At 38.7% G+C, this 142147-nt stretch overlaps 15 protein-coding genes, 1 non-coding gene and 8 pseudogenes across 20 annotated transcripts; 7 read left to right on the forward strand and 17 right to left on the reverse strand.

Annotated features, from left to right (window-relative positions):
- The first annotated feature begins 4886 nt into the window (after positions 1-4886).
- Positions 4887-6773, forward strand: LOC121777603 (DAG protein, chloroplastic-like). The gene is made up of 5 exons (XM_042174910.1): positions 4887-5325; positions 5792-5889; positions 6005-6070; positions 6175-6362; positions 6519-6773. Exons 1-4 carry the CDS (start codon positions 4979-4981, stop codon positions 6342-6344), a joined length of 681 nt encoding a protein of 226 aa, XP_042030844.1. The 5' UTR covers positions 4887-4978; the 3' UTR covers positions 6345-6362; positions 6519-6773.
- Positions 6774-7787: 1014 nt separating this feature from the next.
- Positions 7788-8696, forward strand: LOC121777888. The gene has a single exon (XM_042175227.1). The coding sequence runs from the start codon at positions 7788-7790 to the stop codon at positions 8694-8696; it is 909 nt and encodes a 302-aa protein (XP_042031161.1).
- Positions 8697-10893: 2197 nt separating this feature from the next.
- LOC121776357 lies at positions 10894-11801 on the forward strand. The gene is made up of 2 exons (XM_042173528.1): positions 10894-11470; positions 11537-11801. Exons 1-2 carry the CDS (start codon positions 11056-11058, stop codon positions 11581-11583), a joined length of 462 nt encoding a protein of 153 aa, XP_042029462.1. The 5' UTR covers positions 10894-11055; the 3' UTR covers positions 11584-11801.
- Positions 11802-13205: 1404 nt separating this feature from the next.
- LOC121777108 lies at positions 13206-13904 on the reverse strand (annotated as a pseudogene).
- A 6667-nt stretch (positions 13905-20571) lies between these two features.
- Positions 20572-22812, forward strand: LOC121776450 (annotated as a pseudogene).
- Positions 22813-42064: 19252 nt separating this feature from the next.
- On the forward strand, positions 42065-51840 carry LOC121776401 (annotated as a pseudogene).
- Positions 51841-65448: 13608 nt separating this feature from the next.
- Positions 65449-67558, forward strand: LOC121776543 (annotated as a pseudogene).
- A 225-nt stretch (positions 67559-67783) lies between these two features.
- Positions 67784-72738, reverse strand: LOC121777890 (annotated as a pseudogene).
- An 815-nt stretch (positions 72739-73553) lies between these two features.
- On the reverse strand, positions 73554-75515 carry LOC121776337. Its single transcript, XM_042173512.1, has 2 exons — positions 74928-75515; positions 73554-74284 (listed from the first exon to the last, which is right to left on the reverse strand). The coding sequence occupies exons 1-2, from the start codon at positions 75457-75459 to the stop codon at positions 73698-73700; spliced, it is 1119 nt and encodes a 372-aa protein (XP_042029446.1). The 5' UTR covers positions 75460-75515; the 3' UTR covers positions 73554-73697.
- A 1372-nt stretch (positions 75516-76887) lies between these two features.
- LOC121775831 (protein HEAT-STRESS-ASSOCIATED 32-like) lies at positions 76888-79438 on the reverse strand. The gene is made up of 5 exons (XM_042172902.1): positions 79190-79438; positions 78544-78735; positions 78221-78431; positions 77271-77494; positions 76888-77177 (listed from the first exon to the last, which is right to left on the reverse strand). Exons 1-5 carry the CDS (start codon positions 79310-79312, stop codon positions 77067-77069), a joined length of 861 nt encoding a protein of 286 aa, XP_042028836.1. The 5' UTR covers positions 79313-79438; the 3' UTR covers positions 76888-77066.
- A 3267-nt stretch (positions 79439-82705) lies between these two features.
- LOC121777891 lies at positions 82706-83148 on the reverse strand. The gene is made up of 2 exons (XM_042175229.1): positions 83017-83148; positions 82706-82930 (listed from the first exon to the last, which is right to left on the reverse strand). The coding sequence occupies exons 1-2, from the start codon at positions 83146-83148 to the stop codon at positions 82706-82708; spliced, it is 357 nt and encodes a 118-aa protein (XP_042031163.1).
- Positions 83149-85812: 2664 nt separating this feature from the next.
- On the forward strand, positions 85813-86968 carry LOC121776180. Its single transcript, XM_042173327.1, has 3 exons — positions 85813-86249; positions 86319-86524; positions 86595-86968. Exons 1-3 carry the CDS (start codon positions 86151-86153, stop codon positions 86842-86844), a joined length of 555 nt encoding a protein of 184 aa, XP_042029261.1. The 5' UTR covers positions 85813-86150; the 3' UTR covers positions 86845-86968.
- Positions 86969-88572: 1604 nt separating this feature from the next.
- Positions 88573-89575, reverse strand: LOC121775988 (oxygen-evolving enhancer protein 3-2, chloroplastic-like). Its single transcript, XM_042173107.1, has 3 exons — positions 89261-89575; positions 88844-89139; positions 88573-88763 (listed from the first exon to the last, which is right to left on the reverse strand). The coding sequence occupies exons 1-3, from the start codon at positions 89529-89531 to the stop codon at positions 88665-88667; spliced, it is 666 nt and encodes a 221-aa protein (XP_042029041.1). The 5' UTR covers positions 89532-89575; the 3' UTR covers positions 88573-88664.
- A 438-nt stretch (positions 89576-90013) lies between these two features.
- On the reverse strand, positions 90014-92268 carry LOC121776291 (sulfite exporter TauE/SafE family protein 2-like). Of its 2 annotated transcripts, none has more exons than XM_042173459.1 (4): positions 91442-92268; positions 90751-90879; positions 90525-90674; positions 90014-90457 (listed from the first exon to the last, which is right to left on the reverse strand). In XM_042173459.1, the coding sequence occupies exons 1-4, from the start codon at positions 92105-92107 to the stop codon at positions 90149-90151; spliced, it is 1254 nt and encodes a 417-aa protein (XP_042029393.1). In that variant the 5' UTR covers positions 92108-92268; the 3' UTR covers positions 90014-90148. The 2 variants fall into 2 exon arrangements, with proteins under 2 accessions (XP_042029393.1, XP_042029394.1); XM_042173460.1 differs by having other exon boundaries at positions 90349-90474.
- Positions 92269-93647: 1379 nt separating this feature from the next.
- Positions 93648-93719, reverse strand: TRNAH-GUG. Its single transcript has one exon. It is a non-coding gene; the product is annotated as a tRNA-His (tRNA).
- Positions 93720-94076: 357 nt separating this feature from the next.
- LOC121777892 lies at positions 94077-100024 on the reverse strand (annotated as a pseudogene).
- A 1006-nt stretch (positions 100025-101030) lies between these two features.
- Positions 101031-104119, reverse strand: LOC121777893 (putative receptor-like protein kinase At4g00960). Its single transcript, XM_042175230.1, has 8 exons — positions 103926-104119; positions 102956-103106; positions 102794-102860; positions 102293-102493; positions 102067-102188; positions 101674-101993; positions 101430-101592; positions 101031-101342 (listed from the first exon to the last, which is right to left on the reverse strand). The coding sequence occupies exons 1-8, from the start codon at positions 104117-104119 to the stop codon at positions 101031-101033; spliced, it is 1530 nt and encodes a 509-aa protein (XP_042031164.1).
- On the reverse strand, positions 103755-107400 carry LOC121777894 (putative receptor-like protein kinase At4g00960). The gene is made up of 8 exons (XM_042175231.1): positions 106975-107400; positions 106613-106823; positions 106095-106112; positions 105688-105809; positions 105403-105613; positions 105072-105309; positions 104828-104990; positions 103755-104740 (listed from the first exon to the last, which is right to left on the reverse strand). Exons 1-8 carry the CDS (start codon positions 107398-107400, stop codon positions 104429-104431), a joined length of 1701 nt encoding a protein of 566 aa, XP_042031165.1. The 3' UTR covers positions 103755-104428.
- A 244-nt stretch (positions 107401-107644) lies between these two features.
- Positions 107645-108788, reverse strand: LOC121777928 (cysteine-rich receptor-like protein kinase 8). Its single transcript, XM_042175262.1, has 3 exons — positions 108579-108788; positions 108343-108493; positions 107645-108263 (listed from the first exon to the last, which is right to left on the reverse strand). Exons 1-3 carry the CDS (start codon positions 108665-108667, stop codon positions 107910-107912), a joined length of 594 nt encoding a protein of 197 aa, XP_042031196.1. The 5' UTR covers positions 108668-108788; the 3' UTR covers positions 107645-107909.
- Positions 108789-109940: 1152 nt separating this feature from the next.
- On the reverse strand, positions 109941-110567 carry LOC121777895 (cysteine-rich receptor-like protein kinase 25). The gene has a single exon (XM_042175232.1). The coding sequence runs from the start codon at positions 110565-110567 to the stop codon at positions 109941-109943; it is 627 nt and encodes a 208-aa protein (XP_042031166.1).
- Positions 110568-116621: 6054 nt separating this feature from the next.
- On the reverse strand, positions 116622-121187 carry LOC121777925 (annotated as a pseudogene).
- Positions 121188-127172: 5985 nt separating this feature from the next.
- On the reverse strand, positions 127173-130264 carry LOC121777926 (cysteine-rich receptor-like protein kinase 29). 4 transcript variants are annotated; one of them, XM_042175260.1, is made up of 8 exons: positions 129407-130264; positions 129106-129167; positions 128895-129016; positions 128587-128797; positions 128269-128506; positions 128051-128204; positions 127738-127969; positions 127173-127582 (listed from the first exon to the last, which is right to left on the reverse strand). In XM_042175260.1, the coding sequence occupies exons 2-8, from the start codon at positions 129113-129115 to the stop codon at positions 127425-127427; spliced, it is 1125 nt and encodes a 374-aa protein (XP_042031194.1). In that variant the 5' UTR covers positions 129116-129167; positions 129407-130264; the 3' UTR covers positions 127173-127424. The 4 variants fall into 4 exon arrangements, with proteins under 4 accessions (XP_042031194.1, XP_042031192.1, XP_042031193.1 ...); XM_042175258.1 differs by having other exon boundaries at positions 129106-129240; XM_042175259.1 differs by having other exon boundaries at positions 129106-129275.
- Positions 130265-134292: 4028 nt separating this feature from the next.
- On the reverse strand, positions 134293-135181 carry LOC121777896 (annotated as a pseudogene).
- A 1019-nt stretch (positions 135182-136200) lies between these two features.
- On the reverse strand, positions 136201-139123 carry LOC121777929 (cysteine-rich receptor-like protein kinase 15). The gene is made up of 5 exons (XM_042175263.1): positions 138745-139123; positions 137241-137452; positions 136903-137129; positions 136689-136839; positions 136201-136607 (listed from the first exon to the last, which is right to left on the reverse strand). The coding sequence occupies exons 2-5, from the start codon at positions 137280-137282 to the stop codon at positions 136437-136439; spliced, it is 591 nt and encodes a 196-aa protein (XP_042031197.1). The 5' UTR covers positions 137283-137452; positions 138745-139123; the 3' UTR covers positions 136201-136436.
- Between the last annotated feature and the right edge of the window lie 3024 nt (positions 139124-142147).

The following is a 142147-nucleotide window of genomic DNA, read 5'->3' on the forward strand; positions in this document are numbered from 1 at the left end:
TATCAAAATCTAATCAATTAGTACAATGTTGTTTTATAAAGATAGCAAGACTTGTTCTTATAGAAAAGGACAGGACACTTCTAATGAGTGAGATTAGGGATAAGTTTCTTACATTAATACGAAAATTAATCACACTTATCCATACCCCCAACCGTCCTATCCTGGCTACTAACCTCCCAAATGAGCAACTTTTGACTTTAATTTTCTCAAAAGTCTATTATATAGTAATAATTCTTTTATTTTTAAATCTAAACATTTTTAATTTCTAACTTCAACGCGTTTTTGAAGACAGACGGAAAGATTTACTTTAGTAAACTGGTATTTTGTCAAAACAAGTCACACACATAATGAAAATGAAAGATTTTCTTTTACCAAATTACGCAATGTCATATTGATCTTTCATTGACTTTGAGGAGTTGAAATTCCGTAAACAAAGTCTTGCTCCTAGTTATTTATAATAGGACTTGCTGATTTTTCATACACTATTGTTAATTATTGGATGTGAAATGTACATTGATTGAATAAAATTCACATGTATACTCTTATAAAAATAAGGACACTTTCCTTTTTCGTCCATCTCATAAAATTATCTCATTTCTATTTATGGAAAGTTCTTCCAAACTCATTACCTATACACATCAATTTATTTACATCTTATACCACTAGGACACGCCATCAAACACTAATAATAATATGAGTCTCACTATCCGCTAACATATTTTAACTATCCTTCATTTCATCTTTCTTACTCTACCAATTATCCATTAATTTCAGTGCCGTCCCTAACGTCCTTATTTTTTTTTGGGACCGAAGGATTACTATTTTCTGACTCCACCCATATGACAGTGGTCTAGTTTTTCTATTTCAATTTGTTTACAAAAGTTAATCTCTTTTCATGGTTGATAAGTTTTCATCTCTAATGAAGTGAGTCATTTTATGAGTTCTTTCTTTTTTTTGTTATAACCCACTAATGGAATTCCATTTTAATGAAGGAGATAATAAGTATTCCATTTTAACCACTTTTTTCTATTTTTTTATTAATTTTGTAGTATTAAAAATAATACTATTGTTCATTATAAGACTATTGTTATATCAGATTATTAGTTGTATTGAAAAGCACTGATTTTATTAATTACTATTATTTTCATTAATTTTATCACCTAATTAAATTGATACATCGTCTCATTCTGCAATCATCGATCCAATTACACCAGATTTTCCTCCTTTTTATATATTTATATGATTAGAAATAACTCAACTCAACAATTAGCGATAAATTTGATGCAATAAATAAGTATATAATCGTATAATCGTGTTAATAATAACGAAGTTATAATGGTTAAAGACTTAAAGCTGTAGAGTTGGCAAGTCTTGAGGAAAATGATGTCAATTGTGTTATGATTATTTTAGTGGGGAACTGTTAAATTGGCGTTTGATGGGTATAAATAATTCATTTTGGAATAATGTGACAAAAGACTTTAGTACGTAATATTATAGTACTTAAAAAAAAGAGCTGAGACAAAGGATGCTATATTACTCGTAAGTGGGTATTCTTCTACTTTCTTTTTCTATATCATTGCTCATGGAAATAGAGCCCCATTATTTAATAAAATTATATGTGGCATATATAGATTTATAATAATGTTAGAGATAAAAAAATCATTTATTAAAGTGAAAAATATACCACTCCCGCTGTCCTTTGAAATTTGTCACTTATTTCCATTTTCGTTCGTTCTTAAAAATTTGTCACCTTTCACTTTTATCATTTTTTTATAGTGGACCTTACATTCCATTAACTTATCCACACTCTAATTTTATTATAAAACTAATATATATAAAAGTAGGACCTATATACCACCAACTTTTTTAACACACTTTCTATTACATTTTTTAAAACCAGTACCGGGTCAAATGGTGATGAATTATTAGGGACGAAGGGAATATTAACCTGTATACAGATGAAACCACTGTCCGATACGCAGAAATAAATATCGCATATAGATGGACATAAACCATGACCTTTGGTTAAGTATATGGGTGGGTAGGTACGACATACTTTACCGAAACCACCATACCGTATACCTTATCGTAAATTCAGTATGCGAACAAATCATACCTTTACCTTACCAAAATTTTAGGTATACCTTATTTTCGGTATTACCAATTTCCATACCGATGCAATACCTCATTTTTGGTATACCGTACTTTTGCAGTATACCTTACTTTCAACATCAATAAAAATAGATAATTTGAGTTTTTAGAATATTATTTTATTTTAAAAAATATATATTACATATATTTTATTCATAATTATATTTATATTTCACAATAAATTTTATAATTTTAAAAATATATAAAATATATTTTATACTATTATATTTATATTTTACGGTATATACCTTAATTTACTGTACATACCGAATTTCGGTATGAAGCGGTATACCGCGATATATAAAAATTCATACCGTTACCTTACCGAAAATCATGGTATACCAAAAGTATGGTATTTTCGATATTTTTTCGATACGATAAGGCCGGTATTTCGATATTTTTCCCAACCCTAGTTAAGTATCATTGACACTGATTTATTTATTTCAATTTAATTGTTTTCTAAAATTTCTTACGGAAAATAAGAATTACTAATAAAGACCAAAATAAAAATATTTAGTCCCCACTTGCTTAATTTTGTGGGCACTCTCCGTAATTCTTTCCGACATTTATTTGACTTTCCTTTTTTTAAATATCGGAAAGTGACTGCCCAACAACCGAGTACAAGTAATGTGATCACATAAATATTAATTTAATTTAATTTAATTTTGAAGTATTTGGTAAAAATTGACTTTAAAAGAATGAGAGTCTACACAATTTTGTCTTTAGTTTAGGCTGGTGAAAGAATGTTTTGTAACTGAGTATGTATAAGTATGAATTTATAAATTGATAAAAGAGTGTATAAGTATGAATTTATAAATTGATAAAAGAGTGTAACCACATATTATTTCACGTTAATCTCCAGATTAACCCTAGTGAGTTGACTTAATTGACACCCCTAACCACATTTATTGGATATAATTAATAATAATACTAACATTTTCTGAACAATAGATTGACCTACACCTGAATAGTCTGACAATCTAAACGAGTTTTCGAACGAGTTGACATGATTGACATCCCTAACCATATATTATCGGAGCTTGCTGCCAAAATATCAAAGCTGCCGTTAAGGGAGGTTAAGCTGCTCTACTCAAATCTACAACAACGAGAATTAAACTTTTTAAGAGGCTATAGAATCTCATAAATAATTAATTATGTACTACTATAAGCATATATGTCACGTTTTACGACCGTGCAAGTGAACTGCAACACTTAACCTTATCCATAGTAGATGTTAATTTAATTACTTTAAGTTTTAGGTATATTTTATCGCATTATGTATATACATATGGCCTTCAACTACTTTTATTGCTTAGTCTTAAAATTAAAAATAATTACCATCTTTTTAAAGAATTTTAATTAATCGAGCACGTTCTTCATAAAAAGTCGATTTGGTGTTTTACCATTGCAACAACCCAAGTCAACCACAAAAAATTTCTGGTATTAAGTTAGGCTTTTAAAGATTAAGCATTATTTAGGTGGGCTTCACTAGTTTCCAAAGATTTGCTATATGCAGACAAACTTCTGTTGAGCTACTAATTAAATCTGAGATTTGGTCAATTAAAAGAAAAAAGTTTTATCGCTTTTATAACGAGTAGTTTGCACGATTAATTGATTTGGTATAATTAAGTCAAATGATTTATATTTTTCCACTTTGTTGTGACACTAAATCATAATTACCAATGCAATTACCCAACGAACTCTCCTCGGATGGAATTTCACCTAATCGAGTAATTATGACTACAATATCTGATTTAAGTTTTTCTTCTTCAATTCTCATGTCCTATGTAATCCACAAGCTTTGGGCCTATATTTTTTTTATAAAAAAATCATCAATTTTATCTCAACCTAAAATAATTAGCCACTAATGGAATGGATATGTTCTACCTATATTTAATTAACAAACTGTGTTAAGATCATACTACACATTTGTCACATTATATTAGACTATATTAATGGGGACTAGAAATAATTGGTCAACCACTCTTCGAGGAAAGTAAGTCAGTATATATTAATTTAATGTCTTTTCTACAACTTAAGTTTTAAAATGAAGCAGATAGTTATGATGTATTAAAGCCTAACCAAATAAATTTTATTCAGATGTAGCTTCTACCTATACTATTTTTTATTCCCGCATTCCATACCGTACAATACGAAAATTATTAAGGAAAATTTAATATACTAATATTAACACTATTCTTTCTTATTTATATTTTTTATTCGTCTAAAATATTGCTCTTGTCGAGATAATTATATTTGAAAATACCTATTCGTTTTACAAAGAAGCTAAATGTTTAAAGCCCAACTCAGCCCAACTCACAAATCGTAGTTCATATGATGGGCCGAATGGTATTACTTATAAATTGGCCCATTTGATCAAATTAGTGTTATAATTTTTAGTTTCTTAAGCTTAAAATTACGTTGTTTAGTCGTCCGCATCTTCACATTAATATACACTTACGCCAATATTAATTGACAACACTCAAATTTTGCACGCATGCATCAATTTAGCATCGAATTTGCCTCTAAAACATTATTTACGAGACAATTGAATTTTTCATTCAAATTTCGAAAGATATGAATAAATTAAAATTTAATCATAAATTATGATTTTATAGACGTTAACCTTATTTTAAATGATAATTTTCCATCATTAAATTGCCAAGTTTTAAATTGGTGTTTGAATTTGCCAACTTTTGATGGGCCTTGAAGAAAAATTCGATCCACCAAAATCAGCACAAAGTGTGAAATTCAGGCAGATTTTTAATCTTATCATCTTCTTCCTCACTGAAACTCTCATTCTCCCACAATCCCAACAACCAAAAAAATGGCAACTTTGAATCTCTCATCCTTCTCCAAAACCCTAAACCCTATTTCCAAAACCCTAATCCCCAAAATCTCACACCCCTCCACACTTTCCGTATCCTTCCTTCCTTGCGCTCGCCCGTATTTAACTAAATCAAGAAGTGCCGCTTTGCCGGCCGTGAGGGCTTTGACTGACGGCGAATACTCCGCCAAAAGGAATAGCGGCGGTGAGGAAAGGGAGACGATATTGCTACCGGGATGTGACTACAATCACTGGCTCATCGTCATGGAATTCCCCAAAGACCCTGCTCCCACCAGGGACCAGATGATTGACACTTACCTCAACACTCTCGCTACAATTCTCGGCAGGTCTCCTTCAGCAAAATTATGATGTTTTATTTTGATTTTTTTTTATTTTTTTTTGCCCCAGGATAATATATGCTTCTGCTAGTTGATAGTACATTTGAATTATTGTGAGGTATTTTATAGTATAAAAAGTAGTATTAGTAACTGAAGTATTGCTTGTAGTTTTGGCTGAAGACTCTAAGGCTATGTTTACTTTGAGTGTGATAGGATGACTTGATAAATATAATCCAATCTAATCAGCTATTACCTTTGATGAATTGATGAATTTTGAGGTTCTTATGGGAGTAGCTTACTACTCCCAGCTTTTATGGAATCCTAAATGTTGGCATTGTTCCGAAAAATAAGAAGGTGGTTGTATTCTGATGTTATGCCTATTGAAGTTGATGAGTAGGGTTGAGTGATGCATTCGTATCCATCTGTTTCAGCGATGTCAAACATCTCACGGTTGATCTAAAATTCCGTGTTTCAGTATGGAAGAAGCAAAGAAGAATATGTATGCCTTTAGTACCACAACTTACACTGGTTTTCAGTGCACTGTATCGGAAGAAACATCTGAGAAATTCAAGGGTATATTGAATGTGGCAATATCTTCCTTCAGGCTCCAAAATGCAGTTTCTGTTTTCACAGACGTTATTCGGGTCCTAATAAGTTGTTTGTTTGTTTATTTTTTCACTTGCTATAGGCCTACCTGGTGTTTTGTGGGTCTTGCCTGATTCATATATCGATGTTAAGAACAAGGACTATGGAGGTTGGTTATTTTTTAAATTTCTTAAGTGGTCGACATACAAACAATACTGTCTGCGTTACATTTGAACATTCTCCTTTGCACGCTTGCTGTTTTTATGGTTGTAGGGGATAAGTACGTAAATGGAGAGATCATTCCCTGCCAGTACCCAACTTATCAACCGAAGCAGGCTAGAAGTTCAAAATATAAGAGCAAAGCCTATGTAAGAAAGAGAGATGGCCCTCCTTCGGAACAAAGAAAACCCAGACAAGAATCAACACCGGAATCTGCTTCCTAATGAACTATGACGAATATGGTAATTTGGTTGTAACTATTTCCTTTATAATTGATGAGGAAAATATACCGTAAAGATCTTTGCTTCATTAGGTACTCTAATTTATTCAGTCCTGTTACTGCTAAGTGCTTGGTCTTTCTACCGATCCAATTCTATTCTTGTTTCCTATTGTTCTAGGTTGCGAATTGCTATCCGTCGATGCTGTTCTGTCAATACTTGCTTGGATTGGAGCATAGTTTTCACTAGATGAGAGCTTTGTTTAAGTTTATGATCCTTACATTTTGAATCTCAAGCGAGTTATAAGGCTGCCTGCCTGTTTTCAGTATATGTATCCAGCTGTGTTAGGAGTAATTGTGACCAGTGCTATGAAAGTATGTAGTAAAAAAACTTGTTAGTCATGAATCAATTATCAAATGGCTCGTTTATTCCTAATATCGCTATTTATCGTATTTATCTTTGGCTCTGGTTATGCACCAGATATGTACTAAGCTTACTGGGGAACTAATACCTCTAATCCGAGAGATACTGTGTATATAGTATATGCCATAGCACTATTGCAGTTCCTTGCTGGAGGAGATCTCTTCGCTCAACAAGCAGCTAAAGTTCCACTTCAAGGACTCAAGCATGTATAAAATCTTCTGGTCTAACGATCCATGCATCTGGTGCTCTAGGGCGACCAAAGTATCCACAAAATGCACAAATCTGCAAGCATGGTATATTCTTAGTGATACAAATCAAGAATTAGAGATAGATGCCAGAATTTTAGGTGCTACCTCTAACTCAGGAGTCTGTTAATACATCCTTGTTTATTAGTAGTCTTATCTTTAGTAGGGTTTATTTAAAATTGCAAGTATGATTAGGAGTCATAGTAATTCTCTACAAATACCTCCTTGAGGATTGAAGAGAGGTATCCAAGGGATCGAATAGCAGTGCCGTGAGGTTAGGACTCGTTCCTTTCTTGGTTAGGACTCGTTCCTTTCTTGGTTAGGGATTCGTCTCTTTCATATATCAGTTTAAGTTTCGATATTTTATTTCATAATTATCGATCCACAGCCGTTGCATCCAGCAAGTTTTTACCATCCTTCTGCGTGAATTTCATTCCGTTCAATCTTTTATTATGCCTATGGTGCGATATGGTTCGTATGCCGATATTTTATCGAATGCTTTTGGTGCATCTGCTTTTACTCCATATCTCTAAGATAGGTTATCCTTACTAGAATGCTAGTTGTGACTGAAATTAAGAGGTTTTATGGAAAATTAGGCAGGAGGGTGTTGTGTCACTATCATGATGTGTACTATTGTTAGAAGTGGGCACATGCACCCTCCACCGTTTTTTGTTTCTTTTCTAACAAAAACAGTCTCCTATGGATAAGCATCACTTGGTTTGTATGAAATCTATTTCCACCTTGATTTCTCTGAAAACTAGGCGATCCATTTTCCGGCTGAATGGAGTTTTACGGCTACAACGGCGATGATCGCTACTGGAGTGCTCCCCACCAAGGTTTCGAACCCGCACCCCACTATCCCTCTCCATACGATCCCGGTGAGTATTACTCAACCCCGTTTGACTACTCTGTATCTACTTATCCCGATCCGATTAGTTATGCTCCTCCGTCTTACGATTACTACCACTACTCTGTATATCAACCGGAGACGAACTATAGTTGTTACGAACAGCCCCCTCCCTATTCCCACACCAGTTTTACAATATCACACTCTAATGTGGAGTTCAGTATACCCGAATTCGAAGAGTATGACCCCACTCCCTATGGTGGAGGTTATGATCAGGCCATGACATACGGAAAGCCTCTTCCTCCTTCCGATCGCATCTGTTATCCTCGCTCCCTCCCCCAATCGGATGCCCCGGTGAATTTCTCTTTCGATTCGATCCCTTCGCCCTATGGGAAAGACCAAGATGTTACCCCAACTATCCCTAGCGAACCGGCAGATACCAAACCCGAAACAGGTAAGATTATCGATGATGATGGGAAGGGCAGTGAGCCGGTCGATGTGATGATCCCTATTGTTGAGCAAAGTGATGTGATCCCTACTTTTGAGGAAAGTGATGTGATCCCTATTGCTGAGTATCCCAATTATGGCTCTCAAATTCCATATGGGTCTGGATTGGAAGGTGTTGATTTGTGTGAGGGTCTGTTTGGTTACTGGCCGTGCTTAGCTAAGAAGGCGCAGGCCGCGCAGCATCAGAGGAACTGCTGCCACGCCTGCGATCAGGATAGGCGTATCGAGCCGTGGGAGTCAGCCGCGGATTATCTTTTCGGTAGTCCTGTGCCGTATGGTCACGACAATTATCATCAGTCTCTCTACCAGTCGGATCAAATTTCTTGGCTTCAATAGTTATTCTTGGTATGATTTTCATGTTATTTCTTGGCTGCAAAATAAACATGTACAGTTGAGTTATTGAATTGGGCAATAAACTGTACTATCCACATTGAGTTATTGAAGAAGCATTGTGCAAATTGGTGGAAGGCAAAATCATGGCATTTTTTTAATAACCTAATTTTGTTATTCTTGATTTCTTCTTTGTAAAGGGATGTGTAACCCACCTCTTAACACACTGTAATAATGCCATGGCACACACTTTATTTGCAAAATCCGACAATTTCCTATGCATTGTGGAAATATTCAACTAGGCCAATCTCAAGAAATGATGGAGTATGTATAATTCTCTTATAAATAAGTGTGCAAAATGAAGGTAAAGTATAAATTATGGAGTAATATTCATGAAATGATGAACAGTGAGGTCAACATGTGAATAGGATACAATGAGTATTACATGTACGAAAATGTTACTAGGAAAGAAAAAAGTCATAAAGTAAAAGCATGGGCTCTTTGAAAAATAATTTCGTAGTATCTATTGTGCCTCTAAATCAATGGATTGAAGACTAAAAAGGCAGTAGCTATTGGTACTGAAAATTCTTGCAACAGGAATCTTTGGGAAAGGTATATCTCTACATAATCTTTCTTAGGTTTAATCATTTATGAGCCAACTTTGCTTTTACCCATTTACAATAGTGAAATAATTTTCAACAAAAAACTTAGCCCAGCTCTAATTGTTGGCGGCGCTTCCTGCAATTAGGGTTTGGAATCAATATCATTTTTCTTGGTGAGGGTATTTTAGTCTTCTCACCTTTTCTTTTTTTACTTTTTTCGTTACTCACTATTTTTCTTTCGTGAGTAAACATCACTATCTTTGTGAATCGTGGTTAGATACTTTTGTTAAATATGGGTATTTGTCTATTTGTTCATACTATAACCAACATATATATTTTTTTTCTTTTAAATAAATAATGAAGTGTAGTGATAAATTTATATAATTGTATATGGATAATTTGAATAATTTTGTCATTTTTATAATTTCCTCAATTAATACTAGAATTTATCTATTTTAATTGAAATTTTCAACTTACTTAATCACTCTTCATGCGAAAGAAGAGATGATGATTAATATTTTCTTATATAATTATTCGTATAACTTTTTTCTATATTTAATGAAAGAAAGAAACGAGCTAAAGAACAAAAGGAAAATAATTAAAAAATAAAAAGATAACGCATAAGAAAAATACTTACTCATTATGACTATATTATTTTATTACACAATTCACATTTTAACAAGAAAAATACTTAATATTTTTTTCGTATATTAAGATAAATGATTTTATTCTTACTACAGTGATGATTTATACCTCATGATCCTTTTTTTAAAAAAATTTAATGAAAAAAGTAAACAAGAATAACAAAAAATAAAGAAAAAACTAGATACTAAACTAAAATGATAAAATTGAACTTATTTGAAAAATATATAGTTTTACTATATTAAGTTATAAAATTATTTTACAATTAAATATAGTAATTTAATTATGTAGTGTGTTAATTAATAGTACTACCATAATTAATTCATAATCTAGATTAGCGATGTTTTTTCCTAAAATGATAGAGTTAAAAAATATCCAAAATTATGGAGTAGTATATACTACTACTACTACTAAGGATAAATTAGTCATGATATTACTCCTTAAAAAAGAACTAAATTAACTAATACTCAGAATATAGTAAAGTAGTATCATAATAATAATATTTATATTTGAGATGAAGATGAATAAACGAACAAGAAAGTTCCAAAAGTGGGGACAAAACCTCGTCATTTCCGTCATCGGACTGGCTCTAAAGAAATGCCAACTTTATCCTGCCCAATTGATGCATCACCATATGATGTTTCCTTTTCTCATGATTTCCTCTTCTGCTAAATACAGCTCTATATTTACAAATTTATTTATAGTATTTGGTGTATTTCATAATCTTCCTGTTTGGTACACTAACCATGTCACAACTAATTAACATTTGCAATTGAAATATCTGGTTTGTCAATGAAGATATATAGTACGACATGAATTGAGACATTGCCTCCTCAATACAATAATAACAATCATGTATTGGAGTATAGTATGTCCAACAATTATTGGCTCTTAGGTAGATCTCCTCTGGCAAGAAAATGCATTTTCATCTGTCACCAAAACGCCAGCCTTTTTTTTAATCACACACACCCAAAAATCACAAACAACATTTTAGTAACAAGACAATGCTAATATAGAAATAAAATTTATTCATTACTTAGTAGTCCCCACATTTCACCCCATAATAAATAAATAAATCCTTGCTCTTTTCATTCCATAGCTTTCACATTTCATACCTCACTATGCTGCTGTTGTTGAAAATTCTAATACTCAGTCTCACCACATTGGGCTCGGCCTCGGCCTCGATTCATGACCTGCTGAGGAGCCGGGGCCTCCCGGCCGGGCTTTTCCCAAAGAATGGGGTGAAGTCGTATGAATTGAGTGAAGATGGATTGTTGGAGGTGTTTTTGGAGAGGCCGTGCATGGCGAGGATGGAGATGAGGATTTGGTTCGAGAGCGTGGTGAGGGCGAACCTCAGCTACGGTGGGTTGATGGGAGTTGAGGGGTTGTCTCAAGAAGAGCTGTTTTTATGGCTTCCGGTGAAGGACATCATCGTGTACGATCCTTCCTCCGGCCTTATCTTGTTCGACATCGGCCTCGCTCACAAGCAGATGTCACTTTCTCTCTTTGAAGAGCCTCCTCTTTGCTATCCCACTTGTAAGATCCATTTTTCTTGTTTGTTTGTTTTTTTTTAATATCTCATTGTTGTTGTTGTTGTTGTAGATGGGATGCTGGACCGCGGCTTGGGTTTGGAGCCGAGAGATGAATAATGTCTCATTTGTTTGCCTTTGTAGGCACGTCAGGAAGCTGCTCCGTACCCAAAGTCAATGATCGATCTTATCTCCCTTTGGTTAAGGATGAATGAGTCTCTCCCACTCAACTTCGGGACTCTTTTCTAATATACATCTTTGTAGAATTGTAAAAACATGGATGCTAACTGCAGATTTTTTGAGATGAATGAAGAGATTGTGGCTCTGATTTTGTTCTACATGTACTAATTTGAAGCACCAAGAATCCCCACTTTGTGTTCTGACAAAATCTTGATAAGTTTAAGGTTGGCAGAATCATTCAGATTGAAAAATTAGTAGTAAATGGCAACTTCCTAACTGGAATTGGTTGCTATTCACATTATTTTCATGAATAGATTGTAGAATACCTGAAGTGAGATAGAATGAGGAAAGAAGTGAGTTAATTGATGTGGGGCCAGGAAATTTGGTTTTATAATGAAGCTTTTCAACAGACCATTGGCATATATGATCTGTTTGAATGATGAAAATGGGGCCCACAAACGGTTGGAGAAAAAGATTAAGGTTTGGTTATAAATGGAAATTTGAAGAGGAAGATTGCCATCAATCAGTAATTGGGCAAATTTAACGATTAAAGTTGAGAAAAAAGAAAGGTTTGTTATATCTACATTTGCAGATGTTATCCCTCTCTCTCAGTTTTGTTGATAGTAATTATTAAATTAAATTGTTCACGAGTCCAAAGACATGCATATGTGGACAAATTTATGGCTGTAAATCATCTCTACTGGGCCTCTTAATGTTTCTGGAAAGCACCATTAATTTAGATATTAGCTTATATATCTTGTACCTCGTGGTCCCAAATTAGGTTGCTGTATTCTTGTCAATTTGTTTGTAACATTCATGGTGTTTGGAATCGAATTTAATGATTCACATAAATCATACATGTTGAATACGAAGCGAGACCTATTCATTTCGTTGTTTGAAGAATTTGAAGTAAGGAAATCGTCTTCAAGTAATTTCTTGTTTGTATCATTGATGGGAATTAGATAGTAATGATGCATTTATACGTTTCACTTGGGGACCATGACCCGTATCTAGTGCAATCTGTTTGTTTTGGGCCTCTTTCGCACAAATACAGAGTCCATAATAACATGAGTAATCAGCTGGTTTTGGTGTGGAGGCCCAGCCCAACAGATTGTCAAACTGTAGATTATTGGCCTGGATTTGTATCCAATCTGTTTAAATTTAAGTATTTACATTCATGATATTGATTGAATAAAACAAAATTTAGGTTATTGCAGCAGGGGAATATGCTTTTTCTTGCTGTAAAACAGAGTATAGAATAGAAATCTCAAATTTTGTTACAATTTTGAGTGTGAATATTATAGAATGTAGTATGCTCTAGTAAAGACATTTTGATGGAAACAAAAGATTCTTTATTGCTATCTCTGTAATAACTGCAAACAAATAAGATTTTGTTCACTTCTTTTACCAGAAAAAAATCTTGAAGAATACAATGGCCATGTCCAGAATTAGTGTTTAGTATTGTACTTGTTCTGTTTTTGATCACCTCAATCTCAAAACTTGTTTAATTATTGGATGGATTAATGATCAATCAATGCAAATTAATCGCGGTTATAATATCTCTAGATGCTCCTTATGAACTCCAACAAGTATATCTTCATCTGGTCAGCCTCCGGTAATCCACCACGAGTTTCCTAAACATTTTGGAACAAATGAAATCAAAATCTCTTCATTTTCTACTTATGTTTGCTAGTTATACCTGACCAAATGAGGTGAAGAGAACTGCTCCTCTGGAAGTGGTAATGGTGGTGTCAATGAGATCGATCCCGAGCAAGGTAATGGCTTCCATCAGTTTAGTAAGCGCGCCTCTCTTCTTCTGGAACACGATTCGTATCCATGCTTAGTCCCACATATATTGTTTACCTCAACCTCCACCTGTTAACATTTGATAAGTAAGAGCAATTATAATGCTGATCAATTTGAGATAGAATGAATACTACTTTTATTACATGCTTCATCTCTTTCTCGGCGTCCATCTCCTTCAGTTTGCTCTTCTCTTCATCGACGCTAGTTTCCTCCAATTCCAGGAGATGGTGGCTTAGTTCTTCCACGGTCATTTTCAGCTCTTCGATGTAAGTGATTGCATCAGTGATTATAGTGGATTTAGTCATCTGCACCAGCAAACTCATATTCAGACATACTAAATCGCAAGTAAGGATTGGTTTTCGATTACTTGCATTGGTGATGTTGGGGACTAAGGCGCGCAGCTCTAGCTGTCTGTCCCCGAGCTTCTTGCGCCTTCTCATCTCAGCTTCGAGGTTCTTGGATTTGAACCTTTCATCGCCCTCGTTGCTGGTGTTGTGGCACTCGTTTGCCATGTACCTCCCTATCGATCCATTTGATCTTCGTTTAATGGTGAGTCAAGCACATTGACATCCAAATACTCTTTTCCTTTTCTTTTAAACTCACACTATTCATCTCACATCTTTGTTGCATCTCTATAGTGTTTTGACTTCAAAACATGTACTAATGTTTGTACAATTTCTCTCATTCATAAAGAGCATGTATGCGCTTGATCACATTCAATATGGAAGCTTTAAACCAAGTTATCATTTCAAATGTAATATTGTTTCTTAAAAGTTAGGTTAAGTAATGAAAGTTGTAACGAGGGAGTTTTTTCCTTGAGCCTTTAAATAAGCACAGGCTTTGGAAGAGAGAAACACACCACATTCGTACCTCTACATTTAGCAATGCTTGCCTCTCATATGGGTTCACCACTTACTCTCTTTAATAGTATTGTGTGCTCAATTCTCGAAATTCTATCAAGTTAACTTCCAATCATTGGTGACAATTATTAACATGAGAGCACTTAGTCAAGGTGTACTTATCTAAAACACCCTTGTTGCAGGGTTTGGAGATTTTGGTTAAAAAAAAAGTAAACTGAGGCTTTCTGGGTAATTATACAATAAGTTTAGGAACTAATAATGAGATTTTTTTTTCTAAGGATAGCGTGTGTGCCATTGTCGGATCTAGGAATCAATAACCATGGGCAGTGACAAAGCCATAATTTTAATCTAGGATGGCCTAAATTATTGTTAAAGTTTGTTGAGTTGTTTTAGTGTCAACGCATAAACAACTCAAACATATATAATAAAGAGCTGCACGCAAAAGATGGATAACAAGATAAAATATAGAAACATTATATAATGATATTTTTAATGCAATTAAAGATGCTAATTTATTTTTCTAAATATACCACTAATGCTTAAAAATCTTCTTCATTCTTAGTGTTTCAACTAAAATTAATTTATTCTCAATTTAGGGACGCTTTCTTTTGCTTCCTATAAATTATAGTCATTTTTCAAAACTTCCATAATTGTGTCTCAATTTTTGTTTCATTAAAAAAAATACTATCCCGTGTCACTGTAGTTGAGTTATGCTGAATCATATTTTTTTTAGCAAAAAACAACACACTAATGTCTATTACTTTATTCTCGCTCAACTTAACTCATTTAACTCATTTTTTTGACATCATGTGCCTAAAAGAAATGCATCTAAAAGATAAAAGAATAAATCCTTTCACTGATAGTAGTACTCCCTCTGTACTTGAAAAATATTTACATTTGATTTAACATGAGTTTTAATGTATAATTGATAAAGTAAAGACAGCGAGTGATAAAATGTGGTATAAGTAGTGTTAGTGGAGAGTGAACTCTACATCATTAGTAGTGTAGTGTAAGAACATCTCCAATCATTTACACCAAACTCAAACCCATTTTAGTGTGAATGTTACATCAAATATGATTTTACTCAAATTATTTACACTAAACTCCAACTTAAAAGAACATTCTCTACATTAGGTCTTTTTTACTCAAAAGATTTGAAATTTTTTTGGTTTTAGTGTAGTGTAAACCTAAAAATAGGTACTCCCTTCATCCCAACTAAATCGAGTCGTATTCCATTTCGGGATGTTCCAATTAAGTTGAGTAATTTCCTTTTTGACACAACAAAATATCCAATCATTCTTACTTTATTCCATCACCTACTTCACTCTCTCTTTATATTTCCTACTTTATTCTCCTCTCCTACTTTTCAACTCAATTTCTTAATCTTCATGCCCAAAAGTATTGACTCAAATTAGTTGGGGCGGATGAATTACTATTTTTTACTCAAACCAAAAATGGGATTGATTTTGGAATATCATTGGAGCTAATTAATTATCTATCTCATTTTAGGTTTTAGTGTACCATTAGAGATGATCTAATTGTATAATTTGTAAATAAAATAATGTAGGGATATTGTGTTGTTTAACTATTTTAAAATTAAAAAGTTTATACTTTCTAAGGATGGACTAATACTTTTTTTTTATTTTTCAGGAGCAAGAAAAATAATTTATATTTTCAGAGACGGAACGAGTAGTATTTATTTAATGCGCCATAGAAATAATGGTCGATAATTCTTCCAAGGACATTGAAAGAAAGGAAAAAAATTGTTAAGTGGATGCTATGTTTTTTAACCCCACATCATAAATTTGTTTTTCCAATCTACTTGACTAAATGATGTAAGTTCTATTATTTGAAAATGAAACTCACTGTGAGGAATAGCTTTAGGAGAAAACGTTTGCATCGTGTGTCTCTAATATACACATTTCTTAAAGTAGAAATCACATTATCTTTATTTTTTTCTTTCTCATTTTATTTAAACTCACAAAATAATACTCTCTTCGTCCTATGTTATTCGCACTTTCATATTTACAGAGTAAATTTAAGCACAAGTAATTAGTGTAATAGAATTAGCATTTCAAGTATAATAAGAAAACACTTAATAAAGAAATACTTAATTAACTTTAATATCTTAATTAAATATCCTAATTTTTACTTAAATAAAAATAGTGTAAATATATTGGAAATGCCCGAAAATGAAAAGTGCAACTAGCATGGGACGGAGGGAGTACTATATAAAATCTTATGCTGAAAATCAAACATTTTATACAGCTGATGTAATAATGTAAACATATTTTGCGCGTTTAAGAAGTTAATGAAATATGGGAGCTTGATATTATTTCTGATCTTCATTCTCATGATTTTATGTGAAGGAGTTGATGCATTATTTTTTAATACGAAATTTTAAAACTTAATAATATTAAAATTAGTTGATGAGAGAATAAAGTTTGGATACTTATTACCAAACTTAGAATGCTCGACATAACATGATTTGAATTTGCTAAATTTAGAAAATCCGAACATTCTAGAATTAAAAATCATAAATATTGAAAAGAGAGACAAATTGGAACAGACAATAAAATATAGAGAATCCTGCAAGCTTGTCGTTTTCTCTAACTAGTCAAATACTAATAAATACTCTATCAGTCCATTAAAAATGAAACGTTTTTCTTTTTTATCTGTCTCATTAAAAATAAAACGTTTTTAAAAATAGAAACAATACTCTCTCTACTTTTTCTTCTCTCTTACTTTACTCTATCTTCATTAACTCATAAAATACCACTACATAAAATCTCTTTATTAATGGGACGGAGGGAGTATTGAAAAGAGAGACAAATTGGAACAGACAACAAAATATTGAGAATCCTACAAGCTTGTCGTTTTTTCTAACTAGTCAAATACTAATAGATAAGGCTATATTTTATTTGATTGAGGGAAAACCATATTTATGTTTTTCTTTACCAGATAATCAATAAACTTATAGTGCATGACATAACATGATTTGAATTTACTAAATTTATAAAATCCGAACATTCTATATTTAAAAATCATAAATATTGAAAAGAGATAAATTGGAGCAGACAATAAAATAGACTAAAGGCCAATTTTGGTCCTTAACATATTGCGATTTTTTTATTTTGGTTCAAAACATTATCTTTTGAATTATTCGGTCTCTCACAAATAAAAACGGGCCACATATGGTCCATTTTGGACGGTTCCGTCAAATTTTTGACAGAAATTCCCCCCTCCAGCATCTCCGCCGCCAAGCTCCACCGTACCATCACCTTCGGTCCTCCTCCTCCCTCACCAAACCAATCCAGCTCATTGCCACCGCACCATGCTCCTACCTCCTTCTCCAGCACGATTTCTCCTTCACCTACGGCCAGCCGCCGGTCCTCGCCGCCTACACACCGCCGCCGCACTGCCCCTCCCCAAGCTCCGCAAAATCGTCCTCGAGTGGGCGGCGACGTGCAAGGCCAGGGAATTCGACCACATCCTCGACTCCGTCAGCCCAGGCACCCCCTGGCGCCGCCTCTTCCCCGACGACCTCTGCTCCTCCGCCCCCCACGGCGTCGTCTGCGACTTCTTCTACACCCCCACCATACCTCGCACGTCACCGAGCTCAGCTTCGGATATGTCTCCGACTACACCCCCAACCCCCCCTGCAACCCTAACTCCACCCTCACCCCGCAATTCCTCGTTAGAGGAGCTGATCTTCATCGAGATCGGCGGCGCCGAAGGCCTCCTCGTGAGGTTTAGGTCAAATTTTAGGGTTTCCGTCAAATTTTAATGGAATCATCCAAAATGGACCAAATGTGCCCCGTTTTTATTTATGAGGGACCGGATAATTCAAAAGATAATATTTTGGACCAAAATAAAAAAATCGCAATATGTTAAGGACCAAAATGGGCCTTTAGTCTAATAAAATATTGAGAATCCTGCAAAGCTTATCATTTTATCTAAAACTAGTTAAATACTAACAAATAAGGTTGTGTTTTATTTGATTGAGGGAAAACGATATTATGTTTTTCTCGACCAGATCATCAATAATACTACTCTTCTAAAATTCTAGTTAGGCCTTGTTTTATTCATGGTTATTCAATTTTACTATACAACAATTTTCATGCCTCGAAAATGCAATCATTTCATCATTGCCTGGAAATAATAAATTACATACTATCATAACTCATAAGCGTGTTATCTAGACGTAGAATAGTTATTTTTGGTTCTTGTTTTTTCCTCACTCTATTATGCAATTTAAATAACGATTAAAGTACAAAATTAATTTCTGAATATTGTTATGCAATATTTTCTATTGGGTCTAAGGTTAATCGCCGCACTTCACAAAAAGTTGACAGCTTACCAAGTTTTGATCACCAAATTTTGTTATCATGTATTTTGTATAGAATCTAATCTTTACGTACAAAACTTACCATCCTCTTGAGTTTTGAGACAATGAGTTGGTTCTAACACTGATTAGGTGCATGCACTATATATAAATTTAGGATTAGATATATTACACGAAAAACACAATAACTTGGACCTCAGTCCAATAACCAAGATGACAAGTTTAGATTTCGAAAATGTATTGTGTGTAACTATAAAGTATGAACCATACCCAGATCTCTTTTGAATAAATACACAAACTTATGCATTGTTATAGTTTTTTCACAAATTGAATACCAATCAAAAAATCTCCTACGGACACGAAGAGTGAGGAGGCCGAACCGGCCCAACTGCTGGAAAAGACGAGAGAAAAGGGACGATGGCCTTGGCGCCAAACGTGCCCGCTAGATAGATATCAAGACTAGAAACTGCGACAGAACACAAGCCGATCGCCAATCTTCGGACGCTAGTCAATCGTTTGGAGCAGCTTCCTAACACAAAAACTAAATAGAAAATGCATGCCGATTAAGAATCTTCTGTTTGTCCGCCTACTCATTGGACTAATTTTTCTCTTCCTGACACAAACAACATTTAGCCAGCATGAAACGAGTGTGGTAGTTATATAAATTATACTCACATTTTATTATAAAATCAATATATAAAAATAAGTCTTACATTCCATCAACTTTTCTACTCACTTTACTACATAAAAGTTAAACAATTTCTTAAAACCTGTCCCGGTCAAATATGAGACATTTAATCATGGACGGAGGGAGTAACTTTTTGTTATTAATTTACTAATCACATGAATATGTATATGGATAATGTGAAGAGTACGCATGACTATTTGTCATTTCATATATAAGACTATTAACAGTATAAGAAACATTGAAGAATAGATTTATTCAATCAAGAATTGATTCGTGGAATGTTATCCATTTCCATTGGCGGATTTAGGAGGAAGAGGCGGCGGGATGTTTAACATGTAATTAATATGTATAATGTGAAGATTACACACGAATAAGCACAGTGTGTATGTGATTTCATAAGAGTATCAATTGTATAAGAAACTTGTAAGATTTATTACATGTGATAAGAAAAGTGTTTCATGTGACTTATATAATAGTAGTAGATATTGTTATATTTCTCTCTCAAATCCTTCATGATGAAATTTGGAGGGGTTGGACTTTTTTCTAATTGGATTGGACCAAGCCACAATTAAACAAATCGAAAATTTATAGTTAGGTAAGTGAATTTTTCATTTTAAGTCCAAATATGCCGTTGGGTCAGTTATATTTGGATCATAGTCGGCGACCCACTCTGATACCATTATAGAATCATAGGGTTTCATCCTAAAACCAATAGGTGATAGAACCCTATAAATTTAAGTTCTCTCTTCGTAAAACATACTAGTTGACAAACCAATGAGGCTTATTTATATAGTGATTTTAGTTCTCTCTTTTATATTATTATACTCCCTCCGTCCCCCTGCAGCTGAGTCGTATTCTTTTTTGGGTTGTCCCACTGTAGCTGAGTCGTTTCCTCTTTTAGGTTTCATTTTTTAGCAAAAGCAACAACTTTTATTCTCTCTTACTTTACTCTCTCTTACTTTATTCTCTCTTCATCTATATATATTTTTTCTTTTTCTACTTTATTATTCATTTTACTTAACTCATGTAAAACAACTTTTCTTAAATTCCGTACCGAAAAGAAATGCCTATGCTATAGAGGATTGGAGGGAGTACTATTTATTTATGTTTCAATTTACAGCCCATGTAATCTTGTTTTCTTAATAGTGGTACTAGTATCACTATAGTCTATATATAGCCCCTCCAACTCAACTAATAACATCAAGGCAAATCTCATCACTCATTATTCAACCACTTGTTCAGATCGAAATATATTGATCATGGAGGAGGTGATTAGGAGGTCTGCAAACTATGGAGCTAGTGTTTGGGATGATGACTACATTCAGTCCCTCGCAAGTCCATTCATGGTAAAACCAGATTCATTAACTACATTTCATACACGAACACATTGAACTAGTTTAATTCTCAATTTGTTGAACATTAATCATGTAGGGAAAAAAGTACGTGGACCAAGCTAAGAAGCTGAAAGATCTGGTGAATATACTGATCCACGAAACCGAACACGAGCTCGACCAGCTTCACCTTATCGACAATGTGACGAGACTAGGTGTATCTGGCCACTTCAAGGACCAGATAGCTAAAATGTTAGACAAGATATATGAGGCACAAGAATGGTGTGAAAAGGACTTGCATTTCACATCTCTCAAATTCAGACTTCTCAGACAGCATGGTTATCATGTTCCTCAAGGTTAATTCTAACACATTTTAATCAAACTAAATTACTAACAATATTTTCTTAACTAACTGACTAACTGATCCTTAACGGATTTGTTGGTGCAGAGGTTTTCTGTAGTTTGATGGATGAGGAAGGAAATTTCAAGGCCTCCCTTTGTGAAGATGTGAGAGGGCTCGTATCTCTGTATGAAGCTTCGTATCTAAGCATGGAAGGGGAAAGCATAATGGATTTAGCCAAAGATTTCTCACTGAATCATCTTGCTCAAAAGCTTGACCAAATCACAGAGCCGCATCTAAAGGAGCAAGTGAGGCATGCTTTGGAGTTTCCTCAGCATTGGAGATTGCAGAAGCTATACAAGCGTACGAGAATACCTCTGAAGCAAACCTTATTCTGGTGGAGCTGGCTAAGTTGGACTATAACATGGTACAAGCAACGTACCAGCAAGAGCTCAAGCGACTGTCAAGGTAAAGTTAGTACTAGTTTTTACTTTTTAGTAAGAGTGGAAGCATTCATAGTTGCTGAGTTACAATTTCAGTTGGTATGAAGAGACTGGTTTGCCGGGAAAGCTGGGATTTGTTAGGCACCGGTTGGCAGAGTGTTTCATGTGGGCTCTGGGATTAGCTCCGGATCCTCATCTTGGATATTCAAGGGAGATTGTAACCAAGATGGCTGTTATGGTCACCATTATAGACGACATATACGACGTATATGGAACCTTGGAAGAACTTCAATTGTTCACTCACACAATTGAGAGGTTTGACTGCTTAGTTCATTCAGAATCAACATACATAAGTCTTTATCAATTGCTACCATTCATTTAAATGCTAGTACTAACTTCAGGTGGGATATTAATTCACTGGATACCCTTCCAGAATATATGAAGATTTGCTTCTTAGCTCTCTTCAATTGTGTGAATGAATTTGCTTATCATATACTCATAGACCAAGGCTTCAATGTTATCTCAAATCTGAGAGAACTGGTAAAAACATGTGTATATGTTAACTATATACTAAGATTATGATAATTTCTGAGGAAATTTGGTCGTAATGTATGTTTGTTGTTTCAGTGGGCAGAACTGTGTAGAGCTTTCTACTTGGAAGCAACATGGTTTCACAGTGGATATGTCCCAACCACAGATGAATACCTAAATACAGCATGGATTTCCATTTCCGGTCCTCTGGTTCTGATTTTTGTTTACTTCACCACAAATCCTATTAACAAGGAGGAATTGAAGAGCTTAGAGCAATATCCTGGTATCATTCGCTGGCCAGCCACAGTTCTTCGTCTGGCCGATGACTTGGGAACTTCATCTGTAAGAAAACCATATATGTACAATAGCCTATATGTATATTAAGCCTCAACACATCTATGTTTGAATATAGTATGTTCATAAACAGTACGAAATGAAACGAGGGGATGTCCCGAAGTCAATCCAGTGCTACATGAAGGAAACGGGATGCTCTGAGGAGGATGCTCGCAAGCATATAAAGCAGCTGATAGACATGGCACTGAAGCGAATGAACAAAGAGATATTGATGGAGAATCCCATAAATGATTTCGGGCGGACTGCAATGAATATTGGACCAATTTCACTCTGCATGTATCAGCATGGAGATGGCTTCGGCCTTCCCTATTCCGAAACCAAGAAAAATTTGATGTCCCTTGTCGTTCAGCCCTTTTCGATGCCTTGAATTCCTACGCAGCAGCTCTATACATATGTTGTATTTCAATAAGTATGAGTCCCTTTGCCTTTGGCTTAGGAGACTGTTTGTTGTTTCTTTCCACATTATGTTTCATGTCACAACATATGCTTCTTCTTAATATGTATCCGACATAATGTATAATTATCAAGTGTGGTTTCTCTCTTTGCATATATCAAACAAGTCGTTTTTATATAATCAGCTCATGCACTCATCTTTATGCATGCATAGGCATTTTTCTTATGAAATGTTGCTGGAAAGTTGGTTTGAACTTGTAGCTTAGGGTCCAAAGTAATTTGATTTATTGTGTAATTGCTGCTATATTTATATTCATAAGAGATATTTAATTAAAAAACTTATATGAAACATTCACAACTAACAAACGGAAGAATCGAATTTTGAAGCTCAAAGTCTTTGTAAGTAAATACAGCAGCCCAAATAAAAAATTATAGATACGCGACTGGCTCGTAGAGCTCTAATCAATGACGAGGATTGTTGGAAATGAATGAAAGCCTTTATATGGACAAGGTGTTTGGTCCTTCAGTTGATGTAACCATTGATGTGTTAAAGAGGGGAGTTTTTTCAAGTTTTTCTTTGAGCCTATAAATAAGCGTAAGCTTTGGAAAAGAGATACACACCACATTTGTACTTCTACATGCACCAATGCTTGCCTCTCCAAGTTCACAATGGTTTGTATTGTTAGGGAATTAACAAAAACGTGAACAAATCGGATGTCCTGAAAGGTGTGAAACACTTTCAAATCAAATCAATTTGGTGGTTCTACCAATATTTGATCGGATACAATTTAGGTTTTCAGAAGATTCGTATGTTGATTTTTCGATCCTTCTTGGAACCAGAAAATGATCAATAAGAAGAGGCTGAAAGTGAAACGTCACGTCTCTTCTTTTTCACAACTGTTTTTAACAGTTTTTGGCAGGTTTCGAAAATTACAAATTAGCCCTTCAGTTATCGGAAATTATATTTCCGGATGAATTTCTAATATAGGTTAAAAGTGCTTAAATAAAAGAGGCAAAAGGAGCTCAAAATCGCAAGTCGCACAAAACGCCCTGGTCGAGCGTTTTCCTCCTTAAATTGGGCAAACCCTCTGGAACCGGGCATTTTTTTCTTGAAAACGCCCAGGTCGGGCGTTTTGCTTGTTAAGCTCGCCCGGGTCGCGCATTTCTTTCTGCATTGCGCGGATTTTTTAAAACGACCATAACTTCCTTATCCGGGCTCCGATTGAGACATGCAAGATACTCACGCGAAGCCCTTTTGACGATGAAGACAATGGTGGTCTGAGGAGAGCATTTGTAATTTATCTTCATAGAGAAATTCCAGTTTGAATTAGACCTCCAAATTCGGCTTGGCTACTTGTCATGTCTCTACCCTCTTCTCGGATCTCAATCAACCCATGACCCTCGATGTCGTTGAATCCTATGATTGTGAATACCCAGATTCACATCATCCTCTCCTTCTTTGTGAAATGATTTGTCCTCAAATCCGGTTCTTCGATTCTTCTTTGGGACACCCGGATTCACATCATCTCCTCCTTCTTTTGAAGGATTTGTCCTCAAATCCCAATCAAGCATACCTACAAAATCGAGCGAGTCCAAATCAAATATCATAGTTCTAGAAGTTGGACTAGGCTTACCAAGGGAGTTGAGGGCTACATAGTCTAGCTTACACATCACTATGTGGAGTATAACTAATGAATATATGGCCTTATCAATCATACCATCATCGTGATCATAAAGTAATAACAATATTGGAAAAATTCAGCCACTAAGGATTAGGGTGCAATGATCAAACAATGACGCTTGCATCAAGTAAAGAGCATATGATTTCCAATCTAACCATACTCATGTGAACTCAATTTCATAAGCAATGGTATGATTATCAATACATTTTCCTTGATCATACTCTAACGAGTCCAAAATATAAGCACATGATATGGAGGCACAATAGTCTAACAATTCTCTCACAATGCACTTCAAAACAAAACCATTTGTTGTAATATTTTTGACAAAATAGCCATAAAACATACCAACCCCATTAAAAGGTTTGATTGTCATACAATAATAGAACCTATCATGCCAAGACACACATGCATCAAACACTTTGTACCCCTTGGTCCCAAATCCAATCACTCTACCAATCCACATATCTAACATTGCCTTCATAAAAGAATTTACATTCTTAGAAGGGCTAGGGATACACAAGAAATGATCCTCATAGCTTGTAAGACTAAACTTAGCAAGTAATGATTCAAGATTATCATGCCACGTATCAAACAAACCACAAGTGATAAGAGTATCAACACAAATGGTCATTTGAAAACCAATCACATTCACTTGTTTCATTAAATCATTATTACAAGTTAAGGTGAGAATACTTGAACCTTGGGAAAGAGATGATTCAACTTGACCTTGCTTCCATGAGTTCATCACCGTTAAGAAGTTACTCGGTGCATCCACGAATCGGGGTTCATATTCCAATCCTTCCAATTCTTGTCTCATAAAGTCATCAAAGAGAAAAGATAAGTTATAAGGTAAGTGAAATAAGAGTCATTATCCTCACCAAGTGCAAAGATGATATGGTGATTTAGAGCCCTCCCAAAGTTGATCTTAGAATCTAACTGATAAGCCTCGTTTCATGCATTGGTTTTGGATCTAAATTCTGTGTTTTCCATTATGCTAACGTGTAATTGTAAGTCCAGGTGCGTGAATATTCTGCCAGACCCAGGAACGAGTGTCATTTACCAGGGCAGAGAAAATAAGAGTAAAAAGTAAAGAAAATGAGCAGAATCCTCAGGGGGCACAAACGTCAAATCACAAAGACTGTTGCCCTAGGGATTGGAGCTGCGCCTATATATACGAGGAAAAATATTGAAGAAGTGCTGCAATTTTTAGTTAGAACATCTTTAGGAGCTCTCGGCTCACTCCAAATAGTTACTCTCTTAGCTCTCACGCATTTGGTTCACATGGGAAAACCTGGGTAGTGTGGTGTTGTTTTGATAAGTTTGGAAGTGTAACACCGTCCTGATAAGGACGAAGAAACAATCATTTACTTTTCTGCACGTATTTTCTCTCGCCGAGACTTCCTTGCCGGAAGTTCGGTGACTGTTTTGTGACTGACATTCGAAGTTCTTATGGTTAATCTAGCTTCTGTTTTCTGTTTTCACTCTGATTCTTGATGTTTGTTTTGTCTTTACTGATTCAAGAAACATGTGTGCCCGGATTTGTTCTTGCAAAACTACCTAATGACTCAAACAAGAAATATGACAATAAAAATGGTGGAACAGGAGAAGAAGATGATAAGTGTTATGATTTAGATTAAAGTTCAAGAAAGAAAACTCAAAGGCTACTTTCACAAACAACAACCTAATGGCTCCACAAAACTAGCAACACAAGAACTAGTAAAACATACCTTAACATTCAACCGAAACCCGACAATAGAATGGAATGCAACCACAAGGGATTTTGATAAATATTCAAAAAATGAAGATAGGTGCTCACAAATGGAGTCTTTGTTCTTACAATATCATTCAAAACCTAATGGTAAAAACCCTAGACATGAGTATTTATAATATAGGTTAAAAATGCTTAAATAAAAGAAGCAAAAGTAGCTCAAAATCGCAAGTCACACAAAACGCCCGAGTCGGGCGTTTTCCTCCTTAAATCGGGCAAACCCTCTGGAACCGGACATTTTTCTCCTGAAAACGCCCGGGTTGGGCGTTTTGCTTGTTAAGTTCGCCCGGGTCGCGCATTTCTTTCTGCATTGTGCGGATTTTTTAAAACGATCATAACTTCCTTATCCGAGCTCCGATTGAGACATGCAAGATACTCACGCGAAGCCCTTTTGACGATGAAGACAATGGTGGTCTGAGGAGAGCATTTGGACTTTATCTTCATAGAGAAATTCCAGTTTGAATCAGACCTCCAAATCCGGCTTGGCTACTTGTCATGTCTCCACCCTCTTCTTGGATCTCAATCAACCCATGGCCCTCGATGTCGTTGTATCCTATGATTGTGAATACCCGGATTCACATCATCCTCTCCTTCTTTGTGAAATGATTTGTCCTCAAATCCGGTTCTTCGATTTTTCTTTGGGACACTCGGATTCACATCATACTCCCTCCGTCCCATGTTACTTGCACTCTTCCATTTCGGCTCGTCACAAACTACTTACTATTTATAGTTTAAGTTATAATTAATGTATTTAATTAATATGTTAGATTAAGTTAATAGGTTATTTATTAAGTGGTGTCTCATTACACAAAAATTTTTAATTTAATTACACTAAAAAATCAATCCCAAATTTACGGCCTAAAATGAAAAGTGCGAGTAACATGGGATGGATGGAGTATATTTTTGTTACTTAAGATATCAAATGGATTTTAGCTAGTAAAAGTTGATCATTTTTATCACATTTTATTTTCAAAATGTCATTGCTAGTTTTGTGTAATATGTGGACAATATATTGTTTGTATAGAAACATAGTAACGCGCCTCAAAAAATAATACTTTGTCAAGTCACATGTCGATGCTACGATTTTTAACCCCACATCTAAATATGTTTTTCCAATCTATTTGACTAAAGAATATAAATGCTATTATTTGAAAATAAAACTCACTGTGAGGAATAGGTTTAGAAGAAAGTGTTTGTACTGCAAGTGTCGGTCGGTTCATTAATATCTAATTTTGGTTATTATAATCGAACTAATCATCGGAAATGATAGAAAAACTAGGCAGCACCGATCCGAACTCTAATTCAGTTAGAACCGATCAATTATCATACTAATCGAATTGGAAACAAACTGATCTCAATTCAAAAATAAGAAGATATATAAAAAGCAGAAGCGCAACTAAATTAAACTAGCATTGTTTGTTGTTTTAGGGTCAATTCATTCATTTGGTAGTGTAACTCGTTAATTAATTTGATGGGGTGCGTACTAAACAAGCCCAACAGCAATGACGGCCCATCAGCCCAAAGCCCAAGGAAGAGTATGAGTTCGGCATTACCAAAGAGTTCGGCCTCAGCCTACAGCTCGGTAAAAGCCAACCAATCAAGCTCTACTCTCAGATCGGCAACCAAAGCAGTTCGGTCTCAGTATTCGACCGAACAAAGAGTTCGGCCTCAGCCTACAGCTCGGTAAAAGCCAACCAATCAAGCTCTGCTCTCAGGTCGGCATCAAGCTCTGCTCTCAGATCGGCAACCAAAGCAGTTCGGTCTCAGTATTCGACCGAACAAGGAGTTAGTGGACCCATACAGGATTTCCACAACTTCCAACACACCCACTACCACTTGGTGTCAACTCAGGCCACGATCGTAGGCCATGACCTACGCTACATCCACGATCTTAGGCCATGACCTACACGACATCCACGACTTAGGGTGGTGATGCAAGCCACGATCTTAGTTCAATATATAAATAGAACTTAGATCAGATAGAAAAAGGTTAAGCTCTCTAGAGATAAAATACCATATAGCAAGTCTGTGTTGTAAGCTGTAATCCCAGATCAAGCAATACAATCTTGCCCTCCCTTCTTCCCGTGGACGTAGATTTACTTCAGTAAATCGAACCACGTAAATTCTTTGTGTCGTAGTCTTCATTCTCTACCAGCATTTACTAACATCAGAAATTCGCGGATCCATCACTGGCGCCGTCTGTGGGAAACGAAGAACAAAATTTGTGATAAAGCGAATTTTTGATCCATTTTTTCCACCCAAAAAATGCATACCAGATCGCAGAGTACCCGTATTCCTGCCCGTGAGAACCAGGAGGAAGCCAATCCATCCCATAGGTCTGGAAAACAGCCTAGGGATAAATCCACCACCAGTTCTCATGGCGAAGGAACAAGCCGCTCCAAAAATCGTCCCACTGAGTCTTCCCAGCAGCCCGATTTGAATGAGGCTGTCAAGCAGTTTTTGGCTGAAAAGCAGGAGGAATTCTTAACCTTCCTGCAAAAAAGCCAAAAGCAGCCGGAGACGAAAACGGCGGATTCCCCCTCTCCCTCCATACGAGATAGTCACTACCGCAGTAGTGTCATGTCTTCCAGGAGAAAGAATCCTCGGTACCGGAATCACAGGAGAACTCCATCTCCTCCATACCGAAGAAATGTCGGGTTCGCCATGTACGGAGCATTGAGGACTCCGTTCTCGGACGATATTACCCGAACTCCCCTACCACAGAACTACCGAACTCCGTCGATAACCTATGACGGACTCGTGGATCCTCATGATTTCTTGGGACGCTATCAATATAACACGGCGAACCAGGGTCTCAACGAGGTCCACATGTGCAAGCTGTTTCCCGAGCTGCTCATCGGGAACGCGAGAAGGTGGTTCGATAGCCTCCCCCAAGGCAGCATTAGATCTTACCGAGATCTAATGGATGCTTTCCACAGGAGGTTCTTTCAGAAAGCGGAAGCCCGGATCACTTCGGCTCAGCTGCTTTCTATACGTCAAGGTCGCGACGAAAGGATCAGCGACTTCATGACGAGATTCCACAAGGAATGCCTACAAGTAGATGATCTCAACGATCTACTTGTCATTTCGGCATTCCAAAATGGAATCCTGCCCGGAGCTCTCTACAGAAAGCTCGTGGAATGCAGTCCGCAAACAGCTCAAGAGATGTGGGACATTGCGGACCAGTTCTCCCGTGCCGATGAGGCTGACCGTCGCAAACGGTCTTTAGACAGCTCATCCCGAGGAGACAGGAGGAAGCCCGATCATAGCGATCAGGGACATCCTCGCCGAACTCCTTTTGGCGATCAGGGACATCCTCGCCGAACTCCTTTTGAAAGGATTCAAAGGACTCCGGTGCAAGACAGATTGGGACCCCGTCTCAATCCCGAGAAGCCGCCCGCTCAGTTCGTACCGCTGAACAAGCCGAGAGCGGAAATTTTCGAACTGCACTCTGACCTGTTCGAAAAGCCAAAGCGGATGACGAAATCAGCCGCGCGCCGACCCCAGGATAACTACTGCTCCTACCATCAAGACCACGGTCACGATACCGAGGAGTGCAGAAACTTGGCTGCAGGTATCGATGTTCTTGTGAGGGCAGGGACATTGAAAAAATACCAAAGCAAGCAGTCAAAGAAGAATAAGAAGCAGAGAGGTGCGAACTGCGCTCCTCAGGATCCGAAAAGGCAGCCGGATCCCGAAGACGATGACGAGCCGCAATATGATGGAGTAATCCTGACTATTGACGCTCTCCCTGCCGGGAAGACCAAGTCGTCCCTGAAGTCAGAGCGCAGGGGCTCCAATCGAGAGGAGCCAACGCATAAAAGGCTGAAGCAGGACGAAGTGATTACGTTCTCGGATGCTGATCCCGTCCCGGCCATCTCTCCTCACCAAGACGCCATTGTCATCCAAGCCGGAGTGGCAAACAAACTGATCCACAGGGTGTTTGTGGATACAGGAGCGTCAGTCAGCATTCTTTTTAAAGAGTGCTTCGACAAACTAGAAGTGGACCCAGCTCGGCTCAGCCCGGCTCCGCTTCCCCTGAAGAGCTTCGCCCAGGAGGACACCCGCCCTGAAGGTATTATCAGCCTTCCGATCACGGTGGGGAAAGCGCCTACTAGCTCCAGTACGATGATTGAGTTTTTCGTGGTGAAAGCTCGGTCCCCGTACAACGTCATCCTGGGAAGAGACTGGCTCAACACAGTTCGGGCCATTTGCTCCACTTATCACCTCACCATCAAGATCCCTACTAAAGGAGGGATAGCGGTCATCCGAGGTGACCAAAAGAGAGCAAAGGAATGTCTGCAAATTGCGCTTAGAAGTGCCGAGCATTCAGATCGGCACCACCAAGCATAGCAATCACAGCAGCCGGAGTCAGAGGCAATGACCGAAGTCATACCGGAGCCGAATTCGATGACAGTTCAGCTGTACGAAGACGATCCATCCAGAACGGTTAAGATCGGCTTCGCGGGAACGCCTCTACTTCGGGAAAAAACCATCCAGCTCCTCAAGGAGTACAAAGACGTCTTTGCATGGTCTCCGTTGGACATGACCGGAGTGCCCCCCGAGGTAATCACTCATCGTTTAAATATTGATCCTTCGGTCCGGCCGATAAAACAGAAGCAAAGACTCTTTGCGGCAGAACGAAGTCAAGTCATCCATGACGAAGTCCGTCAATTATTGAAGGCGGATGTGTTATTCGAAGTGAAGTATCCTTCGTGGGTGGCCAATCCTGTCATGATCAAGAAAAATGAAGGAGGATGGCGGATGTGCATAGATTTCACCGATCTAAATAAGCACTGTCCCAAAGATTGCTATCCCCTTCCGAACATAGATAAAAAAGTAGAAGCTTTGATAGGCTTTGAAATTTTTTGTTTTCTTGATCTATACAAAGGATACCATCAAGTTTTAATGGATGAGATTGACGCTTCAAAGACGGCCTTCATTACTGATTTCGGCATTTTCGCTTATAAAAAGATGCCATTCGGTTTAAAGAATGCCGGAGCCACTTATCAAAGGATGGTAGACAAGCTTTTTCGGCACCTGATTGGAAAGGAGGTCGAAGTGTATGTTGACGATATAGTCGTCAAAAGCAAAAGCACTTCGGAGTACGAGCACAACCTCAAGTCCACTCTCAACGTGCTCAAGAAAGCCAACCTCAAACTTAATCCCCAAAAGTGTACCTTTTTGGTAGATTCGGGAAAGTTTCTGGGTTGTTGGGTTTCAAAGGACGGACTCAAGGCAAACCCCTCAAAAGTTCAAGTCGTTCAGAACATGGCAATGCCGAAGTCCATACATGACGTGCAAAGGCTAACCGGATGTCTAGCCGCACTGAATCGATTCCTTTCCCAAGCAGCCGAAAAGCAACTGCCGTTCTTCAAGGTGTTGAAAAAGGCACCAAAGTTCGAGTGGGGAGCCGAGCAGAAAAAGGCCTTTGACGAGCTCAAAAGTTATCTAGCCGAGCTTCCTATTCTCTCTGCTCCAACCGAAGCCGAAGTAATATTCTTATACTTAGCGGCATCGGATCAAACCATCAGCGCGGTGCTTGTACGAGAAGAAGGCCTAAAGCAGCTTCCCATCTATTTTACAAGCCGAGCATTAAGAGGTCCAGAAACCAGGTATCAACCTCTGGAAAAGATTGCTCTGGCATTAGTAAATGCAGCAAGGAGACTGCGGCCATACTTCTATGCTCACAAGGTATGCGTCTTAACTGATCTGCCACTTCGGCAAGTGTTGACCAAACCAGAAGCATCAGGCAGAATCGCCAAGTGGGCTATAGAGTTGGGAGAGCACACAATTGAATATCTACCTCGGAAAGCCATCAAGGGACAAGCCTTGGCAGATTTTCTTGCAGAAGCAAAGTTCGATCAAGCAATTCCTGTTATTGCCGAACAGAAGAATTCCGCCAATGCCGAACTAGCACAGCCCTTGGAATCCGAAGTAGAGCCGCCGGACTGCTGGAGCGGATTCGTAGATGGAGCTTCAAACAAGATGGGAAGTGGAGCTGGTATTCTACTTGTCGCTCCCGACGGACACGAGGTAACCTACTCACTTCGGTTCCTATTCCCCACTACTAATAATGAAGCCGAGTACGAAGCCCTCCTGGCCGGACTCCAGTTAGCGCAAAGTCTGCTCGTCAAATCTCTCAAAGTCCATTGTGATTCACAAGTCATAGTAAATCACATGTTGGGTACAAGTGAAGCTCGTGACGAGAGGATGAAGAAGTATTTGGACAAAGCGCAAAGCATCAGCCGAAATTTCTCCTATTTTCGGATAATCCGCATTCCCAGAGCGGAAAATAGCCGAGCAGATACCTTAAGCAAGTTGGCCTCAGATCCGAGCTCAAAGGCGGAAGAATTAATGCATCGAAGCATTGATGAAGCCGAGGTACATTCAGTATCCAGCTCGCCGAACTGGATGACGCCGATCTTGCAGTATCTGGATCAAGGACAATTGCCCGAGGATAAGAGAGAAGCTCGGAAGATCACGTGCCGAGCACTTCGGTACGAACTTCATGAAGGAATCCTCTTTAGAAAGTCTTACCTCCAGCCGTTATTGCGGTGCGTAGGACCAGAAGAGACGGACTACATCCTCAGAGAAGTTCATGAAGGATCGTGCGGTAGCCACATCGGAGCCAGAGCTTTAGCTAAAAAAGTTCTGAGATGGGGATATTATTGGCCAACCATGGTACAAGAGGCAGTGCAGCTCGTCAAGAAGTGTACGAAGTGCCAAATTCATGCAAATGTCCCAAGGATGCCGCAGACCGATCTATACACTATGCAAAGCCCTTGGCCTTTCATGCAATGGGGCATAGACATAGTGGGACCACTTCCTCAAGCTCCTCGGCAAATGAAATTCCTTATCGTTGCCGTGGACTACTTCACGAAGTGGGTGGAGGCTGAACCATTAGCTACGATAACGAGCTCAAAGGCATTGGACTTCGTCTGGAAGAACATAGTGTGCCGATTTGGCATACCCCACATCCTCATCTCGGATAATGGGACTCAGTTCACCGACAAGACGTTCAAGAATTGGTGCCAAGAGCTGAACATTCAACAGCGGTTCACTTCGGTCTCCCATCCCCAAGCAAACGGACAAACGGAAGTAACGAACCGGATTCTGGTGAAAGGGTTAAAAGCTCGGTTAGAACAAGCCAAAGGACAATGGGTAGAAAATCTCCCTCAAGTCCTATGGTCCTACCGAACTACACCCAAAACCTCCAACGGTGAAACTCCGTATAGTCTGGTGTACGGCACTGAAGCCGTAATTCCGGTGGAGATCGGCGTACCCAGTCCCCGAACTCTAAATTTCTCCTCAGAAATGAATGACGACGGACTGAGAGCAGAACTAGATCTCGCCGAAGAAAGAAGAGAATTGGCGTGCATAAAAGCAGCCAAGTATAAGGAGCAAGTAGCCCGGTATTATAACCAAAGGGTGAAAAAGCTTCAATTTCAAGTGGGAGATCTCGTCTTGAGAAACAACGAAGTAAGCCGAGCAGAAAAGCTGGGCAAACTCGAACCCACGTGGGAGGGTCCATATCGGGTGTCAGAAGTCCTCGGCAAAGGGTCTTATAAATTGACTCACATGTCAGGAGAACAAGTACCCCGAACATGGCACGTCTCCAACCTCAAGAAGTTCCACTTGTAAGAGACAAAAGTCCGGTCAGTCCTTCTCGTGTCTAGTTCGGTCATAGGGGTATGTGTTTTTATTTGTTTGTTTCTTACTTGTACCTTTTACTTGTCGTTTTTAAAAAAAAAAAAAAGTTTAAAGTTTTTTTCCTTCATCTTTTTCATTTTTTCTCTATGTGTTCTGTCTCTATGTGCTTGTCGTCTCTTACAAATGGTACCAAGGTATATCGTTCTTTAAAGACTGATCCCCTTTTTAGATCGATTATTAAAGACTATTGTGAGTCCAAGCTTCTAAGGAGGATATAAGACCACAATTCAGCTTAACAAGCAGTCCGTCTGAAACGAACTGCAATAAGCCAACGATTGTGAGTCCAAGCTTCCAAGGAGGATACAAGACCGCAATTCAGCTTAATAAGCACTTCGTCTGAAACGAACTGCAATAAGGGAAAGTCCGATCCACGCGATAAACCTCGCCGAATTAGGACGACCAAGTTCGGTCAAAGAAGTTTACCTCATAAGACCGGGGACGACCATGTCTAGTCAAAGAGGTTTACTGCATGAGACCACTTCGGTTAACAGGGAAAGTCCGATCCACGCGATAAAACTCGCCGAATTAGGACAAGGGAAAGTCCGATCCCCAAATTAGGACAACGGAAAGTCCGACCCGAGCGATAAAACTCGCCAAATTAGGACACAAACCAAGTCCGGTAAAAGAAGTTTATTTCATCAGACCAAAGACGAGTCCGGTCAAAGATGTTTATTTCATCAGACCAAAGACGAGTCCGGTCAAAGATGTTTATTTCATCAGACCAAAGACGAGTCCGGTCAAAGATGTTTATTTCATCAGACCAAAGACGAGTCCGGTCAAAGATGTTTATTTCATCAGACCAAAGACGAGTCCGGTCAAAGATGTTTATTTCATCAGACCAAAGACGAGTCCGGTCAAAGATGTTTATTTCATCAGACCAAGGACCAAGTCCGGTCAAAGAAGTTTACTTCATAAGACCAAGGACCAAGTCCGGTCAAAGAAGTTTACTTCATAAGACCGAGGACAAGTACGATGAAATTTTTTCGCTAAGCTGTAAATACAGTGTTAGAAGCGAAAACAAAATTTCATTTTTCAAATCTTGTTCGGCATACAACTCAGCTACCCTACAAAATGGCGTTACGCTATTACAAAGGACTATTCTACTGTCCAGGGTTGCTGAAGTTAAGCCACCTATCTGCAAAATCCTCTGGAAGCCGAGTTCGGTTGTTCCGAGCAGATGAAGAATAAGCAGGTCGACGAGACGCTATCCTCGACCCAACACCTCTTCCGCGAGCCCCAGAAGCTCTAACCCCTCGGCGATGAAGAGTCTCTGCAATAAGCATCTGCTGATCTTGCTCGCTCATAGTCACAACTCCTCGGCGAATTTCAGTCCGTCCCTGTCTTGACGATTCCGGTTGCTCCTGAGCCCGTTCTCGTCTTGACGTTTCCGGCTGTTCCGGAGTTCGTTGTTGACTTGGAGTAGGATTTTGAACAAGGGAACCAGAGGCTTGATCTGGAGTGCGAGCATCTGTTGGCGGGAAATGCCTAAGGAATCTCTCGATTGCGGGACGCCGGGAAAGAATGATGTCGTACCGAGAAGCCCAGCGCCGTAATGATTTCACAACTTGTTGGCAAGCCAAGCTCTCCAGCGCATTGTTCCTCCGGAGTACATGATATTCCTCCCACAGTTCGTCAACTCGACTCTGAACATCTGATATGGTCACTCCCCCGCGCACACGGATGTAATCCTCGTACGCAGTCCTCTCAGCAATGGTCGTATTCAGCTCGGCCTCCAGATCCTTCTTATCGGACTCTAAGTCCTTATTATCGGCCTCCAGCTTCACTAAACGAGCCAGAAGCTCGTCATTCTTCGTCTGATCGGCTATAGCTCTTTTCTCAGCTTCGTCTAAAGCCGAAGAGTACAGCCGTTTCCAGTGAAGTATCTCCATCTCCTTGAGTACAAAGCAGCTATATTAGTTCGGCAGCTGTACCGAGCAGATAGTAAAATACAACAGGAATAAAGGCGAGTACGAAAAGCTATACGAAGACAAGTGTAGAGAATTTTTCATTCACAAGGAAAATTTTTTACACTAGGAGGGCTTCAAGGCCATTTTACAAGGAAGAAACTAGACTAAGAGAAGGGAGACGAAATCATACTCCGCCAGCTTCGTCTCCGGATCCTCGGTCTGGTTCAGCTTCTTTCTCCTGAGCTACCTCAGCCTCGGCCTCGCATCCTGCCGGCCTCGCCTCCGCCTCCTGATCGGCTTCCTTCTCCGGATGCCCGGCCCGCTCGACTTCGGCCTCCAGCTCCAGCGGCTCGGCCTCACCCTCTCCGTTGTAAGTCGAAGCGGGTGAAACGGGTCCCACGGAGGCAAAGATAGCCTCCAGGTTCTCGTCCCGATCAGCTCGACATCTCCGGACTCGGTCTGCAGAAAGCAGGACCGAGGATGAAGCGAGCTCCTCAAGGAGCAGCAGATTCTGAAGCCGAGCTGCTATCTCTCGGCTGTACAGAGGCAACACGACGTCGGCCCCCTGCTCGCCCTTATCGGTAATTAGCCTTACCAGACTACCGACAAAGGCCGAGAACTGGCTGCTCAAAAAGAGTCTCTCCGTGTAAACACGGAGAGCCTCCCCCTGGGCAGCCACGGCGGCAGCCTCCTTCTGAGCCTCCCGGTGCTTCGTCTGCTCTTGCAGGATGATGAGCTGGTTTTTGGCTGACCGGGCTTCATCCTGAGCCGAGATCCTAGCAGCTCGGGCCCTCTCAAATTTGGCCTCAGCCTGTTCGGCCAGACTACGAGCAAGATGCAACTTCTTCTGCATCTCCTCGTAGTCGTGGGATGCTTTGGAGAGCTCCACGGAGACGAGCTTGGCTCTCTGAAGATGAACAAGGAAAAAACTCAACAGAATGGCCATCAAAAAATGTGGAAAAGAAGCCAAGTCAGAAAGCTTACCTCCACAAAATTCGTCGGCCATTGAAAAGGCTCAGGGACGTGTTCCGGGATGTCTGCAACCACCTCGGAGATGACCAGGTCTTTCCCCGGCACTCTTGGGGACTCATGAAATTTCCCCTTCCCTTTAGCCGAACACGACTCCGGCTCTTTCGGATCCGAAGAAGAGGTTTTTTGCCTCTTCGGATCCTTCTCGGCTTCAGACGCCGAGTGAGGGGCTCTCTGCCTCTCCGGCTCCACAAGCTCGGAGGACTTTCGGATAGCCTTATTCAGCATGTACACTGCCAAAAAGCAAGAAAACAAGGTTAGTTTTCTTCGTTAAAGCAGCAGAGCATAAAGATAAAGAGAAATCCTCACCCTCGGCCTCTTCGTCCGAAGACGAGATGTCGAACACGACGTCGCCCTTGACGAGCTCAGACTCCGTGTATTGTTTCCTAACTATGGGAATCTTGTTGAGCTCGCCATCGAGCTCGTCCAACGGTTCAGGCCGAGGATGACGGATAACGGACTTCGGCCCTCTCCAGGGAAAACTAGGAGCCGCGGTCCTATCATAGTAGAAGAAGCGGTTTTGCCACTTCGGCCACTTCGTTTTACAAAAGGCCCTAAAGGGCTGTACAGGGATCAAGTAAAACCAAGACCCCTTCCTCTTAAATTGAAAGAATTTAAGGATCGCCTTCAAAGACAAATCCCTTCCTAAATTACGGAGTTGGGCAGCGAAGGCCGACAAGTGCCTCCAAGAGTTCGGAGTCACCTGGCCTAAAGGAAGCTGAAAAAAATCTAGTAAATCTATAAAAGCAGAAGGGAGGGGGAAACGAAGCCCGCATTCTAAGCAGGCCTCGTACACGGTGGCGTAACCCTCCGGCGGGGAGTCAGCCCTATGATCACCGTCAGGTACCACCACCTTCCCCCCAGGAAAAAAGTATTTTTCGGGTAGGGATATCACAGTATCCTTACTCAAAATACTATGGAAATACTCTACGGTCTTCTCCCCGGACTCTTTCCGGCCAGAAGACCCCTTACCGCCTCTCCTACCGCTACCCGACTCCGAAGAAGAAGAAGAAGACATTTTTCTTACTTTTTGAAGGTGAAGAAAGTCTGAAGAAATTCTTGAAAGCGGAGAGAGAATTTTCGCAAAAAAGAGAGAGTGCAGAAGAAGCAGTCGCAAAAGTGCTTCAATGATGAAGAAAGGAGGTATTTATCAGATTCGGCGAAGATTTCAAAATCGTCGCACCGTTTCGAATCCCACCTTTTCAGGATTCAACGGCCGGATTTTACTGTCGCATTTAATGCAAGGCACATCCCCTGACATCAGCCTCCCCCTTGCCTTTATCCAGAATGCCGAAGTGACTCACTTTGCCGAAGTGATTCACTTCGCCCTTCGGGGGGGTAGTGATGGGGTGCGTACTAAACAAGCCCAACAGCAATGACGGCCCATCAGCCCAAAGCCCAAGGAAGAGTATGAGTTCGGCATTACCAAAGAGTTCGGCCTCAGCCTACAGCTCGGTAAAAGCCAACCAATCAAGCTCTACTCTCAGATCGGCAACCAAAGCAGTTCGGTCTCAGTATTCGACCGAACAAAGAGTTCGGCCTCAGCCTACAGCTCGGTAAAAGCCAACCAATCAAGCTCTGCTCTCAGGTCGGCATCAAGCTCTGCTCTCAGATCGGCAACCAAAGCAGTTCGGTCTCAGTATTCGACCGAACAAGGAGTTAGTGGACCCATACAGGATTTCCACAACTTCCAACACACCCACTACCACTTGGTGTCAACTCAGGCCACGATCGTAGGCCATGACCTACGCTACATCCACGATCTTAGGCCATGACCTACACGACATCCACGACTTAGGGTGGTGATGCAAGCCACGATCTTAGTTCAATATATAAATAGAACTTAGATCAGATAGAAAAAGGTTAAGCTCTCTAGAGATAAAATACCATATAGCAAGTCTGTGTTGTAAGCTGTAATCCCAGATCAAGCAATACAATCTTGCCCTCCCTTCTTCCCGTGGACGTAGATTTACTTCAGTAAATCGAACCACGTAAATTCTTTGTGTCGTAGTCTTCATTCTCTACCAGCATTTACTAACATCAGAAATTCGCGGATCCATCATAATTCATGCATGGTTTCCATAAAAATATTTGCATTTAAAATAAAGAATGAATTAATACATAATTGGTAAAGTAATAAAGGAGGAGAGAATGGTAGTTAAAGTAGTGTTAGTGAATAGTGAGACCCACATTATTATTAGGCTAAAAACATCCTTAAGTCCTTATACTTTGATTGTCTATTTCAATAGGTCCTTATACAATTTTTTCGTTTTAGTAAGTCCTTGTACTTTTATATTCGATATATTCAAATCCTTATTTGGCGGAACCGTTAACTTTTCCGTTATAAAATAATACATCATATATTAATTATTTGAATATATTCCACCTAATATCCTAATTGAAAAATATGAACATAACATAAATATTAGAAAAAAAGATTAAAAAAAACTAAAGAATTCCAACAAATCGTTAATTTATATTTGGAACTTCAAATAATAAAACAATAAATTTCTTTTAACGATTTGGGATTTTTTATTTTTATTTTTGTTTTTGTTTTTATCTTTTTTTTTTTATATTTATGCTATGTTCATATTTTCCAACTAGGATATTAGGTGGAATATATTTAAATCATTAACATATGATGTATTATTTTATGACGGAAAAGTTAACACTTCCGTCAAATAAGGATTGAAATATATTGAATATAAAAGTACAAGGATTTACTAAAGCGAAAAAATTGTATAAGGACCTATTGAAATAAACAATCAAATTACAAGGACCTAAGGATGTGTTTTGTCTTATTATTAGTATTTAATGAGTTGTAATGGTAGGCCATAGTGATATAAGTTGTAAATAAATTTATTTATATGGGCAATAAGTTGTGGACAACTTTCGATAAATGGAAATACCCATATTTTGGGACTGATAAAAATGGAAAGTGCACATATTTCTATGAGACGGGGAGAGTATAAACTAAATTAAAATTTAATTTAATTGCAGTTATTGGTACTAACTGATCGGTTATCAGTTAGAATCGATGACTGACTTCACTCAAAGGTATCGACCTGAACAACGTTAATCTCGGGTATTTGTTAACTGGTAACCTAGGAACCGTTTACCCATGGCTAATAAGTATTCACTCTGTCCCTTATAAATATGAACTTTTGATGAAACACGAGTTTTAATGCAAAATTATTAAAGTAAGATAAACAAAGAGAAAATATAATAGAAATAGTATTAGAGGATAGTGAAATCTATATTATTAATATTATTTATATTTCTTAAATTAAAAAGTTTATAATTTTGAGGAACCAACTAAAAAAAATAGTTTATATTTATCAGCAATGAAGGGAGTACTAGTATTGTGGTTTATGTTAAATGTGATGTTGTATCTTCGTGTTTTTCTTGTTTTCTCGGCCCATCGCGTTTGTACCGTTTACCCCTCTGTCCCACAAGAATATGCACTCTTTCCTTTTTAATCCGTCCCATAAGAATATACACTTTTTAAATTTTGGAAAGTCTTCTCTCTTTAATAAAGTGAGACCCATTCTCCACTAAAAATAATTTATTCACTTTTTCTCTAAACCTCTCTCTTACTTTACCAATTTTAGCGGGATATTTGAATCGGTCCACATATTGCAGGTTGGACAGGAACATCCCTAGTATAAACTAAGAATATAAAATAAATGAAATGCCATTTAAATATGAAAAATGTTTATTGAAGGGGAGAAAAAGAGAGTTTTGTTGAAAATTTAATTAACGATGCGGCCTATGGGTTCGTTTTTAGTATATTATCCATCGATTAAGTAGTGTTCTATTTACTTTTGTGAAGAGAGAAATTCCATTTTTATTATAATTTTAAATTGGTTAATTTAACTAGACGTGTGACAAGAATATGAGTGGTAATTTCACTATCCTATTCCTAACATTAAAAAAATGTATAAAAGTCGCTCAAATTAAATTGGCCTTTTCACCAACTTCGATTTTGGGCGGGGTTTTTTTGATGATCTGAATTTGTATTATAATATTAGGGAAAATCGATATAGATTGTAATCTACATGGACGAAATTGATCGAATTTGAGAATGGGTAATTAAGTTGATATTAGAAAGTGGGGCAGAGTGATCACCCCCCAATTCCCGCTGTCCACGAAAGATTTAATTCAGATTTGATATAAAGTTATTTTTTTGTACTTGTTTTTTTATCTGTACTTTATTGTGCAATTTAAATAATGACAAAGTACAAAATTGTTTTATGCAATATTTTCTATTGGATCTAACGTGACAAAGGATAATCGCCACAAATCACAAAAAAGTTGACAGCTTAACAAGTTTTGTTCACGAAATTTTGTACAGTAGTATTATATTCTATAAAATTTAATCTTTACATACAAAACTTATCATTCTCATTAGTTTGAGACAATGACTTGACCCTGTGAGTTGGGGTATACTTCTTGTTTCTAAGATGGAATAGGTGCGTGCACGGATACACCGTAATATAGACTCAATTCTTCCGCAAAAAATAATCCAATATATATATAATACGAGTTTCAATCAGAAATTAAAAAAATAAGAGAGCAAAATAGAAAATGGATAAAGCATAAGAGAAAAAGAGAAATATGGATAGAATAGTGTTAATAATTTTGAGATGATTCAAACAAGAATGTATCTAAATTCAGAAATGCAGTTCAAATCTTGGCCCTAGGATTAAGAGATCTAATGGTTAATAATTAACCAAAAACACGAAGAGTCATTATTAAGCAATTTTTAGGTCATATTATAAAATTCAGATGTCATGTTAAGATCATTTTAGGTTATCCTTTGTTAGAATGACCCCAAAATAAACTAACAATGACTTAAAAATGTTCTATGTATGATTTTGTTCTGCGTTTCTGTATTTAAATCTAGTTTTTTTTATGGGCACACTGGGATTGAAGGATGAAAGACAAGAAATTATTTTTCGTGAAAGGATGGAGTATTAATGTATTTCGAAAATGTATAGCGTATAACGATACATGCAAACAACAAGAGAATCGTTTATAATTTATTAACGCTAGTCGTGTCACTAAACAATGTACGATGTTTCTCTGAGCTAACCTCGTTGTACAACACTGTAAAGTGTAAACCGGTTTTCGACTCTTTCACATTTTTAAATAGATTCATCATTTTAGCTCTATTTAACTCGTTTTTTGATTAATTATTTTCAGCTTGTTAGGATCCAAATCTATTGATGATGGAGAAAGTGATTAGGAGGTCTGCAAACTATGAAGGTAGTGTTTGGGATGATGACTACATTCAGTCCCTCGCAAGTCCATTCATGGTAAAACCAGATTCATTAACTACATTTCATACACGAACACATTGAACTAGTTTAATTCTCAATTTGTTGAACATTAATCATGTAGGGAAAAAAGTACGTGGACCAAGCTAAGAAGCTGAAAGATCTGGTGAATATACTGATCCACGAAACCGAACACGAGCTCGACCAGCTTCACCTTATCGACAATATGACGAGACTAGGTGTATCTGGCCACTTCAAGGACCAGATAGCTAAAATGTTAGACAAGATATATGAGGCACAAGAATGGTGTGAAAAGGACTTGCATTTCACATCTCTCAAATTCAGACTTCTCAGACAGCATGGTTATCATGTTCCTCAAGGTTAATTCTAACACATTTTAATCAAACTAAATTACTAACAATATTTTCTTAACTAACTAACTAACTAACTAACTGATCCTTAACTGATTTGTTGGTGCAGAGGTTTTCTGTAGTTTGATGGATGAGGAAGGAAATTTCAAGGCCTCCCTTTGTGAAGATGTGAGAGGGCTCATATCTCTGTATGAAGCTTCGTATCTAAGCATGGAGGGGGAAAGCATAATGGATTTAGCCAAAGATTTCTCACTGAATCATCTTGCTCAAAAGCTTGACCAAATCACAGAGCCGCATCCGAAGCAGCAAGTGAGGCATGCTTTGGAGTTTCCTCTGCACTGGAGATTGCAGAAGCTAGAAGCCAGTTGGTTCATACAAGCGTATGAGAATACTTCCGAAGCAAAGCTTACTCTGGTGGAGCTGGCTAAGTTGGACTATAACATGGTACAAGCAACGTACCAGCAAGAGCTCAAGCGACTGTCAAGGTAAAGTTAGTACTAGTTTTTACTTTTTAGTAAGAGTGGAAGCATTCATAGTTGCTGAGTTACAATTTCAGTTGGTATGAAGAGACTGGTTTGCCGGGAAAGCTGGGATTTGTTAGGCACCGGTTGGCAGAGTGTTTCATGTGGGCTCTGGGATTAGCTCCGGATCCTCATCTTGGATATTCAAGGGAGATTGTAACCAAGATGGCTGTTATGGTCACCATTTGATGAATCGGCGAATTTTTGATGTTTGTAAATGCAGGAAATAAATGAAGATCAACACAGGGATTTTACGTGGTTCGATTTACTGATGTAAATCTACGTCCACGGGGAGAAATGGGGGCAGGTTTGTATTGCTTGATCTGCGAATTACAGCTTACAACACTGACCTGCTATATGATTATTCTCTCTAGAGAGCTTTTTAGAATTTAACAGAAGAAGTTATCTATCTGACCTAGGTTCTATTTATACAGTGAACCAAGATCGTGGCATGCAGCATTTATTAGGTAGTGGATGTCGTGGAGATCGTGGCGACCTTGCATGGGTCCACTATCCTGCATGAGTTAATGACTGCTTGACACCACTAAATAGATCGTCGGTGTAGTGGAGGTGGAAATCTTGCATGAGTCCACTATCTCCTAGTTCGGTCGAATACTGAGACCGAACTGCTGAATTATTGCCGAGCAGCTTTTGCCGATCTGAGAGTAGAGCTTGATGCCGACCTGAGAGCAGAGCTTGATGAGTTGGCTTTCACCGAGCTGTAGGCTGGGGCCGAACTCTTTGGTTGTGCCGAACTGAACTCTTTAGTCACGCCGGACTGATACTCTTTAGTCATGCCGAACTGATACTCTGTCTTGGGCTTTACTGCTGTTGGGCTTGTTTAGTACGTACTCCATCACTACCCCCCCCGAAAAGAGAAGTGAATCACTTCGGCATTCTGGATAAAAGTATGGGGTAAGTTGATGTTTGTCCACGGTCTCATGAAGTGAACTCTTCTTTGACCGGACTTGGTTTGTGTCCTAATTTGGCGAGTTTTATCGCTCGGATCGAACTTTCCGTTGTCCTAATTTGGGGATCGGACTTTCCCTTGTCCTAATTCGGCGAGTTTTATCGCGTGGATCGGACTTTCCCTAGTCCTAATTCAGGCAAGTTTTATCGCGAGAATTGGACTTTTGTTGCAGTTCGTTTCAGACGAAGTGCTTGTTTAAGCTGAATTGTGGTCTTGTATCCTCTTTAGAAGCTTTGACGCACAATCGTGGGCTTGTTGCAGCTCGTTTCAGACGAACTGCTTGTTTAAGCTGAATTGTGGTCTTGTATCTTCTGTAGAAGCTTTGACTTACAATCGTTGGCTTGTTGCAGCTCGTTTCGGACGAACTGCTTGTTTAAGCTGAATTGTAGTCTTGTATCTTCTGTAGAAGCTTTGACTCACAATCGTTTAGCTTGTATATGTTCTAAGAAGGGGATCAGCCTTCGAAGAACAAGATGCCTCAGTAACATTTGTAAGAGACGACACGCACAGAGACAGACGAAACAGACAGACAAAAACGCACAGAGACAAAAAAAGACCAAGTAAGCCAAATAAAGCACAGAGACAAAAAACGCACATAACCTTAGGACCGAACTAGACACAAGACAGACTGACCGGACTGTCTCTTACAAATGGAACTTTTTGAGGTTGGAAATGTGCCATGTTCGGGGTACCTGTTCTCCTGACATGTGAGCCAATTTGTAAGACCCTTTGCCGAGGACTTCTGACACCCGATACGGACCTTCCCATGTGGGTTCGAGCTTGCCCAGCTTTTCTGCTCGGCTTACTTCGTTGTTTCTCAGGACGAGATCTCCCACTTGAATTTGCAGCTTCTTCACCCTTTGGTTGTAATACCGGGCTACTTGCTCCTTGTACTTGGCTGCTTTTATGCACGCCAATTCTCTTCTTTCTTCGGCGAGATCTAGCTCGGCTCTCAGTCCGTCGTCATTCATTTCTGCTGAGAAATTTAGAGTTCGAGGACTGGGCATGCCGATCTCTACCGGAATTACGGCTTCAGTGCCGTACACAAGACTGTACGGAGTTTCACCGTTGGAGGTTGTGGGTGTAGTTCGGTAGGACCATAGGACTTGAGGGAGATTTTCTACCCATTGTCCTTTGGCTTGTTCTAACCGAGCTTTTAACCCTTTCACCAGGATACGATTTGTTACCTCCGTTTGTCCGTTTGCTTGTGGATGAGAGACCGAAGTGAACCGCTGTTGAATATTCAGCTCTTGGCACCAATTCTTGAACGTCTTGTCGGTGAACTGAGTCCCGTTATCCGAGATGAGGATGTGGGGTATGCCAAATCGGCACACTATGTTCTTCCAGACGAAATCCAATGCCTTCGAGCTCGTTATCGTAGCTAATGGTTCAGCTTCCACCCACTTCGTAAAGTAGTCCACGGCAACGATTAGGAATTTCATTTGCCGAGGAGCTTGAGGAAGTGGTCCCACTATGTCTATGCCCCATTGCATGAAAGGCCAAGGACTTTGCATAGTGGATAGATCGGTCTGCGGCATCCTTGGGATATTTGCATGGATTTGGCACTTCGGGCATGTCTTGACGAGCTGCACTGCTTCTTGTACCAAGGTTGGCCAATAATATCCCCATCTTAGAACTTTTTAGCTAAAGCTCTAGCTCCGATGTGGCTGCCGCACGATCCTTCATGAACTTCTCTGAGGATGTAGTCCGTCTCTTCTGGTCCTACGCACCGCAATAACGGCTGGAGGTAAGACTTTCTAAAGAGGACTCCTTCATGAAGTTCGTACCGAAGTGCTCGGCACGTGATCTTCCGAGCTTCTCTCTTATCCTCGGGCAATTGTCCTTGATCCAGATACTGCAAGATCGGCGTCATCCAGTTCGGCGAGCTGGATACTGAATGTACTTCGGCTTCATCAATGCTTCGATGCATTAATTCTTCTGCCTTTGAGCTCGGATCTGAGGCCAACTTACTTAAGGTATCTGCTCGGCTATTTTCCGCTCTGGGAACGCGGATTATCCGAAAATAGGAAAAACTTCGGCTGATGCTTTGCGCTTTGTCCAAATACTTCTTCATTCTCTCGTCACGAGCTTCACTTGTACCCAACATGTGATTTACTATGACTTGTGAATCACAATGGACTTTGAGAGATTTGACGAGCAGACTTTGCGCTAACTGGAGTCCGGCAAGGAGGGCTTCGTACTCGGCTTCATTATTAGTAGTGGGGAATAGGAACCGAAGTGAGTAGGTTACCTCGTGTCCGTCGGGAGCGACGAGTAAAATACCAGCTCCACTTCCCATCTTGTTTGAAGCTCCATCTACGAATCCGCTCCAGCAGTCTGGCGGCTCTACTTCGGATTTCAAGGGCTGTGCTAGTTCGGTATTGGCAGACTTTTTCTGTTCGGCAATGACAGGGATTGCTTGATCGAACTTGGCCTCTGTAAGAAAATCTGCCAAGGCTTGTCCCTTGATGGCTTTCCGAGGTAGGTACTCGATTGAGTGTTCTCCCAGCTCTATGGCCCATTTGGCGATTCTGCCTGATGCTTCTGGCTTGGTCAAAACTTGCCGAAGAGGCAGATCGGTTAAGACGCATACCTTGTGAGCATAGAAGTATGGCCGCAGTCTCCTTGCTGCATTTACTAACGCCAGAGCAATTTTTTCCAGAGGTTGATACCTTGTTTCTGGACCTCTTAATGCTCGGCTTGTAAAGTAGATGGGAAGCTGCTTTAGGCCTTCTTCTCGTACAAGCACCGCGCTGATGGTTTGATCTGATGCCGCTAAGTATAAGAATATTACTTCGGCTTCGGTTGGAGCAGAGAGAATAGGAAGCTCGGCTAGATAACTTTTGAGCTCGTCAAAGGCCTTTTTCTGCTCGGCTCCCCACTCGAACTTTGGTGCCTTTTTCAACACCTTGAAGAATGGCAGTTGCTTTTCGGCTGCTTGGGAAAGGAATCGATTCAGTGCGGCTAGACATCCGGTTAGCCTTTGCACGTTATGTATGGACTTCGGCATTGCCATGTGCTGAACGACTTGAACTTTTGAGGGATTTGCCTTGAGTCCGTCCTTTGAAACCCAACAACCCAGAAATTTTCCCGAATCTACCAAAAAGGTACATTTTTGGGGGTTGAGTTTGAGGTTGGCTTTTCGGAGCACGTTGAGAGTGGATTTGAGGTTGTCTTCGTACTCCGAAGTGCTTTTGCTTTTGACAACTATGTCGTCGACATACACTTCAACCTGTTTCCCGATTAGGTGCCGAAAAAGCTTGTCTACCATCCTTTGATAAGTGGCTCCGGCATTCTTTAAACCGAATGGCATCTTTTTATAAGCGAAAATGCCGAAATCGGTAATAAAAGCTGTTTTCGGAGCGTCACTCTCATCCATCAACACTTGGTGATATCCTTTGTATAAATCAAGAAAACAGAAAATTTCGAAGCCGATCAAAGCTTCTACTTTTTTATCTATATTCGGAAGGGGATAGCAATCTTTTGGACAGTGCTTGTTTAGATCGGTAAAATCTATGCACATCCGCCATCCTCCTCCTTTTTTCTTGATCATCACAGGATTGGCCACCCAAGAAGGATATTTCACCTCGAATAGTACATCCGCTTTTAGTAATTGGCGGACTTCGTCATGGATGACTTGGCTTCTTTCTGCCGCAAAGAGTCTTTGCTTCTGTTTTACTGGCCGGATTGAAGGATCAATATTTAACCGATGAGTGATTACCTCGGGGGGCACTCCGGTCATGTCCAACGGAGACCATGCAAAGACATCTTTGTACTCCTTGAGGAGCTGAATGGTCTTTTCCCGGAGTAGAGGCGTTCCTGCGAAGCCGACGTTGACCGTTCTGGATGGATCATCTTCGTATAACTGAACGGTCATTGAGTTCGGCTCTGAAGTGACTTCGGTCATCTCGCTTGCCTCCGACTCCGGTTGCTGTGATTGCTATGCTTGATGGTGCCGAACTGATTGCTCGGCACTTTTAAGCGCAATCTGCAGACATTCTTTTGCTCTCTTTTGATCACCTCGGATGACCGCTATCCCACCTTTAGTGGGGATCTTGATGGTGAGGTGATAAGTAGAGCAAACGGCCCGAACTGTGTTGAGCCAGTCCCTCCCCAGGATGACGTTGTACGGAGACCGAGCTTTCACCACAAAGAACTCGATCATCGTATTGGAGCTTGTAGGCGCTTTTCCCACCGTGATCGGAAGGCTGATAATACCTTCAGGGCGGGTGTCCTCCTGGGCGAAACTTTTCAGAGGAAGTGGAGCCGGACTGAGCCGAGCTGGATCCACTTCCATTTTATCGAAACATTCTTTAAAAAGAATGCTGACTGACGCTCCTGTATCCACAAATACTCTGTGGACCAGTTTGTTTGCCACCCCGGCTTGAATGACAATAGCGTCTTGGTGAGGAGAGATGGCTGGGACGGGATCGGCATCTGAAAATGTAATCACTTCGTCTTTCTTCAGCCTTTTATGTGTTGGTTCCTCTTGATTGGAACCTCTGCGTTCTGCTTTTAGGGACGACTTAGTCTTCCCGGCAGGGAGAGCATCAATAGTCAGGATTACTCCATCATATTGCGGCTCGTCGTCGTCTTCGGGATCCTCATGCCTTTTCGGATCCTGAGGATTGCAGTTCGCACCTCTCTGCTTTTTGTTCTTTTTCGGCTGCTTGCTTTGGTATTTTTTTAACGTTCCTGTTTTCACAAGAACATCAATACCTGCAGCCAAATCTCGGCACTCCTCGGTATCGTGACCGTGGGTGTGATGGAAGGAGCAATATTGATCCTGAGGTCGCCGCGCGGCTGATTTCGTCATCCGCTTTGGTCTTTCGAACATATCGGAATGTAGTTCGAAAATTTCCGCTCTTGACTTGTTCAGCGGTACGAACTGAGCGGGCGGCTTCTCGGGGTTGAGACGTGGTCCCAATCTGCCTTGTACCGGTGCCCTTTGAATTCTTTCAAAAGGAGTTCGGCGAGGAAGCCTCTGATCGCTATGATCGGGCTTCTTTTCGTCTCCTCGGGATGAGCTGTCTAAAGACCGTTTTCGACGGTCTGCCTCATCCGCACGGGAAAACTGGTCCGCAATGTCCCACATTTCTTGAGCTGTTTGCGGACCGCACTCCACGAGCTTTCTGTAGAGAGCTCCGGGCAGGATTCCATTTTGGAATGCCGAAATGACAAGTAGATCATTGAGATTATCTACTTGTAGGCATTCTTTATGGAATCTCGTCAGGAAGTCGCTGATCTTTTCGTCGCGACCTTGACGTATAGAAAGCAGCTGAGCCGAAGTGATCCGGGCTTCTGCTTTCTGAAAGAACCTCCTGTGGAAAGCATCCATTAGATCTCGGTAGGATCTAATGCTGCCTTGAGGAAGGCTGTCGAACCACCTTCTGGCGTTCCCGATGAGCAGCTCGGGGAACAGTTTGCACATATGGACCTCATTGAGACCCTGGTTCGCCATATTATATTGATAGCGTCCCAAGAAGTCATGAGGATCCTCTAGCCCGTCATAAGTCATTGACGGTGTCCGGTAGTTCCGCGGCAAAGGAGTTCGGGTGATGTCGTCCGAGAACGGAGTCTTTAATGCTCCGTACATGGCGAACCCGACATCTCTTCGGTACGGAGGAGATGGAGTTCTCCTGTGGTTCCGGTACCGAGGAGGAGCAGGAGCATGTTGAGGTTGAGGATTCTTTCTCCTAGAAGACACGTCACTACTGCGGTAGTGACTTTCATGTCTGGATGAGGAGGGAGAATCCGCCGTTGTCTTCTCCGGCTGTTGGCTCTTCTGCAGGAAGGTTAAGAACTCCTCCTGCTTCTCGGCCAAGAACAGCTTGACAGCTTCATTTAAATTGGGCTGCTGGGAAGACTCGGTGCGATGACTCCTGGAGTGGCTTGCTCCTTCTTCGTGAGAACCGGAGGTAGATGTCTCCCGAGGCCGTTTTTCAGACCTGCGAGCTGGACTAGCTTCCTCACGGTTATCACGAACGGTATTATGAGTGTTATGTGATCTGGTATGCATTTTTTGGGGTGGAAAAGGGTCAAAAATTCGCTTTATCACAAATTTTGTTCTCTGTTTCCCACATACGGCGCCAGTGATGAATCGGCGAATTTTTGATGTTTGTAAATGCAGGAAATAAATGAAGATCAACACAGGGATTTTACGTGGTTCGATTTACTGATGTAAATCTACGTCCACGGGGAGAAATGGGGGCAGGTTTGTATTGCTTGATCTGCGAATTACAGCTTACAACACTGGCCTGCTTTATGATATTCTCTCTAGAGAGCTTTTTAGAATTTAACAGAAGAAGTTATCTATCTGACCTAGGTTCTATTTATACAGTGAACCAAGATCGTGGCATGCAGCATTTATTAGGTAGTGGATGTCGTGGAGATCGTGGCGACCTTGCATGGGTCCACTATCCTGCATGAGTTAATGACTGCTTGACACCACTAAATAGATCGTCGGTGTAGTGGAGGTGGAAATCTTGCATGAGTCCACTATCTCCTAGTTCGGTCGAATACTGAGACCGAACTGCTGAATTATTGCCGAGCAGCTTTTGCCGATCTGAGAGTAGAGCTTGATGCCGACCTGAGAGCAGAGCTTGATGAGTTGGCTTTCACCGAGCTGTAGGCTGGGGCCGAACTCTTTGGTTGTGCCGAACTGAACTCTTTAGTCACGCCGGACTGATACTCTTTAGTCATGCCGAACTGATACTCTGTCTTGGGCTTTACTGCTGTTGGGCTTGTTTAGTACGTACTCCATCAACATAATAGACGACATATACGACGTATATGGAACCTTGGAAGAACTTCAATTGTTCACTCACACAATTGAGAGGTTTGACTGCTTAGTTCATTCAGAATCAACATACATAAGTCTTTATCAATTGCTACCATTCATTTAAATGCTAGTACTAACTTCAGGTGGGATATTAATTCACTGGATACCCTTCCAGAATATATGAAGATTTGCTTCTTAGCTCTCTTCAATTGTGTGAATGAATTTGCTTATCATATACTCATAATAGACCAAGGCTTCAATGTTATCTCAAATCTGAGGAATATGGCAAAAACATGTGTATATGTTATCTATATACTATGATTATGATAATTAATGTATGATGAAGTTTGGTAGTAATTTGTGTTTGTTGTTTCAGTGGGCAGAACTGTGTAAAGCTTACTACTTAGAAGCAAGATGGTTTCACAGTGGATATGTCCCAACCGCAGAGGAAGACTTAAATACAGCATGGATTTCCATTGCTGGTCCTCTAGTTATTTTTTATGGTTACTTCACCACAAATCCTATCAACCAGATGGAATTGAAGAGGTTAGAGCAATATCCCGGTATCATTCGCTGGCCATCCACAGTTCTTCGTCTGGCTGATGAGTTGGGAACTTCATCCGTAAGAAAGCTATATATCATCTCAAGACTCAACAACCCAACACACCCATGTTTGAATATAGTATGTTCTTAAACAGGGCGAAATGAAACGAGGGGATGTCCCGAAGTCAATTCAGTGCTACATGATGCTCAGAGGAGGATGCTCGCAAGCATATAAATGAGTTGATAGACACGGCACTGAAGCGAATGAACAAAGAGATATTGATGGAGAATCGCATAAATAATTTCGGGCGGACTGCAATGAATTTTGGCATGTATCAACATGGAGATGGGTTCGGCCTTCCCCATTCCGAAACCAAGAACATGTTGGTGTCCCTGGTCGTTCACCACTTTGCCATTCCTTGAATTCCTACCTACATTATGTTGTAATTCAATAAGTAGAAGTCCCTATGCCTCCTTAATCTCAATTCATCAGATATGAGTTCTGATCAAGAAGACTAGTTGCTGTTTCTTTCATTATTAAGTTTCATGTCACAACATGATTCTTAATTTGTATCCACCATTATGTATAATTATCAAGTGTGGTTTCTCTCTTTGCATAAATCAAGCATGTGCTTTTATGTAATCATCAAGAAAAAGGTGGAAAATTGGCATGGTAATTGACACAGAATTTTGAAAGTAGCTGAATGATAACCAGCCAAGTCTAATTGGCATGGTAATTGACACAGAAATTTCTCCCTATCTCTCTTATACTACCTACTACTTTTTATCCTTTTTTTTACTTTACCAATTTCTTATTAAAACTCATATCGTTCAGAAATGAGATATTTTTTGTGAACGGAGGAGTATTAGTTAAAAATAGTTGTAAACATTTTTCTCATGTACGTATATTATAAGTACTCATAAATTAAAATTATTAATATTTGGACTGAAGTATATTTTTGTTACGTTATAAGATATCAAATGGATTCCAGCCAGTACTAGTAAAGTTGATATTTTTGACATGCAGTATTTTATTTTTGAAAATGTCGACATTACTAGTTTTGTACAATATGTAGACTTATATATTGCATAGAAACATATACAATACTTATTTAATGCGCCACAAAAATTGTTTTCGATGATTCCAATTTTCAAGGACAAATGTAGAAAAATGGAAAAATTTGTCTAGTGTATGATATGTTAGAAAATGACACTCACTGTGAACCACACATCATAAAAAAAAAATTCCAATCTAATTGACTAAATAATGTAAGTGCTATTATTTGAATATGAAACTCACTGTGAGGAATAGTTTAGAAGAAGAAAACTTTGTATTGTTTATCTAATATTAGTAATATGAATTATGTTAAGCGTGATTTTGATTTTCTCGTTTCTTATTCAAATTAAATGATTATCTCTCACATTTTAGATATATATTCACATTTCTTGAAGTTGTCCAATTTATTTAGTCAGTTGAGTAAGCTAGTTTCGTATGCATACATGGTATGAATTGGACCAATACATACCATTGACACCAATTACCTAACTTAGTATGCATGACAAATGATTTGAATTTGCTAAATTTATAAAATTCTAACAATTCTAGATTTAGAAATTATAAATATTGAAAAGACGCGTAAACTGGAGTAGACAATAAAATATTGAGATGGACTTGCTAAATCTATAAAATTCGAACAATTCCAGATTTAGAAGCCAGAAATATTGAAAAGACATAAATTGGAGCAGACAATAAAATATATATTGAGAATCTTGCAAATTTATCGTTTTATAAATTTAGTGAAATACTTAATAAATACGACTGTAATTTGATTGAGGGAAAGTGATATTAGACCCTCAATAAAAATACTACTCTTCTATATATATAGTCAACCTTTGTTTTATTATGGTTACGTGTTCAATTTTATAACACGCAAATTTTACTACTACTCTTCTAAAATACTAGTAGTAGTCAACCTTTGTTTTAATTATGGTTACGCGCTCAATTTTACTTCTTCCGTTCGCGAACGTGAGTCTCATTTCTTTCTGGCGTGAAGTTTATGAAATATTAAAAAAATGGATGGAAAAAATAATGGTATATGTATCACTTATATATATTAGTTTTAAATAAAATATGAGTGAAATCAGTTAGTAAAATGACTCCGAATTTATATACTTCTATCATTTATAGTAAAAGCAGTGGCCAGTGGCGAAGCCAGAAATTTTACGATGGGAGCCCAAATTACTATTAATAGTTATAGGATTTTTTCGATGTTCGTGACGTTGGAAGCTCGAAATAATTGATATTTTCAATTTTTACATATGTATAATGGATGAAAATGGTTTATTTTTAATGTTTAAATGTCACCATAGCAAATATCAATGAAAATATAAGTTAGTATAACAAATAGAATACAATAATTATTTTTTTTAAATCTTTATTATGAGTATAATGATGAAAGAAAACAACTACAAAGTGATAAAAATATAAAATTAATATAATTAATGATGTAAAAGAGAACAAATAGAAATTATGTTTCAAAAGAATAGAAAGCAAAGAGAAACAAAGTATACACATTATATGTATTGCATAAACATATGGAAGAATAAAAAAGTTGCATTAATAAAATGAATTCGGAAAATAAGTTGTATGAATAGAATTAAAAAGTTGCTTAAGAAAAAAACTAGACGAGAAACGTAGCAAGTGGGAATCGAGATCCCTGGCATGGTGTACAAGAGGTATGAATTCCAACCAGCTGAGCTACCTAATCCGCATATAATTTTACGTTTGCATATAATATATATATATATATATATATATATACATAGGGATGTATTCATTTCCTTTTCCTATATTTCCTCTTTTTTCCTTCTTAATATCAGCCATTAGATTAGAGAAATGGACGGTCAAGATCAACATTGGGTAATTAATCCCGTGTTGCATTATTTGTCCTATTTTGTGCATTATGAGGGTACAATAGTAATCTAATAATGGCTGGAAACCGCTACGAATAATGCACCACATGGTCACGAGTAATGCATATAATTGCATATATAATGCACAATATGTGAACTGCAATGCATGCGAACAAGATGTGATGTGTTATGATGTTTGACACACGTTTTTTGTTTCCCTAAGGGTCTAATAAGCTTAGGGGCTAGCGTATAGTACGTAGACATGTATGTAATCTTCACATGGTAACGAGTAATGGATATAATTGACTATATAATGCACAATTTGTGAACTGCAATGCATACGAACAAGATGTGCTGTGTTATGATGTTTGACACACGTTTCTTGTTTCCCCTAAGGGTTTAATAAGCTTAGGGGCTAGGGTATAGTACGTACGCATTAATAACAAATTATAAAACGATACGAATAATTCACCAAATTGTCACGAGTAATGGATGTTATTAACTATATAATGCACAATATGTGAACTGCAATGCATACGAATAAGATGTACCATGTTATGATGTTTGACACACGTTTCTTGTTTCCCCTAAGGGTTTAATAAGCTTAGGGGCTAGGGTATAGTACGTAGACATTACTAAATGCACGTATGTAATCTTCAATCCGTTGATTAACCCATATACACAATACCTCTAATAATGCATAATATACTGAGATAATGACAATTAACAGCTACATAATGCACTACCTAAACCAAATAATGCACATACGTATATTCCAATAACAACAATTTGTTAGTTATGTCTACGTACTATACCCTAGCCCCTAAGCTTATTAAACCCTTAGGGGAAACAAGAAACGTGTGTTAAACATCATAACATGGTACATCTTATTCGTATGCATTGCAGTTCACATATTGTGCATTATATAGTTAATAACATCCATTACTCGTGACAATTTGGTGAATTATTCGTATCGTTTTATAATTTGTTATTAATGCGTACGTACTATACCCTAGCCCATAAGCTTATTAAACCCTTAGGGGAAACAAGAAACGTGTGTCAAACATCATAACACAGCACATCTTGTTCGTATGCATTGCAGTTCACAAATTATGCATTATATAGTCAATTATATCCATTACTCGTTACCATGTGAAGATTACATACGTGTCTACGTACTATACCCTAGCCCCTAAGCTTATTAAACCCTTAGGGAAAACAAGAAACGTGTGTCCAAACATCATAACATGGTACATCTTATTCGTATGCATTGCAGTTCACATATTATGCATTATATAGTCAATTATATGCATTACTCGTGACCATGTGGTGCATTATTCGCAGATACCAAAATGTGGCAGTTACTTTTCCGTCAAATGTCAATAATAACCCTGTAATGCATACAACCACCTTCTATAATGCAACACGGAACCAGTTTTATAGAATCAATCTGATCCGTTGATGCCTTAGATCTAACACGTAATATTAAGAAGGAAAAAGGATCTAAGATGTGAAAAGGAGAATAACGCTCCCATATATATATATATATATATATATATATATATATATATATATATATATATGGTGCATTATAATGATAACCCCAATTTCCGTAATAACCCTATAACCAAATCTGGACCACACATTTTTAAAATCACGCGGTTGATATTCAAACTTAGATTTACTTCATAAAAAAAATCGCGGGGGTAAATGTGTCATTTCGCTCATGATAAAATTTACGTATCCAAATTTCGCTCATTTAATTTCTGAATTTCGCTAATTTTATCAGTCAGTCAAAAGTATCATTTTATCAACTCAGAGTATCATTCTATCCGGGAAAACTATCATTCTATGCAATAAACCTATCATTTTATCAGTCAGTCAAAAGTATCATTTTATCAACTCAGAGTATCATTCTATCCGGGAAAACTATCATTCTATGCAATAAACTTATCATTTTATCATTTTATCAGTCAGTCAAAAGTATCATTTTATCAACTCAGGGTATCATTCTATCCGGCAAAACTATCATTTTATCAGTTTTATGTCATTTTGTCACGTTAAAGTATCATTTTATCAGCTTATATGCAATTTCTTCAGCTAAACTATCATTTTTATAAGGTTACTGTCATTTTATCCGCTTAGATTATCATTTTATCAGGTAAAGTATCATTTTATTAAACAAAAATGTCATTTTATACACCAAAAATATCTATCATTCTATCGGCTGAAAGTATCATTCTACCCGAACAAACTATCATTCTATCGGCTGAAAGTATCATTCTATCCAGCAAAACTATCATTTTATCAGTTTTATGTCATTTTGTCACGTTAAAGTATCATTTTATCAGCTTATATGCAATTTCTTCAGCTAAACTATCATTTTTATAAGGTTACTGTCATTTTATCCTCTTAGATTATCATTTTATCAGGTAAAAATATCATTTTATTAAACAAAAATGTCATTTTATACACAAAAAATACCTATCATTCTATCGGCTGAAAGTATCATTCTACCCGACAAAACTATCATTCTATCGGCTGAAAGTATCATTATATCCGGAAAAACTATCATTTTATCAGTTTTATGTCATTTTGTCACGTTAAAGTATCATTTTATCAGCTTATATGCAATTTCTTCAGCTAAACTATCATTTTTATAAGGTTACTGTCATTTTATCCGCTTAGATTATCATTTTATCAGGTAAAAGTATCATTTTATTAAACAAAAATGACATTTTATACACCAAAAATACCTATCATTCTATCGGCTGAAAGTATCATTCTACCCGGCAAAACTATCATTCTATCGGCTGAAAGTATCATTCTATCCGGAAAAACTATCATTTTATTAGTTTTATGTCATTTTGTCACGTTAAAGTATCATTTTATCAGCTTATATGCAATTTCTTCAGCTAAACTATCATTTTTATAAGGTTACTGTCATTTTATCCGCTTAGATTATCATTTTATCAGGTAAAAGTATCATTTTATTAAACAAAAATGACATTTTATACACCAAAAATACCTATCATTCTATCGGCTGAAAGTATCATTCTACCCGGCAAAACTATCATTCTATCGGCTGAAAGTATCATTCTATCCGGCAAAACTATCATTTTATGCAGTAAACCTAACATTTATAAGGTAAAAGTATCATTTTATCAACTCAGAATATCATTCTATCCGGAAAAACTATCATTTTTATAAGGTTTCTGTAATTTTATCCGCTAAGATTATCATTTTATCAGGTAAAAGTATTATTTTATTAAACAAAAATGTCATTTTATACACCAAAAATACCTATCATTCTATCGGCTGAAAGTATCATTCTACCCGGCAAAACTATCATTCTATCGGCTGAAAGTATCATTCTATCCGGCAAAACTATCATTTTATGCAGTAAACCTAACATTTATAAGCTAAAAGTATCATTTTATCAACTCAGAGTATCATTCTATCCGGCAAAACTATCATTCTATGCAATAAACATATCATTTTATCATGTTATCATTTTATCAGTCGGTCAAAAGTATCATTTTATCAACTCAGAGTATCATTCTATCCGGCAAAACTATCATTCTATGCAATAAACCTATCATTTTATCAGTCAGTCAAAGTATCATTTTATCAACTCAAAGAATCATTCTATCCGGCAAAACTATCCTTCTATGCATGACAATTGATTTGAATTTGCTAAATTTATAAAATTCTAACAATTCTAGATTTAGAAATTATAAATATTGAAAAGACGCGTAAACTGGAGTAGACAATAAAATATTGAGATGGACTTGCTAAATCTATAAAATTCGAACAATTCCAGATTTAGAAGCCAGAAATATTTAAAAGACATAAATTGGAGCAGACAATAAAATATATATTGAGAATCTTGCAAATTTATCGTTTTATAAATTTAGTGAAATACTTAATAAATACGACTGTAATTTGATTGAGGGAAAGTGATATTAGATCCTCAATAAAAATACTACTCTTCTATATATATAGTCAACCTTTGTTTTATTATGGTTACGTGTTCAATTTTATAACACGCAAATTTTACTACTATTCTAAAATACTAGTAGTCAACCTTAGTCGGTGTGTATTATTTATTTCATTTTTGTATCTTTTGTTCTTTTTAATCTCAGCCCCACGATTTTTTCATCCGACAGTTAGATTGGTGTCACGTATCATTTAATAATGCAGATTTTCAGTTGACTAATGCATACCGACTAATAATGCACCATTATAGTGTACTAATGTAGATTTTCAGTTGAATAATGCACACCGACTAATAATGCGCCATTATAGTGTAATAATGCAGATCATCTGGACCGTTGATGAATGAGATCTAACGGCTCATATTAAGAAGAATAAAGGATCTAAGGGATGAATAGGAGAATAACGCTCTCATATCCCTATATATATAAACGATAAATTGATGGGGGACCAAAGGCCCCCTGGCCCCAACGTGGCTTCGCCACTGGCAGTGGCGGAGGGAGAATAGAGGAAGAGGTAGAAGTGTAACGTATAGTATACATTTTAAAGAATTGCGGTAATGGCCCATTTTAAATATTTTATACTATTAATTAATTTAACTGGAATAAAAAAAATCGCTTCAAAATTGGGCTTTTCAGGAGTTAGATGATATGAACTTGAAATAGGGAGAATCGAAATTGATCGGATTTGTGAATGATTAACTAAGTTGAGATTAGAAAGGGTGGCAGAATGAACACCGCCCAATTCACGCTCTCCACGAAAAATTTACTTCTGATTTTCCAAATTTTTGGTGAGTAACGAATAATTTTTTATATATTAAAAGAGATAATGTTGTTTGGTTCTTTTTTGTTGGGAAGATCCCACATATGTAAGCATCGGAGCAAGGTAAGTATTTCTATACTTCTATTTTTAGGGATGTTAATTGGGCTAGTTTTATATATCGACTTTTGGATAATTCTATTCAAATTATACATTAATTGAGTCTAACCCTAAATGTTGCGAGATAACCGATGGGGACTAATCGGGCTGAACTTTTATCAATTAGATATTTTCAACCCTAACCCTATTAAGATTACGGGATATTCAGTTCAATTCACGGGTTTCTGGATTACATTGATAATTTGATATTCCTACCTTCAACCAACGGCCAATGATTTGATGATGTAACTAGCACTATTAATAAAACTTCATAGTATGTTTCTTTTTTCTCATTGTCTAATAGATATACGAGTCTTACATTTATATTGATTTACTGGCATTGTTTATATTTGCTATATTTCCTTAGTTCTTGGTGATTTTGCTTTGTTTTACTTGCTTACATAAATTTGCGTATTTGGTTATAAATTAATTATACAAGGTTTGTAGGGAAATCACTTTTCGTCTTTGCTATTCTTTTTTTTGTCTTTACTTTATTATGCAATTTAAATATAATTAAGTACAAAATTGTTATTTGAATTTTGTTGTGCAATATTTTCTATTGGATCTAAGGATAATCACCACATATTACAAAAAAGTTGACCGCTTACCAAGTTCCGTCCACGAAATTTTGTAATGCAAAACTTATCATTTTTATCTTTAATGAGTTTGAGACAGAGACAGAGACAGTGGTTTAGAGCCTATTATAGTAAGCTTGTGCATAGATACAAAGTAATACTCCATTCGTCCCGCTTTAGCCGTCCTAATTAATTTTGAGCACTTGTTTTATAAAAATGATAATAAATAATTAAAATGAAAAAATAGTAAAGTAAGAGAGAATAATGTAGAGAAGAATATTCTTCTCGTTTTTAACATGGAATAGGTACATGCACCGTATACATAATTTAGGATTACATATTTTGTGTAAATTGACTTGGACCCAAGATATATTAGTCTTATATATCGACCAATAACCAAGATGATAAGTTTAGATTTCGAAAATGTATTGTGTAACTATAAATCATACGCTCATCTCTACACAAATACATGAACTTTAGAACTCGTGAATAATACACAAACTTATGCATTGTTATAGTTTTTTCACAAATTGAGGACCAATCAAAACTAAAAAGAAAATGCATGCCGACGTGACACCACTTCATTAAAATGACACCATTTTACTTATGTTAACTTAAATACACCTCACACACACTATCTTTCTCTAACATCATCCCCATGCAGTTTTTCTTTTTTATTTGATACCAAATTTTCAATCGTATTTCATATATATATAGTCCCCTCCCCTACTTTAAATGGTACACAAAATGTCATTTTAGATTCAAACTTAATTAATATTCACCTTGTACAAAATTACAAAAATATTTAAGCCAAGTGTATGTATGTGTAAAACGTTCAAAGTTTGTGTGATAAATAAAAAAACACCCAAATTTCATATTTTTAGGTGTCAACTCTTAAATATAATCAGGAGTGGATGCAGAAAAATATCGATAAAGCATATGCTTTCAAATCTTATTTTAAATTTTGCAAAAGAAGTTTCAAAAAATAATTTTATTGAGAGTGTTTAGCCCCTTCTCACTTACACATGAATCCGCTCTGAATATATTATACAAAGTATAATACTCACTTCGTCCCAAGGAAAGGGCCATCTTCCATGAGACGAGTGGAGTATTATTTATTTATGTTTCAATTGTCAACATCCTCTTCCAAACCCTTTAACGTGAAGTTTAGAGGGATTTTTTTTTTGTATTGGACAAGCTCTCTATCGAACTGACCCAAATTTAAAATCTAAATATATTGATGGGTTAGTTTTTTTTTTCTCTTTCAGTGTGAGTTCAGACATATTGCTAGGTCAATTAAATTTGGCCCATCGTTGGCGAGCTATTTTGATATCATGATAAATATTTAAACGAATCCAGCATAAAACAAATTGGTGATAGAGAAAGTGGTCCATGATACTTACTTTATGAAGTAGTGGTTTCAGTTCTCTCTTTACATCGAATATGAGATATTGTTACTTTTCCAATTGCAAACAAATCTTATATCCTTATGAATCTTATGAGTGCCAGTGGTATTAGTATAATTAAAATCTATATATATCCCCTCCAACTCAACTAATATTAAGGCAAATCTCAACACTCATGCATTATTATTAAACCATTGTACTATGTTTCTCTGAGTTAACCTCGTACAATTCTGAAAACCGGTTTTCGAGCTCCTTCACATGCCTATGCTTTGAACATTGTGACTCGGCCTCATACTCAAATCTTTTGATAGTTGTGAAATAGTGATCTCTGCATCTCATCTCAGATATGCTAAGCTTCATCATTTTAGCTCTATTTAACTCGTTGTTGTTTCTGATTAATTATTTTCATCTTGTTCAGATCCAAATATATTAATTGATGAAGCGGCGAATTTTTGATGTTTGTAAATGCAGGAAATAAATGAAGATCAACACAGAGATTTTACGTGGTTCGATTTACTGAGGTAAATCTACGTCCACGGGGAGAAATGGGGGCAGGTTTGTATTGCTTGATCTGCGAATTACAGCTTACAACACTGGCCTGCTTTATGATATTCTCTCTAGAGAGCTTTTTAGAATTTAACAGAAGAAGAAGACCTTATCTATCTGACCTAGGTTCTATTTATACAGTGAACCAAGATCGTGGCATGCAGCATTTATTAGGTAGTGGATGTCGTGGAGATCGTGGCGACCTTGCATGGGTCCACTATCCTGCATGAGTTAATGACTGCTTGACACCACTAAATAGATCGTCGGTGTAGTGGAGGTGGAAATCTTGCATGAGTCCACTATCTCCTAGTTCGGTCGAATACTGAGACCGAACTGCTGAATTATTGCCGAGCAGCTTTTGCCGATCTGAGAGTAGAGCTTGATGCCGACCTGAGAGCAGAGCTTGATGAGTTGGCTTTCACCGAGCTGTAGGCTGGGGCCGAACTCTTTGGTTGTGCCGAACTGAACTCTTTAGTCACGCCGGACTGATACTCTTTAGTCATGCCGAACTGATACTCTGTCTTGGGCTTTACTGCTGTACTGATACTCTTTAGTCATGCCGAACTGATACTCTGTCTTGGGCTTTACTGCTGTTGGGCTTGTTTAGTACGTACTCCATCACTACCCCCCCCCGAAAAGCGAAGTGAATCACTTCGGCATTCTGGATAAAAGTATGGGGTAAGTTGATGTTTGTCCACGGTCTCATGAAGTGAACTCTTCTTTGACCGGACTTGGTTTGTGTCCTAATTTGGCGAGTTTTATCGCTCGGATCGGACTTTCCGTTGTCCTAATTTGGGGATCGGACTTTCCCTTGTCCTAATTTGGGGATCGGACTTTCCCTTGTCCTAATTCGGCGAGTTTTATCGCGTGGATCGGACTTTCCCTAGTCCTAATTCAGGCAAGTTTTATCGCGAGAATTGGACCTTTGTTGCAGTTCGTTTCAGACGAAGTGCTTGTTTAAGCTGAATTGTGGTCTTGTATCCTCTTTAGAAGCTTTGACGCACAATCGTGGGCTTGTTGCAGCTCGTTTCAGACGAACTGCTTGTTTAAGCTGAATTGTGGTCTTGTATCTTCTGTAGAAGCTTTGACTTACAATCGTTGGCTTGTTGCAGCTCGTTTCGGACGAACTGCTTGTTTTAAGCTGAATTGTAGTCTTGTATCCTCTTTAGAAGCTTTGACTCACAATCGTTTAGCTTGTATATGTTCTAAGAAGGGGATCAGCCTTTGAAGAACGAGATACCTCAGTTTTATTTGTAAGAGACGACACTCACATAGACAGACACAACGCACGTAGAGACAAGAACAAGTAAAAAACAAAGAAAACACATAAGACTGACTGACCGGACTGTCTCTTACAAATGGAACTTTTTGAGGTTGGAAACGTACCATGTTCGGGGTACTTGTGCTCCTGACGCGTGAGTCAATTTGTAAGACCCTTTGCCGAGGACTTCTGACACCCGATATGGACCTTCCTATGTGGGTTCGAGTTCGCCCAGCTTTTCTGCTCGGCTTACTTCGTTGTTTCTCAAGACGAGATCTCCCACTTGAAATTGCAGCTTCTTCACCCTTTGGTTGTAATGCCGGGCTACTTGCTCCTTGTACTTGGCTGCTTTTAGGCAGGCCAATTTTCTTCTTTCTTCGGCAAGATCTAGTTCGGCTCTCAGTCCGTCACCATTCATTTCTGAGGAGAAATTGAGTTCGGGGACTGGATATGCCGATCTCAACCGAATCACGGCTTCAGTGCCGTACACCATCGAGTTCGGCTCCGGTGTGACTTCGGTCATTTCGCCGGCCTCTGATTCCGGCTGCTGTGATTGCTATGCTTGATGGTGCCGAACTGATTGCTCGGCACTTTTAAGCGCAATCTGCGAACACACTTGCTCTTTTTCGATCACCTCGGATGACCGCTATCTCTCCTTTAGTGGAGAAGGTGTTCGGCGAGGATGCCTCTGATCGCTATGACCGGGCTTCTTTTTGTCTTCTCTAGATGAGCTGTCTAAAGACCGTTTTCGACGGTCTGCCTCATCGGCACGAGAAAACTTGTCCGCAATGTCCCACATCTCTTGAGCTGTTTGCGGACCGCACTCCACGAGCTTTCTGTAGAGAGCTCCGGGCAGGATTCCATTTTGGAATGCCGAAATGACAAGTAGATCATTGAGATTATCTACTTGTAGGCATTCCTTGTGGAATCTCGTCATAAAATCGCTGATCTTTTCGTCGCGACCTTGACGTATAGAAAGCAGCTGAGCCGAAGTGATCCGGGCTTCCGCTTTCTGAAAGAACCTCCTGTGGAAAGCATCCATGAGATCTCGGTAGGATCTGATGCTGCCTTGAGGAAGGCTGTCGAACCACCTTCTGGCGTTCCCGATGAGCAGCTCGGGGAACAGCTTGCACATGTGGACCTCATTGAGACCCTGGTTCGCCATATTATATTGATAGCGTCCCAGGAAGTCATGAGGATCCTCCAGCCCATCATAAGTCATTGACGGTGCCCGGTAGTTCCGCGTCAAAGGAGTTCGGGTGATATCGTCCGAGAACGGAGTCTTTAATGCTCCGTATATGGCGAACCCGACATCTCTTCGGTACGGAGGAGATGGAGTTCTCCTGTGGTTCCGGTACCGAGGAGGAACAGGAACATGTCGGGGTTGAGGATTCTTTCTCCTGGAAGACACGTCACTACTGCGGTAGTGACTTTCATGCCTAGACGAGGAGGGAGAATCCGTCGTTGTCTTCTCCGGCTGTTGGCTCTTCTGCAGGAAGGTTAAGAACTCCTCCTGCTTCTCGGCCAAGAACAGCTTGACAGCTTCATTTAAATCGGGCTGCTGGGAAGACTCGGTGCGATGACTCCTGGAGTGGCTTGTTCCTTCTTCGTGAGAACCGGAGGTAGATGTCTCCCGAGGCCGTTTTTCAGACCTGCGAGCTGGACTAGCTTCCTCACGGTTATCACGAACGGTATTATGGGTGTTATGTGATCTGGTATGCATTTTTTTTGGTGGAGGAGGATCAAAAACTCGCTTTATCACAAATTTGGTTCTCTGCTTCCCACAGACGGCGCCAGTGATGAAGCGGCGAATTTTTGATGTTTGTAAATGCAGGAAATAAATGAAGATCAACACAGATTTTACGTGGTTCGATTTACTGAGGTAAATCTACGTCCACGGGGAGAAATGGGGGCAGGTTTGTATTGCTTGATCTGCGAATTACAGCTTACAACACTGGCCTGCTTTATGATATTCTCTCTAGAGAGCTTTTTAGAATTTAACAGAAGAAGGAGACTTTATCTATCTGACCTAGGTTCTATTTATACAGTGAACCAAGATCGTGGCATGCAGCATTTATTAGGTAGTGGATGTCGTGGAGATCGTGGCGACCTTGCATGGGTCCACTATCCTGCATGAGTTAATGACTGCTTGACACCACTAAATAGATCGTCGGTGTAGTGGAGGTGGAAATCTTGCATGAGTCCACTATCTCCTAGTTCGGTCGAATACTGAGACCGAACTGCTGAATTATTGCCGAGCAGCTTTTGCCGATCTGAGAGTAGAGCTTGATGCCGACCTGAGAGCAGAGCTTGATGAGTTGGCTTTCACCGAGTTGTAGGCTGGGGCCGAACTCTTTGGTTGTGCCGAACTGAACTCTTTAGTCACGCCGGACTGATACTCTTTAGTCATGCCGAACTGATACTCTGTCTTGGGCTTTACTTGCTGTACTGATACTCTTTAGTCATGCCGAACTGATACTCTGTCTTGGGCTTTACTGCTGTTGGGCTTGTTTAGTACGTACTCCATCACTAATCATGGAGGAGGTCATCAGGAGGTCAGCAAACTACGAAGCCAGTATCTGGGACGACGATTACATTCAGTCGTTCGCAAGTCCATACACGGTAAAACTAGCATCATTAATTGCAGTTCATGCACACGAACACATTGAATGTATTTCACACAATGTGTTGAACATTAATGCAGGGGGAGAAGTACGTTCGCGAAGCTGAGAAGCAGAAAGATCTGGTGAGAATACTGATCCACGAAACTGAACAAGAGCTCGACCAGCTTCACCTTATCGACAATATGACGAGACTAGGTGTATCTGGCCACTTCAAGGACCTGATAGCTAAACTGTTGACCAACATTTATGAGGCACAAGAATGGTGTGAAAAGGACTTGCATTTCACATCTCTCAAATTCAGACTTCTCAGACAGCATGCTTATCATGTTCCTCAAGGTTAATTCTAACACATTTTAATCAAACTAAATTACTAACAATATTTTCTTAACTAACTGACTAACTGATCCTTAACGGATTTGTTGGTGCAGAGGTTTTCTGTAGTTTGATGGATGAGGAAGGAAATTTCAAGGCCTCCCTTTGTGAAGATGTGAGAGGGCTCGTATCTCTGTATGAAGCTTCGTATCTAAGCATGGAAGGGGAAAGCATAATGGATTTAGCCAAAGATTTCTCTCTGAATCAACTTGCTCGAAGGCTCGACCAAATCACAGAGCCGTGTCTAAAGGAGCAAGTGAGGCATGCTTTGGAGGTTCCTCTGCATTGGAGATTGCAGAAGCTAGAAGCCAGGTGGTTCATACAAGCGTACGAGAATACCTCTGAAGCAAACCTTACTCTGGTGGAGCTGGCTAAGTTGGAGTATAACATGGTACAAGCAACATACCAGCAAGAGCTCAAACGACTTTCAAGGTAAATTAGTTAGTAGTACTAGTTTTTACTTTTTAGTTAGATTGGAAGCATTCATTGTTGGTGATTTACAATTTTAGTTGGTATAGAGAGACTGGTCTTCCGGAAAAGCTAGGATTTGTTAGGCACCGGTTGGCAGAGAGCTTCTTGTGGGCTCTGGGATTCGTTCCGGAGCCTCATCTTGGATATTCAAGGGAGATTTTGAGCAAGATTGTTGTTATGATCAACATAATAGACGACATATACGACGTATATGGAACCTTGGAAGAACTTCAATTGTTCACTCACACAATTGAGAGGTTGGTTTGATTGCTTCATTTATTCACATGTATCATTGTCAATTGCAACCACTAATGCTACTACCTTTAGGTGGGATATTAATTCACTGGACAGCCTTCCAGAATATATGAAGATTTGCTTCTTAGCTCTCTTCAATTCTGTGAATGAATTGGCTTATCATATACTCAGAGACCAAGGTTTCCTTGTCATCTCTAATCTTAAGAATCTGGTAAAAACATGTGTATATGTTATCTATATACTATGATTATGATAATTAATGTATGAGGAAGTTTGGTAGTATGTGTGTTTGTTGTTTCAGTGGGCAGAACTGTGTAGAGCTTACTACTTAGAAGCAGCATGGTTTCACAGCGGTTATGTCCCAACCACATATGAGTACCTAAATACAGCTTGGATTTCCATTTCTGGCCCTCTACTTCTTTTTTATGGTTACTTCCACCACAAATCTTATCAACAAGAATGAATTGAAGAGCTTAGAGCAATATCCTGGCATCATTCGTTGGCCATCCACAGTTCTTCGTCTGGCCGATGACTTGGGAACTTCATCTGTAAGAAAACTATGTACTAATTTATAATATAGCTTAAGCCTCAACACATCCATGTATGAATATAGAGTGTTCTTGAACAGGACGAAATGAAACGAGGGGATGTTCCAAAAACAATGGAGTGCTACATGAAGGAGATGGGATGCTCTGAGGAGGATGCTCGCAAGCATATAAAGCAGGTGATAGACACGGCACTGAAGCGAATGAAACAAAGAGATATTGATGGAGAATCCCATAAAGAATTTTGGGCAGACTGCCATGAACCTTGGACGAATCTCACTCTGCATGTATCAGCATGGAGATGGCTTCGGCCTTCCCCATTCCGAAACCAAGAAAAATCTGGTGTCCCTTCTCGTTCAGCCCTTTTCGATGCCTTGAATTCCTATGCAGCAGCTTTAAACATATGTAGTATTTCAATAAGTATGCCTTGAACTCAACTCATCAATCTGAGTTCTGAACAAGGAGACTAGCTGCTGTTTATTAACTTGTATCCAACATTCTGTATAATTATCAAGTCTGGTTTCTTATTATGTTGACATTATTGTCCAAAGTTCTCATCTCCCCAAGATCAACATCATAAGTATTTATAGAGATGCCCACGACTGAAATCGAAAACAAGAAAAGAAGTAATTAGCACAGAATTCCAAATGTAGCTGAATGATAATCAGCACAAGTTGGTTGAGGGTGTTGTTCAGTTAATAATTATTCCATGAACAATCTAGTTTTTAATCCCCTATGATGGGTACAACATAAAAACAATGTGGTTCACGTCCTTTGTTCTTCTTATAAGCACAAGCATCTGGCCAGATATTGCGCGCCTCCAGATTTGATTAATTCACCCAAATTCGCCTCAGCACAATGTAAAGCTCAGGCCTGTGACCTTCCTCCCACAATTTCTTCATTTCAATTTCAGTAACCATTGATCTGAGGCCTTGGTGTTGGGCCCGTAAGTCTGGAAAAGGGCATCTGATTGCGACCAGGGATGCCTCTAGGGCCAGACGCTCGATCAGCAGCAGTTGGATCTGATACTGATTTTGAGAAGGCCTGGGCCAGCTCAACTGCAGATGCTGCTTTCCCAAATCGCATGGGGGCATCTGTTGGTGCTGGCTTGCCATGTTCAATAGGTTTTCGCCAAGTCTCTGGAGATGGTGCCCTATCCTGTGGCTGTTTTGGTTGCTGGTTCCGATTCTTCTCAGCATCTTTATTATTTCTCCATATTTCGCTTTGCTTGTTGTTCCTCCTTTGTGAATCGCTTCTCTCAACATCCAGCTGGTTTTCTCGCCTGTTAGAGTATTTAGCCATCCTTTGATTGGTAGGAATACCTTCAGACTTTGGAGAAACTTCCTTCACCCTGTAAGTGTAAAAAATGCAAATAAAATACAAGAGTCATTTTCATGAATGCCTAAATATCAAGTACAACCATATGTGCAATAACATCCAAAGCTGCACACAAGTAACCAAATACCTCAATGCAGGTTGACCCTCGTAGTTGATTAAGTCATCTTCAACCCCACGTGCCTTAAGAACCTGCCACATTTCCAGCAATTCTTAACAAAAGCAAAAGCAATACTAGCTTTGAAACTATATGAACTGATTAGACGAGACAGAGAATTTTCATATCCCTCTTTTTCTAATGAGAAAAATGCTCAAATACACCAAGAGCTTTGAGATTTTAAATAGAAGGATTGAGATTCTTTGTTTTCTGAATGTTGTTTTCTGAAACAGAATTCAGGTTCTTTGTTTACAACTACAAGGAGTAAACAAGCTTTCTGAAATGAGATAAAAGTGAACTCACCAATTCCCGAGGCCGAGCTTCCCCAAAAACAGTCCCTCTGGAGCAACAAGACAAGCAGAAAATATGTCAGAAGTTATACCTCCCACAGGAGACAAGGATAATTCAAATAGAAATATGCACACAGATAAAGTTGTGCCGGAACAAAGTAAGTGCAGCCGTTTAACCATTTATTTCAGTGCAAAATCAGCTAAAAATATCCAATTCAGTGGACCCAACAGATTTGTGTTATATTCGTTGTCCATGTAGAGTGTAAACAATGAGCAATGTGAAACAAAGGCTTCAAGGAAACCATATATTGTCTGGCAAGTGTAACATAGCTTATCCAAACACAATACTAACAAGCTTTCAAATAAACAAGGAACCTCAAGAAATAGCTATAATTCAGTTCGGCCCTTCCCAAAATGGCAATAGTACCTAAAGGCTGCATCTAATTCTCTTATAGCCGTTACCTTCAAGAAATAGAGATAACTGACATTCGACTATTTGGGCATTACAAGGTAAAGATTATATCATAGAATTTTAAGGGTACAAGAAAATCAGATAAAGATGATCCATGCTGCTCATTGCTCAAGATGAGACTCAGGGTGCAACTGCAACACCATCCAAGCATTTTTTACTTTTCTTTTAAGCACATTGTTTTCTCTTTTCAAAGCCATCAGATTTGATACACCTCAACATTCAACATTGTCAGTTTACCAAAATAACTAGACACATTTGGAGTAGCTGCAATGAAAATAAACAAATAAAACCTGGTAGTAAACCACCAATCAGGTCACAATGCTGCAAAAGGAAAAACAATAGTGGATAAACAAATTCATTTCAACTAAAATTGCCTGCCTCACCCCCCTCTTCAGTCCATAGGCAATATTTAATTTTTGTATAGGTTTTAATCTTCAATTAATCTGCGACCCACTCCGTATAAAGGGACAGGAATTACACCCACTAGGCCACTACAAATAGTGGATAACAAATCCATTTCAACTCCTCACCCCCTCTTGCGTCCATAACATCGTGCTTTTTATTGAGGCCTGCAAATGATGATTTTATCAAACTACAGCATTACACAATCACCCCCAACCTCATCCCCCGTACTTGTGCATACTTCATATATGAATTATGCTTAAGGGCTGAGATTACATATGACCATGCCAGAAACACTTTCAGAAAAGCAAAGCCCAACATCAGCATCCACTAAAGGCTAACCTAAATTATATCATAAAATTCAATAATGGATACATATCTCTTCACACCCCTCCAAAATTCATTACTCCCTCTATCTGACAGCATAGAATTACTAGAAATATATTGACTATGAGTAGCTTATCTTGGGAGAGACCTGATAAATCAACAAATACTCCCCCTGTCCGTGAATAGGAGTCCCGTTTTTCTATTTTAGTCCGTCCGCGAATAGGCGTTCCCGGTTCCCTTTACCTTAAATGGTAATATTGTCCGACTCCCACTTCCACTAACTAATTCCAATCACATTTCATTTAAACTAATATATACTAGTGGGACCCATATTCCACTAACACTTTTTCACTCACTTTTCTAAATATTTCTTAAACCCCCCGGGCCGCTAAGGGAATGGGACTCCTAATTGTGGACGGAGATTTGACAGAAAATAAAGAGATAACAACAAATTTAAAAAAATCTAAAAGAAAAGAAATACAAACTCTGAACCTTTGACTTCTTTGTTTCCTTCTAGTTGCTCATGGGATTGAAACCGCGGCTTCAAATTCAGTTTGGGCCGCTCTGGAGCTCGATCACCAACAATAGAGTTTTTAACTTCAAGGTTGTCCTCCATGTGGAGATTATCACTAGTCTGCTCATATCTCTGAACTCAAAAATAAAAACAGAAAATGCAATGTTAAAGCTAAACTATGAAGATAAAATATTTAAATAAGATTTAAAAGCCTTTTTCACCAATTTACCTGCTTTTGATCAATTGGAGAATTCTATATTTTCCAATGGTTTAGATCTTGGAAGTAATTTGAGCTTAGGTCTTTCTGACGATTCTGAAGAAAATGCTGACTGAATCGACTGGAAACCGTTAGCAGTAGCAGGAGTGCTTTTCTCATATGAATCCACACGTACGGCAGATTTTGCCCTATCATAAGCTTGTGGCACCTCCCTTCCACCACCGTGAAATGTTAGACTTCTTTCGGCATGCACAACCAAACCAACGTCTTGATAGTCTGAGTCAGCACCACATCTAACCTATTGTAGGTTTTCCTAATGTGTGCATTACTAGAATTATACTCAAACTTCCCTCGGTTTCGGGATGTCCAAAGACTGCAGCATCTTTTTGAGGATTCATTTGTTGGTTTGAGCTCCACCGACCAGATGAGATCTTCTCGAGTGCACTGGCATGGGCTAACTTTGTCTCGGCCTCTGGAGCTGACCATGCAGCAGCTGCAGGCTCTTTCATGCTAGAAGCCTCCTTCCTTATCCCCCCAGGCATTTGGATGTGATCCAGCCACCGATTGCCCAGCATTGCCACCAACAACTGGATACTCGACCCATAACTGCGACTGCCACTTAAGTTTGATTGTTGAACTTCGAATTGTGCACTTCAACAACCCTCCCTGCATAAGAGCCACCAGGGGAGCCAGCTGATAGCTGGGATAACAGGAATGGAAGGACTACTACCAACTCTAGGCACCAGATATAACATTATCTGTCTTATGCTCCATCGCGCGACTCGGTTGAGAACGAAAGCTTTCATCAGCAATTGTTCTGACGAGGGCCTGAAACACCATCCAAAGGCTTGCGCTCATCCTCATCAAAATTACGACCTATATGGGAACTATGACTTAGAAATGGGGATTTTCATCAAGGGCCCTAGCTGAGCCAGCAGATGCTGCCGCAGCCGATGTTCAGGCCTTCCTGCCGAGTTACCCCCATGACATCTGCCGATCAAATCCAACCACGATCAACAGGCCTTGCAGTCCTGTCAAAATATTGTGTATGATATAAGTGACTAGAGTTTACTCCATAATTTCTACAAAAGGCACAACCTTATATACCATCGTAACTCACACGATTCAATCAAGCTAAACAATAATAAGGGTTTTGCAATTCAAAAGTTTCAGAAAACAGAAACCCGCATAACAGATAGTGAGATCAAATCTAAAGCCTCATTCAGCAATAAGTTAAAGTCTTTCTTCACCAAATACAATAATGGGACACATACCTTAAGATCTATTGCAAAAAGGATCAACCGTATAAAAAAAAGTAATCATAAGCGGCTACATGAGATGCGTTGCGAAATATCAAAGCAGATTCAGAAAACCTAGATATAGCAAAACACATTCCAAAATAAATAGTGGAAAACGACCAAAATTTCAATAAATTAACGCAAAACCAGACTCACACGCCGGGTGCAGAGGGAAGAGGGAGATCGGAAGGAATCGAGCCACCGTGAAAATCCTTCAGCGTCATCGTTGCCTTCTTCTTCGACATTTTCCCCTCACTTCCGCTCTCCAAATTATCGAATAAATGGGATTGTATTATACCAATATAAATATAAATATAAATATATATACGGATTAAACGAATCTCTACAAATCGATTAGCAAAGAGATTAAGAGAAGACGATAAGAAAAACCATGGGACAGATATATCTGTCACGGAATCGACGGAGCGAATAAATTGAATCAATCAAGGGCAGAAGAAGGATGGTGGTAGAAGCGATTTGAGATTTGGGTGAAGGGTTTGGAAACTAAGTGTTGTACATTTAGCGAGGCTTCATTTTCTATCTCCTCCGCTTTCCCGTGTTGTACTTTCACAGAACACTGCCACGCGTTCTCGATTTTTTTTTCATTTTCACATTTGAAAATAAATATGCTAAAATTAAAAATTGCCATTATTAAATAGATCTTCCCATGTTTAAAAATGGAAAATCTAAGATTCAACACTGCATTTATTTATACAAACTCCAAACCTTGGTATTTTCTCTTTTAGGACGAAATAAAATACCGTAATTAGCATTTGAAGTCGATTCAACAATGATTTCAACATTTCTTGTTTCGGCAAATCAAATCAATATTATTATCTTACTATAAAAGGCTTGGCGTAATATATGGTTGATAAAAAATCATTAAATTCAGTATTTTGATTTGCGTAATTTAGCGTGTGATGGTCTGATGGATTGTTATTTATGACATAAAATTTTGATTGTTTAGTTAACTTTACTGGATACTAGTGTCTAAAACGACAGTGTTTCACAATTACTTTTGCAAGGATTTTCTGAAACAAAAGTTTAACTTACAATTGAAAGAAATTTTAGAAATAACAAAAATTCATATTTTATGAATTCATTTTATTTAACTACACTAAGTACATCGAAAAATTGGTGAGGTAAAAAAATACTATATGAATATTTTTTTTTTTTTTGTAAATTAGTGTAAGTTCAAATTCTAATGTTGAACATCAATTTTTCAGGTACCTTTGTAGAATTGAAATGTATCGTTGGTATGCTCTTGATCGTACCTTTTCTAATGGTATATTGTAGTATATAAATTCACATTTCAATTAAAAATGAAATTATAGAGTTCCGTGACATCACCTTTCAAGCAATTTTGAATGATAAAAACCCAACATTACTATAAAAAAGCCATCTTATGAGATAGGAAAAAATGACATTACACAGTTTTTCCAAGAATGGAGTATAAGAAGCAGCAGAATTAATGGTATGAAAAACTATCAAGTGGAAGACTATGTTCAACACTTATATATGACTACAAAGCAAGGAAGCAGAGCTCTGGGGCTGAGCAAATAGAGCTCTTCAATGTTGGAGTGAGCACCAACTTTCCCAGCAACCGAATCAAAACCGGATTCAACAGCCATTTCGTCCATACTCTCGACCGGCCTATGCACCCTTCCAGCTACCACTCTACAAACTACGAGGGCCTTTCTCAACGACGAATCCCCCTCCACCATCTCAATGGCTCTCCCACTCGTCGAAGCAGTGAACACTCCCTCTTTCTTTGCCACGAACCCGTCTCTTAGGATCTGGCACACCCTGCATTTCTCTGAAGTGCAGAGGCCGGACGACCCCTTGAGGCCGAGGCTGCACTCCACTGTCGCACCGTGGAATCTCAGCAGCTCGTTCCCATCGGCCAGGCAACGGGGATGTTTTTTAGCTAGCTTGTTTGCTCTGATTTTCACTACCTCTCGGTATTCCTCAAATTGGGCTAATGTTCGTTGCATGTTGTGCACCTTCAGAATCCTCTCGATTTTGTCGAGCCTCGCTCGACAGATTATCTCCACGATCCTTCGGGAAGAGTCTCCCTCGCCGAGTTCACTAACTAAAAACACAGAGACAACGACTTTCAGTAAGACGTTCATGCAAAAACAATTAAATATTAAGTACTTATACTATTCGCATGCTTTTGCTAGAGTACAAAAAACTTAAATCTTAAACACTTGCACTATTCACATATACTTACAATTAAGATTTTTACGAATTTAATTAAAACAACTACTACAACTTAAATAATTGAAAAAAAAAATCATAGTTTGTATAAAAAAAATTTACTCCTTAGGTATGAACAATAGAATTCTCATTTTAACATTTCGGTTCGTCCGTCGATATGAATAGTCTCATTTTGCTATTTTGATTTACATTCCACAAAAGTAAGATTTGCATTTCTCTGACATTTTTCATGAAACTAAGTGGAGACTCTTATTTGTGGAGGAATGAAGTACATAATTGAAAATGCATTGGCCTCTGGAGTAAAACTAAATTAACTTTTTTTATAGTAATTCGGATTTTATAATAAAAAAATTTTTATGTCATGTGTCACACATTAATTGCCACATAAAAGCGTGCTTAGGAAGTTGTGGCAGCATGCTTTAAGCACGCAAGCACATGCTTTATCCTCCCTAAGCACGCTGATGCCGATGCCCTCGGACTCGGAACCAAACCACATTAACTGAAAAGTTGCAAACCTGCGTGTTTCGAGAGATGATGCGCCTCAACAGCTTCCCATCTAACAAACTGGTCGCCACATTTAGGGCAGAAGGGGCCTCCGAACGAAGATCTCGGCCTCGTCGAAGCAACGCCACCCCTCCTGGACGATCTCCTGACCGGGCTGCCCAGGACGACCGGTTTATGCCCCACACGAAACCCGACAAAATCGGAGCCTCCGCGTATTTTCAGTTCACAAGTAGCACTATCAAGCACAACATGATGTGTTATCGGGTTGTGAAGCTCGCTGCTTCCGATGGATCTCGGGCTGCTGATCCGCGGCTGTTTCTCCTCCGTATGCCTCTTGCTCCCGTTGATCACGTCTTTCAGATTCGCGATCGACCTCGAACAACCACACCGCCCGCTGCCAACGCCACCCGGCTTCTTCGTGCTCAGATTCTTTCTTCCCGTGTCCGGATCGTGGACATCGGCTTCCTGTGATCGGCATTTCATCGACCTTCGCAGACCGATCCAAACAGGTGGCATTTTTGGCTTGTTTGATTTCTTGATCATAAATATATATTCACAGCGAGTGTGAAGAGAGAATACATGGAAAACATTGATGTGGAAGATATACGCAATAGTGAGTAAATGAGGAAATATAGAAGTATTTATGGTTAATATATATTAAGATTTGAGACTGTAGATATGAAAGATTAGGCCACATATGGTAAGGATTTCGAATGACATTGCACGTTTTTTTCGAAATAGAGCAATACAGAAATTAGCCTGCCAAAATAATAGGAATAAAAAGGTCATTATTTTGAGATAAAATATTGCAACAAGAATGGATAACTCTATTCAATAATTCAATCCCTTGGAAATCGAGGGACCAAACTCGCCACCTAATTTATTAAATTTATGAAAGAGATGCTTTCTCTAATGTGAGTTGTTAACAGAAAATGACAGTTCTTGTGTATGTGACAAATATAATAAACACATATACATATAAATCGTGCTTGATTTCGAAGAATTTTACGTAGGGTTGAACTCTTGTACGCGCGGGTCAAACTCGATCCGGACCTTGTTTTATCTCCATGTTAGCACCACCAACCTAACTAGTCATCAGTTCTACTGGGAAAAAGCAGGACACAATGATCAAGACCTGCCCAAAGACGAGCAAATCTGACACTATTAAACCAATTTATTCAGTTCAATATAAATGTCTAGGTTCCTCAATTCATTGAGAATCATTATACGAGTCATGCAATAAAGTGCCCGAGGAAATACTCTCATTTATGATACATTTAAATGCTCTACCAACCCAGGCCATGCTTTACATTAACTAGGCACATGCCTTCCTGCCCAGATTTTTGCCCACACAGCCCAAAAATTATCAGAAATTCAATTTACCAACAATTGCCATAAGTTAGGATATTAATTAAATTGAAACTGTACGGTCTTATCTTGATAATCAGTGCCTCATAAAGCCTAATCAACAAAAATCATCACTCATACAAATTAATATAACATGCACTGGACCAAGATACCCAACAAACAAAACTGGACAAGATGTACATTGGAAAAAAAAAAGGCAGAGGAAGATAAGACCTGTTTAACAAGAGAGATTGAAAAGTAAAGATCAATTACTTCATTAGGGCCACCCAGAATAAAGGTGCAACAGAACATATTGATATAAAAAACAAACAATTACAGCCAAGTCATATACACATCACATCCTTTTACTTCCCAAAGTAGAAAACTGCATTCATCCTTAATATGTCAAAGCTGCATTTACACAAGCAAAAGTTACAATGTTTTTCACATGTGTTCTCAAGAAATTAACTTTGATTTCAGAAAAGTGGTGTTCAAAGATCTAATTTGATGTATGCATAGAGCAACCTGAGCTAAGTGACCACTATACGGCCACAAAATAAAGCTCAGCGGAAGTTCCCCTCTGCTCTATTCTACAAAGATACAGTTAAAAATCCACAAAAAGCATACAACCAGATATATAGTATAACATTGAAGCTATTATGATGTCTCAAACACACAAACATTACAAGTCGAGGAAGCAGGTCCTACTACTTGACACGATTGAGAATATAACAAACATATCAATGCTTACAAACTTTACTACTTATGACTGCGGTGAAGAACTTTTACAACAGAGCACCAGCTTAGAACCGGTAATATGATGAACCAAGAACAGATACATGATCCTTGCCCAGGTTACAGCCGCGGAGACATTCCAGATCCATGACTTGAGAATGATCCACAAAAAGATTTACCTTAAGACATATTAGACACAAAACGTTAGACATGATGCAAATTAAAAAATGAAAAGGGAACAGGTATTGGAAAAGGGGATTAGAAGAAATTACATGTGGACCATATTGTTTGATAAACCATTCAGATGTCTTAGGATTTGATGCTTCAAACATGGTTTTTTCAAGACCCAAACGGCTCACGACTTTTGCTATAATGTCAGCCCTCACAGAATCTGCTTGCCTACAGACATCATCAGCATCAATCATTATCATGTCTGCTCCAGCTTCAAGGCACCTCTCTGCCCTCCTAATCAATAGATTCACATCCTCAACAAGCTCTGAAGAATAAGGAAACAAAATTAGTCTGTGTAGCTTGGCTGATATTGCACCATAACCTTCACTATTTATGTTCTGATCTCAGCTTAGATATTAAAGCATTATGTGAGGGATCTTAAAACTATCGAGTATTTTATAAGAGCCCATCTATCTAACTTCATCCAACAGGTGATAATCCTACTGTGACTAGTCTAATATAAAGACGATTAACACAATTAACATAAAGATGATAAACACATCACTGCAGATTAGTTGAGTGACTGACTTAATAACCTGACTTCTAAACGCATTGATTTTTGGTTCATGCACGTTTAGTGAAGCAGACGGCTATTATCATATGGAATGATCTACTGAAGGATATAAGTATATTAAAAGGCTATAAAAATTGGAGATCCAAGTGTCTCTTGTAATCTTATTTTGTCAACCCTAATCTTATTTTGTCAACCCTCTTGCTTTAGCTATTTGCTATAGTGATTTATACCTTATTAGTAAATCCAAGGATCCATACCAATAGAATGCTTTCAAACCAAATAATCTGATGCTATCACTTTCCACAAAAGAACTTAACAGAGAAAATGTCCTCAACCCTACCCCTTCCTCTGAGAGCCCTTAGTCCTATGAAATGCTTGACGTATAATATAGGGATTACAGGTGCAACTTCACTAGTAGAAGTAGAACACTAGATAATCCATGGTGCAATTATAGCTCTAACAAGTTAGAGTGCTCACCAGATGTTTGCTGCACAGGGACCGTGTAAGATCCATATGCTCTGTTACCACTCATAGGTATATCTGACTTGTTAAACTTCACAGCAAACAGAGGCTTAGCTCTGAGGCCCCCCGTTTTGACAAGCCTCACATATCTCAAAAGAATCTCTTCAGGAATTCCAAGTGAGCCAGCATCTATCTCAATGGTATCAAATCCCAACTCTTTGCATTCCTAAGACATAATTGTATATTACTCACAAGGAAAAGTAGTCAAATTATGATATGTAATTGTATATTACTCATAATTGTATATTAACTCACAGAAAAAACTTCAACAACATTACCTCAATATATTCTTTGAAAGCAGAAGGACCTCCGCGCTGTAGGTACTCAGCCCAGTCACCGCTGCTGACGTACACATTGTGCTTATGCGCCAGGTCAGTCACTTCTTTGATGTAACTCTTAGGCATCAAACTATGAGAGCCTCCAGCAAACTTGAGACCATCAACAAATTGCCCCATAGAGTCAAAAACATCCTGTGCCAAATAGGTTCTTGTCAGTTTACTGAACTATTAACTATGAAATTGATACTGGAAACAATATTGCCTCCATTTCTTGAGCAGAAAATTGCACAATTCGACAATCTATTGTAGTCTAAAGTAGAATTTCTATTAAAACATACGAAGCTAAGCCACAGATCTTCTCGAACTCATCATCATTCCATGCACACAAAATTAAGTCCGAAATTTGAAGAAAAACTGAAATGAATAAATCATCATGCGAAACCGTCACCTCTGATCTGACAAACATAGGGATTAACGAGTAGTAAAATATAAGAAGGAGAGTGATGAGCTTGAAGAAACTTGAAATTGAAGCACTGCTCATACCACAATTACCAGTTACCTCAAATACTTAACACAAACAATTTAGGACGGAGAAATTAAAAGGAAATAATGCAGCTATGATTCAGTGGATCAAGGGTAAAATTACCTGGAGGAGATTTTGGGAGAAAAGAGAGTGATGAGGTCCCCTCATTTCGGTGACGCCATACCTCCTAGGCTTCTCCGGTCGATCTTCTTCTTCGAAGAATGTCTTCCACCGATAACTTGCCATTTTCTCCACTCCTTTTACCCCTTATTTGAGACCGAGTTTCGATATGTGATATGCATTTGATTTGAAGGTGGAATATAGCTGACATACAAAGAGGAAGGAGAGAACTTCCACTGACAGTTGTAGAAGTCTGAAGCACCTTCTGGAAATATTTCATTTTATTATTTTAATGGATAATGTTAAATTCATTCGAAATTCCTTTTCTTTTTTGAAAAATGGCAATCTTTATTCTGGTTCTATGAGCTAAGATTAAATTCTATATTACTAATTCATGATAAGTGCGTTCAAAAATTAAATTACAATAATAAAAATAAAACAATTTCTCTTTAATTAGCAACAACGTGTATTTTGCGTGAACAATTAAGTAAATAAATTAAACGGAAATTGGTCTCTAAAACCATAAACTTTGCTAAAAAATTGGTATTTCCCATGAACTTTAAAATTGTATATAATATCACAAATTTTGCACTTTGTTTGGTATTTCCCACGGCATGTTTATTAGTATATTTGACTAACTTACGAGGCTTTTTTTATCACACAATTAAATCAACGTGGTTTTCAACGGGACTTTTTATCCTACATATTATACTATGTTTATCAGCTACATTCAACCCAACTCAACCATCCACTTTTACAATATTTAATTAATTTATATCTCCTCCACGTCATTATTATTCATCCAACCCAACCATGCATTTTTTTGATAGTTTATCGATGACCATCCAACCACACCATTTTATATTAATTTTTATTATATTTTATAATAATACTATTACATAAAATATTAGCATTACACAATAAAATTTATAAAAAAATACAATAAATGACAAACTAAAAATTATAAAAATAGATAAATAAAAAATATGAAATTATAAAGAGAAAAGATGAAATTATTTTGTGTACAAAACTATAACAAATGTGGTCTCTATTTATAGAGGATGAAAAATTATGAATTTTAGTATAACTTTTACAAATTTTTAACATAACATGTAAAAGATATATAAATTTTTAAAAATAAAATACCAACCAATGATATTATGCCATTCGGCACAATCTCATTGGTTAAACCAATAAATGACATGGGCAACCAAATGGTTGGAGGTTGCCCACCTAGAGACCACGGATGAATGAAGAGAGAGGGAGACCTTCAAATCCATTTTTTCTTTTTTTTTTAATTTGGTAATGACATGGAGGTCGGCCTAGGGGTGGGTAGGTACGATAGACCTTACCAAAACCACCCTATCGTATAAGAGCTCTTTCTTCTTTTATGCCAAGAAGTTAATGGAATTCCAAAATAATGAAGGAGAATAGATTCATTCTAATTGAGGGAGTGACGCATAATGTTTGTGCGTCGTTCAATATCGACGCACAATAATTATGCGTCGTTAATTAATGACGCACAAGGATTATGCGTCGTCTAACGACGCATAAGAGTTGTACGTCATTAATTAACGACGCATAATTATTGTGCGTCGATATTGAACGACGCACAAACATTATGCGTCGTTAAGTCGGTTTTTAACCCCCTCCGGGCAGACGCAGATCACAGAACGAACATTCACACACTTTCATTTCCTCTCTCGGCGATTTCCGGCGTTTTCAGGCGATTTCCGGCGATTTCTCCATAAGATCCGGTAATTTGTTAATCAATTTAGCTATATTCGACATTATTCATGTTTATTGTGTTTTCATTTGTTAGTTTGACCCAATTTATACAAATTAGGGCTTGTAGGAAAAATGTCCTTAATTGTCGTTGTTTTAAATGTCTTTGATGCAGAAATCATGCAAGTATTTGTGAGTTTGTATTGGGGTGGTAGAGTAGTTCAACTACCACATATGGGTATTGGTTATGAACCACCTCGTCCGAGGAGCTCCATCATATTAAATTCAGGTGTTTCCTATTCTGAATTGGTAGCAATGATCTGTGATGCGATGGGAATAGATATGAACCAACACACAATTGAATTATTATGGAGACAATGTATAGTCGTTGCTTCCGGTATGAGTTATACATGTTCTCTGATTTGCAATGATGACAGTGTGATGTTTATGTTCAACAATGCTCAAAATTCAAGTGGGTGTATTGAATTATTTGTTGAGTATTCACCGGTGAGGAGTGCAGAAATCCCACCAGTTGTTGATTATGGTATTGGAGCATCTGCGAGGTTTGAACAAATGAGTTTTGACTGTGGTATTGGTTCATCTGCGAGGGTGGACCAAATGAGCTTTGATCGTAGTATGAATGAGCAGCGAGATGTTGTAGATGTTGTAGATGTTGTAGATGTTGCTGATGTTGGGGTTGGATTGAATGATGAGGTCGATGCTGCAGATGATCTTGCTGAGCCAAGGCCACTATCTGAGACAGAGGCAGACCCCGATCTCAGTGATGGTGATGGTGCTGATGATGTCGGTGCTAGTTCTGATGATGAGATAGTACCATGTAAACCTGTTATGCAAGGTGAACAACCACTTCCGGAATACAATCCTAGTGGGTTTAGATTCTTTCGTGAATTACCAAGTCGTCCTTCTGGAGTATCGGATGATGTGGTTGGTAATGAACACAGCCTTTTGTATTGGAATGAGAATGAGCCGCATCGGATTGTGTTGGGAACAAAATTCGATTCCAAGCTACACGTGAAGACTGCTATTACTATGTGGAGTTTGTGGAATGAAAAACAGTTTAAGGTTGTCGAGAGCAAACTAAGAAGGTGGCATGCTGTATGCAAATTTCCAGCAGGAACGACAGTAACAGGGGCAGGCATCATCAGCACCACCGACGCTGAAAAGGCGAGGGAATGTAAGTGGGAGGTTTCGGTTACACAAAGGTCGCATGACGATATGTGGGAAGTTAGGAAGTGGAAGAATCGACATACTTGTATAGGCCATCGTGCTAATAGAGATCATGCTAACTTTTCATCCCCAATGATAGCTCTGTTGATTCGACATCATGTGCGACAATGTGCCGATTTCAAGGTCTTCTCCATAATAGCTGATGTTCAAGACAGATTTGTGTGTTAATCAGTTATAAGAAGGCGTGGTATGCAAAGAGAAAGGCTATAGAGTTTGTATACGGTGGATGGGAGGAATCGTTTAGGCAGTTGCCAAGCTACATGTTTGAACTCCAGTCACAGAATATGGGCACAATTGTTGAGTGGAAGCATAACGATCTGTTGAGTCAGAGGCGTACAATGGTGTTCAACTATGTTTTCTGGGCATTTGGGCCTGCAATACATGCGTTCCAGAAGGCCGCACCGGTGTTAACAGTTGACGGGACTCACCTCCGAGGAAGATTTAAAGGTAAGTTGCTTGTTGCTTGTGGTTTTGATGCTAACAAGACATGCTTGCCTATTGCATATGCTGTGGTGGATGAAGAAACCAATGACAGTTGGTCGTGGTTTATGGATCGTGTCCTCCCGTCCGGACACCCGGCAGTCCATGACGAAGAGAAGTTGGTGGGCGTGGCGGCATGACCACATTTCGCCGTTGCGATGTTGGATACTCCATCACATCAGTATGGTCCGTCGTACGAAGCGCCTCAGCAGCCATTGCACGAATCTGCCGTAAACGAGGGTCTGTGTCGTGTTCAGAGGTCAAATGCCATATCCCCTGAATGGTCTCGACCTAGATAGCACAAATACAAAATCATTACAATCAATCTATACAAACTTCAAACTAAATACATTATTATATAAAAAAACATAACATACCAATTTCATCATAGAAGATGCTGACTCGTTCATCCCAACCGTTGACTGTGTCGCAGGTTGAACTAGGTACGACACTGTGATCCTATTGAACCACGCCATATAGCCCGGATTAATGCGACCATCCATGCTCATCGTGGCATGATCAAAATTTGCTTGGAACCTGTGGTGTCTGAAATCCCATTCTTCAATGTAGAATTTATGTACCTTAGCTCAATCGGCGCCCTTCCTCCCACGGCGGTGACTCTTAGACAGATGTCCGGCATTATGTAGCTTCCTATCACAATACTGAGGAATACGCTGGTAGCGGTTGAATTGTCGGCAAACGCGTCCAGCCTCGTGTGCCTCGACAAATGACCAGCATACCAAATATGTGTCGCACAAGTAGGATGCGGTCGAATCAATGCAGTAATCGGGCAGGATACAATCTGTATATGGTGTCCACAGAAACTACAAAAACATAATATCATTCACACAATTAATTTCATACTAGATTAATTCATTAGCTAAGCTAACAAAAATAAATTTCACCTGGCCCGGACGAATCAATGATAACTGATCACGATAATGAGCTACTGAATGTTGGGGCGCATTTCCAATTTCAGTAACTCCGTACCACCTCCATCGCTCGATCAATGCAGTTATTAGGTCATTGTCCATCCTTCTTGGCCTTCCACATTCAATCACACCTCTGAACCCCCAAACATCAAGCCAATGCATCACATCTTCATGTATTGGCAATGCCCAAACCTTACTATCCGTCCTACGAACTCTCAACACATTTGTTGTGCCATTCGCCAACAATGAGGCTGAAATATGTTCGTTTTGATGAAACAGTACGGATGGATCCTCAGGTCCATAACATAACTGTTGTTCAGAACTTGCAGATGCCATCTACTTCAAAACATTCACCCAACATATAATAGCATAAGATAACTATAATTTTCACATTTTTGCACAAGAATATATCTATTTTCTGCACTTTGTGTATATAATTTCAATTGAACCACTTACTTCTACAATTGACCCTAAATTCATGTGAAACACACAAATACGCAACAAAACAACACAAATAAGCAACACACTAACAGAAATCGTCCGTAAATTGAGCAATTTCATATAAACCCTAACTTTACTAAATTAGGGAAAATCTCCATAACTTCAGCAATTATTGATTTATGTAGCCAAATGGATGAATAATTACCGAAATATGTTTGGTATTTGGTTGAAATCTGTCGGAAAACGCCTCAAATCGCCGAAATCGTCGCTGAAATCGCCCCTCCTTCGCTGCTCGCTGCGTCGTCTGTCAATTACGAGCATTCTGCCCTCTTAATCCCGATTTACGACGCACAAATAATATACGTCTTTAACGAATGACGCATATATGTTATGCGTCATTAAATAACGACGCATAAATTTTATGCGTCGTTTATCGACGCATATTATTTGTGCGTCTTTCAGTAAAGACGCATAACATTTGTGCGTTTCATTAATAACAACGCACAAATGTCATGCGTCACTCACTATGGGGGAATTCATCTATTGCTCTTCATTAAATTGGAAGTAATTTAACATGCCTTCACAAAAGAAGAATTCTTCCTATCGTATAACTTATCGTAAATTCGGTATGCGAAAAATCATACCTTAACCTTACCAAAATTTTCGGTATACCGAACTTCGGTATATCTTATTTTCGGTATGGAGAATTTTCATACCGATACCGTACCTCATTTTCGGTATACCAAAATTCGGTATACCATACTTTTGTTATATACCTACCTTACTTTCAACATCAATCAAAATTGAATATTTGAGTTTTTAGAATGCTATTTATAATTTATAATTTAAGAACTATATTTTATTCATATTATATTTATATTTTACCATAGATTTATAATTTAAAAATATATAAAATATATTTTATCTATAATTATATTTGTATTTTAAGGTATATACCTTAAATTACGGTATATACCGAATTTCGGTATGCCGCGGTATATAAAAGTTCATACCTTTACCTTACCAAAATATTTTGGTAAGGTATCATACTGTACCGAAAATCATGGTATACCAAAAATTCGGTATTTTCGGTATTTTTTCGGTACGATAAGACCGGTATTTCGATATTTCGGTATTTTTCCCCAGCCCTAGGTCGGCCTCCACCAACCCGATAAACTTGGTCTTATGAACTCAAAAAGTGATTTAAAATATCATAAAATGTATCACGGTTACCTACGTAAAATAAGATTTTGATGAAAATATCTTATTTGAGTGAGTTTGGGAAATACACCAAACAAAATGCAAAATTTATGATATTATAGACCAATTTCAAAATTAATAGGAAATACCAAATTTTAGACAAAGTTCATAGTTTTAGAGACCAACCTCCCTAAATTAAATGAAAAAAACGAAAGAACAAAACTCGGAGAAGGACACGTAGATATTTAATTGTTTGACAGTTAACTTTCTTTTATTTTCTGCAATGGATAACTTCTTTGTACATAAGTTTTTGAAAATGCAAAGATAATTTTTGCAAGAGAATTGAACTCACATGCATTTATTATGCCTTGTTTACTGTGACTTCATTATTTACTAGTAATTATTTGATTTTCACTACTAGTAATTCTCAATAATTTATTTTGAGGCGAACTCTCAATAACCCAATTGATGGGCTGATGGGTTCAATTATCTGTGCCTATTTATATCATGTAGTAGTACATAAATAAAATATTCAGATTGTTATACAATTAAAAATAATCAAAATCCAAACATTATAGTAGTACTAGTTTTTTTCAGATTATCTTTTCACAAGGAAAAATCACCTACTGTCAAAGATAAAATACAATTGTATTATGTCAATAATAGGAAATACTACTATGTTTAAAGGATGAATAGAGAAGATGGAGATGGAGTAAGGTGTTTGCAGCACTAGTCTGGAGATGCACTGCTTTTCTTCCTCGCCATGAAACGAATCCATCCCACCATTAAAGGTAGACAAAAGAAACCTTTTCTACTCCAAGAATCAAACCCAGCTAATCCACCTCCTCTTTATTCTGATTCCTCTACATTCAACATAGATATATACTCAAAGCCTCAACAGTTCCAACATCCAATCATTCTCAACAGACAGCCAAGCCATGGCCAAGAACATGGATTTCCTCGTATGTCTCCTCATCATGGCTCTGGACATCATAGCCGGGGTTCTCGGCATACAGGGCGAGGTTGCTCAGAACAAGGTTAGTCTTTCCATCTCGCTCCCGCTTCAATTGCTGTAATAACATTAACATAAGGCTTGATGTGTACAGACTCAAAACCTGAGGGCGTGGATATTCGAGTGTCGGGATCCAAGCTACGAGGCTTTCAAACTTGGGCTGGCTGCAGTGGTGATGCTCTGCCTGGCACACATTGTAGCCAATTTGCTGGCGGGATGCGTCTTCATCAGCTCCAAAGAAGAACTCGACAGGGCTTCGCCAAACAAGCAACTTGCTGCTGCCTCCCTCATGATGTCATGGTATTTGATTATCTGATTGATTAGCTCGGTGATTCCAGACACTGTTGAAACTAATGGTGGATTCTGACAGGATTATGTTGGGGATTGCATTCATCCTGCTGATATCGGGAGTGTTGTCAAACTCGAAAACAAGAAAGAACTGCGGGATAAGCCATCAACAGCAGCTGTCGATTGGAGGGATCCTGTGTTTCATTCATGGACTGTTTGCGGTTGCCTATTATGTATCTGCAGCTGCTGTTCTTAGAGATGAACGGAATCCGCATCAACAACACAACCACGCCCACCAACCCAAACCAGATCAGCAACCACTTCCTGCCTGATTTTTCTCATCTTCCACATTCCTTTCTTGGCCTTGATGTTTACCAATAGTTCAGTTGATTTTCAACTAGTCATCTTCACATGATTCTTTCTTTTCATTCTGGAAAATGACATTCTGACCTTACATATCTAGTAGTAATATATGCTATTATGTTATGCTTTTCTGCACATCAAAACCAAACAGTTCAGCTTCCCAATCGATATAACTGAAATGATTACATACATACGAACAAAACACGATGAACAATCAAAATATTTTAATGAACCTATCGGTTCCAAGAGCCTGCCTTTCACCAAATCATCTTCCAGATTTGGTCCAAACCATGCTATGGCAACTCGGCAGGCCACATGCATCAAAAAATGATCAAACTATCTTCCAAGGTTGTGAAATATTACTATATCCCATAGTCAAAATCCCTAACTAGAAGTCAGCACTTGAAGGACAGATGATAGTAAGGAAGAGAACAAGAAAGTTCCCCAAATCAAGGCAGCATAACAAGCCAGATGAGTAAACACACAGTTAAACAAAAGAAATAACTATTCATTCAGAGTGAGAATAAGGAAGTAGTACTATTTTCTTTGGAACAATGAACTTTCTACAAAACCAACTCACCTAGGAGCCAAACTTCCATTGGCATTAACATGGTTTTTCGACAAAGAAATCGATACATACTGAATGAGTAATTTAACCATGGAGTTCGATAGCAAAATATAAATAGAAGCCAACTAACAAAGCTCAATTGGTGTATATTGATAAGGGAAGAAAGACACAGAAAAAAGTAACCTTCCTGCACCTCAGTGATACCTCTCATTCATAAATTCCAAATCAAATCGATTCAAGTCCACTTGTGACTTGTCCCCAATCTCGGCTTTTGCCAATCCAGACTCCCTACTACCTTCGCCCAAACTCAAATCAGAGAGGGGGAAGGCTACAGCAAATCTGGATTAGAAAAAGTTGAGAGGGGGGACTCATCGTTCCCTCACCACTCACACCCATCACATTCACCACCTGATTTCCATTGTTAGTAGTATTATTTATAAATTCATGAACGAGTTCAAATCTCGTTCATGAATTTATCAAGACGGATAATCAAAGATAGAGAAACCGGTTAATATAAGAAAATTTGAGAGTGAATTACATAAATGCAGTAGGTGGCGGCGGTTGATAAATTGCACGTGTAAAAAGTTAAATTGTGTGATTAATTTATTTTGTATTTTAGGTCAAGAAAAAAAAATTAATTAACAATTGTTTTCAATGTTGAAAAATGATTTTCTAGTGCTTGAATTATACTCCGTATTTATAAAACTTATCCCATGATCTTTTTACTTTTTTTCGAATTCCACTATGGTCGTGACTCGTACTCATATTTATTCGATCATCCATAACTTTTCTGCAATAAACCTTGAAATATGCGCTTTAATTTTACGATTTTCAACTAATTGCGTTTATTGTTTTAGATGTTACCGTTACGGATAGCTTGAATCATATTTTTCTATTTTTTTTTTACTTTTATCGCAATCAGTTGTTAATTTTGTGATCTCGGCGATATATGTACATGTTAAATCTCCATTTTTTTGGTAATTTTAAGAGGTAACGTGAAATTATTAATGATTGGTAGTAGAAGATTTGCTATCATATTTTCATCAACATTTCATGTTTCTATCATGTAAATATATCAACATTAACTACGATACTCGTTTAATAATATCATTTAATGCACAAGTTATAGTTGAAATAGAAACAAGATTACTTAAGATTCATTTAAATTAACATCCCATTAACTAAAAACATATTCTTACAACATTGTACAAGTAGTAGCATCTAAGCAAGCTTGGCAAGAACGTCATTAAGCGTAGATACAGCTATGGCATAATACTTCTCTGCATCAGAGGGGCTCTTGATCTTCGCAGCATAATCCAGCTGATAACAAACAAATAAAATCACATAAAATCAGTAGCTGTGAATGATGAAAAAGGCGAAGAAGATCGTAAAGAACTAACGTTGCTGATATCTGCGAAGAGCTTGCCCGTGAGCTCCTTGAGAGATTGCTTCTCTTCCTTGGACTTGGCAGAAATGATGGTGTTGAGGTCATAACGAAGGTACTCCGCCTTCGAACGAAGGTCGTTCTGCACGTACGGCCACGCCTTCTTCTCGATCAACGACTTCACACCAACGATTTCCTTCGCGGATTCCTTAGCTCTCGCTGCTGCCTCCGCCGGTGCCAGTGGCTGGATGAAAAACCTGTTCTTCAATGGCAAGTCAAAGTCTCTTGCTTGGTCCGAGTTCAAAGTTCCAGCTGTCACAATCACAACACTATATTAGTTTTTAAATAAAAATTGATAAAATACGAGAGGAGATAATGATATGATAAAACAAAACTATTGATTATAGACGGAAGCAAAAACTGGGCTACTTACGTAGGCCACCGGAGGGAGGCGGTGGTCCTCCGATTTTTATAGGCTTGGCTTCAGCGAGCACTGCTCGGACGAAGGAGCCGGAGACAATCCCAGCAGCGACAAGCCCCAGCATGGCGCGGCGGCTGGTCTCGGTCTCGCCTTGCTGCGCGCGGATGCTGAATCCGGTTCTCGCGGCGGAGGTCCTGTTCAAGCGGTTGGATTGAAGGCTGCCTTCGAGGACCGCCTGCGAAGAGCCGCGTAAGCCAGCCATTGAAGCCATAGCTTGAGCCATTCCTCAAAATTGTTTTTCTAGTTTGTTAAAAATCAAAACAAAAAATATCAGTGTTTTTTGAGAGTATAAATGAGATGAGGAAGCGCCTTATCTGAGTTTGGATATGCAATCTACCAATCAGTCTGCAGTATCGTGACACTGTACGCTCTTCTAGCCACTAGACTTGTGCCACGTAGACCTTAATGATTTTTGTCATCAATTTCCTGTCTTTTTGTTGATTCCAAAGTACTAATGACTTAGTAACATATGTGCAATGTATTATAATACTATGATATTAGTTAGATGTTTTTATAAAAAAGTAATCACATAGTAACACCATGGAGTGATTCACCTAACTTTTTTTAATTGGGAATTCACGAAACAATAAACTAATATTGAGTAAGAAATTAATATGTTATGTGATACCAACTGTTTTCGCAAGCTAATATAAATGAACCATCTCCTAGTAATACATGCGCAAATATTTGGAGGCGAATACAAAGTTGAGCAATTTTAATTTGGGTAACATATAAGCATAGTAACACATTGCTGTAAAGGCTATATATTAGTACATGATGACTCTTCAAAATAATAAAAACTCAACAAAGCAGGGAAGTAAAAAAGCTAGGGGAGACAAGTCAGCATGGTTTCTTGAAGCCCATGTTCTGGCCAGTTGTGTAACTCCTCCATACATCTATAGCTCCAAAGCTAGTCATCAAAAGGATACTCAGAGCCATCACCGTCCCCACAGAGAAGACGATGATGGAGGGACGGCCGTGTCTAAGTATTGCCTTTCGTATCATGGTCAGTCCAACGAGTGAGGCAACGAAGCAGACTGCTGCATACGTTAGAGCAGCATAGATCTGCTTCATGCCCAACAGCAAGTACTGGAGCGCGGACATGCTCGATGACACGAGTACCATGAAAGAACACGTCGCTGCTGTCACCTACGCAACAACGTAAACTAGTCAAATAATATGACTCAGTTTAACCAATGCTCTAGCAACTACTTACTTGAGGCTCAATTCCCATTTGAAGGAGAATTGGGCTTATGAGCATGCCACCTCCGATTCCGAAAACTCCACCAAGAAGGCCGGCTAGTAGGGCCATTATTGGGAACACAAGTTCGCTGGATGGCCGTCTTCTCGTTCGCCCTCCGTTTTCCTTTTGTCATCAAGAAAGAGAGAGAGAGAGTTAAATAGTGGTGGAAATACAGTGTGTGTAATGTTTGTTAAGACACCTGTTGAGTTGAAGCAGTAGTACTACTCCTGCGGAAGAGGATCCATGAAGTGAAGAAAATGGCAAGAGGAATTTGCATAGATGAGATTATCCAGTACCCTGTTCCACAAGTCTTTATCTCAATTATACCCTGCAAAAGATCAGCAAATGCTACACATTGAGTGAAATTTGTGCAAGACAACAATGGAGTTTATAAACCAACTGAACTCTCTCAAAATAGACTAATCTTTTGAAATGAGTTATCTTGTTTGGTTTGTAGTATTTGTGCTTTCATTGAGTGACCTAACGGTTCTGGCTGGTGGCGCGACCAACAATGACATTTGAGAGCTAACTCAGAGCCAGATGTGGTCAACGAGGACGTTGATTCCAGTAGTGGCCCACAAAAAAGGAGATCTGGTGAAGGAGTCAACCGTGACCAACGATGACATCGATCCTTAAGGGGGTCGATCGTTACATGAAAAAACTTGTTCAACGTCAATTGTGTAACACAACAGATGTGGAGTTTGCTAGTTCTCATGATAGGTATTCTATGACGATGTTTGAGAGAATATTGAGGATAGTGGCTTAGGGGAAGAGTCAATCATGATCAACGAGGACATTGGGTTCACTCGAAGTGGTGGCTTGGCAAAAGAGCTATGACCAGACTAGTGTATTTACAAGGTGAAGAAGTTTATATATATGGTTACACGTACTTGTCCGTAGCGATTTCCACGAATGAGATACAGGGCAAAGAAGGAAAACCAGATGAGGACCAACATCCCAACGGGCACCCACGGAGTCCGGACCTCGGCTTCGGCTTCGGCTTGATCCGCGGTAGCACACAACAGGGGCATTTTCGTAATTTCACAACCGTTCTCCGATTCCAACCTCCAGCACGCAGCCCCCGACCTGCACGTCTTGAAGGTGCATCCGGCGACGAAGACCACGAACATAAGCATGATCAGCCACTCCGGGAACACGACATTCAGCACCACCCCGCAGCTCACGCCCAGCAGCAGCCACGGCTGGCACAGCAGCGCCATCTCGTAGTCAATCAGCCGTCTCGCGGTGCCGCCGCTCCTCCAGAGAGTGTAGGACGCGACGTTGGCCACAGAGCCACCCGTTACCATGAAAGCTGAATACGTGGATGCTGTTTTCACGTCCTGGCCGCCGACGATGGTCAGGATGGGTATGAACAGGCCCCCGCCGCCGACGCCTCCCGCGCTGGAGATGGCGGCGGCGAGGGACGACAAGCCTGCGACTGCCGCCGACCGAATACCGATCCCTTCGACTGTGTTTGATGTTTCAACCCCAGATTTACACGAAGTGGAAGACAAGATGGTGAGGAGGAACAGACATTTGAGGAATGTATGCCTCATTTTTTTTTTCCTGAAATTTTGAATTCTCAAAACCTTGAATTTATAGGAAATTGGCAATCTGGAGATGATGAATGATTTGCTGGAATCTACACAATTTCAGTTAGAAATAGCGAAAGATTAAGAGAAACTACAATTCTGGAATAAGGATTGCAGGTTAAAAGTGGTACCGGAATTTGGAATTAAGCTTCCTAACAAAAACTAAGTGACTATCTATGTATTTATAAATTAAATATTATGCCCGCAGGAACGTAGCGCAGTTGGCAACGGAGGGGCAGATCTTGCTGCAATAAATTAAATATTACTCCACTCAAGTGATTAAATGTCTCATTTTGGTTATGACACCATGTTTCTAAAAATGTGAAGAAAAACGAGTGAAAAAAATTAGTCCGAGCTTGTTATTTCTCACTAATGAAAAAATTCTTGCTATATTAATAGATTGAAGAACAAATTTGGTGGGTGTGCTTCAAGAAAAACTATTCTCGAGGAACTTGAACCTCTCGAAGTTGTTGCTGAGAAATTACGAAAAAAAATTTATATCATGATATTATTTGCCGAAATTTTTCATTGGTGGGAAATAATAAACTCGCGGTAAAGTTCGTGATATTATTTGTCAATTTCAAAGTTCGTCGGAAAAATCCACAAGTGGTATCTATTTTTGGTTTTTGGTTTTTTTAATGAGGTAGTATCTATTTTTTTACTAACAATTTTTATCCCTTTTTTATCTCTCACATTTTAACAATTTTGCATTAAAATCTTTATTATTCTCAAACTTTTTTATTTTTATGGAATAAATAAAGTAACATTAAAATTAGTCATTTAGTGAATAATCCAAATAACACAATGGCGAACAAGACACTACATTACTGAAATTCAAATAACAGAAACCTTGGGCCTGTTTACCTAAAAAATATTACTGAAAAGAAACGCATTAAATCGAGAAATTCAGTAATCTATCAATTCAAATTTTAGGTAAGTAGTTTAGTGCGAAATACTATATGCACACGCGGCAACAAATGATTATAGTAATACTTATCTAGAAAAAACCCCTTTTGCTTTGGTATTCTATGATCAGATAACTGCAATATTGAATTTACTAGTACCAATTTACCATATTGTCGTCTTTTTATTGATCTAGCCCTACCACCTTCTTGATTTAAATAGATCCAACTGATTGATTTAACTAGTACCAATTTACAATACGTGCCATAAATTGCCATTGTCAATTTTTTTTCATTTTTCTTGAATATTTATTTATTTTCATGCACAATATCGTATGACTTCCCTACTACCTTCACAGGTGACAAATGTTGTTTATCGCGTGTCATTAAATTATGAGAAAATATATAACCATGTTTTGCCAATTTTTAATCTTAATTGAGACTAATTACTTTGACACGTCAAATGCTGTCATGAAACTCTCCAACTATTTGGTGGTTTGTAAATATTTCACTCTGTCTTTACATTTATTTAATTAATAAGTAATAAATAAATAAGAAAATGAGTAAATATACCCAGAGGTGACGTCTGAAAAAAAAAGAAATGTGGCTGCTGGGATTCGAGCCCAGGTCTCCACGGCCACAACGTGGAATTCTTACCACTAAACTACAGCCACTTTGTTGCATAAAAACAAATTTAAATATGTATTAGATCATTGAATTCCACTTAAGACTATTTTTCTAATAGGACATTAGTGCAACTATATTTAGGCCCAAAGAGAAATGTACTTATTTACATCTGGGCTAATGAAATCGCTAGGCCCAAAATTTGTCCATCTGGGCTGGACGATGCAGCTTCACAAAAATATAACCTTATTAATACTAAAAAATACTACTGACACATTCATTTTCTTTTTTGAGATTGATCTATATGGGTTTCTTATTGGTGTATGAATACATATAGTAAGTAATGTTATAGGTGATCATTTCTACTATGGGACATGGCAAAAAGGAAATTTAGATTTAGACTAATATTTTTACTATTAAAACACACTTGCATATTTATTCAACATGAATTTTCAACATCTCAAGTACAACTCATCCTCTATCAAGGAGATGATGCCCATAATCCACAATGGCATACTCTTAATCACAAGCACAAGCCGCAATCCACACAACGATGCTAGCGCGCACTTGCCATGGTGCATGAGACGTATGAAGCAGAGTACGTGGACAGAAATGCAGGCCTCGAAGGAACTGGCAGTGTTACAGTTGAACTACTGAGCATTATAACCACCTCTGCCATCGTCGGCCTCATACGAGGATCTTCCTGAACTCACAACAGGCCAATGTGAATGCATCCCAGCATCATCTCTTGGACTATACTATCTTTTGTAGTCCCTTGCTCCCACTTTTCCCATATCTGAAACAAATTGCATCTAATCACACATCTTAGCAGATTATGTTTAGAATTTCCTAATCCATTTACTTACATAAGTCAAGAGGTCCACAGTATGCCCATTGTGAAAACAGAAAAAATTTACATGCATAATTAGTGTGCAGAGACAAAATCAACGAGGACATAACTCGGTGATTGAAACATCGTTTACAGACGACGAGCCTTGAGATACACCTGTTCTCACTTCGCTTGAGTAGGAGTCTACGGGGCCATAGTGACTACTCAAATAAAATGCAGGCTCAGAGGGCACTGGCAGACTCATTTTCGTTCTACCGAGCATTTGACCAACCGAAGCCATTGTTGGCCTCATTGCAGCATTTTCTTGAACGCACAACAGACCGATGTGTATGCATCTCACCATATCGCGTTCAGATCCCGCGCCATTCCTCACCACAGGATCTATCATATCTGCAGCTGTCCCTTCGCTCCACTTCTTCCATGTCTGAGAGTTTGAGACTCTTAATTAGTTGTTATAAACATAGTTTTGTTTAAATAATAATGTTACTTACAATAGCCAATAGGTCCTCTCCATTCTCCTCATTTTTGATACAAGCACTTCTCTGACCACTCAAGATTTCCAGAACAAGCACCCCAAAACTATACACATCAGACTTATTCGAGTACATACCATGCATTGCGTATTCAGGCGACATATAACCACTGCGTGTTCAAAATTGAGATATTTAGTGAGGAAGGAACTCTCAATATGTGTTTGGTTAATTATGAACTTACTAAGTTCCAGCTATCTTGCTTGTATTTCCTTGAGTTTCATCTTGTTTAAACAATCTCGCCATGCCAAAATCTGCAATGTTAGGATTCATATCTCCATCCAACAGTATGTTGCTGGCTTTTAGATCACGGTGAATGATCCTGAGTCGAGAGTCTTCGTGCAAGTACAGAAGCCCTTTGCGACACCCCTTAGGATCATGTAGCGTCTATTCCAATCCAACTGCAAACTTTTGACAGGATCTGCATACTACTAATTACTGAAATGAGCATGCTAAGGGTTGATGTTCGACACTGAAACTAGAGAAAAACATTACCAAATATGAACTTGTCAAGGCTTGCATTCGGAACGAATTCATATATTAGCACCCTCTCAGTTCCTTCCATAGAGAATCCTAAGAGTTTCACCAGATTCCTATGTTGAAGTTTGGCAACCAACGAAACCTCATTCTTGAATTCAACATTGCCCTGCGTTGAATCTTTGGATAGCCTTTTAACTGCTATTTCTTGGCCAGTTTGAAGTTTTCCCTGTCAATATTAGTCGCTATGACAATCATGCTTGTTCTCGTTTATCGAAACACACATAGAGTTACCTTATAAACAGCCCCGAATCCGCCTTGGCCAAGCTTGTTAGCATCGGCAAATCATTAGTTGCAACTCTGATGCTGCGAAAATCATATTGCAGGGATTCAACATTACAAATGTCATCAGCAGCTGAATCACCAGTGAGAAGATCATATTGCAGGGTCAGTTGCATTACTCATGAATCATGATGAGTATGGATAAAAGAGAAGACGAATAAATCTTACACTCGGCTATTTTATATGCACTGCTCCGCTTCGTTCTTCTCCTAATGAAGATGATGATGGCACAAGCAGCAAATAATAGAGTTGCTCCACTGGGACAGCAATGAAGATGATAACTTTTGCCGTATTATCATCTTTCTTTCCTTGTATAAGTATTGTATTATTTCCATTGGTTTCTGCAGAATAAGAAAATTTCTTTAAGCTTATAAGTTAATTCGACTGCATGTTCGATTATTTGCTGTATGACTAATAATTAGTACATATATATTGGGACTCATATTTGATTAAAATTTCCCCCGTAGGCCAAAAATTAATGTGGAGACTGGCTAATAAGACAAAGTTTGCACATTCACACGCAAAATTAAGCCACACAATGTGTACACTTACTTACCTGGTGGGTGCGAAGCTACAATTTGCACCCCCAATTCCCTAAGCCGAGTTTCATTGTAGAAACCAATATCTTCATACCAGATAATGCAGTTGGGTCCTAGCACTCTGATCCCAATCGAAATATAACTTTGAAGGAATTGGGAATGCCCAGCCAAGCATCTCCGGCAATCTTCCGATGAAAAGTCCGGGGTACACTGCACCAGTGCATAAATCGTGGCAACGTCAGAGTGTGAGAGATCCCTAGCCCCTGCACCAACCTTGAGCTCGAACGTGCCATTAGCCGCCTGCGCCATGAGATCAGACAGCAGCCTCGCCCTGTCCTCCTTGAACGCATCTCCATTCGAAGCATTTTGTGCATCTCTTAGCAGATAGGTGGGATCTTCCGTCTGCGTATTGTGTATGGGATCGTTAGAGTAGCGCAAGGAGCAGTGTTCATACCATATAACCGCCTGTCTCGCGCTGGGGCATGACTGAAGCACCTCGCGCGAGGCTGACTCGACACAAGTGCGACACTGCTCAAGGGTTTGGTCGGCCCTGCATAGGGCGAGTCCGTTGACTGCGCCAACGGATGTGCCGTGGAAGCCGTAGTCGCTCATGTTGGTGGAAAGAGAAAGGAGTAGGGCGTTGAGGTTGGCGCTGTATACGCTGTTATTCTGTAGCTCCCGTTACTGGTACATCGGAAGGGATTTTCCTGTGCTCTTGCCCGCGGATGAAAGGTATATGATGATAACTAGAATCATGCGCACTGGATACATTACAACTGCAGGTGACTCAAACTCCCGACCTATTGAAAGGAGAAGAAGCGTCTACTCAACTGAGTTGTTTTTCATAGTCTATCGAATTCATAAGCGCTTTTTTTCCAATTATCTTCGCAAACACAAAGAAGAAGAAAGTCAATGAAAGTGTCAAAGCTACAGGAATAAGAAATAAATGGAATTGGAAAAAGACAGGCAGAAACAGAGAAGAAAGACGAGAGAATTAAAGCTCCACTCAAATGCTCATAATTTTCTCTACATGATTTGACACCATCACAAGACCAATTCAGCTCTCAAAGAAAACGAATAATATTGTTAGAATTCTATGATCAATGATGAATCTCGTGGTACGAAATTTGAAACAATCGTCCCTTTCCTCATTAACTGTTTACGACTTTATCTACACGTCTTTATTTCACAAGTTCTAACTCATATACACAGATGCAAGAGAAAAACAGAACAAAATTACATGCATAATTTTTGTGTTGAGCAAAGCTCAAACCTTGGCAGGATGGCAAAATCAACGAGGATATATCTCGGTTACTGAAACATCGTTTACAGACGACGTGCCTTGAGATACACCTGATCTCACTTCGCTGGAGTAGGAATCTTTGGAGTCTTGGGGGCGATAGCGACAACTCAAATAAAATGCGGGCTGAGAAGGCACTGTCAGACTCATTGTCGTACTACTGAGCATTACTGCAACCGAAGCCATTGTTGGCCTCTTTGAAGCGTTTTCCTGAACGCACAACAGTCCGATGTGAATGCATCTCACTATATCACGTTCAGAACCCGCGCCATTCCTCAGCACCGGATCTATCACATTTGCAGCTGTCCCTTCTCTCCACTTCTTCCATGTCTGAGAGTTTGAGACTCTTAGGTGCAGTAAGCATAATTTTTTTTAATAATAACATAGGCAGGGAATTGGACATAATTTTACTTACAAAAGTCAAGAGGCTCTCTCCATTCTCCTCCTTTTGGATACAAACATTTCTCTGACCACTCAAGATTTCCAGAACAAGCACTCCAAAACTGAACACGTCTGACTTATCCGAATACTTACCATGCATTGCGTATTCAGGTGACATATATCCACTGCATATTCAAATTTGAAATATTGAGCAAGAAAGAAACTTTCAAAAATGAAATATTGAGTTATAGACTTACTAAGTTCCAACAATCTTGCTTGTATTTCCTTGAGTTTCATCTTGTTTAAATAATCTTGCCATGCCAAATCTGCAATCTTGGGATTCATATCTCCATCCAGCAGTACATTACTAGCTTTTAATCACGATGAATGATCTTGAGTCGAGAGTCTTCGTGCAAGTACAGAAGCCCCTTCGCAATACCCCCTATGATCTTGTAGCGTTTATCCCAGTCCAATTGTGAACGTTTGACTGGATCTACATATAGTATTTACTGAAATGAGAAAGCAAGATCGATGTTCGATATTGAAATTTGAGTAAAACATTACCAAATATGAACTGGTCAAGGCTTGCATTCTCAACGAACTCATATATTACTACCCTCTCAGTTCCTTCCATAGAGAAACCTAAGAGCTTCACCAGATTCCTATGTTGAAGGTTGGCAACTAACAAAACCTCATCCTGAATCTTTGGACAACCTTTTCACTGCTATTTCTTCGCCAGTTTGAAGTTTTCCCTGAGTTCGCAACAAAATAGGCAATATTAGTCAATCTGACAATCCTGCTCGTTCTTGTAATCAAAGTACAATATAGAATAACCTTATAAACAGCCCCAAATCCACCTTGCCCGAGCTTGTTAGCATTGGAAAAATCATTAGTTGCAGCTCTGATGCTGCTAAAATCATATTGCTGGGATTCAACATTGCTAATGTCCCAGCAGCTAATTCAAGTATAATTGAGGTCAGTTGCATTGCATTACTCATGCACCATGATGAGTATGGATAAAAGAGAAGCTGAACTAATCTCACTCTTCGCTATCTCATATGCACCACTCCGCTTCATTCTTCTTCTAATGAAGATAATGATGGCACAACCAGCAAATATAAGAGTTGCCCCAACTGGAAAAGCAATGAAGATCATAACTTTTGTCTTATTATCATTTTCTTTCCCAATATTGTATTATCACCATTGATTCCTGTAGAAATAAGAAAATGTTGTTTAATCTAGCATTTTTTTCCCAAAATTAATTAGGATCATAAAGCTGTGATGTGATCAATTCTCTGCATTCTGACAAAAACACAATTAAAAAATAACAGGTTCATCTTAATTCAAAGGACCAAATCCAAGGAATTTCCCAAATTAAAATTAGGGATTTGAGTAGTACATTACCTGGCTGCGAGGTCGCCGGCGGCGTCGATTGTGAAGCTACAAGTTTTACCCCCAATTCCCAAGCCTAGTTTCATTGTAGAAATCAACTACTTCATACGAATAACGCAATCAGGTCCTAGCACTCTGAACCAATCGAAGTATAATTTCGAAGGATTTCCGCAATTTCAGTCAAGCATCTCCGGCAATCCTCCGACGAAAAGTCCGGCGTACACTGCACCAGTCCATAAATCGTCGCAAAATCAGAGCGCGTTAGATTCCTAGCTCCCGCACCGACCTTGAGCTGGAACGTGCCGTTAGCCGCCCGCGCGGTGAGATCAGCCAGCAGTCTCGCTCTATCCTCCTTGAACGCGTTTCCATTCGCAGCATTTTGTGTATTCCGCAGTCTCTTAACTGGATCGGCCACGCGCGTGTTGTGTATGGGGTCGTTGGAGTAGCGAAGGGTGCAGTATTCGTACCATATCACAGCCTGCCTCGCGCCGGGGCACGATTCGAGAAGCTCGCGCGACGCGGATTGGATACAAGCGCGGCACATGTGCGGGGATTGGTCGGCGCGGCAGAGGGCGAGGCCGTTGGCTGCGCGACGGATGCGGTGTGGAAGCCGTAGTCGGTGATGTTGGAGGAGAGAGAGCGGAGTAAGGCGGTGAGATCGGCGCTGTTGCTTGTGAAATTGGAGGCGGCGGTGGTGCAGTTGTAGGGATTGTCCTGCCCCAGCGCCATGGATGAAAGGTGTATGAAGATTAGAAGAATCATTCGCAGTTTTATGCTACCTCGCCAATTCATAACTGGAGACAAGCTCGAAAACGAAGAAACTAGCTCTGATTCATGAATTGTTATCATATTTTGACTATTTTTTTCCAAGTTTGGATTATTAGAATTTAGAGGTAGAATTGCATGTCCCAATCATATTCAGTCATGTCCCTATCACTTGAAATTGCATGTCAAGAACAATTCAACGCACGAGATTATGAATAATAGTATTAAGAATTATATGATCATCACATTGAATTTTTTTTTTAAGATAAGTGGGATTGAATTTGAATTTCAGTAGACGAAGATCATCTCATGCTGTGATTTAAAATTTATAGCCAAAAAAAGAAAAAAAAAATACACCAACTTTTGGCTGATTCAGGTTTTACCACAAACTTTCTAGTGAAAAAATACACCACTTTTGGACTTGTAGTAAAATTCTCACTATTAAATTAAATCTTCCGGTGACTAATGTTTGTATAACTCCGTTGTTTGTTTAAGGTGACACGTATTCTAAAATAGAAACATCACTACTTAACTCATAAAAGAATCTACCCTTTCCGTTAACTATTTACGACAGTTTTATGCTTAGACTCCGGTACAAATATTCTTGTCCACATTCGTATGGTTACGATAGATTTGGTTTATAGGCTAAATGTGGTCTTTCTCGTGAGTAGACTAGTATTATGAAGTAAGTTTTATCGTCTATTCCTAACATTAGTGCTTCGAGTGGCATGCGAAGATACAAGTCATGACCACCAATGTGCCGGGGATCAAGCAACCAGCCGTGATCAACGAGGATATAACTCGGTTACTGAAATATCATTTACAGATACTGAGCCTGCGCTGGAGTTCGCCTCTTTTAAATTCTGATTTGTTAAATCCATATGGAATGCAGGTTCATCGGGTAGAGGCAGAGTCATTGTTGAGCTACTGAGCATTAGAGCAACCGAAGCCATTGATGGCCTGTTTGCAGGATCTTCTTGAACACACAACAATCCGATGTGAATGCATCTCACCATATCGAGCACAGAACAAGAACTGCTTGTCAGCACAGGATCTATCATATTTAATGCTCTTCCTTCTTGCCAGTTCTTCCATGCCTGTTAATTTGTGGCCATTACAAAAAATAAAAATCAATCTACATTATTTGGTAACATTACTAACATTGATAGAGGCCTTGTGTATACCTTGCTTACAAGAGTCAAGAGATCCTCCTCATTCATCTTCACTTTTCGAACGCAACCATTTCTTTGACCACTCACGATTTCCAGAACCAGCACCCCAAAACTAAACACATCAGACTTGAAGGAGTATTTTCCTTGCATTGCGTATTCAGGGGCCATATATCCACTGCATACGCAAACTCGTATATTCAGTAAAGGATGGATTATAATAGAAATATATACTTGCTTAGTTATGTACTGTACTTACTAAGTTCCAACAATGTTGAGTGTACTTCCGCCACTATCATCTTGTTTAATTAATCTTGCCATCCCAAAATCTGAAATTTTGGGATTCAAATTTTCATCTAGCATTACATTACTTGCTTTGAGATCGCAATGAATGATCTTGAGTCCCGACTCTTCGTGCAAATAAAGCATTCCCTTCGCTATGAAACCTAAGAGTTTCACTAGATTCCTATGTTTGAGTTTGGAAACCAAGGAAACCTCAGTCTTGAATTGCGGCTCTCCTTGCTTTGAATATTTGGACAACCTTTTAACTGCTACTTCTTGTCCGGTTATAAGGTTTCCCTGGGTTCGCAGCAGATTAGACTCGTATTAGTTGATCTGAGAATCATGCTTGACCTAATTTATTATTGATTACCTTATAAACATTTCCAAATCCTCCTCTCCCCAGCTTGTTAGCTTTATCAAAACCATTAGTTGCGGCTCTAATGCTGATAAAGTCATATTGCAGAAATTCAGCATCACTAGTATTGGCAGCAGCTGATTCACCAAGCAAAGAAATTATCAAGGGTTAGAGCCACCAAATTTACAACACTTGAACTTCTCTTATGATGGATATATATGGATACAAAAAATACTCTTACTCTCGGTGATTTTGTACGATGGCCTACTTTCTTGAACGAAGATAGCGATACACGCAATAAATATTATAGCCAGTGCAACTGAGGCAGCAACGCGGATGTAAACCTGTTTTGTAGTGTTACCATCTTTCTTTTCTGGTATTCTATTTTTACCATTGATTCTTACATCAGGTTTAAAAGGGTTACTTGGTATTGTATCTTTTCCTGCAGAAATTAGAAAAGAGTTCTTCGTTAGATGATGCATACAACAAATCTTCAAGGACACAGCTAGCAACAGGTTCATCTTAGGGTTTCACTTCCAAAATTTAACTATAGGGTTTGTTTGGCACCATAGAATTTAGGGTTTAGATTTAAAATTGGAGCCTATAATTCTAAATCAATTACTTGTACAATAAAAATGATTGGATTTAGAATTGAATTTTACTCCATATCCTCTCATTTCCACTATATGTATTCCTTAACTAACAAAAGTATTTAGAACTCCAAATAGTTGTAATCGAGAACCAGCGCCATTCATCAACGTAGGATCTACCATACTTGCTGTTGTCCCTTCTCGCCGGTTCTTCCATAGCTGTGAATGTGTGGCCATTAGATGCAATAAATGAAATCAGTCTGTGTAATTTGTGTTTGTTATGAACATTGATAGAGGAATTGTGTATAGCTTACAAGAATTAAGAGGTCCTCAACATTATCCCCATTTTGGATACAAACATTTCTCTGGCCACTCACGATTTCCAGAACCAACACTCCGAAACTAAACACATCTGACTTGATGGAGTATTGCCCATGCATTGCGTATTCAGGTGACATGTATCCACTGTATATGCACAAAAGGATATGACGTAGACATACTGGTGCATCACATAAGATTGAATTTGGGTGAAATTGAATTTTGTGCTAATGTTACTACAAGTTAGAAGTTGGTTTATTTTTTCCATGTACATTTAAAGTTTGTGGTAAAACCTAAATCGACTAAAAGTTTGTTTGTCTTTCTGGCTATTAGGCTTAAAATTTACTCCCCTGTCCATAAAAATATGGGCATTTGAAATGACACGAAAATTAATAAACAGTTGAGAAAGTACAAGAGAGGATGAGAATGATAACTAAAGTAGTATTAGTGGATAGTGAGACTCACATTATTATTTGTGAGTCATAATTTATAATGGTGGGTCATAGTGGTATATGTTGTACATAAATTGATGTATACGAGAATGAGATGGGGACCATTATCCATAAATGGAAATGTCCATATTTTTATATGACGGATAAAAATGAAAAGTGCACATATTTTTATGGGACGGGTGGAGTACTACTTATCACCACATCCTGCTTTAAGTAGCACGTTCCTAAAATAGAAACATCATCACTTAACACATAAAACAACAAACCAATGCATAACATAATCTACACTTTTCGTTAACCATTTACTATAGTTTTATGCTAAATAGTCCAGTACAAATAAACATGTCCCACGTTAGTACAACACAATAGATTTGGGTTTATAGGCTAAATGTGGTCTTTCTCATGGTAGACTAATATTTTGGAGTAAATTTTATCGTTTAATCATAACATTAGTGCTTTGAGTGGCATTCAAAGAAACTAGCTGTGACTACCAATGTGCCAGTAATCAAGGAACCAGCCATGGCCACCAATGTGCCCGTGATCAACGAGGATATATTCGGTTGCTGAAATATCATTTACAGATAACGAGCCTACACTGGAGTTCGCCTCATTTAAATTTTGATTCGTTAAATCCATATGGAATGCAGGATCACCAGGTAGAGGCAGATACATTGTTGAGCTACTGAGCATTAGAGCAACCGAATCCATTGTCGGTCCTGTTTGCAGGATCTTCTTGTACACATAACAATCCGATGTGAATGCATCTCACCATATCGCGCAAAGAACAAGCACTACTTGTCAGCATGGGATCTATCATATTTAATGCTTTCCCATCTTGTCCACATTCGTACGATTACTATAGATTTTGGTTTATAGGCTAAATGTGGTCTTTCTCGTGAGTAGACTAGTATTATGAAATAAGTTTTATCGTCTATTCCTAACATTAGTGCTTCGAGTGGCATGCGAAGATACAAGTCATGACCACCAATGTGCCTGTGATCAAGCAACCAGCCGTGATCAACGAGGATATAACTCGGTTACTGAAATATCATTTACAGATACTGAGCCTGCGCTGGAGTTCGCCTCTTTTAAATTCTGATTTGTTAAATCCATATGGAATGCAGGTTCATCAGGTAGAGGCAGAGTCATTGTTGAGCTACTGAGCATTAGAGCAACCGAAGCCATTGATGGCCTGTTTGCAGGATCTTCTTGAACACACAACAATCCGATGTGAATGCATCTCACCATATCGAGCACAGAACAAGAACTGCTTGTCAGCACAGGATCTATCATATTTAATGCTCTTCCTTCTTGCCAGTTCTTCCATGTCTGCTAATTTGTGGCCATTACAAAAAATAAAAATCAATCTACATTATTTGGTAACATTATTAACATTGATAAAGGTCTTGTGTATACCTTGCTTACAAGAGTCAACAGCTCCTCCACATTCATCTTCCCTTTTTGGACGCAACCATTTCTTTGACCACTCACGATTTCCAGAACCAGCACCCCGAAACTAAACACATCAGACTTGAAGGAGTATTTTCCTTGCATTGCGTATTCAGGTGCCATATATCCACTGCATACACAGATTCGGATATTCAGTAAGGGACGTATTATAATAGAAATATTTACTTGCTTAGTTATGTACTGTACTTACTAAGTTCCAACAATGTTGAGTGTACTTCCGCCACTATCATCTTGTTTAATTAATCTTGCCATCCCAAAATCTGAAATTTTTGGATTCAATTTATCATCTAGCATTACATTACTTCCTTTGAGATCGCGATGAATGATCTTGAGTCCCGACTCTTCGTGCAAATACATCATTCCCTTCGCAATGCCCCTTATGATCTTGTAGCGGCTATCCCAATCCAACTGCGAACGCTTAACTGGATCTGCTAGTCCAATATAAATCAAATCATTACTACCAAGTAAAATGAACCAATTGCAACAATTGCTATTCAATCAAAACTAAAGAAAATGATTACCAAATATGAACTTGTCAAGGCTTGCGTTCTGAACAAATTCATATATTAGTAACCTCTCAGCTCCTTCCATAGAGAAACCTAAGAGTTTCACCAAATTCATATGTTTAAGTTTGGCAACCAAGAAAACCTCATTCTTGAATTGCGGTTCGCCTTGCGTTGAATATTTGGACAACCTTTTAACTGCTACTTCTTCTCCGGTTATAAGGTTTCCCTGTGTTCACAGCAAAATAGACTCTTATTAGTTGATATGAGAATCATGCTTGGCCTAATTTATTACTTAATTACCTTATAAACAGTCCCAAATCCACCTCTCCCCAGCCTGTTAGCTTCATCAAAACCATCAGTTGCAGCACTAATGCTGATAAAATCATATTGTTGAAATCCACCATCACCAATATAGTCAGCACCTGATTCACCAAGCAAAGAAATTATCAAGGGTTAGTTCCCGCCAAATTTATAACACTTGAACTTACTCTTATGATGGATATATACAAAAAATACTCTTACTCTCGGTGGCTTCGTATGATGTCTTACTTGCTCGAACCAAGATAAAGATACACGCAGTAAAAATATTAGAGCAAGTGCAACTGAAACAGCAATGTGGATGTAAACTTGTCTTGTACTGTTATCATCTTTCTTTTCTGGTATTGTTTTTTTACCATTGGTTCTTACATCCGGTTTAAAAGTGTTACCTGGTATTGTATCTTTTTCTGCAGAAATAAGAAAAGAGTTCTTCGTTAGATGATGCACACAACAAATCTTCAAGGACAAAGCTAGCAACAGGTATGTGGAAAAAATGACTCTACTACTATGGAACGGAGGGAGTACAATACACACTGCATATCAGCACATATACAGACTGCACATTACACACAATATACACACGACACACCACACCACACTAACACTATATTTATTGCACACACAACAAATACATTAGCACAAACAAGTGGAGTAAAATTTATATAGAAATACATAATTTCAAAGTTTGTTTATTTTTTGACGTACCAAATATAGAATTTGAAAATAAATACTCACTCTTTTCCACCACAAATAATTGATATTCATTTTTTGGTTTTCCACTACAAGTGATCAATTTTTATTTTTAGAAAAAATAAAACCTATTTACTCTCTCTACTCCTACGGTATTCTCTCTCCACTTAACACAATAAAAATCATTTTCTTAATTTTGCCCGACAGAAAGAATTACCTGGCTGAGAGGCCGACGAGGAAGGTAATGAAGCAATAACAGGCACCCCTAATTCCACCAAACGAGTTTCATTGTAGAACACAGAAAGTTCATATTGAACGTTGCAATCGGGGTTTAGCACTCTGAAGCCTTCTGCGGCAACACTTCCGAAAGATTTGGATGCCTCTCTCAAGCATGCCTGACAATCTAGCAATGATAATTCCGGAGAACACTGCACCAGACCATAAATCTTCGAAAACTCATTATCTGAGAAAGGCCTACTCCCTACACAATTTAGCGGCCCTTGCCACGAGATCGGCCATCAGGACCGCCCTCTCTTCCCTGAATTTGTCCCCATTTGAAACATTTCGATCACTGCTTACCAGAAAAGTGGGTTCTGCGGTCTTCATCTCGTATAGTGGATCGTTAGTGTAGCGCATGGTGCAGTGTTTGTACCATATAGCAGCCTGTCTCGCATTGGGGCACTCACGAAGCACCTGGACCGAGGCCAGCTTCACACAGACGCGACACATGTGGAGGTTCACGTCAGCTCTGCAGAGGGCGAAGCCGTTGACGGTGTTTGGGGCGTGCCCGATGGACGCGCTTTGGAAGCCGTAGTCACTCATGTTCGAGTAAAGGGAGAGGTGCAGATTGACTGCATAGAATGTGTAATTCGTTATGGTGGTGTTGAGGTATATTAAAGGCGTGTTTAGTGTATAGTTTCCGTTGTCGGTGCATTTGAATAGATGGTTCTCTGCTTTAACGCAGGTTGATGAAAGGTATATGATGATCAAGACAATCATGGACATTTTTCAATTCTCTAGAGAAATTCTTTGTGGGATTGTTGGCAAATTTAAAGACAAAAACCTCAATCATCAATATTCGGATGATCGAGCATGAGTTTTACATTACAAGATAGTGTAATAGTCAAACTTTCCAAAATACTTGTGAAACAAAATATCTCCAATATTTGTGTTTGTAATCCAAATGGTAGAACAGACCATACAACCTTACCCATTACTAAAATTCAATAGAGTGCCCAATTAGCATATATTATTACAAAAATCATCTATAATTTCTTTATAAATAGTATTTATAGAAATTCATGCAACACAACAATAATCCTATTACATCTAGTGTTACAGAAGTTGAAACCATAGTCCCTCCGAATTTACCTGTTTACAGCATTATATTATCTACACAGCTTTATTATTTCAAACGTTCTAGCTCACATACACGGATAAAAGAGAAAACATAACAAAATTACATGCATAATTTTTGTGTCGAGGAAAGCACAAACCTTGGCAGGAAGACAAAATCAACGAGGATATAGCTCGGTGACTGAAACATCATTTACAGATGCCGAGCCTTCAGATGCAACCGTTCCAAACTTAAGCGAGGTCGAATCTTTTGAATTCTGATTCGTTGAATCCATGGGACCATAACGGCTAGCCATATAAAACGCAGGCTCAGCAGGTACCGGCAGGGTCATTGTTGAGCTACTGAGCATTAGACCAACGGTAGCCATTGTTGGCCTGTTTGCAGGATTTTCTTGGACACACAACAGTCCCATGTGAATGCATCTCATCATGTCGCGCACAGAACCAGCGCCATTCATCAGCGCAGGATCTACCATACTTGTTGCCGTCCCTTCTCGCCAGTTTTTCCATGTCTGCAAATGTGTGGCCATTAGATGCAATTAATAAAACCAGTCTGCGTGAACATTGATAGAGGAATTGTGTATAGCTTACAAGAGTCAAGAGGTCCTCCACATTATCCCCATTTTGGATACAAACATTTCTTCGACCACTCACGATTTCCAGAACCAGCACTCCGAAACTAAACACATCTGACTTGACGGAGTATTGCCCGTGCATTGCGTATTCAGGTGACATATATCCACTGTATACAGATTAGGATATTCAGTAAGGGAAGGATTAGAAATACTTGCTTAGAGAATTTGCGTGATGGTTAGCATTGGACTTACTAAGTTCCGACGATCTTGCTTGTGTTTCCTTGAGTTTCATCTGGTTTAAATAATCTTGCCATCCCAAAATCTGCAATTTTGGGGTTCATTTCTCCATCTAACAGCACATTACTAGCTTTGAGATCACGATGAATGATCTTGAGTCGAGATTCTTCGTGCAAATACAGAATTCCCTTTGCAATACCCCCAATGATCTTGTAGCGTCTATCCCAATCCCCGACTGTGGAAACGCTTGACTGGATCTGTTTGTCCAATATAACTCAATACCATGTCCTACTATTAGTAAAACACGCAACCAAACAAAAATGATATTCAATCAAAACTAAAGAAAAAGGATTACCAAATATGAACTTGTCAAGGCTTGCCATTCTGAACAAATTCATATATTAGTACACCTCTCGGTTCCTTCCCATAGAGAAACCTAAGAGCCTGACCAGATTCCTATGTTTGAGCCTTGGCAATACCCAACAAAACCTCATTCTTTAATTCCATATTGCCTGCCCTGAATCCTGGACAGCCTTTTTAACGATGCTACTTCTTCGCCAGTTTGAAGGTTATCCCTGCGTTTGCAGCAAAATAGACTGCATTACTGATCTGAGACGGAGATGAGAATTATGCATGCTCTGTTTTATTGAAGTACAATATTAATTTACCTTATAAACAGCGCCGAATCCACCTGGCCCCAGCTTGATTAGCATCATCAAATCATTAGTGGCAGCTCTAATGCTGCTAAACTCATATTGCGAAGGATTCGATCAGTACTGATATCGTCAGCAGCTGATTTTTCACAAAACAGAACAAATAATCGAGATTAGCTTCCCCACTAAAGTATGATATGCATATAGACTAAAAGTAGAAACAATCTTACTCTCGGCGGCATCATATGCCTTATTCTGCTTCCTTCTTCTTCTTATAACGAAGACGATGGCAAAAGCAGCAACTATCAGAGCCACCGCAACTGGGACATTACAAATGATGATGATAACTTTTGTAGTGTTATCATCTTTCTTTCCTGGTATTGTATCAGTACCATTGTTTCCTGCAGTTATAAGAAAAAGTTTTTTAACCTTCATGTATTATAGCCACTAATTTGCAGTTCTTCATTAGAAGATGTACAAGAAAATGAAAACAAAAAAGAACAGAACGGAATTTGTAGGTAGTTGTTAAGTTTTCCGGCAGCATATTCTGATTCAAAATTCAAATCTCAATTTCATATTTTGCAAATTATAACAAATCTTCAAGGACTTCATCTTAGGGTTCGAATTCCTAAAATCAATTTGGGGATTTTCTTCGAGATAGCAGAATTACCTGGCGGCGAGGTCGGCGGAGGTGCTGGAGCTACAATTGCCACCCTCAATTCTCTCAGCCGAGTTTCATTGTAGAAGTAGAAAGCTCATAGCGAATATTGCAATTGGGGTTTAGAACTCTGAACCCCTGCGAAAGATAACTCTGGTAACCTTGTGAAGCCTCGCTCAAGCATCTCTGGCACTCTTCTCGTGAGAAATCTGGAGTACACTGCACCAGAGCATAAATCGCCAAATCGGAGAAATTCCGACTCCCTACTCCGACCTTGAGCTGTGTGCCGTTAGCCGCCTGCGCCGCGAGTTGATCAACCAGCGCCGTCCTATCCGCCCTGAACCGATCTCCATCCGAGACATTTTGCGTGTTTCGCAACATATACGTGGGATCCGCCGTCTGCGTTTGGTATATGGGGTCGTTGGAGTAGCGCAGGGTGCAGAATTCGTACCAAATCGCGCCCTGCCTCTCGTTGGGGCAGGACAGGCGCACCTCTCGCGCGGCGGAATCGACGCAACTGCGGCAGAGCTGGAGGGTTTGATCGGCTCTTGCAGAGGGCGAAGCCGTTGACGGTGTTTGGGGCCTGGCCGACGGAGGCGCGGCGGAAGCCGAATCGGTGATTGTTGGAGGAGAGAGAGCTGAGTAAGGCGTCGAGATTGTTGCTGTAGGTGCTGTTGGCTGTGTAATTTCCATTGCTGGTGCATTTAAAGGGATTTTGGGCTGTAGCTAAGGATGAAAGGTATATGAGGATGGACGCAATTATGAACACTCTGCTGCGACGCCATGAATACATTTCTGGAGAGGAGGAATGGAGAAACAAGAGTGTTTCTTCCAATTCTCCCAAAGAAATTCTCCCTTTTGAAGTGAACCGAATTCCAAACCAGGAAAAGTCTAGTTCATTTAATGGCACTCACACCTGCCTTCTTAGATTTTAACAGTGTTGAGGGGACGCTGACAATGAAATTCTCCCTATTGCTATTTCTTATATATTCGAGCTAAATTTTTAACACTAAAAATAAAAAAATGAGATTCATTTCATATCGTTACTTATTTATTCCATTAATTGTTAAAAAAAGTATTCTGTAAATGGTGTAATTGCAAGTAGAAGGATACTGGTCAATTTTGTGATTATTATTTAAAAATATCTCACCAGTTAGATAATAACATCAGGTACTCATGTTTCAATTTTTAGAACAAAAGTCAAAATATATGTTGTTACTCAAAATTACATATCAATTGTCAAGCCTCCATTTTTGTAAGAGTGGGTTTTATATATCTCTCCTCACAATTTTATAGTCAGCTTGAGGGTATGAAAAAATCTTAAAATTGATAGGTTGATACAAATAGTTCGAAAAAATTGGAAGGATCAAAGTTCTAGCTCGAAATAAATGAAAACCCGATCTGCATGAATCGAATTAGTCCGAGTCTGATCGATTGGGTTGGTCCAAAAAGTCAGTGGATTGATCAGATTAACAAATTAATTTAATAATAAAATATGTATGAAAATTTGAAAAAAGTACTCCGTATTAATATGAGGTAATATATTGGTAGTAGTTTTTAAAATTTTAATTTAGAAATGACACTCATTTTTTAATTTAATACTATGAATTAGACGTTTTAATCTGGATAAAACTTGATGCTATAATTTTCAATATAAGTAAATAGTTACGAAAAAAATGACTGTAAATATTTTCATAAACATCCTAGCCTAGCCTGAGACTGAGGTAGTTAGAGTTATAATCGTAATATTTTAGCCAAACGTAATTTCAAGTAGCCCATATTTAGATGACTTAATCAGAAGTTTATTATTATAGTTTCATCCAAATAAATTTGCAAACCACTGAAATCTTAGTCAATAAAACCACGTTACTAACATCTCAATCGATTTATCTAGAAATATTAAAAAAGGAGTCGCAGTCAATTAGTATTAAAGTACTATAATCTAAAGTCGACGTTCCAATTAGCCATTACCATTAATGGTCTAATTACATTAGAAAGCCGTCACCTTTATAACGTGTATTAGTGCAATTGGTGCATAGGTTCCGATCCAACTACCCACAGTATATATTTTTCTCGTTTTTATTTATATTGCGATAAACATAATATTCTCCCTATCCATGATTAAAACATCCATTTTCTCATTTCGGTTTAATAGTCAACAAAAATCATCTTTCACTTTTATTATACTAAATTATCCTTCTTCCACCCCACAATAAAAATCATATTTAGTGTGGCACCGGTTTTAAGAAATATAAAGTTTAGTAGATTGGAAAAATTAATGGAATATGAAGCCCACTTTTTTATATTTGTTTTATAATAAAATGCGAGTAAAGTGAGTTAGTAGAATGTGCGATTGTGCGACCTAATTACTTACCATTTATAATAAAAGTGAAATATGACTTTTATTGTGGGACGGACAAAAATGGTAAAAATGTGATTCTTTATTGTGAGACGAAGGGAATAGTATTTTTATATTTAAAGAGGGTCAATAATGGTTTCCTATCTATCCTATTAACTCGAAATTTTGATCTATTGAGAAAACGCCTTAGTAACTAAGACGTGCTTATATTTTATTTTACTTAATCATTTCACGTGTATTATATTAATAAATTAAGTTAGTCTCATATTCTACTAACACTTTTCACTTATATTTTATTAGTAAATTAGGTAAGTGAAATACATAGTGCACTACTCCCTCGGCTCCGCAGTAATTGATTTTAGAAAAATATAAAGTAAACAAAATAATAATATAGATAAAACTCTTTTCTACGTTATTCTCTTTCTTACTTTACTCTTTCTATATTTAATTATATATACTATTTTTTAAATGAGCGCAAAAAATGAAATAACTAAGTTACTGTGGAACGGAAGAAATCTTTTTATTCCCCATTTTTTATACTTATTAAAATTAGTTTCAAAGACCCCTAATTGAATACGGAAACGGAATGAATGAGTGTTGTAGAAATGTACACAACTAATTAGGCCATCTGCAACGCTGTCTCTTATCCGTTCCTTAACCGTCTCTCAAATTACTATTCATGGGTCTCACTGTACTTTTTACTCCATTTCTTAACTAAGGGACAAAACCTGCAACCATTCATCTCTTATCGGTCTCTTAACCATCTCTTAAAATACTATTCATTCATTTTCATTTTTATTTATATTTCCAACAAATTCAATTAGTAAAAAACACACTTCATTAAATAAAATAAAAATACAACTTAAAATCCTAAAAAAATACATAATTAAATTCGTGGAAAAAAAAGACATAATTTAAAATTCAATTTAAAACTAATTATAAAAACTACTCCGCCGACGAATCATCCCCCGAGGGCGGTGGCGGTGCACTACCTGAATGCGGAATACCAAGTTGTCTTGACATAAACTCAATTCCGGCAAGATAGGCTTGGTATTGGGGAGACGTCATGCGGGAAGTGTCCGCCATTGTGACGGTCATGTACATGGACATTAGGGAGTTCGAGGGTGCCCCCGAGCCTGAGCCCGCCAGGCTGATTCGCCTCGGCCCCTCCTCCCTCTAGTCACCTTCGCCGAATTTCTCCCTTGCGGCCGACGACGCTCACGGGAGGACCCCCCGGCTTCGTCTGTCGTGCCCTCAACCTCCTGCGAGGCAACCTCTTGTGCGGCGCTGCCCGAACCGCCCCACTAGACGAGTATTGACCACCCGTCGTGTGCTTCGTGAGCTTCGAGGTCGAGCCTGAGCTGGACCGGACACCGCCGACCCACATTTCCTCGTCTTTGACGACCTCCCCAACGTCGACATGTTTGAATTGTTTGCTGGTGTCGTCGAAGTAGACTCGCAAAGTCGACATGAGCCGCTTCACTCTTGTAGATAGCGCATAATTTTTTGACCTCTCTGTCGACTAGGTCAAAGTGAGCGCGGAGCATCTTAAATGTACGGCGGCGGGACCCCCTCGGCTTAATCTCGTGGTAGGCATCGGTGACCTTTTCCCAGAAGCACTTCCAGGATTGTTGATTCCCGACGATGGGATCGTACGGGACGCTGATCCAGGCGTTGTATACAGCCAGCGTTTCCTTGGGGCTGTACGGATGCCGACATAGATCCTTCTCCTCGTCCGTCTCCGCCTCCACCTTGGAGCTTCCACCGCCTCGGCCTCCTTCCGGAGTGGGTTCAACCGGATAATCTTCCCGAATCTGGGATAATCCCTGCGAATACCTCGGTGCGGAAGGACGTGCGTATGCATCCACATCAAAATGGGGTGGTTGGTACCCCGCCGGAGTCGACGAACCCTGGGTGCCCGGCGTCGACGAACCGGAACCACCACCCAGAACATTGTACATGCCCCCCAGTCGCCGAACGCATTGATGTCAAACCCGCCGGAGCAGCCACCGCCAGAGTTTCCGTCGCCAGACATTTTGTGATGAGAGGTTAGACGAAAATTGGAGAGGAAATGGAGATGATTTGGGAAGAATAGATGTGTATTTGTGTGTGAAATGAGGATGAATTAGGAGTATTTATAGAGTAAGAAAATAAAAAAAAAAAGAAAAAAACGGTCGAAAAACTGTAATATTACCGTTTTTCGGTTATATATTTTTTTATTATATTCGATTTTTTTAAAAATGATTTTATTGCGTCAGCGTGACGAAGCCCACTCGCGGGCCGGGGAGTGGGCGTCACGCATGGCGCCGGAGCGCGCCACGTCGCTCGGGCGCGTGGCGAGACGAGTCACCATCCGTCTCGGTGGGACAGGCGTCCGGCGGGCTGGGGACGAGACGGGACTCTGCAATGCGTCTCTCCGCCGTCTCGACCCGGCGTGACGAGTTACGAGCCACCCGCGTGACGCGTTGCGGGAGGCGAGTTAATAATAAGAAAAAGGGGGCTGCCTTTTGACTTGGACTTTACTCGTATATTGAATTTTAATTCAACATATACCTAATTCTATGTTGCATTTAGTGTGTCGAAGACCTTATATTTTTCGTATCATTTATATGTTACGATAATATTATTTTATAAGTCGGGACTAGCAATCTCAATTCCCAACAGATGGCCGAGGGGAGTGTTATATTGCTAACTACAATTAAAAAATAACCCTTAGATATTCAAATCAAGGGCTTAGATCATCAGCCCCGAAATGTTAATACGATCAATAAATAACGTCAATAAGGATATTAAGGTCAATTTACAATAAATTAGTTGTAACTAACTTTTGAAAAATATCACATAACTTTAAAACGCATATAACTTTCTCGATTTAAATTATTTTTCGCACAACATATATCAAATAAAGATAATTTCATAAGGATTCTAAAGATATCTCCCTTGCATATGTTCCGATGTCAAAATTTGAAAAAATTTAAAAAAATTTCATTTTTTAACAGCAGCAAATGTCACATAGTATATAAAATATGTCAATATAATACATGTAGAATGTCATTGTTAAAGCAATGTGTTGACATAAGCAATGTGTTGACATTCTCTAAGCATTTTGTTGATGTTTGCAAAACACTATATTGACATTTTCATCTAAAACCATAATTTGATAGTTTTTTTTTATCTATTTCGATTTAATTAATAAAAACGACAATACACGTGGCTTTTATGTATCAATTTTCAGGATATTTTATAAAAATATTTTAAAAACAATTTCGTTGAATGTTTCTTTTTGTTAAATTACTCTGTATCTTCTGAATTGAGAAGTAAATTTTGAAACGGGTCTACGTAAATTTAAATACCCAACCAAATCCAACGGTAAAGTCATATGCCAAGGCCAAAACTGGGCCCAGGGCCCAGGGCCCACTCATTTAACACACCTATCTCCGACCATCTAGAAAATATGAAATGCCTTTATAATTTTAAGTATACGTCAATGCTAAAACAACAATATTGTAGTTTCATAAATTTAATAAGACTATAATTATTGTTTGTAAATATGACTTTTCAAACAATAATTATCAAAAACTAAAAATTAAGTATGCATTTTCTTTTTCCCCATGGAAACGCTACTTTTAAACCATAGATTCTACAGTGTATTTTTTATTTTCTACAAGCATATCTTCTTTTAGTTTTTTATCATAAAAACTCATTTATTGATTCGAAAAATCTCTTAATATATCGCAGTCAATATAATTAATGGTATTTTATTATATTAATTAACATTCCGTATTCAAGATTATCCAAAAACTTGATAAGTTGTTTTTGCAATATGGTGTGATTAACATGAATAATTATTACTTTAGAATTTGAATTTAAGTAATTAGACAATATTAAGTGTGAAACACGGCCTTGACTTGGGCGTGGACTGGATGAATGAGACTGGAGTTAATAAGGACAGAGGAGATATTATGCAAATGTCATTACAAACTACAGTTTTGAATACTATTAAAATAGTCAAAATGAATGACACGATCAATAAAAAAGAAAAAGTCTTTTTTTTTTCCGATTCGTTTTGGCCTCATCGAAAGATGCGTCATTTTGTATTGATGCAACCTACGAATGTGCTAAGAAATAAATTCAAAGTTTCCCTCAGCAGACGGGAATCCACAATGAAAAGGAAATTAAATATACACTATTTGTCTATTAGTAATAACGAGAAGAAATTTAAAGAAGATATTTTGAGCGTGAATGGCAATATTTAGGGTGGGATCAGATGAAAAAAATAAAATGAAAAAGAGTTAGTTATATGGAGTAATTTTTTTCGGATAAATTAGCGAATATGCGCGATGCACGCACCATGCTATTGGCTGAAAGGGACGTGCGCTGCAAGAGGCTAAATCAACGAATTGCATGAAACTGCATGCCCATTCACACTGGACTGTATGCCTTATTCCACCGTTGTTCATGGTCTTACATTACCTGGGAATAAAAATTGATCATATTGGTACTTTAATAAAAGAGTTTAAAAATACCAATGAAAATTGTACTGCACAAACTAACATTACAATTGGCAAAGAAGAAAAACAAAAACATTGTTTGGGTGAGGGAGTTAGCGTGGATATAGGTCAGTAATGGAGGCAGGCATCATTTTGCGAGGAACGTCGAGACTCCTGCGATGGCTGAGAAGAAGACATGGGGTGAGAGTTTGTGGAGTCGGAGTTGTGAATCAGTGGCGCATCCGAACGATAACCATTGGCAGCGTAAAACGCTGGCTCCGAAGGTAAGTCTAAGGTTACGGAGAAGCTACTCAACATAAGCACCACTGAGGCCATCGTTGGCCTATCAGTTGCATCTTCCTGAACACACAACAGTCCAATATGGATACATCTCAACATCTCATTTGGCGAACCCGAACCACTCCTCAAAAATGGATCCACCACTTCTCCACCTCTTCCTTCTTGCCAACTTCTCCATGCCTGCAAAATTAATTTCCCTTTTTCAATCAGTAAATATAATTAAGTGGTCCACAAGGTTATTTACTTAAATACTTACGAAGCTTATAAGGTTCCCTACGCTGCCATCCCCACTTCGAATGCCATTATTTCTGCGGCCGCTAATGATTTCAAGGACTAATACTCCAAAGCTATAGACGTCGGACTTGACTGAGAACTGGCCGTAATTTAGGTACTCTGGTGGCATATAACCGCTGCAGTTTACAGATTTTAGTGTTTTTTGTAACTAAAAGAATGTGTGTAAGCTGTGTAACTTACTATGTTCCGACAACACGGCTTGTATTTCCTTGCGTTTCATCTTGTCTAAACAACCTTGCCATACCAAAGTCAGCAATCTTGGGTCTCATCTCACTGTCTAGAAGTATATTACTGGCCTTTAAATCACGGTGGATGATTTTGAGACGAGAATCTTCGTGCAAGTAGAGGATTCCCCTCGCAATACCTCCTATGATCTTGTAACGTGTATCCCAATCCAAATGTGAATGTCTGACTAAGTCTACATGTCCAATTGCAAATGAGTTAAGAGTATCTATGTTCACATATTATGCTGCGTGTAAGTAAATTTAAGAATAAATGTTAGTACCAAATATGAAGTTATCCAAGCTTGAATTTTGAACAAACTCATATACCAACAGCTTCTCCATTCCTTCTAAGGAGAAACCTAATAGTCTAACCAAATTCCTATGTTGGAGTTTAGCCAATAACAAGACCTCATTCTTAAATTCGATGTCGCCTTGCCCGGAATCCTTCGACAATCTTTTCACGGCAATTTCTTGACCAATTGGAAGTTCCCCCTGAAATTATGACCCAACAAAATATGTGTGTTTAGTTTTCGAATTTGCTCTAATCAATTATATACCTCTATATCTACCTTGTAAACTGTTCCAAATCCACCTTGACCCAACTTATTATGATTAGAGAAATCATTTGTTGCGGCTTTGATTGTGCTGAAAGGATACTGCAGAGACTCGACTGTGCTAATCCCGTCGACATCTTCAAGAAATTATGAACAAACATTTGAGTCCAATACACTACTAAAAAAATGGCATGTTATCACATTAAATTAGTCACATTTTATTAAAACTGTGAGAATATATACTCAAACAATACATTGATCTTTCTTCACATTTATATCATACACTGATATTACACTAGAGTTAAATGTCAGTTCAACAGTCCTATACTCGCACTTCTATCAAGTACAATAATGGTGATTTGCTCCTATTATAACTCACGGAAGTTGTTATATGCAAATACTTAAACATGATTCTAAAATGAAAATTTCAAATTACTAATGAAGTTTAATTATTGAAGAAATTAATTAAAACAACTTATTCAAAAGATAATTGACAAAAATAAATTGAGTAGAAATTACAAAAATAAATAAAGTAGAATTTATTTGTTTTATTGTATATAAATTTATTTTGATGTTAATACTCTAACAATTAATTGCATTATTTATATTATTAATTTATCTGATGTGTTTTATTCATTTAAAATTTGGAAATGAAAAAACCGAATCAAAGTTTATGTAATTATAAATTAGTGATAATAATAATAATATGTATATTAGTCAATTATTATAATAGTACAGTGAAGGCTGAAGCACTAATCTGATGAAAGAATAGAAAATTTAAAAACTGCATGACACAATTAATAAAATATTACATTGGCATTAGAAATAGTGGCAATTCGTCAATTATTATATATAGTAGTAATACATTTAAGCCCTAATATGTTGAAAGAGTGGAAAATTTTAAAAGTGGCGGCAATTTTCCCACTAAAATATTACTACATAGGAATTAGAAAGTGGCAATCCGTCAAATATTAACATCTAAGTACTCATTTGTTGAAGGAATAGAGAATTTAAAAAGTGCGGGAAATAATAAAAAATAGTGGTGGCAGTTTTCCCACTAAAATAGAATTAGAAATAGTGGCGGTACTTAATCAATATTTTATCACGTCGCCTACAGTTCCTTAAACCCTATCTCTGTCTCGTCTTGTCTCTACACCTTCACGGCTGAAAAAATTATAGTAGAAGCTTCAGATTACTCGGAAAAGGTGAGGAGTGTTCAGAGTGTTCTTGTATTTTTATCATCCTTGCCCTATTTACAGATTGTTATGTCACTTCTTTTGAATTCTCTACATTTTGTTGTGTAATTGAATTTTTGAATCGTTCAATTCGCATATGAAATTTGTAGAGACTCAATAAGGCGACAACTATAGTCCTCCATTTCATTTCAGTATTCTAATCGTTCAATCCTAAAAGTTTTCTATGCTTATTTTATTGCGGTAATATATGCAGTTATGGCTTCTAAAGGACGAAGGCAACGTAAAAAGAATGTTCGTTTACAAGATGAATCAGATATATCACATCAAAGGTTGACAAATCCCGAAGGTAAAAAAACAATTGGATAGAGCATGCTCATGCTCATCAGTTGATTTTATTTGATTTTTGTTGTATGATCTTCTTTTCCAAGTGGGGTTATTTACACATTATGATGCATATAGATATCTAAAAGTAGAAACAATCTTACTCTCGGCGGCATCATATGCCTTATTCTGCTTCCTTCTTCTTCTTATAACGAAGACGATGGCAAAAGCAACAACTATCAGAGCCACCGCAACTGGGACAACAATGATGATGATAACTTTTGTAGTGTTATCATCTTTCTTTCCTGGTATTGTATCAGTACCATTGGTTCCTGCAGTTATAAGAAAAGGTTTTTTAACCTTCATGTATTATAGCTACTAATTTGCAGTTCTTCATTAGAAGATGTACAAGAAAATGAAAACAAAAAGAAACAGAACGGAATTTGTAGGTAGTTGTTGAGTTTTCCGGCAGCATATTCTGATTCAAAATTCAAATCTCAATTTCATATTTTGCAAATTATAACAAATCTTCAAGGACTAACCACAGGTTCATCTTAGGATTCGAATTCCTAAAATCAATTTGGGGATTTTCTTCGAGATAGCAGAATTACCAGGCGGCGAGGTCGGCGGAGGTGCCGGAGCTACAATTGCCACCCTCAATTCTCTCAGCCGAGTTTCATTGTAGAAGGTAGAAAGCTCATAGCGAATATTGCAATTGAGGTTTAGAGCTCTTAACCCCTGCGAAAGATAACTCTGGTAACCTTTTGAAGCCCCGCTCAAGCATCTCTGGCACTCTTCTCGTGAGAAATCTGGAGTACACTGCACCAGAGCATAAATCGCCAAATCGGAGAAATTCCGACTCCCTACGCCGACCTTGAGCTGTGTGCCGTTAGCCGCCTGCGCCGCGAGTTGATCAACCAGCGCCGTCCTATCCGCCCTGAACCGATCTCCATCCGAGACATTTTGCGTGTTTCGCAACATATACGTGGGATCCGCCGTCTGCGTTTGGTATATGGGGTCGTTGGAGTAGCGCAGGGTGCAGAATTCGTACCAAATCGCGCCCTGCCTCTCGTTGGGGCAGGACTGGCGCACCTCTCGCGCGGCAGAATCGACGCAACTGCGGCAGAGCTGGAGGGTTTGATCGGCTCTGCAGAGGGCGAAGCCGTTGACGGTGTCTGGGGCCTGGCCGACGGAGGCGCGGCGGAAGCCGAAATCGGTCATGTTGGAGGAGAGAGAGCGGAGTAAGGCGTCGAGATTGTTGCTGTAGGTGCTGTTGGCTGTGTAATTTCCATTGCTGGTGCATTTAAAGGGAGTTTGGGCTGTAGCTAAGGATGAAAGGTATATGAGGATCGAGGCAATTATGAACACTCTGCTGCGACGCCATGAATACATTTCTGGAGAGGAGGAATGGAGAAACAAGAGTGTTTCTTCCAATTCTCCCAAAGAAATTCTCCCTTTGGAAGTGAACCGAATTCCAAACCAGGAAAAGTCTAGTTCATTTAATGGCATTTACACCTACCTTCTTAGATTTTAACAGAGTTGAGGGGACAATGAAATTCTCCCTATTGCTATTTCTTATATATTCGTGCTAAATTTTAACACTAAAAAAAATGAGACTAACGATTCATTTCATACCGTTACTTATTGGGTGTACTTGCAAATCGAATGATACTGGTCGATTTCATCCGATCGCTTGTAATTATTATTTAAAAATATCACCAGTTAGATAATAACATCAGGAACTCATGTTTCAATTTTTAGAACAAAAGTCAAAATATATGTTGTTACTCAAAATTACATATCAATTGTCAAGCCTCCATTTTTGTAAGAGTGGGTTTTATATATCTCTCCTCACATTTTTATAGTCAGCTTGAGGGTATGAAAAAAGCTTAAAATTGATAGGTTGATACAAATAGTCCGAAAAAAATGGAAGGATTAGTATCACAAAGTTGTAGCTCGAAATAAATGAAAGCCTGATTTGCATGATTCGAATTAGTCTGAGTCGATTGGGTTGGTCCAAAAAGTGAGTAGATTGATCAGATTAACAAATTAATTTAATAATAAAATATGTATGAAAATTTGAAAAAGTACTCCGTATTAATATGAGGTAATATATTGGTAGTTGTTTTGTAAATTTTAAATTAGAAATGATACTTATTTTTGAATTTAATATGAATTAGACGTTTTAATCTCGATAAAACTTGATGCTATAATTTTCAATATAAGTAAATAGTTACGGAAAAATAAATTTGCATCCAAATAAATTTAGTTTAGTTTTATAGTTTTGATGGTTGGGCGAATTTTTGATGGTGATAAATGCGGGTAAAAGAAAATATAGATCACGACACAAGGAATTACGTGGTTCGATTTACTGAGGTAAATCTACGTCCACGGGAAGAAAGGAGGGCAAGATTGTATTGCTTGATCTGGTTTACAGCTTACAAATACAGACTTGCTATATGATATTTGATGTCTCGAGAGCCTCCATGTCTATCTGATCTAAGTTCTATTTATACACTGAACTAAGATCGTGGCTTGCATCACCACTAACTAGGTCGTGGCTTACATCATCACTAATTAGGTCGTGGCTTACATCATCACTAATTAGGTCGTGGATGTCGTGGAGGTCATGAGATCCTGCATGGGTCCACTACCTCTTTGTTTGGTCCGCTATTCTGCATGAGATCCTGCATGAGTTGACACCACTAAATAGATCGTGTAGTGGAGGTCGTGGAGGTTCTGCATGAGTCCACTATCTCCCAGTTCGGTCGAATACTGAGACCGAACTGCTGAACTATTGCCGAGCAGCTTTTGCCGATCTGAGAGTAGAGCTTGATTGGTCGGCTTTTACCGAGCTGTAGGCTGGGGCCGAACTCTTTGGTAATGCCGAACTGATACTCTTCCTTGGGCCGTCACTGCTATTGGGCTTGTTTAGTACGTACCCCATCAAGTTTCATCCAAATAAATTTGCAAACCACTGAAATCTTAGTCAATAAAACCACATTACTAACATCTCACTCGATTTATCTAGAAATATAAAAAAGAAGTCGCAGTCAATTAATATTATTGTACTATAATCTAAAGTCGACGATCCAATTAGCCATTGCCATTAATGCTGTAATTACATTAGAAAGCCGCCACCTTTATAACGTGTATTAGTGCAATTGGTGCATAGGTTCCGATCCAAATGCCTCAGTATATATTTTTCTCGTTTTTATTTATATTGCGATAAACATAAGAGCATCCACAACGGTGGTGGCCCAACCCGCGTCCGTTCGCCCCGCTGGCACGGACGTGTCTCGCCGCTGCTCGATGCATCGAGCAGCGCCGTGCCAGCGAGCAGGACACGTGGCGCGCGGCGATTGGGCAACGACATAGCCGTTGCCTTTGAATTTTTTTTATTAAAAATCGGTTTTTAATTAAAAAAAACCAATTTAAAATGAAAAAAAAAATTCACTTCCCAAAAAAATTATATCCGTTTATTACCGTTTTTTACCACTTTTTAATTTTTTTATTTTTTCCCCCAAAATACACACTTTCATCTATAAATATCCCCACTTTCACACCCAAAAATTTGCATCAAACTACACAATTCTCATCTTCATTCTCCCATATCCATTCTCATCTTCATTCTCCAATATCCATTTTCATCTTCATTCTCTCATACCCTACAACATAACAATGTCTGGATCGTGCATCTCACTGCCCGCCCCTATACCGCCATCCATGGCCACTGGTTCCCACGAGGTCTTGAGGGCGAACCTAGATGTGCTGCCGTTTCTACTAGACCGCAACCGACCCGATCACTAAGGGTATATACTACAAGCTCATGTGTCGGATCCAGAATCAGCTGGGGTTGTCTGAGGATGCGGCGGGGGAGGGGGGGAGGGGCGGCAAGAGGCAACGGGGGAGGCGGTGGAGAAGAGGAGGAGGAATCCGATTCCGCCACCGAGTAGACGGTGGCAGTGTTTTTATTTGTATTTTTTAAAAATGTTCGTTGTATAATTTTCCCGGTTCCATAATACAACGAATATTTGGTCCCAATACTTTTTTTACATTTCAGTATTACCTCGGTTTCTAATTATGTACATTCCGATAATTTTAATTACAATTGATTTAAAATAAACGAAAAATGAAATAAAATGAAAAGTGGCTAAAAAAGTGACGGGGCAATTGGAAGTGTTCGGCTTATAGTTGCGGACACTTTTTTTTGTAGGTGCGGAAAAATAAACTGGGGCTGTGGACAAATAAATTGGAGGGGCTATTGGAAGTGTCCGGCTTATAGTGGATACCCTTACTCGTATATTGAATTTTAATTCAACATATACCTAATTCTCCGTTGCATTCAGTGTGTCGAAGACCTTATATTTTTCGTATCATTTATATGTGACGATAATATTATTTTCTAAGTCGGGACTAGCAATCCCAAGTCCCAACAGATGGCTGAGAGGGGAGTGTTATATTGCTAACTACAATTAAATAATAGCCCTTGGATATTCAAATCAAGGGCCTAGATCAGCAGCCCCGAAAATTCAATACGATCAACAAAAAACGTCAATAATGATATTAATGTCAATTTACAACAAATTAGCTGTAACTAACTTTTGAAAAATATCACATAACTTTAAAACGCATATAACTTTCTCGATTTAAAATATTTTTCCGCACAACATATATCAAATTTAAGATAATTTCATAAGGATTCTAACGAGATCTCACGTGCATATGTTCCGATGTCAAAATTTGAAAAAAAATTCAAAAATTTTCATTTTTTTCGTAGCAACAAATGTCACATAGTATATAAAATATGTCAATATAATACATGTAGAATGTCATTTTTAAAGCAATGTGTTGACATTCTCTAAGCATTGTGTTGATGTTTGCAAAACACTATATTGACATTTTCATCCAAAACTCTAATATGGTAGTTTTTTTATCTATTTCGATTTAATTAATAAAAACGAAAATGCATGTGGCATATTTTAGACCACTAGATTTCTAAAATTCTCTGGTCTTAAATTAGTTGTAGTTAGTAACTAGAGAGTGGGTTAGCAATTGATCACTCCCATGGCCGAGAGAGATTTAAATTCATCCATTTACAGTAATGTGCTTATTCTTCCATATATTTTATGTATCAATTTTCAGGATATTTTATAAAAATATTTTTAAAACAATTTCGTTCAATGTTTCTTTTTGTTAAATCACTCTGTATCTTCTCAATTGAGAAGTAAATTTTGAAACGGGTCCACGTATATTTAAATAAGACTATAATTATTGTTTGTAAATATGACTTTTCAAACAATAATTATCAAAAACTAAAAATTAAGTATGCATTTTCTTTTAAACCATAGATTCTACAGTGTATTTTTTATTTTCTACAAAAACTCATTTATTGATTCGAAAAATCTCTTAATATGGTCTAATTAACACGAATAATTATTACTTTAGAATTTGAATTTAAGTAATTAGACAATATTAAGTGTGAAACACGGCCTTGACTTGGGCGTGGACTGGATGAATGAGACTGGAGTTAATAAGGACAGAGAAGAGATATTGTGCAAATGTCATTACAAACTACAGTTTTGAATACTATTAAAATAGTCAAAATGAATGACACGATCAATAAAAAAGAAAAAGTCTTTTTTTTTCCGATTCGTTTTGGCCTCATCGAAAGATGCGTCATTTTGTATTGATGCAACCTACGAATGTGCTAAGAAATAAATTCAAAGTTTCCCTCAGCAGACGGGAATCCACAATGAAAAGGAAATTAAATATACACTATTTGTCTATTAGTAATAACGAGAAGAAATTTAAAGAAGATATTTTGAGCGTTAATGGTAATATTTAGGGTGGAGTATTATTTTCTCTCTTCATTTAATACACAAAACAATGAAGTGAAATACTAGAGGAATTGCGCCAAGAATTGCAGGAAGAATTACGACAAGAAATGAGTCAGGAACTCGATGCTGATCGTGAGCAAAGAACAAAGTTGGGAAATGATGATGCAATGATGCAAGAGATGATGAAGCAGTTCATGACGACGTTCCACCAGTAGTCCTGCAGCCATGCTCCTGACGGTTCTATGGGGATATGACCCATGTATCACAAACTTGATACGTTGTCTTTTCTTTTGAACATCATACATTTCATGCTTTTGTGGCTTGTTTTTGTTAGGATCGTCGACGGCAACATTAGTTTGATATTGTCCGCTTTGGGTCAAGCCCGCACGGATTTGTTTTTGGGTCACTCCCAAAAGGCTTCAAACTAATTGGGGTTGGACAGGAATTATATACACCTTCCAACTTCCCTCACTCATCCGATGTGGGATATGTTTGTAACCCAACAAACCTCCCCTCAAACCGAGACCACATCGGGAACGCAGTCGACACAAACATGGGTAGTTCCAACCCTGACCCCTGGGTCATCCTGGGCCAGACTCTAACCCGAGTCCTTCAGGGCCCGACCCTAACTGGGGCTCATCCAGGCACAACCCATAGCCACCTGGGCTCTGATACCACTTGTTAGGATCGTCGACTGCAACATTAGTTTGATATTGTCCGCTTTGGATCAAGCCCGCACGGATTTGTTTTTGAGTCACTCCCAAAAGGCCTCAAACTAATTGGGGTTGGACAGGAATTATATACACCTTTCAACTTCCCTCACTCATCCAATGTAGGATAGGTTTGTAACCCAACAGTTTTAACTACTAACATTTATAGTTATTCATCATAATTTTGAATTTAATGTTTATTTTGTATATTTAATTTTATTGGTTATTGGTTATTGATTTTAGGTTTTTTTAATATTCAGGTGAATATTAATTAAATAAAAATTCTGATCCAAATGCATTGATTTTAGGTTTCAGGTGAAATATTAAAATAAAAATTCAATCCAAATGCTAGATTAGTGACGGATTAGGCATTCACTAATGTATAAATATGCGACACAACATTAGTGATGGAGGTATGTCTGGTCTCTAATCAGTGACGAATTATTCGGTCACTACTATGAGACTAGGGAGCACAGTTGTAGTGACGGCCTAGTCCGTCACTAACTAGGACATCTAAAGGCAACACCCAATCGGTTTTGTGACAACATATTCCGTTGGTAGTGTTGTTGTTAAATTTAGTGGCGGACAAAATCAATCATTAAATTTTTTATTGACAAGCTTTTTAATTACGGCATCCTTTCGGCAGTAATCTGTCACTAACGTTGTTTAGTGTCGGAAATTTGTTGATTAGCGACAAATATTTCCGTCACTAAATGGTGAGTTTTTTGTAGTGAGAGAGAAATCTAAATTGAAAAGTGCATATTCTTGTGGGACGGATTAAAATGGAAAGAGTGCATATTCTTGTGGGACTTAAGGAGTACTGCTATATATTGGTGGAGAAAAGTCTTATAGCTCAAACAAGCCCCTAGATTGATTGGTTGTACTAAAAAAAATAATGGATACTTTATGCAATAAGGATGTCAAGAGAAAGAGTGAACCATTCTCTACACAAAATTTCAGCTTTTAATAAAGAATTTGGAGTTACCCAGAAAAAACATTAAAAAGGAGTATTGAAGATTAATAGGAGTATATTTCTTTGATTAGATATATGTATTTGTGTAGTTCATTCCCACACTAATATAAATAGAATGATGCTCACACTCTTTATTTACCCAAACATTCAATATTCAACAAGAATCCTCTATGCAAAGTATCGTCTCGTTGTTCACATTTCAAATATCTCAACATAAATTTCCAACAGAAATCATCGTAGAAGTAAATCGGTGATGGAAACATCATTGTTGGATGAATGATCCGACTGATCAGCTGCAGAAGCTCGGCACGCTCCCCTCGAACTGTAGTATGAATGTCGGGGAGTATAGCCCGCCCGAAGAATAAAATGCAGGATCAGAAGGCACAGCCAGACTTACGGATGCGCTGCTCAGCATGATCACAACCAACGCCATAGTCGGCCTCTCCCCTGCATTTTATAGGGGATTCAGCGCGGATGTAAGTCAGTAATGGAGGCATCATTTTTCGAGGAACGCATAGACTGCTGAGACAGCCGAGAAGAAGTCTTGTGGTGAGAATTTATGGAGTCGGAGTTGTGAATAAGTGACGCATCCGAACCATTACCAGTGTCGGCGTAAAATTCTGGCTCCGAAGGCAAGTTTAAGGTTATGGAGAAGCTGCTCAACATAAGCACCACTGAGGCCATGGTTGGTCGATCCGCCGCATCTTCCTGTACACACAGCAAACCAATATGGATGCATCTCAGCATCTCATTTGTCGAACCCGAACCCGAACCACTCCTCAAAAATGGGTCCACCAATTCTTCACCTCTTCCCTCTTGCCAACTTTTCCATGCCTGCAACATTCATCAATCTCCCATTTTCAGTCACTACCTATAATTAAGGGGTAAAAGAAAGGTTACATGATTAATACTTACGAAGCTTAGGAGGTCTCCTATGCTGTCACCCCCGCTTCGAAAACCATTATTTCTGCGGCCGCTGATGATTTCAAGGACTAATACTCCAAAGCTGTAGACGTCCGACTTGACTGAGAACTGGCCGTGTATTAGGTACTCCGGTGGCATATAACCGCTGCAGTTTACAGATTTTTAGCGTATTTGTAATTCAAAAAAAGTTTTCAAGTAGTGTAACTTACTATGTTCCCACAACTTGGCTTGTATTTCCTTGTGTTTCATCTTGTCCAAATAATCTTGCCATACCAAAGTCGGCAATCTTGGGACTCATCTCTTTGTCTAGAAGTATATTACTAGCCTTTAAATCACGGTGAATGATCCTGAGACGAGAATCTTCGTGCAAGTAGAGGATTCCCCTCGCAATACCTCCTATGATCTTGTAGCGTCTATCCCAATCCAATTCCGAATGCCTAACTGAGTCTACTTGTCCAATTGCAAATGAGTTAGACCATCCATGGTCACATATTATGTTGTGTAAGTAGATAAAGAATAAATGTTACCGAATATGAAGTTATCCAAGCTTGCGTTTTGAACAAATTCATATACTAACAGCTTCTCCATTCCTTCTAAGGAGAAACCTAATAGTCTAACCAAATTCCTGTGTTGAAGCTTAGCCAATAACAGAACCTCATTTTTGAATTCCATATCGCCTTGCCCAGAATCCATTGACAGTCTTTTTACTGCAATTTCTTGACCATTTGGAAGTTTCCCCTAATATTATCACACCACACAATATTTATCTTTAGATTTCGAATTTGTTACAAAATCACTGTCATTAAGATCTGTTGTATGTAGTGTATATATCTACCTTGTAAACACCCCCAAATCCACCTTGGCCCAACTTATTATGATCAGAGAAATTATTTGTTGCAGCTTTGATTGTGCTGAAAGCATACTGCAGAGACTCGACTGTGCTAATCTCGTCCACATCTTCAAGATATTATGAAGCAACATTTGAGTCCAATAGTTAAAACGAATGAATAAAGTCTATAGTGTGCAAGAAAGATGAGCAAACTTACTTTGAGCCATTTCCGTTGGATTCTGCTTCTTTTTCTTTCGTATCAAGATGGCAACCGACACACTAACAATCAAGAACACAACAATTGCAACCACAATGAGCACAATAGTTCGAGTCGTGGTGCCATTTTTCTTTCCTGCAAATTAACTAGCCCAATTTGACTTGGCTCGGCTTTTAAAAAATGTAATTGAAAGTGGGTAAAAGAAGTTAGCAAGAATACAAAACCTTAAGAAACAGAATTTATAACAGAGTCAAGCCTTAAGAAGCAGAGTTTATAACAGAGTTTATAAGCAGAGTCAAACCTGAAGGCGATGACGGTAAAAGAGGAGGAGGCGGAGGTGTTGGTTAATGAACATTAGAGTTCCAAGAATAGAACATTAATAATGTCTAGTTCCAATAGTAGTCTTGTTCCAAGGCACATTCATTGTTGTATCTCAAGAGTCCCCAACACCCCTATAAATACATGGGTGTTGGGTATCATATTCAATCAATCCAATACAACAATCTTCTCTACAATAATCTGTTTTAACATGGTATCACGAACGAGATTTCGATCCTAATTTTTTTTTGGAACTCAGAGCAGTTCTCATCATTGTTCCATACCCCTCTCAACTCCTTGACTAAACCAAGGCAAAAATCAGCCCCTACCACCACACATTCCCAAGCCTGAAAAAACAATCAAGATCAAGTGAGTAACAATCAAACCAAATACAAAATGTCCAAACGAGTTGAATTGGTATCAGCGGGATTTGGGAGCCGAACAGGCGGACCACCGCCACCGCGCCGGAGCCACACCAGACCGCCTCCGGCTCCGAGAGATCGAGGCCAGTCGCCCGATTCCTTCTCCAATCGACCTCGGGTGGACAAATCCAAGCTGTTTTGCAGTCACTGCGGAAAGACGAAACATACGAAGGAGACGTGTTTCGAGGTGGTCGGCTATCCGGAGTGGTGGGAGGACGGCCACAAAACCAACCGGAACCAGGTCGCAAAAGGAAGGTCGGCCATTGGGAGAGACGAAAGGGAAGAACGATTTGCCGCCCCGATGGGCAGCCAAGCGGCCACCAGCACCGAGGGCGATGGCGGCATACCGGCGCGAACTCCCTCCAGCAGCGGCGTACCGGCGACGGCTGGCGGCGGGTGGTCGGCGACAGGTCTGGAAGTCGACGGGCATAGAGCAGCAAAGGCACAATTCGCCCACTCCATTGAAATCGACGGGCATGAAGGTAAAGGGTTTGGGGATTTATCTCCAAACCCTTCCAATTTTGCTAAATACCACATTATACCCCATCATGTTGCAACTACACCCCCGAGAACCCCTAAATTGCAAATAGACCCTCAGACTCATTTTTTTACACGAAATTGCCTAGTATCTCCAGAAAAATATCATAATGCCCCCGAAATTTTGTGTAAAAATCGTTTTTCGGCCTTAGACGATGTGTCTGAAATTTCTACTGCATGCAATGTCAAAAAAAGAAGTGTAGATAATGATAGGGGTTGGATATTCGACCGTGGGGAAACCGACACTATGACCTATGACAGGTCGGACTTTGGTGAATTATTTAGGGCAAAACGAACATATGTTGAAACTGCGGGTGGTGATTTTTCCCCGGTCGAGGGGGCTGGCACTGTTCAAATATCCCCTACACTGAAAATATCAAATTGTCTTTACGTGCCGTCACTTTCCCAAAAACTAATGTCTATTAGTCATGTAACACGGGAACTCAATTGCACTCTTCTGATGCATCCTAAATTTTGTTTTCTTCAGGATATCCGGACGGGGACGATTATTGGGCGTGGCACTGAACGCCGCGGGTTATACTATGTGGACGAGATAGCTCAAACTGGCAGAGCAATGTTGGCTCATGGATCTTCAGAACGGGAAATATGGTTATGGCATAGGCGGTTAGGGCATCCTTCCTCTAGTTATTTAAAACTTCTATTTCCGCATCTCGTGAAAAATTCTATTTTTGAGTGTGAAACCTGTGTTTTGGCTAAGAGCCACAAACAATCTTTTAAATTCAGCAACACTAGAGTTGACTCAGTTTTTTCTTTGATACATTCGGATGTGTGGGGTCCTTGTCCAATTTCGGGGGGGATGGTTTGAAATACTTTGTCTCATTCATTGATGATTGCACTCGCATGACATGGGTGTATTTTTTAAAAAACAAATCTGATGTCTTTTCTAGATTTTCTGAATTTTATGCCATGATCCTCACTCAGTTTCAAACAAAAATCAAAATCATTCGATCAGATAATGGGGGGGAGTTTGTCAACACAAAAATGAAAAATTTTTGCATTGAGAAAGGTCTGATTCACCAAACTTCTTGTGCCTACACGCCTGAACAGAATGGGGTAGCTGAACGCAAAAACCGAATTATTCTAGAAATGACTAGGGCACTTCTTTTTGATTCAAAGGTCCCAAAATATTTTTGGCCCGAAGCAATTGCTACGTCAGTATACCTCATAAATCGTCTCCCTACTAGAATCCTTAATCTCAAAACCCCACTTCAAGTTTTATCTACCTTAACCAGTATCCCTCCAGCCTTATCTCTTGAACCTCGAATTTTTGGATGCTCCGTGTTTGTTCATGTCCCAAAACATGAGCGAACGAAATTAGCCCCTTGTGCGATTAAATGTGTTTTCATTGGGTATGGGTTAAATCAAAAGGGATATAGATGCTACGATCCACAAAACCGACAGGTTATCACCACGATGAACTGTAATTTCCTAGAAACAGAATTCTTTTACAACACCCAACTTACCAGTCAGGGGGAGAGGAAAATAAACGAGGTATCGAATGTTGACATGCTAAGCTGGATACCTATGTCCCATGATCATAACCCCAATGAAGGTCAACCCGAGCCAACTACTTCTGTCGCCGAGCAGGTCTTAAACACAAATCAACCCGCGGAACAAATTGTTGCCCCAAAATCTCCCCATCCGATATCCGAGGTAAATAATTCTATTGAGAACTCTGTTACTGTTACTACTGACAATATAGTTACAGAAAATGAAGAGAGAGAGATCATTGATGAGGATACTGGACAGTATATTTTGCCACCTCGGAGTACTCGGGGAATTCCACCCAAAAGATATTCTCCGGAAAAGACAGGCGGAAGACATTCAAGATATCCGGTGGGTAGTGTGGCAAAAGCAAACTTGACAAAACTGGCCAGAGCATTTGAGGCAGCTCTATATGGAGAAGAAGAAATCCCACAGACAGTAAGAGAAGCCCTGAAAATCAAACACTGGAGAGAAGCGATGATGGTCGAATTAAAAGCCTTGGAGAGAAACAAGACTTGGAAGAAATGTCAACTGCCAAAAGGAAAACGTACTGTTGGCTGCAGATGGGTCTTTACGATCAAACGAAGGTCAGACGGAACTATCGAGAGATACGAGGCCCGTCTTGTAGCTAAAGGATATACTCAAACCTATGGGGTGGACTACTCTGAAACATTCTCACCAGTGGCAAAGATGAATACGGTTCGAGTGCTGCTCTCCATTGCAGCAAACAAAGACTGGCCCCTACACCAGTTAGATGTGACTAATGCATTCCTGCATGGTGAGCTAAGAAAGGAAGTTTACATAAAAGCTCCTCCAGGATTTGAGAATGACTTTGAAGACGGAGAAGTCTGTCAGCTGAAGAAAACCCTATACTACTAGAAAAATTGCTTCTCACTACACTTTTTTTATCACACTTTATAAAAAGTGCCAGCATAGATGTACTATCTACACACTAGCTTTTCACTGCACTTTATAATATATTGTTACTGCACTTCAACATAAAAAGTGCCATCATAGATGTACTATCTACACACTACCTCTTACTACAGGTACCCGGTGCTGCACTTGCATAAGTGCCATTATAGATGAAGTGTCAGCACAGTAATTTTCTAGTGACAATTTTAAGTGTCATTACAAGCCAATTTTCTAGTAGTGATATGGGTTAAAACAATCTCCGAGAGCATGGTTCGGGAGTTTCACAGAGGCAATGAAGAAATACGACTATCAGCAGAGTAATGCAGATCACACTCTATTTCTGAAAAGGCGAGGGGATAAAATCACAAGCCTAATAATCTACGTCGATGATATGATCATCACAGGAGATGATTCTGAAGAGATAGAACAGCTCAAAAAGAATCTAGCGACAGAGTTCGAAATGAAGGATTTGGGAACACTCAAATATTTTCTGGGAATTGAAGTTCTGAGATCGAGAGAAGGGATCTTCATCAATCAGAAAAAATACACTTTGGATCTTCTAGCAGAGTCTGGCATGATGGAATGCAAGCCAGCAGACACGCCAATTGTCGTTAACCATGGTCTCCAAATTACAGAAGGAGCCCAACTTGCAGACCGAGGGAGGTATCAAAGGTTAGTAGGGAAATTAATCTACTTGTCACACACTAGACCAGATATCGCATATGCAGTGAGTGTGATAAGTCAGTTTATGCACCGACCCCAAAACGACCACCTTGAAGCAGCATTAAAAGTTATCCGTTACCTCAAAGGAACCTTTGACCATGGAATTATGTTATAGTAGAATGGACATTTGGAGATTCATGGTTATACGGATGCCGACTGGGCTGGAAACCCAGTGGATAGAAAATCCACTTCTGGGTACTTTACATTTGTTGGGGGAAACCTAGTCACTTGGAAGAGCAAGAAACAAAAGGTCGTAGCATTATCAAGTGCAGAGGCAGAATTCAGAGGGATCAGAAATGGTTTGACAGAAATACTGTGGCTTAGAAGATTAATGGAGGAATTGAGTCTTTTATCACAAAAACATGTCGACTGTTCTGTGATAACAAAGCCGCAATCAGCATTGCAGAAAATCCAGTCCAACATGATCGAACAAAACACGTTGAAGTAGACAGACACTTCATCAAAGAGAAAATCGAGGCAGGAATTGTTGAGTTCCCATTTGTTCGATCTAAAGATCAACTTGCAGATATTCTAACAAAGGCAATTGGAGCAAAAGATTTCTCAGAGGCTCTTAGCAAGCTAAGTATCGGAAATCCCGTTACTTAACTTGAGGGGGAGTGTTGGTTAATGAACATTAGAGTTCCAAGAATAGAACATTAATAATGTCTAGTTCCAATAGTAGTCTTGTTCCAAGGCACATTCATTGTTGTATCTCAAGAGTCCCCAACACCCCTATAAATACATGGGTGTTGGGTATCATATTCAATCAATCCAATACAACAATCTTCTCTACAATAATTTGTTTTAACAGGAGGACAAACTCTAGTTCCTTCGGCCTAGTTTCATTGAAAAACGGAGTGATCTCAAATCGAAGATTACAACTAGGCATGAGGACTCTCCCCCTCTATTTCCAGCACAACATTGCTGCACATTCGAAATGGCACTAACCAAACAACTAGTACAATCCTCCGATGTCAAATCGGGGGTGCACTGACTGAACCAACCCGAAAATCGTTTGAAAATCGGGTCCAGTCGCATTCCCAGCCGCCACCTTCCTCGTAGACCAGCCTGCAGCAGCTCGTCTCCTCATATCATCAAGCAGCGCCCTCAGATCAGCCTTAAACTGCTCCGGACTCGTCACATTCAGTCGATTCCGCAAGTAGACCGTGGGGCCAGTGGCCGGAGTCCCGTAGATGGTAGCGTTCGAGTATCGCAACGTGCAGAATTCATCCCACCGGATTCCCTCCTTCTGAACCGGGCACGATTCCACGAGATCGGAGCCGGCTTTTCGCACGCATTCGCGGCACGCGTTGAGCTGGACGTCGCCTCTGCACAGCGCGAGGGCGTTGACTCTGTCGGGTCCCTGCCCGGCCGAGGCGTTGTAGAAGCCATCGTTGTCGATGTCAGGAGAGAGAGAAGAGAGAGTGGCGTTGAGGTTAGCTGTTGCTGCTGTAATTGCCATTTCTGCCGCAAAACGTTTGGCCAAAGGCGAAGTGATCTCTCTGGATCAGCAAAACGATCAAGCCCGCCAACAATCTTTGATAGGTCGTCATACTTTGAATTCTGCAATTTTTAGAACAAGGTTTGGCGTTTATACATCCTTATTAGTTATTCCATTAGTAAATCATTACTATTAAAATGTTACTATTGATGAAATGCAGTTCTTTAATAATTTAATATTGTGGTATATAAATGTCGTAGAGATAAGATCGTGGATATGAAAAGTATTGTTGGTGTTTTAACAATACTAATTGATCATTACAAAATTTGTAGTACATTGCATACATACTTGTATGGGACAGTTTTATTAATTTATACAAGCGTCATTACTCCGAGGTTGAAATTTCCGATATGTATTAATCTTTTCGGCCTAATTTTCTACGATTCTGATATAAATAGCATTATCGTTGACTTTTAACAATGTGCATGGTTCATTTAGGAATTTCAATTATTTCTATTTTTTTGGTGTGAATTCAGTTTTCAAGGGTAGAGGTGAGAAAAACAACAGAAAACTAAATATTCAATTCGAACCATATTGGAACTTAAAATTTAGTTTGGTTATTTTTAGTTTTTGTTTCAGCTCAGGTTTTTTTTTGTTCTAGTTCAGTTTATAGCTTTGGAAAATTTTCATTTTTCGATTTGGTTTGGAGGTATAAACCGAAATTTTGGTTTTTTGATTCGGTTTGATTTCCATTTTCACAAAACTTTTGTTTTGGGGTTCGATTCAGTTTGTCCGAAAACTTAACACTCACCATATTGAAGAAGACCTCACTCCAAGAGTTGCACCATGGATTTCACCTGTTCATTGACCAACTCAACTAGACTTTGGTGGTGTTCGATTGCCAAACAAGATATAATTTACGATTGAGTTATGAGATTATTTTAGTCATGGGAGGTTAGCTATGACTAATTATCACAAGCTCCCTATGAATATCATGAAATATAGCAGCCCGAAGAATAAAAGGCAGGCTGGGAAGGCACAACAAGGCTTATGGATGCGCTGCTCAGCATGATCACAACCGACGTCATGGTCGGCCGCTCCCTGCATTTTCTTGAACAAACAGCAATCCAATATACATGCACCTCAGCATCTCACTCACTGAACGCTAGCCAGTGCTCAAATAGTCCAAAAAGTGCACACCCCGAGGACCAATTTTAATATTTAACTCAAATATTAATCTAAGCAAACAAAAAGAATTTAATAGACAAGAATATTGTACAAAATATGTGAATAATAAACTAACATTACAACTAATAAAAACAAACTTTTTGGAGGGTGTGGGGAATCAGCGTGGATGCAAGTCTGTAATGGAGGCTTGATTTGACGAGGAACGACAAGACTGATCCGACTTACAGCCACCGGTAGAATAAAATGCAGGCGCCGAAGGTATATTCAGGGTCATGGAGAAGCTACTCAGCATAAGCACCACAGAAGCCATGGTTGGTCAATCCGCTGCATTTTCCTGAACACACAGCAAACCAATATGGATGCATCTCATTTGTCGAACCTGAACCCGAACCACTCCTCAAAAATGGATCCACCACTTCTCCACCTCTTCCTTCTTGCCAACTTCTCCATGCCTGCAAAATTAATTAATCTCACTTTTCAATCATTAACAATATATAAAAGGGTTTCAAAAAGGTTACATGCTTAATACTTACGAAGCTGAGGTCTCCTACGCTGCCATCCCCGCTTCGAAAACCATTATTTCTTCGGCCGCTGATAATTTCAAGGACTAATACTCCAAAGCTGTAGACGTCCGACTTGATTGAGAACTGGCCGTGTATAAGGTACTCTGGTGGCATATATCCGCTGAAGTTTACAATATTTAGTACTCTTGTAACACAATAAAACTGTTTAAGTTGTGTAACTTACTATGTTCCCACAACTCTACTTGTATTTCCCAACGTTTCATCTTGTCCGAACAATCTTGCCATACCAAAGTCGGCAATCTTAGGTCTCATCTCACTGTCTAGAAGTATATTACTGGCTTTTAAATCACGATGAATGATCTTGTGACGAGAATCTTCATGCAAGTAGAGAATTCCCCTTGCAATACCTCCTATGATCTTGTAGCGTCTATCCCAATCCAAATCCGAATGCTAGATGGAGTGTACATGTCCAATTGCAAACAAGTTAGCATATAGTATGTAATATGGTCACATATCATAAAGTTATATGTTGTGTGTGAATTAATTAAGGATGAATGTTACCGAATATGAAGTTATCCAAGCTTGCGTTTTGAACATATTCATATACTAGCAACTTCTCCATTCCTTCTAAGGCGAAACCCAATAGTCGAACTAAATTCTTGTGTTGAAGTTTAGCCAATAAGAGTACTTCCATTCTTGAATTCCATATTGCCTTGCCCAGAATCCCTCGACAATCTTTTCACTGCAATTTCTTGACCATTTGGAAATTTCCCCTGAAATTATAATACAACAAATTATGCTTTAGATTTTGAATTTGTTACATGCACACTCTTATTCTAATCAGTAGTATATCAACCTTGTAAACTATCCCAAATCCACCTTGACCCAACTTATTTTCATCAGAAAAATCATTGTTTGCAGCTTTGATTGTGCTGAAAGCATGCTGCAGAGATTCGGCTGAGCTAATACTGTAACGCCCCACTTTTTAAACCCTAATTTTCGAACCCTAAAGTAATTGCATTTAATGCTTTTAATGTTGCGAAGTCCGTGGATTAATGATCGAGTGGAATTGTTGTTGGATACTTAACGTGACCTAATTTTGAATTGGAATTTTGACTTGGTCAACTTTGTGGAATACGTGACGTGGCTGCTTTGAATAATTGACGTGAGGTGAAATTAAATGTTTGTGAATAATTGATAATTTATTATTAGAGCTAGAAATTGTGAAGTAAATCACAATGCGGATTTTAAATAATTCCTGTCCGTGAGGAATATTTATTGGACTCGATTCCGTGTTGGATCCGATAAATTAAATAAATAGTATAAAAATTTAGTCCGTGATAAAAAAATTGTGGACTGCATAATTTAATTAACATACAAGGACCGTGAATTAGACAAATCAAAATAATATCCTCTTCCTGTTGACTTGGTCAATAAGTCGATAATTCAATTTAATTAAAGATTCTCAAATATTTTCCTCCTCGGTGATCTGAAAATAAATACCAAATAAATTCAAATTAAGCCAAAAAAAGAGGAAGGAATTTGAATCCCACTCCTATTTTTTTCCCACGATTAAAAACCACCCCCATGAATCTCTCCCTAAAATAAGCTACCCATCAGCCACCTTCCCCTAATATATACTTTTCCTAAATCAGATTTCCCTATTCTCACACCTCTGCAACCGAGCCGCATCTCTGCAACAAGAGTTCAAGGAAATTTCTCCTTTTCAAATCCACGGCAGAATTCGAATAGTGCCGAATTCTCAATTCAGTCCTAACTGTGGTAAACAATTCCTCTATCGACTTATACCTAAATTGCTTTGGTTTCAAAATCTAACATCAGCGATTTCTAATAATAGAAATCGAAATTCTCAGCTTCAAAGAGCCTCCCATTTCAGCTTTGTGAACTCCACAACCAGGTCCTACTCACGGAGGTATAATTTCTACCCAATACCAAAGTATGAATTTTTAGCTTTTTGTTCATAACATATCATCATACTCCACTCCCCACATAATCCAATCAATAATCAAACATAACTCGAACAATGACTAAATCAAGAATGAACCTTTAACTGGAAAACGGGGCTGTTTCGGGATGGAATCGGGGCTGCCGGAGCAGGCGCGGTCTTGGCAGACAACAGCGCGGTGGCAACAGCGGTACGAACCGCAACGACGGCAGGGGCTCTCCACCCTGTTGACTGACGGTGGGCGATCTCGAAGCAACGACGTAATTCGTGTATGCTTGGGTTAAAATTGGGGGAGAAATGAAACAGAGAGAAAGAAGGCAGTAGGCGTAAATTTCTGGGAATTAGAGTTTTGTCATCCCTTTATTTTATAATTTTTGAAATGGCATGTGAGAGCATCCGCAGCGGTGGCGAAAGACGCCACCGCCGTCCGCGCCGTTGGCAAGGCGCAGGACCGCCGCCGCTGCAGCCGCGCCGCTGGCACGGCGCTGCTCGATGTATCGAGCACGTCCGTGCCAGCGGACGCACACGTGGCGCGCTCCCATTCGTCAACGGCATAGCCGTTGTGTTTAAACTTTTTTTTATTTTTTTTTTTAAAAATCGGTATTTAATTATAAATAATGCTAAAAAATAAAAAAAAAATATTTTCCAAATCCCAAAAATATGGCCGTTTTTTTCCCGTTTTTTCTGAATTTTTTTGATTTTTTTTTATTTTTTTTCCCCAAAATCATCTATAAATATACACATTCATCATCCATTTATCACATCAAATCATCTCTCATTCATCTCTCATTCATAATTCTCATACAAACTATCAACACATTCATCACCCACTCAAAATCTCAAATGGATTTCACCCATATTATGGCGGAAGCGGAACGCGAAGAACAAGAATACTACGAACAACATCGTGCCGCTTACGAAGCATATGTAATTTTTAATTTTTAGGATTTTAATTATGCAATGTTTAATTTTATTTGTCATTTGTAATATTTATTGTGGGTTTTAAATGAATTTTAATATTATGGAAATGTTTTTGTGTAATTGAATTTTATATTAATTGTGCTCGTCCTTGCGGAAGAGCACAGTTGTGGGTGTTGTGCTCTTGCCAGAGAGCAGGCATGAATAGTACCGCCCGGGCCCACAACCGTGCCGCTGGCAAGAGCACGGTTGTGGATGCTCTGAAGGGAGTATACGTGTGTTTTGGAGTGTGAGCATACAATTCCTTTTCTTCCTTTTTGGGTCAACATTTTACTTTGAATTGGATTTTTTTTTAAATAATTGCTTATGGATTGGAATGGAATATACAGTACGTGTGTTTCTTTAATTGGTTTTATTTCTTTAATGGTTTTATTAATTTAATATGGTGAATCTTGGATTTAAAATGGAAGTGAGGTAGTATATATACAGTATGTGTATTTATAAAAGTGGGAGTATTGGGTTTATTTTTATTTAATGGTTGATGTATGTGTTCCGTAAAGGAGTGTATGTGTAGTAGTTAGGAGGGGAGTAATTATTTAATTGTTTATTTCTTCAAATTCTGGGATGGTGATACTGTTATTTTTTTATTAGTTGGTGATCTTTTAAAGAAAATGGGACGTGAGGGTGTCGTGTAAATAAATGGGAGTATATTATTTGTTTCTTTGGGCCGCTTAATTTATTTGGTTTGGGCTTGTTTCTGATATAATTGGTTGGGGCGTAGCGGCCGAAATTAACCGGAAACATCTAAGCCTTTGATTGGGAAAAATTTTATAATCTCGAACGAGAAAAATAATTGGACACATAGGATGCATGCATCTTATTTATTTATTTGGAAAGTGTGTTGATTTATGTATTATGTAAATTCTAAAGGTGATATCTCGCAAGTGAATCATGATCGCAAGGGAAAGAAAATAATTTCAGATTAAGCACTCGAGGTGGGCTTTCTTTTAAATAAGGACAACGTCCTAAATATTCTATCGATGGAAATGAAACTGTATTTATCATGCCGTGATTTGTGTTTTAACGTGCCTATCTGATATGGCTATGCGCCATTGTTATATAAATCGAATTCGGGTCCTCGTAGTGCCGCAAACCCTACTTGGACTAGTGTACACCTATGGTAGATCGTGTGCTAGCGTACGGGCTGGCCGGTCTAGTGGCTTGGTTTGTGGCCACATTCCAAGTCATGTATTGGCAGATATGGTAAACGTCTATGGGAAAATGACTGATCAGTCGACTTTTACAATGGGAAATGATTTTGAGTGCCTCGGGCCTTTCTAAAGCTAAACCCCGATGGTTACTTATGTATGGCATGATAAATGATATTTTTATTGAAAATGTTTTCGGCAAGAGCCCACTGAGTATATTTTATAGTACTCAGCCCTGCATATGTTTTCCCTATGTGCAGGTTGAGCGGCGACGAGCAATTGGTGGTGTTGAGCAATTTAAACTTTGAAGCATGGTTTGGTTAGTTGTGAACTACGAGTGTCGTTGTGTCTCCACACATGACGTCACTCTTTCTCTTGAACGCTTCCGCTGAGACATTGTTTTTACTCATCATTCATTTAGCTTTGAACCTAATTATTTGGATAACGTCAACCTCTTGGCCCTTTGTTATTAAATATTAATTATTGGTCAACCTCTTTATTAAAACCCTAGTTCTCTTTGGCCGTTTATTAAATCCTTTTAATCACGATCGCCCGTATTTATTAACCCTAAAGGGCGGTCGTGACAAATACCGTCGATAGCTTCAAGAAATTATGATGAAACTTATGAGTCCAATATACTTTAAACGAATTAATAAAAGGCTATGTGTATAAAAAAAGCTGAGTAACTTACTTGGAGAGTATGATGAGGTCTGGGCAACGCTGGATCGGACTGCTTACTACTTTTATAATAGTTTGGTTTTGTACACGCTTTGGTTAGGCACACTTCTGTTGAGTGTGGCCTTTGCTTGTACCACTTTCTGCCATGAAATATAGGGATGAGGGGCCCACGAACCCTCCACCGTAAAGGTGTTTGAAAAAAAAAAAAAAAAACCTACTTTGTGAAATTTCTGTTGGTTTATGTTTCTTTCTCTTTCTTAGAAAGATGATAGCTGATACAGCCACTATCAAGCACACAACAACTACAACCACAACTATTACAATAGTTGTGCTACCATTTTTCTTTCCTGCTCAAAAACCCAGAAAACTAATGTATTGAGTCAATTGGTATGAGATGCTTAGTTCAATCCCTATTAAATTAATCCACATACAAACATGTCCAAATTCATCTAAGTTGAACAACGATACGAATCAATTATATACCAACTTCTATCATTTTTCAGTTAACTCCCTAATTTATATCCCTCATCCTCTAAGAACAAAAATAGTATGACACTGAGTTATAAGAAGTACCAAAATCGGTGAAGTATGAGAGATAAAAAGATACAAATAACGGAAGTAGTAGATGTGTAATGAAATTTTCTAAAAAGAAAAAGTAGAGTACTTTTTTTGTTCGACAAATCAAAATAAATAAATAA

This window comes from Salvia splendens, chromosome 18 (assembly GCF_004379255.2).
Source record: "Salvia splendens isolate huo1 chromosome 18, SspV2, whole genome shotgun sequence".
In the NCBI taxonomy this organism is placed as follows: domain Eukaryota; kingdom Viridiplantae; phylum Streptophyta; class Magnoliopsida; order Lamiales; family Lamiaceae; genus Salvia; species Salvia splendens.

Bases quoted from the DNA above. Each gene is read 5' to 3' on its own strand.
- LOC121777603 (XM_042174910.1), top strand. From the start codon at position 4,979: ATGGCAACTTTGAATCTCTCATCCTTCTCCAAAACCCTAAACCCTATT. The intron at 5,326-5,791 runs GTCTCCTTCAGC...TCCGTGTTTCAG, and splicing joins CTCGCTACAATTCTCGGCAG to TATGGAAGAAGCAAAGAAGA. The intron at 5,890-6,004 runs GTATATTGAATG...CACTTGCTATAG, and splicing joins AACATCTGAGAAATTCAAGG to GCCTACCTGGTGTTTTGTGG.
- LOC121777888 (XM_042175227.1), top strand. From the start codon at position 7,788: ATGGAGTTTTACGGCTACAACGGCGATGATCGCTACTGGAGTGCTCCC.
- LOC121776357 (XM_042173528.1), top strand. From the start codon at position 11,056: ATGCTGCTGTTGTTGAAAATTCTAATACTCAGTCTCACCACATTGGGC. The intron at 11,471-11,536 runs GTAAGATCCATT...TTGTTGTTGTAG, and splicing joins TCCTCTTTGCTATCCCACTT to ATGGGATGCTGGACCGCGGC.
- LOC121776337 (XM_042173512.1), bottom strand. From the start codon at position 75,459: ATGATCAAGAAATCAAACAAGCCAAAAATGCCACCTGTTTGGATCGGT. The intron at 74,285-74,927 runs GTTTGCAACTTT...CTGTGTTTTTAG, and splicing joins TCATCTCTCGAAACACGCAG to TTAGTGAACTCGGCGAGGGA.
- LOC121775831 (XM_042172902.1), bottom strand. From the start codon at position 79,312: ATGGCAAGTTATCGGTGGAAGACATTCTTCGAAGAAGAAGATCGACCG. The intron at 78,736-79,189 runs GTAATTTTACCC...TATTTGGCACAG, and splicing joins TCTCCCAAAATCTCCTCCAG to GATGTTTTTGACTCTATGGG. The intron at 77,178-77,270 runs GTAATTTCTTCT...ATATGTCTTAAG, and splicing joins TCAAACAATATGGTCCACAT to GTAAATCTTTTTGTGGATCA.
- LOC121777891 (XM_042175229.1), bottom strand. From the start codon at position 83,148: ATGAGCATGGATGGTCGCATTAATCCGGGCTATATGGCGTGGTTCAAT. The intron at 82,931-83,016 runs GTATGTTATGTT...TGTGCTATCTAG, and splicing joins CATCTTCTATGATGAAATTG to GTCGAGACCATTCAGGGGAT.
- LOC121776180 (XM_042173327.1), top strand. From the start codon at position 86,151: ATGGCCAAGAACATGGATTTCCTCGTATGTCTCCTCATCATGGCTCTG. The intron at 86,250-86,318 runs GTTAGTCTTTCC...TGATGTGTACAG, and splicing joins GCGAGGTTGCTCAGAACAAG to ACTCAAAACCTGAGGGCGTG. The intron at 86,525-86,594 runs GTATTTGATTAT...GGATTCTGACAG, and splicing joins GCCTCCCTCATGATGTCATG to GATTATGTTGGGGATTGCAT.
- LOC121775988 (XM_042173107.1), bottom strand. From the start codon at position 89,531: ATGGCTCAAGCTATGGCTTCAATGGCTGGCTTACGCGGCTCTTCGCAG. The intron at 89,140-89,260 runs GTAAGTAGCCCA...TGATTGTGACAG, and splicing joins GCCTCCCTCCGGTGGCCTAC to CTGGAACTTTGAACTCGGAC. The intron at 88,764-88,843 runs GTTAGTTCTTTA...GTTTGTTATCAG, and splicing joins TCTTCGCAGATATCAGCAAC to CTGGATTATGCTGCGAAGAT.
- LOC121776291 (XM_042173459.1), bottom strand. From the start codon at position 92,107: ATGAGGCATACATTCCTCAAATGTCTGTTCCTCCTCACCATCTTGTCT. The intron at 90,675-90,750 runs GTGTCTTAACAA...TGATGACAAAAG, and splicing joins CTACTGCTTCAACTCAACAG to GAAAACGGAGGGCGAACGAG. The intron at 90,458-90,524 runs GTAAGTAGTTGC...GTTGTTGCGTAG, and splicing joins AAATGGGAATTGAGCCTCAA to GTGACAGCAGCGACGTGTTC.
- LOC121777893 (XM_042175230.1), bottom strand. From the start codon at position 104,119: ATGGATTCGGTTGCTCTAATGCTCAGTAGCTCAACAATGTATCTGCCT. The intron at 102,494-102,793 runs GTTCTCGATTAC...TAATTTCTGCAG, and splicing joins TACGTTGATGAATGGCGCTG to GAAAAGATACAATACCAAGT. The intron at 101,343-101,429 runs GTATACACAAGG...ACAAATTAACAG, and splicing joins TCTTGACTCTTGTAAGCAAG to GCATGGAAGAACTGGCAAGA.
- LOC121777894 (XM_042175231.1), bottom strand. From the start codon at position 107,400: ATGTCCATGATTGTCTTGATCATCATATACCTTTCATCAACCTGCGTT. The intron at 106,824-106,974 runs GTAAGCAGTGAT...GGTCTGGTGCAG, and splicing joins CCGCAGAACCCACTTTTCTG to TGTTCTCCGGAATTATCATT. The intron at 105,614-105,687 runs GTAATTAAGTAA...CTGTGAACACAG, and splicing joins GATTTGGGACTGTTTATAAG to GGAAACCTTATAACCGGAGA.
- LOC121777928 (XM_042175262.1), bottom strand. From the start codon at position 108,667: ATGAACCCCAAAATTGCAGATTTTGGGATGGCAAGATTATTTAAACCA. The intron at 108,494-108,578 runs GTAAGTCCAATG...ATCTGTATACAG, and splicing joins AGCAAGATCGTCGGAACTTA to TGGATATATGTCACCTGAAT. The intron at 108,264-108,342 runs GTAAGCTATACA...ACACATTTGCAG, and splicing joins TGGAGGACCTCTTGACTCTT to ACATGGAAAAACTGGCGAGA.
- LOC121777895 (XM_042175232.1), bottom strand. From the start codon at position 110,567: ATGGAAATTACACAGCCAACAGCACCTACAGCAACAATCTCGACGCCT.
- LOC121777926 (XM_042175260.1), bottom strand. The intron at 128,507-128,586 runs GTAACATTTATT...TTGGACAAGTAG, and splicing joins CTTGGATAACTTCATATTCG to ACTCAGTTAGGCATTCGGAA. The intron at 127,970-128,050 runs GTAAGTATTAAT...TGAATGTTGCAG, and splicing joins TAGGAGACCTCCTAAGCTTC to GCATGGAAAAGTTGGCAAGA.
- LOC121777929 (XM_042175263.1), bottom strand. From the start codon at position 137,282: ATGAATATGTTCAAAACGCAAGCTTGGATAACTTCATATTCG. The intron at 136,840-136,902 runs GTAAGTTACACA...TGTAAACTTCAG, and splicing joins AGTAGAGTTGTGGGAACATA to CGGATATATGCCACCAGAGT. The intron at 136,608-136,688 runs GTAAGTATTAAG...TTAATTTTGCAG, and splicing joins GCGTAGGAGACCTCAGCTTC to GCATGGAGAAGTTGGCAAGA.